Here is a 103,611-nt window from a genome sequence, read left to right as displayed (position 1 = left end):
CTAGGGTGCAGACAAACCTCCAGGTGTCCTTCAGTTGAAGGCAAGTTACCTTCAGACTTAATCTTGTGAAAGGAGGAGCTCGGCAGTTCTGGTGGAAAAATCTGGGGAAAGGACTTGGGTAAAAAAACTTTTTGGAGATGGGGAAGTTTTTCTGAGTTAATATTGGGCATTAAGCTAAGGTGACGGGATGGATCCTTGAGGATTCCCTGTTCTGTTCATTCCTTCTGGGGCACCTGGCATTGGCTTCACTGTGAGAAGTCCGGATACTGGGCAAGATTGGCCGTTGGTCTGACCCCGTGTGGCCGTTCTTACGGGCCCTAGAAAGCATGTTGTGAGCTGGGTTTATACTTAGCCGTGTGTTTCCAATACTCGTGTCCAATACTTTCAGTCTTTGACTCTGCTCGCTGGCCAATGGGCTCTTGTTTGCACTGTGCTGTGCGGTCAGTGAGCAGTGATGTGCTATTCCCTGGGCATACAGGCGCTGGGAGGGTCGGCGGAGGGCTGGATGTGTCCGAGGGCCACTCCGAGGCCTGGGGGTTGGAGTGAGCCTTTCACTGATGTGCCCAGAGTTAGCAAGGCCTGGGGAGGCCGGAGCTAGTGCTGCCGGAGGCTGAGGGAGTTGCCTCTGACGGGTAGCACGCAAACAAAGGTATCCTGGGGCCCCGGGCCAGAGAAAATGGGACCCCTCCCATCCCTTCCACCTGTAAGTCCTGCCCCTACTCCGCCCCCTTTGCCTGCAGCCGCACCCATGGCCCCAACTTTGCCCCTTGACCAGGGTCCTGTCCTACCCAGGGGCCTCCCCATCCTACTCCGCTCTGCTGCCCCACAACCTGCTTGCCACTTCCTCCCCTCCTCCCATGGCCCCCAGACTGGAGTGGTTCTGTCCCCTTGCCAGGGCTTCCCCCTGCCACCTCTGCATTTCTGGGGGAGACCCAGGTCTGTGCTGTGGCTTTTCCTGCCCCAACCGGCCTCTCTGCTGGACAGGGGTCGGAGTGCTGGGGCTTCTGCTGGGGACAGAGTCATGGGGCTCTCCGGGCTTCCCCTGCTGCCCCCAGTTTCTGCCAGGGTTGGGGGTACTGGGGGCTTCCTTGTTTTTTCCAGGGCACAGGCCCTGTTGACCAAGTGGCTAATTTGCCCCCAGAGGCAGCCACAAGGAGTCTCACAGCCCTAGGCAGCCCCCGGAAGTGTCACGAATACATTTTAAAAATAAACTCCAGAGGAAAGTGGAAACGAATATCTCTTAACAGCTCGTCTTCTCTGGTTAACCCTCTGCACATTGCTCGTACAGGATCTTTCCCCAGTCCGTGCACCTGCCACTGGATGAAAGAGCCAGCCAGGCCTGCTTAGAACATGTGCATATGATGAGTTTGCAAGTAGCATGTTGATCCCAGGGAGGAGATGCGCTGAGCTAGGCCCAGGGAAAGGTCTGGCATTCACAGTATCACCAGGCCTTGCAATGCCTCTGCAACCCGCCAGCCTGTGGTTTTGATTCCAATTGCCATTTCCTTCCTAGCAAAACTGCCTGCTTGTCAGACATGTGCCGGAGCGGAGAGGGACACAGCTGCAGAACCGGGGATTCCCCAGCGTGCTGTTTGCCTGGTGAATACAGCAAATGTCATTTCTCAGCTAGGCCTCCCATGCCAGGCCTGTGTTTCTGTATGAACATCAAGATTGCCTAATGGGTTATTTCCTCCTTCTCAGGCGCAGGTTGCGCAAGGCGCTTTCAGGCCAGAGCGCAGACCTGCAAGGCGTTGAACTCAGGTGGTGAAATCTGTTGTGCATCTTGGCAGCAACTGTGCTGGGGGCTGACGTTGTGTTGGTCAGAATTCAAGGGAATAAACAGTGGCAAGAGTGGGAATCATTTCCGAGGCTGCTGTGACCTTGGGGCCTCCTGGCAGAGAGCACAGAGGGTGCAGGGGGTTTCAAGGATCCGCTGGGTCAGACACATGCATAGCAAGTCCCCACGAGTGAGGTCCCTCCTGAAAGCTGATAGCTCGCTGGTCGTGCTCCCGGTGAGATAACTGAGAGAACACCCTTCTGGTTAGTATTTATACTGAAATGTGTGTGTTTCGGGTACGTAAGGTAAAACAGGTCACTAGATGGTGACAAACTGGTGATAGTTAGGTAGGGGATCCGCGGTGCTTGTCTCCCTGGGGAGTCATTGCATATTGTGTGTCTTACAACTTAAGTCTGTTTACAGACACAGCTACCAGCTAATCAAGATTTCAAAGTCGACAAGTGTGACAGCGCATTGGGGGTCCCCCGTCTCCTGCACCCCCGAAATGGCACAAACAGACCCCACCAGCCAGTAGAATAGAGGTGGTTTATTGCTTCTCCAGTATACAGCACAGCACAGATGTCATCAGGTTACAGGGCAGGCCTAGGATGCCTCCGCCCCCCCTTGATATGGGGCAGGGGTCTCGGCTTCTAAACCCCCCAGCCTGTTGCTGAGGCTGCGTCCTCCATGCTCCCAGACAGAAACTAACTCACTCTCCTCCAGCCCTGCCCCCCAGCCAGGGCAGCATCCACCTCCCTTTGTTCCTCCCCATGGGGGGTAGCTGGTCAGACAGGTTGAGAGACCCTCTTTGCATAATGTCTCACTCCCTGTCTTGCTGGGCCATGGTACCGACAGCAGCCAGTGGGGTTACCACAGACCCATAGAAACCAGCAAGTTCCCCCCCACCACGTCACAACAAGAAATCACAAAATCTACAGGCAGGAACATGCCACAGAGAGTGTCTTGTGTGTGACTAAGATCAAGTAATTAGTCTGGTATATCCGGAGATGCAAGGAGGTGCGAGCTGACAGTGTGGCTTATTTCATCGGAACGGGATTCCCTCCTACCCGGCTGAGCAATGCTGAGCAGTATCAGAAGACTTGGCAGTACCTAGCTAAGCAAGTCTGCATGTTGTAATTTTATTGTACTTGTCACGGTTTGTTTCGAATGCTTCTGCTTGTGGATGCACTCACTGCAATCTCAGTGCCTTGTATAATCAGTGTTTACAGTTGTCACTGGACGTGTTTCTGTGCTGGATGCTAGGCAGGGTGGGGATCTGAAGGAAACAAGGAAGCTGGTGTGTGAGGTGTCTGTGATGGCACCTGTGATGAACTGAGGATTCTATTTGCCTCCTTATGTTGCATGTGTGTTCTTCTGTTCTACTAACCCTGTGTGTGCCTCAGTTTCCTGAGTACTGCACTAATACTTAGAATCCTAGAATACTAGGACTTGAAGGGACCTCGAGAGGTCGTCGAGTCCAGTCCCCTGCCCTCATGGCAGGACCAAATACTGTCTAGATCATCCCTGATAGACATTTATCTAACCTACTCTTAAATATCTCCAGAAATGGAGATGGGCAATTTATTCCAGTGTTTGACTACTCTGACAGTTAGGAACTTTTTCCTAATATCCAACCTAAACCTCCCTTGCTGCAGTTTAACCCCATTGCTTCTTGTTCTATCCCCAGAGGCCAAGATGAACAAGTTTTCTCCCTCCTCCTTATGACACCCTTTTAGATACCTGAAAACGGCTATTGTGTTCCCCCTCAGTCTTCTCTTTTCTAAACTAAATAAACCCAATTCCTTCAGACTTCCCTCATAGGTCATGTTCTCTAGACCTTTAATCATTCTCGTTGCTCTTCTCTGGACCCTCTCCAATTTCTCCACATCTTTCTTGAAATGCGGTGCCCAGAACTGGACACAATACTCCAATTGAGGCCTAACCAGTGCAGAGTAGAGCGGAAGAATGACTTATCATGTCTTGCTCACATCACACCTATTAATGCATCCCAGAATCATGTTTGCTTTCTTTGCAACAGCATCACACTGCTGACTCTCATTCAACTTGTGGTCCCCTATAGCCCCTAGATCCCTTTCTTCCGTACTCCTTCCCAGATAGTCACTTCCCATTCTGTATGTATGAAACTGATTGTTCCTTCCTAAGTGGAGCACTTTGCATTAGTCTTTATTAAACTTCATCCTGTTTACCTCAGACCATTTCTCCAATTTGTCCAGATCATTTTGAATTATGACCCTATCCTCCAGATTAGTTGCAACCCCTCCCAGCTTGGTATCATCTGCAAACTTAATAAGCATACTTTCTATACCAATATCTAAATCGTTGACGAAGATATTGAACTGACCCAGTCCCAAAACAGACCCCTGTGAAAACCCACTTGTTATGCCCTTCCAGCAGGATTGTGAACCATTAATAACTACTCTCTGAGTACGGTTCTCCAGCCAGTTATGCACCCACCTTATAGTAGCCCCATCTAAGTTGTATTTACCGAGTTTATTGATAATAATTTCATGTGAGACCGTATCAAACGCCTTACTTAGATAGGGATGTGACTGCCTCCTGCATGTGCCCTTGAGCCCAGCAGGGGGTGCAACCAGGTCACACCTTTTGCCTGGGAAGCAGAGCAAAGACCAGAGGAGGGGCCTGGCACCAGATTGAGGGGAGTAGGGGGGTCTCAGGAGGCTTGGAAGGCAGGGGGAGGGCAGAGCTCTGGCTTTGGGGGCCTCCTTCCCAAAATGGTATGTACTGACTGCTCCTGTGCTGACGAGAGTGTTCTACACTGTGTCCCTGTTGCCTAATAACCCTTCTGTTCTCCCTGCTGCCTCAGTCACATCTGGCTGCGGATGGAGAAGCTGGCGACTCCCCCAGACGGTGGTGACAGCACCAAACCTGGGAATGTCCAGGGGAGCTGGTTGCTCCAGAGTAATACGCAGAGCGTGTCTGTTGCTAACCAGGAGAGGGAGATACACCTATCTCATAGAGCTGCAAGGGACCTCGAGAGGTCACCGAGTCCAGTCCCCTGCCCTCACGGCAGGACCAAGGACCATCCCTGACACACTTGTCCCAGATCCCTAAATGGCCCCTCAAGGATTGAGCTCACAACCCTGGCGTTAGCAGGCCAATGCTCAAACCACTGAGCTCTTCCTCCTCCCTGTCCCTCTGTGGGTTTGTGGAGCTCCTGGAAGAGGCTTCCTCACACTAAGCAGCGGGGACAGCAAGGGGCCCCGGGCACTCTGGGAAGCCTCACACTTTCTGATACGTGTTTATGGCCAGCACTAGGGCAGAGGCTGCACGGGACTGTTCCATGGCATCGGCTCCGAGGACATCAGGTCCCTTTAAACTACGAATGGAAAACAAATTGGCAAAGTGCAAACCAAGAACACAGCAAATCAGTGAGTCCAGCTCTCCCCTCAGTGTGACGGGCCGGGGCCTGCCCAGCTTGCAGGGGTTTCCATTCTGTGCAAGGTTGGGTGGCCCTCAGCACCCCCCTAGCAGCAGTGTCCCAGCCCCTGCTGGAATGTGTTCTCTGCAGTGGTTTGCACGGGGATGTTTGCCAGTCTGCCCAGGCACACTGCGCTAAGCAGTGTCATGTTTGTAAGTCCCCTCTTGCCAATTTCTGAGCTGAGGCAGTACATGAAACGCAGAATTGCTGTTCCCGTGCCACTCCATGCTTAGCACATGCATGTTCCATGGGTCCCTTGGGATAGAAAACAAGCCGACCTTTCAGCTGCATTAATGGAATCGGTATCACAGGCGTCTTATTGCTGTGCAGGCAACTTGCCAGGACTGTGTTGTCTCTGTGATTGTCGTATGATTTTGGGCACAGCAGCTCCCCTCCCAGCCTTTGTGTGCCTGGTCGGGTTAGAATGGAGCTGGGAGGCAAGGCCTTTCTGTACATCGCCTTGCACAGAACAGGACCCGTTTGAGATTGGAGCTCTGGCTGCTACCACAGAATGACTACTGGCTCCAATAAAGCCGAATGCTAATGAACATTACTTCGGTAATTGCATCTGGACAGCAACGTTAATGTCAAACTTTGAGTAGCTGAATTGTGACTTAGCTGGACACAGTTACGTTGTACAGTGAGATACAGCACAGGAAAACATGGAAGAATTCAAACAAACCTCTCAAGTAGAGAGAGAATTAAAGGTACAAGTGGTAGGTCGGACAAATAACTCCTCCTCCTGCCTGTGCAAAGCATTTAGGCACCTAACTGCCATTTGTGCATCCATTCTATCAGTGATTTGAAAATGACTCCGTTTTATCTTCTTGTGTGATCATGGCCATTGGGACAGCCCCTGGTCCGCGTGGAACAACTCTGCGAGTGCTTAATGACTGCTGAGCAAAGGGCTGCCATTTTCGTCCAGAAAGGTCCTAAGCTGTTGGTCTCCAAAGCCTACTGATGTGATCGTGCTGGTTTTTTCTCACCTGCAGGAAGGCAGCTGCAGCTTCAGGAACCATGCACCTCCCAGAGTTGCTCTTGCCCAATTTGAAATCAGCCCAAGAGAATTTGGAATAGAAGGGGTGAGCAGACTGGCCAGCCAAGACCTTTTAGTTTGTTTGAGCAGAGGAGATATCGGGATCAGTGGCAGCAATCCGAGTGGCCGGGGCAGGAGGGCAAATTGCTTGGGACATGGTGCGAGCACAGCAGGTTAAACATTAACCTTTGGATTTAACATTCCTAGCGGAATTGTTAATTCTCTATTCTGGACAGTCCGGTGAGCAGGGCTCCACTTGCCCATGTTCTAGGGCCACCGAAAGCCTCCTCTGCCTCAGGCATCGTCTCCCAGCATGGACATGGAAAGGCTTCAAGACGAGCTGCGCATGTTTAAGGGTAAGCTCTCTCCCGTCCGTCCGATAGTTGAGGAAAGAGGGAAACAGGTCTCTGGCCCAGCTGGGGGGGGGGACTGGTCATGGGATAAAAAGGGCCTCTTGTGGATCAGTAATGGGTTAAGAGACAGGAAATAAAAGGTAGGAATAAATGGTCAGTTTTCAGTGGAGAGGGGTAAATAGTAGGGTTCCCAGGGTTCTGTACTGGGACTGGTGCTCTGGAAAAGGAGGTGAATAGGTGGCAAAATCTGCAGAGGATACAAAATTCCTCAAACTTGATGGGGCCAAAGCTGTCTGGGAAGAATGACAGGATCTCCCAAAATTGGCTGACTGGGCAGGAAAATGGCAAATGACCTTCAATGTTGGTAAGTGCAAAGCGACGCACGTTGCAGAACAGAACCCTGGCTGCCCATACAAAATGATGAGGTCTAGATTAGCTCTTTCTGTTCAGGAGGGAGATCTTGGTGTCACTGTGGGTATTTTTCTGAAAACATCTGCTCAAAATGTGCAGCATTAGTCAAATAAGCTAACAATGTTGGAAACCATTAGGAGTCGTAGAATACAGCCTCTCTCCGAGTTACGGACCAAACACTTGGCCGTAACTCGATCTGTTCACGACTTGGACCCCGTTGAGTTACGTAGCGACCGCGCTGTTCATAAATGCGGGTCGCGTTCGTAACTCGGGGACCACCTTTCTGACCGCTCCATGGGAGCTTTGGTCATAACTTGACCATTCGCAACTCGGGGACCAGCTGTACTAGAACTGGCAGGGACCAGAGGTCAAGTCAAGTCAAGTCCAGTCCCCTGCCCTCACCACAGGACCAAGTCCTGTCTGACCATCCCTGACAAGTGGTTGTCTAATCTGCTCTTCAATATCTCCAGTGACAGAGATTCCACAGTCTCCCTCGGCACCCTCCCGAGGTGGATGGGAGACGGCCCCTATGCTCTGGGTGTCTCTAACCCTCTGACTGCCAGATGCTGGGGCTGGGATGGGGTAGATCACTTGATAATTGCCCTGGTCTGTACCTTCCTTCTGATGCAGCGTCTGGCACTGGCTGCTATTGGAAATAGTTTGATGTTTCCTGAATCTGCGCCGTCCTTTGTGGGTGATGAATCTGAGGAACTGTCAAGGATTAAAGTGTCATTAGAGGAGGTTTTGGAACAAATAGAAAAACTTAATGTTAACAAATCTCCGGGACCGGATGGCATTCATCCAAGGGTTCTAAAAGAACTTAAATGGGAAATTGCTGAGCTATTATCTGTGGTTTGTAACCTATCCTTTAAATCGGCTTCCGTACCTAATGACTGGAAGGTAGCCAACGTGACACCAATATTTAAAAAGGGCTCTGGAGGCGATCCTGGCAATTACAGACCAGTAAGTCTAACTTCAGTACCGGGCAAATTAGTCGAAACAATAGTAAAGAATAAAATTGTGAATCATGTAGAAGAACATAATTTGTTGGAAAAAAGTCAACATGGTTTCTGTAAAGGGAAATCCTGTCTTACTAATCTATTAGGGTATGTCTACACTACCCTCCTAGTTCGAACTAGCGGGGTAATGTAGGCATACTGCACTTGCAAATGAAGCCCGGGATTTGAATTTCCCGGGCTTCATTTGCATAAGCGGGGAGCCGCCATTTTTAAATCCCCGCTTGTTCGAACCCCGTGTAGCGCGGCTACACGGGGCTCGAACTAGGTAGTTCGGACTAGGGTTCCTATTCCAAACTACCGGTACACCTCATTTGCAAGTGCGGTATGCCTACATTACCCTCCTAGTTCGAACTAGGAGGGTAGTGTAGACATACCCTTAGAGTTCTTTGAAGGGGTTAACAAACATGCGGACAAGGGGGATCCAGTAGATATAGTATACTTGGATTTTCAGAAAGCCTTTGACAAGGTCCCTCACCAAAGGCTCTTGTGTAAATTACATGGCCATGGGATAAGAGGGAAGGTCCTTTCTTGGATTGAGAACTGGCTAAAAGACAGGAAACAAAGGGTAGGAATAAATGGTAAATTGGATTGGAGAGGGGTAACTAGTGGTGTACCCCAAGGGTCAGTCCTGGGACCAATCCTTTTCAACTTATTCATAAATGATCTGGAGAAAGGGGTAAGCAGTGAGGTAGTAAAGTTTGCAGATGATACCAAACTGTTTAGGATAGTCAAGACAGAAGCAGACTGTGAGGGACTCCAAGAAGATCTCACCAAACTGAGTGATTGGGCAACAAAATGGCAAATGAAATTTAATGTGGATAAGTGTAAAGTAATGCACATCGGGAAAAATAACCCCAACTATACGTACAGTATGATGGGGGCTAATTTGGCTACAACAAATCAGGAAAGAGATCTTGGAGTTATCGTGGACAGTTCTCTGAAAACTTCCACACAGTGTGCAGTGGCGGTCAAAAAGACAAATAGGATGCTAGGAATTATTAGGAAAGGGATAGAAAATAAGACCCAGAACATCTTGCTGCCCCTATATAAAACTATGGTACGCCCACATCTTGAATACTGTGTACAGCTGTGGTCTCCTCACCTCAAAAAAGATATTTTGGCCTTGGAAAGGGTTCAGAAAAGGGCAACTAAAATGATTAGGGGTTTGGAACGGGTCCCATATGAGGAGAGGCTAAAGAGACTGGGACTTTTCAGTTTAGAAAAGAGGAGACTGAGGGGGGATATGATAGAGGTCTATAAAATCATGAGTGGTGTGGAGAGGGCTGATAAAGAAAAGTTATTTATTAGTTCCCATAATAGAAGAACTACAGGACACCAAATGAAATTAATGGGCAGCAGGTTTAAAACTAATAAAAGGAAGTTCTTCTTCACACAGCGTGTTGTCAACCTGTGGAACTCCTTGCCAGAGGAGGCGGTGAAGGCTAGGACTATAATAGAGTTTAAAGAGAAGCTGGATAAATTCATGGAGGTTAGGTCCATAAAAGGCTATTAGCCAGGGGATAAAATGGTGTCCTTGGCCTCTGTTTGTCAGAGGCTGGAGAGGGATGGCAGGAGACAAATCGCTTGATCATTGTCTTCGGTCAACCCTCTCTGGGGTACCTGGTGCTGGCCACTGTCGGCAGACAGGATACTGGGCTAGATGGACCTTTGGTCTGACCCAGTACGGCCGTTCTTATGTTCTTATGTTCTTATGTTGGCGGATGAGAGAAGGAGGGGACCTTTCTCCCACATCAGAGATGTCACTGCTTTGACTTGAGACTCGTGAGCCCTGGTGTTCTGAAAAGAGCATCCGTGTCCAACCCAGGATGCTTCAGAGGAGCTGGGCTGTTGAGAGGATAGACACTCGGCATTCTCTGAAAACTGGAGGCCCCTCCCCTTAAGTTGTCTCAACCGCGGCACGACACCCAGAATGTGCAGCCACTCTCGAAAGTTTGGGACCCGGACTTAGCGTCCCGGGGGTGAATTTGGAATGTTAGTTAAGCCTCAGTGAATGATGAGGAAAATAACCCTCTAGCGGGCAGATGCTCAACACAGCTCTGACGCTTGATACTTGGTCACTTTATACAGTATGGGCGGAAGCGTAAACCCTTCCCTTGTTCAAAAGTCTCAGAGGGGTAGCCGGGTTAGTCTGGGACTGAAAACCATGAAAACCAATGAATGGTCCTGCAGCACCTTAGCCTAGCCAAAAGGGTAGATAATCTGAACGTTTGGGGGCACAACCCATTTCCTCAGCTAGATGGAGCCGGGGTCCCCCTCTCTTGTATCATGATTACCACCACTGAGCGGTATGTCTCATGCATGGTTAGGAGCTTGCGAGCTTTTGGGGGCTTGTCTCTGTTCTGCGTTTAGTCTCAGCCCTCGTCGACACTAGGAAGTTATTTTGAAATAACAAGCAGAGCATCCACCCTGCCAAGCCCGTTATTTCGAAATAAAAGGGCCTGTTCTTTTGAAATAACAACTCCTGCTTGTGAAGAGGAATAAGCTTATTTCCAAATAAATAAGGTGGTAGCAGAGACTAACAGATTTATTTGGGCATCAGCTTTCATGGGTAAAAGCCACGAGCGTGACCGTTTGGGTTGCATCTGACAAAATGGCTTTTCCCCACAAAATAAATCTGTGGGTCTGTAAGGTGCCCCGGGACGCCTGGGTGTTCTGTGTTTGCAATGGGGCCCTGATGCATAATGGAGTGAGTTCCTAGGCAGGGGCGGCCCGTCTGTATAGGAGAACTAGGCGGTTGCCTAGGGTGCCAAGTTAAATGGGGTGCCAAATAGTGCAATATCGTTGAGGGGTTTGGAGGGGGGACGCCGATTGCAGGGTTCTCCTAGGGCGCCAGTTGCGGGCAGCTAGTCTAAGGCCGCCCCTGTTCCTAGGCAGCACCATAACACACCCAAAAATAACATACGGTGCCTAGCACACTGGGCTCTAGGCTATGTCTAGATTCCATTGCTGTTCCGGGATACCATAGGTCCAAAGAACACATCCACTGTTTTGGAAAAGCAGACGCGCTCTTTCACCCTCCCTGTAAACCTCGTTTTATGAGGAAGACGGGATGGCTCGAAAGAGCAGGTTTCTCTGAAATGTGGTGCTGTGTAAACGCACCAAATTTTGGAAAAGCCTCTTTCGCCAGAGAAGCGGAAGAAGATACGCAAATTGCAAACCTTTTTCCAACCTAACTTTTTAGTCTAGATGTAGCCCTAGTCCTACAGGCCTTCTGTGTGCTTTTACCCTGTCCTAGACAGATTTCACAGGGGAGAGCAGCCTTGCTCATATTGGGGGTCCTGACTCAAATGGGAGTTGCAGGGGGATTGCAAGGTTGTTTTAGGAGGTCAGGATGTTGCCACCCTTTCTTCTGTGCTGCCTTCAGAGCTGGGCAGCTGGAGAGTGGTGGTTGTAATGTCGACTGGGCACCCAGCTCGGAAGGCAGCGCCCTGCCAGCAGCAGAAGTAATGGTGCAATACTGTACCCATGTCACCCTTACTTCTGTGCTGCTGTTGGCAGTACCTCTGCCTTCACAGCCGGGCCCCCAGCCAGCAGCAGAAGTAATGGTGCAATACTGTACCCATGTCACCCTTACTTCTGTGCTGCTGTTGGCAGTACCTCTGCCTTCACAGCCGGGCCCCCAGCCAGCAGCAGAAGTAATGGTGCAATACTGTACCCATGTCACCCTTACTTCTGTGCTGCTGTTGGCAGTACCTCTGCCTTCACAGCCGGGCCCCCAGCCAGCAGCTGCACTTCCCCAGCTGCCCAGCTCTGAAGGCAGCGCCTCCACCAACAGTAGTGCAGAAGTAAGGTACCAATGCTGCAACTTTTGCCCCCAATATCCTTGTGACCTCGCATAACTCCTGTGTGGGTTAGGACCCCTACAACTACCACATGGTGAAATTTCAGATTGAAATAGTTGAAATCGTGACATTTATCATTTTTAAAATCTCCTGACAATGAGATTGACCGATATCGACTGAATTTGGTAGGGCCCTAGCTATAGACCTCTACACCAAGCAATTAACATTCTGATTTGGAGCTAATCATTTATTAACCCTCCTTTACAAACCAAAAATGGACCCTTCCTGGAATGTGGCACCAGAGTAGCTGCCAAACGTGGCAAGACATGACTCTCACACTTTGTTTCTTCTGGTTTAAAGACAGGCACTTCCCCCAGCAGAGGCTGAGGTCTTCCCTCACAGTCTACGTGCTGCTGGCACTGTCTTATCTGCTGATCATCATCCTGTTCGTGGTGTCGCTCTCCAGAGGTGCCTTCGGGAGCTGAACTGTTTCACGCTATTACTGAGGGGGGGAGTTGGGAACTCAGGGAGACATGGGGACTGGGTGCTCACAAGTCCTGAGCTCAAGCCCTGATACTGACTCCCCACGTTCTTGTTCTTTGTCTTAGCAGCAGCAAAGAGCCCGTCTGAGATTCAATCGTGCTGGGTGCTGCATGGACAGAGGGCGAGCCAGCCCCTGTCGTGTAGGACTCTCTGGCTAAGTGGACGCAGAGTGGGAGGGGGAGCGGGCAGAGGGTGGGGAAGCACGTTCTGTCCAGGCCCCACCGCAGGCCTGGGGTAGCGCTGGGATAGAACCCGGATCTGAGTGCCTGCTGGCCTCGGTAGCAAGGCCCTGCCTTCATCTGCCTCTCTAGCAGGAGGGGCCCTTTGAAGGGCCCTGTGAAGCTCTAGCATTGTGCTTGATTGATCGTCTGGATCCATCAGGCACCTGAAAGCCTGGCTCAAAGGGGGGTGATAAATTACACCCGACCTGTTCAGCCCTTTTACTGCCTCATGCCGAGGTCTTGGTGCTGGGGCTGGTCTGAGGTAGCTGCCGTGCTGAGCACTAGAAAGAGGGTTACTACATCAGCACTCACCAGCCCGGCCTCCTTGGTCCTGAGGAACGTGGCCATAACCCCAGAGCCGGGCGGATCCTCAGAACTGCATGGCAGGGCTTTCCCAGGCCTGGATTTTTGCACCGATGTCGTACAACTCTCTAGTCACCTTTCGTACCAGGGCAGGCAGAACAGAGCTGTCCTAGTGCACCAACACCCATGCTGGGGGCAACGCTTGGAAATAGCCTCTGCAGCCTTTGCAACCCCGCCCTCCCCTTTCTCCCTTGGTGCCTTTGGCTCAGGTCAGCTGCTTGGAGTTTCTGGTGCCCAGCAGGATTAGCCCATGGCAGGATGGATCCCAAAGTGCTTTTTATTTCCCACAAACCCTTTAAATCCTGCTCCCTATTCCAGGTTGGAAACCGCCTTGCCTTTCCCTGGGTGTGGCTGTGGGGGCCTGGTCGGCTTTCCCCAGGAGTGGGCTTGGGAGGCCTTTCTAGCACGTGCAAGGGCTGGGTCGCGCATGGGGCAAAGAGTGTTGAAGCCCAAGAACAAATCGATTCCCGCAGATAGCAGGGCACGGTAACCTGACACGGCTTCTCCCTCGCCTGTCAGTTTCAGTGCTCTCGTCACAGCTGAGCGAGCAGCGCAGTGAGCTGAAACAGAATCATTCCAGCAACGAGTTCAAACGTAAGCACTGGGCACTGCCCTCTGGCCCCTCCCCACAGCCCCTGACTCCTGCTTTGCTCTGCCTCTGTTGTGCCCTCCCTGCAGGGCCTCTTCTTCCCTTTGCCCCTGCTCTGCCCTCGCCCCTTCTGGCCACAGCTGTCACAGTGCAGGGTATCTGCTCGGTCTGCAGCGCTGAGGATCCTGCTTGGAAGGTCCCTAGGAGCAACTTTGGGGCTTTTCCTGCCTCTTCTGCTTTCCCCTGCTCACTTCGTGCTGCCCCAGGGTTCCAGCTTCTGAACTTTTATTTGCGTTGGGGTCTGGGCCCAGCTTCCTTCTGTTAGTTAGAAGCAATCTCCCCCCCCCCCCCCCCCCCGCATGGTACCATGACTGGCCAGTTCCAGTGATAACTGCTGTGTCTGTAGGAAGCTGGATCCTTGCAGAGCGGGGGCCATGGTGTCATTGCCACAAGAGGCAGGATAGATCTGTCCCACTTGCTGTCTCTGGTTCACCTGCTCTCTTCCTTTTCCAGTGTTCCCATGCGGATCAGAGGCCCGGGAATGGGAATACTTCAGTGGCAAATGCTACTACTTCTCCTTGCGTGTGACATCTTGGGAGACATGGGGGCTGGGTGCTCACAAGTCCTGAGCTCAAGTCCTGATACTGACTCCCCACGTTCTTGTTCTTTGTCTTAGCAGCAGCAAAGAGCCCGTCTGAGATTCCCATCGTGCTGGGTGCTGCATGGACAGAGGGCGAGCCAGCCCCTGTCGTGTAGGACTCTCTGGCTAAGTGGATGCAGAGTGGGAGGGGGAGCGGGCACAGGGTGGGGAAGCACGTTCTGTCCAGGCCCCACCGCAGGCCTGGGGTAGCGCTGGGATAGAACCCGGATCTGAGTGCCTGCTGGCCTCGGTAGCAAGGCCCTGCCTTCATCTGCCTCTCTAGCAGGAGGGGCCCTTTGAAGGTGTGAAGCTCTAGCATTGTGCTTGATTGATCGTCTGGATCCATCAGGCACCTGAAAGCCTGGCTCAAAGGGGGGTGATAAATTACACCCGACCTGTTCAGCCCTTTTACTGCCTCATGCCGAGGTCTTGGTGCTGGGGCTGGTCTGAGGTAGCTGCCGTGCTGAGCACTAGAAAGAGGGTTACTACATCAGCACTCACCAGCCCGGCCTCCTTGGTCCTGAGGAACGTGGCCATAACCCCAGAGCCGGGCGGATCCTCAGAACTGCATGGCAGGGCTTTCCCAGGCCTGGATTTTTGCACCGATGTCGTACAACTCTCTAGTCACCTTTCGTACCAGGGCAGGCAGAACAGAGCTGTCCTAGTGCACCAACACCCATGCTGGGGGCAACGCTTGGAAATAGCCTCTGCAGCCTTTGCAACCCCGCCCTCCCCTTTCTCCCTTGGTGCCTTTGGCTCAGGTCAGCTGCTTGGAGTTTCTGGTGCCCAGCAGGATTAGCCCATGGCAGGATGGATCCCAAAGTGCTTTTTGTTTCCCACAAACCCTTTAAATCCTGCTCCCTATTCCAGGTTGGAAACTGCCTTTCCTTTCCCTGGGTGTGGCTGTGGGGGCCTGGTCGGCTTTCCCCAGGAGTGGGCTTGGGAGGCCTTTCTAGCACATGCAAGGGCTGGGGCGCTCATGGGGCAAAGAGTGTTGAAGCCCAAGAACAAATCGATTCCCGCAGATAGCAGGGTACGGTAACCTGACATGGCTTCTCCCTCGGCTGTCAGTTTCAGTGCTCTCGTCACAGCTGAGCGAGCTGCGCAGTGAGCTGAAACAGAATCATTCCAGCAACGAGTTCAAACGTAAGCATTGGGCACTGCCCTCTGGCCCCTCCCCACAGCCCCTGACTCCTGCTTTGCTCTGCCTCTGTTGTGCCCTCCCTGCAGGGCCTCTTCTTCCCTTTGCCCCTGCTCTGCCCTCGCCCCTTCTGGCCACAGCTGTCACAGTGCAGGGTATCTGCTCGGTCTGCAGCGCTGAGGATCCTGCTTGGAAGGTCCCTAGGAGCAACTTTGGGGCTTTCCCCTGCTCACTTCATGCTGCCCCAGGGTTCCAGCTTCTGAACTTTTATTTGCGTTGGGGTCTGGGCCCAGCTTCCTTCTGTTAGTTAGAAGCAATCCCCCCCCCCGCATGGTACCATGACTGGCCAGTTCCAGTGATAACTGCTGTGTCTGTAGGAAGCTGGATCCTTGCAGAGCGGGGGCCATGGTGTCATTGCCACAAGAGGCAGGATAGATCTGTCCCACTTGCTGTCTCTGGTTCACCTGCTCTCTTCCTTTTCCAGTGTTCCCATGCGGATCAGAGGCCCGGGAATGGGAATACTTCAGTGGCAAATGCTACTACTTCTCCTTGCGTGTGACATCTTGGGAGACATGGGGGCTGGGTGCTCACAAGTCCTGAGCTCAAGCCCTGATACTGACTCCCCACGTTCTTGTTCTTTGTCTTAGCAGCAGCAAAGAGCCCGTCTGAGATTCAATCGTGCTGGGTGCTGCATGGACAGAGGGCGAGCCAGCCCCTGTCTTGTAGGACTCTCTGGCTAAGTGGACGCAGAGTGGGAGGGGGAGCGGGCACAGGTTGGGGAAGCACGTTCTGTCCAGGCTCCACCGCAGGCCTGGGGTAGTGCTGGGATAGAACCCGGATCTGAGTGCCTGCTGGCCTCGGTAGCAAGGCCCTGCCTTCATCTGCCTCTCTAGCAGGAGGGGCCCTTTGAAGGTGTGAAGCTCTAGCATTGTGCTTGATTGATCGTCTGGATCCATCAGGCACCTGAAAGCCTGGCTCAAAGGGGGGTGATAAATTACACCCGACCTGTTCAGCCCTTTTACTGCCTCATGCCGAGGTCTTGGTGCTGGGGCTGGTCTGAGGTAGCTGCCGTGCTGAGCACTAGAAAGAGGGTTACTACATCAGCACTCACCAGCCCGGCCTCCTTGGTCCTGAGGAACGTGGCCATAACCCCAGAGCCGGGCGGATCCTCAACTGCATGGCAGGGCTTTCCCAGGCCTGGATTTTTGCACCGATGTCGTACAACTCTCTAGTCACCTTTCGTACCAGGGCAGGCAGAACAGAGCTGTCCTAGTGCACCAACACCCATGCTGGGGGCAACGCTTGGAAATAGCCTCTGCAGCCTTTGCAACCCCGCCCTCCCCTTTCTCCCTTGGTGCCTTTGGCTCAGGTCAGCTGCTTGGAGTTTCTGGTGCCCAGCAGGATTAGCCCATGGCAGGATGGATCCCAAAGTGCTTTTTGTTTCCCACAAACCCTTTAAATCCTGCTCCCTATTCCAGGTTGGAAACTGCCTTGCCTTTCCCTGGGTGTGGCTGTGGGGGCCTGGTCGGCTTTCCCCAGGAGTGGGCTTGGGAGGCCTTTCTAGCACATGCAAGGGCTGGGGCGTTCATGGGGCAAAGAGTGTTGAAGCCCAAGAACAAATCGATTCCCGCAGATAGCAGGGCACGGTAACCTGACACGGCTTCTCCCTCGCCTGTCAGTTTCAGTGCTCTCGTCACAGCTGAGCGAGCAGCGCAGTGAGCTGAAACAGAATCATTCCAGCAACGAGTTCAAACGTAAGCATTGGGCACTGCCCTCTGGCCCCTCCCCACAGCCCCTGACTCCTGCTTTGCTCTGCCTCTGTTGTGCCCTCCCTGCAGGGCCTCTTCTTCCCTTTGCCCCTGCTCTGCCCTCGCCCCTTCTGGCCACAGCTGTCACAGTGCAGGGTATCTGCTCGGTCTGCAGCGCTGAGGATCCTGCTTGGAAGGTCCCTAGGAGCAACTTTGGGGCTTTTCCTGCCTCTTCTGCTTTCCCCTGCTCACTTCGTGCTGCCCCAGGGTTCCAGCTTCTGAACTTTTATTTGCGTTGGGGTCTGGGCCCAGCTTCCTTCTGTTAGTTAGAAGCAATCTCCCCCCCCCCCCCCCCCGCATGGTACCATGACTGGCCAGTTCCAGTGGTAACTGCTGTGTCTGTAGGAAGCTGGATCCTTGCAGAGCGGGGGCCATGGTGTCATTGCCACAAGAGGCAGGATAGATCTGTCCCACTTGCTGTCTCTGGTTCACCTGCTCTCTTCCTTTTCCAGTGTTCCCATGCGGATCAGAGGCCCGGGAATGGGAATACTTCAGTGGCAAATGCTACTACTTCTCCTTGCGTGTGACATCTTGGGAGACATGGGGGCTGGGTGCTCACAAGTCCTGAGCTCAAGCCCTGATACTGACTCCCCACGTTCTTGTTCTTTGTCTTAGCAGCAGCAAAGAGCCCGTCTGAGATTCCCATCGTGCTGGGTGCTGCATGGACAGAGGGCGAGCCAGCCCCTGTCGTGTAGGACTCTCTGGCTAAGTGGATGCAGAGTGGGAGGGGGAGCGGGCACAGGGTGGGGAAGCACGTTCTGTCCAGGCCCCACCGCAGGCCTGGGGTAGCGCTGGGATAGAACCCGGATCTGAGTGCCTGCTGGCCTCGGTAGCAAGGCCCTGCCTTCATCTGCCTCTCTAGCAGGAGGGGCCCTTTGAAGGTGTGAAGCTCTAGCATTGTGCTTGATTGATCGTCTGGATCCATCAGGCACCTGAAAGCCTGGCTCAAAGGGGGGTGATAAATTACACCCGACCTGTTCAGCCCTTTTACTGCCTCATGCCGAGGTCTTGGTGCTGGGGCTGGTCTGAGGTAGCTGCCGTGCTGAGCACTAGAAAGAGGGTTACTACATCAGCACTCACCAGCCCGGCCTCCTTGGTCCTGAGGAACGTGGCCATAACCCCAGAGCCGGGCGGATCCTCAGAACTGCATGGCAGGGCTTTCCCAGGCCTGGATTTTTGCACCGATGTCGTACAACTCTCTAGTCACCTTTCGTACCAGGGCAGGCAGAACAGAGCTGTCCTAGTGCACCAACACCCATGCTGGGGGCAACGCTTGGAAATAGCCTCTGCAGCCTTTGCAACCCCGCCCTCCCCTTTCTCCCTTGGTGCCTTTGGCTCAGGTCAGCTGCTTGGAGTTTCTGGTGCCCAGCAGGATTAGCCCATGGCAGGATAGATCCCAAAGTGCTTTTTATTTCCCACAAACCCTTTAAATCCTGCTCCCTATTCCAGGTTGGAAACCGGGATGAATGAGTTCATTAAGGTGCCCAGATTGCCTTGCCCTGGGCATGGCTGTGGGGGCCTGGTCGGCTTTCCCCAGGAGTGGGCTTGGGAGGCCTTTCTAGCACGTGCAAGGGCTGGGTCGCGCATGGGGCAAAGAGTGTTGAAGCCCAAGAACAAATCGATTCCCGCAGATAGCAGGGCACGGTAACCTGACACGGCTTCTCCCTCGCCTGTCAGTTTCAGTGCTCTCGTCACAGCTGAGCGAGCTGCGCAGTGAGCTGAAATGGAATCGTTCCAGCAACGAGTTCAAACGTAAGCATTGGGCACTGCCCTCTGGCCCCTCCCCACAGCCCCTGACTCCTGCTTTGCTCTGCCTCTGTTGTGCCCTCCCTGCAGGGCCTCTTCTTCCCTTTGCCCCTGCTCTGCCCTCGCCCCTTCTGGCCACAGCTGTCACAGTGCAGGGTATCTGCTCGGTCTGCAGCGCTGAGGATCCTGCTTGGAAGGTCCCTAGGAGCAAGTTTGGGGCTTTTCCTGCCTCTTCTGCTTTCCCCTGCTCACTTCGTGCTGCCCCAGGGTTCCAGCTTCTGAACTTTTATTTGCGTTGGGGTCTGGGCCCAGCTTCCTTCTGTTAGTTAGAAGCAATCCCCCCCCCCCCGCATGGTACCATGACTGGCCAGTTCCAGTGATAACTGCTGTGTCTGTAGGAAGCTGGATCCTTGCAGAGCGGGGGCCATGGTGTCATTGCCACAAGAGGCAGGATAGATCTGTCCCACTTGCTGTCTCTGGTTCACCTGCTCTCTTCCTTTTCCAGTGTTCCCATGCGGACCTGAGGCCCGGGAATGGGAATACTTCAGTGGCAAATGCTACTACTTCTCCTTGCGTGTGACATCTTGGCAGACGGCGAAAGCGCTGTGTGAGGAGAAGCATGCACAGCTGGCCATCATTAACAGCCACGCTAAGCAGGTAAAGACAACGAGTGCGTCTACACAGCACCCTTCGTTCAAAAGAAGCTACGCAATTTGTGCTACGCAAAATAACTCGCCATTCCAAAATGCCCCTTAACCCTCGTGGAATGAGGTTTAGTAGGATGTTGGAATAAGCTGCCCGTTATTTCAAAATCTACTTTGATATCATGGGCTGTTTCAATAGAAGCAAAATAGCTATTTCAGAGTACTTCTGGTATCTCGAAATAGCTCCAGAGTGGAGTCGTACCCAAAGAGAGTCAGGATGGAAAACCCCTGAACTCCTTTCTCATGGCTTACCTTCTCTCTGGGTGCCTCTGCCAGTCCCGAATCCTTAGCACTCCCAGGAAAGCAGCCGTGTTCCCTGGAGATCTCTGCAGGTTCCCAACGTCACACGTATAGCTCTGTTGTGGTGGCTAGTGGGAATTGACTGTGAGATCACCACCTCTGAAGCATAACTTGACATCAGCTGGTTAACCCACTACAAAGGCAATTTCCCCCCCTTTTGATATTCTTATTTACACATCAAAAGCTATGAATGGGTCACATCCAGCCTGACTCAATTAGTGTCATCAACACAGGTCTACAGTTGACAGGTAACTGCTTTTGCTGTTATATATACCCTGGATTCTGCAATTTCCACTCAACTTATTTGAGGAACTGGATTTTACCCACGAAAGCTCATGATCTAATCTGTTTGTGAGTCTCTAAAGTGCCATGGGCCCACTCTTTGTTGTTGGAGCTATGGGAGCAGCTCTGTTAGCAGCCATAGGCTCTGTGCTCTATGAGAGACCCTGGCATTGTTACAGTTCCTGTCCGGGTGTATGCAGTGGCACTGCCCTGTGGGGTGTGTTACCCAGAGAACAGACATAGCTCCCCGCTTCTGCTGTAATGCAAAGGAAGAGGAAAATAACAGTCCTAGCAAAGGAAATTATTTCCTGCACTCCCTTCCCCCTTCTGGCTGCAGAATTTTATCATGTACAGGACCCGTGACAAGCGCTTCTGGATCGGCCTCTCAGACCAGAACGCAGAAGGGGAGTGGAAATGGATCGACGGGAGCGACTCCACAGCCGGCTTCACGTGAGTGTGGGCCTGGTCATTGCTCTTCCTTCTTCAGTGGAAATGGCCTCTTGGAGTCTGTTGGGAGAGCCCCACGGTTTGGAGCTGGGCCGCATTGGGCCATGGGGAGCAGCTTGGGGTGCTGATCCAATGCTATGTGGCGGCTAAGGCTGATTGCTCTCACCACCCAAGGGCTGAGCCGAGTGTCCCCCGGAAACGCTGGCTTCAAGTCCCCATTGTGTGTGGCTCTGAGCCTGCTCTGCCCCTCTGTCTGCAGGTACTGGAAAGAGGGGGAGCCCAGCGACAGCAACCACAATGAGGACTGTGCGCACGTCTGGACCTATGGGGAGTGGAACGATGTGCATTGCACCTACGAGTGCTACTACATCTGTGAAAAGCCTGTGCCTCTGTGAGCAGAGACCGGCCCAAAGCCAGCGCCCAGCCACGCTGTCCGGAACCTGCCCTGCTGCCAGCGCAGAGAGCGGGCGGCGCTGCCTCCTGGGAGAGGCTATAAACGTACAGATCTTGTTACTTTCCTCCCCTCCTCTGATCTTAATTGATATTCCCTTTACCTTTGGGTCCACTTCCTGGACCCAGAATGGACGCCCCGCCCTAAAAGCCTGCCTTTCTACAGCGGGAGACCTGGGCTGGCCAAAGAGTGTGGAAAAGTTGCTTTCTTAAAACCACCTTTTACAAATGAATTGTCAGAACATTCTGGGTCTTTGACTCCTCCTCTCTGTGATGCTAAATGAGGGGAAAAAAGGAGGAAAGCGTGAAAATTTTGATGCCAAAATTTTGGGTAAAAATTAATTTTGTGGATAAAGTGAAAACAAGTGATGAAGTTTTCAAAAATATTCAAACGTTTTCCAAATCTATTGCACCTGTTTTCATTTTTCACTCAGCTCTGACTGTAACAGACAGGCGTCCTCCCGGGGTTGGGCACGTGGGCAACGTCCCCAGAGTTGTGGGCCACTCGCGTGTGGATTGCTTGCTTGGGTATGTCTACCCGGCAGTGTTATTTCGGAATATTTGACGTTATTCCAAAATAACATAGTCTGTGTCTACACTACGAGTCTTTATTTCAAAATACTGGTGAGCTGGAGGACTTCTTGCTCCGCCTCCTGATAACTCTCATTTTACGAGGAGTGAGGGAGGTCGGAGGAAGAGCGCTCTTCCTTCAACTTCCTGCTGTGCAGACAGCGCCAAAAGCTGAACTAAGCTAATTTGACGTAAGCGACACAATTGACGTAGCTGAAGTTGCATCGCTTAATACAACTGTAGCCCTGCTGTGAAGACATACCCTTGGAAAGCCTACAGGAGAACAATGCGCAGTGTCCGCTGAAAACCACGAGAGGGCACAGTGAGATCTGTGATCTGAGCCTTCCCCGTTTTAGCAGGTGGCATATTGAGAGCACAGGGCAAAGTTTGGTGCAGTCGGGGGAAAGTAGCCAAAGTAGGATCATTAACAGCAATTACAGATTTATCCCATGGCTGATTCCCTGCCCTCAGGGGGCCAGCCCCAGTCACTGGGAGCGGGCGGGCCGGAGCCATCTCTGCAAGCTCGGAGCATGGTGGGAGGGGATCTGGGGTTAGGGAGAGATTCTTTCCTCCTGTAGAGCTAGGTGTAGTGGCAGAGGGCAGTGAGTAATGGATCCCTGGCTGGCTGGGGCAGGGCCCTACAACTGTAAAGCTAATAGCCGCATCTGCTGCTCAGTTGGCTGCTGCGGATTTGTTAACTCCAAGCCCCATCAGTGCTGGAACTGCCCCCTCCTCTGCCCCCATCCACTGGCTTGGAGGGGTTTCCGTTCTATACGGGGTTTACAGTTTGGTTCAGTGACTCTCAGCCCCCCCCCCCCGTACACATTGTTCCAGCCCCCTGCACAAGGCTGAGGACTCTCCCCCCCCACCCCCCGGTGCTGTTTTCTCTAGGCATTCACGTGCCTCTCATGCTCCCTGCGTGGTGGGGGGAGGAAGCGTTGGGGTCAGAGAAGTGTCCCGCAAGGGATGGGGACAGATGCGTCTCTGCACACAGTGGTTCAGCTGCAGCTAGTCTGGAAATTATTTCCCTGTGGAAAACTTCATTGTGGTCAACATTTGTCTTTTGGAAAAAATGGGGGGTACGGCGGCCCCCTAAGAACTGGTTCTCAGCCAACAAGCCAAATGCTCTCCATGTAGAACCCGCCGACTCCCTTGCACCCCAACACTGTACAAGAGCTGGGAAGATCATTTCCTTTTGTCAAAAGCCATTTTCCATCCAAAATCGACTCCTCGTGGACTTTACAATCAGCTGGAGTTACACACGGCAGCCACCAGAGGGGCCCTTAGCCCCCAGCCGCCGCCTCTAGAGCTGCGGCTTCAAACTTTTCTCTCATGACCCAGTTGAAGAAAATTGTTGATGCCGCGACCCAAGATAAGTTCACTGGAGTGTGGGGTGAGGATGGGGCCTCTGGCTTTGGGGGGGTCAGGGCTGGGGCAGAAGGGGCTCACCTTGAGCAGCTCCTGGTCAGGGGTGCAGCAGGGGGGCTAAGGCAGCTTCCTGCCTCTCCTGGCCCTGCCGACCCTGCTGCGCCTAGAAGCAGCCGCAGCAGGTTCCCAGCCCATGGGAGTGCGGAGCTAGCGCTCGGGGCAGTGCGTAGAGCCCTAACCCTCTGGGTGCTCCCAGAGCTGCCATAGCCCCCCCCCCCGCCCCACTCTGGTCACCTGATCCCCCTGCAGCAACACGGCCCAGTGCCCGACATTCCGCGACCCCGCGTTTGGAAACCGCTGCTCTAAAGGGAAAATTGTCCTCGGCATGGAGCTGCTGCACGTTCTGTCCTTTCTCCCTTGCATACTAGAAAAAGCAAAGGACCAGGCTGCAAACTTCAGGCCTCGTTTATCCTCCTGGGCCCCGGGCTGCTGCCGCCCTGCCCTGATGGGCTTTGTTGTGATCACAAATGATTCTCATCCCTCCCACTCCTTCCCATTTCACAGACCTGCACTGCCGCTCCAGCAGCTTGCACGGGGCTGGGACGTGCCCAGTAAGATCAGCGGTAGGACGAGCGGTTACTCCACTTGGGAGTGAGACAGGCCCTGTGGAGTTTGGTGCCCTGGAGCTCGGATTGGCAAAGGGGCTGAGCATGCGCTGGTCCCACCAACCCTGCAGATCCAGTGGAGGCACAGGAGGGAGGAGAGGAGCTATCGCCGTTTGTTGGGTGGCTATGGGAGTGCCTTGCAGCCCAGGCGTGGGCCAGGACCTCGTGTGCCAGCTCTGAGGTGCAGCGACACCGAGAGCCCAAGTCTGCTCCTGGTGCAGGTCTGGAACTGGTCGCTTTCCCTGGCATCAGTCTGAGCAGCCACAGCCCCTGAGTCCATTGCACACAGATGAGAGTCCTGCCTTGTGCCATCTCGGCTGCAGGCGCCACTTGCCGCTTGCAGGGTCCCATTGTGCTGCGCCCAGGACAGCCCTTGCTCTGGGGAAGCAGAGGGGAGGCAGCAGGTCAGAGGCAGAGCTGGGAACGGATCCCAGATCCCCTGGCTCTGCCCAGTGCCCCAGCCATTAGGTACAGAGGTGGGCTCCTTGTCTCAAAAGAGATACCAGCATTAGAAAAGGTTCAGAGAAGGGCAACTAAAATGCCCTTTGGGTTTGGAACGGGTCCCATATGAGGAGAGATTAAAGCGACTGGGACTTTTCAGCTTGGAAAAGAGGAAACAGGGGAGGGGATATGACAGAGGTCTATAAAATCGTGAGTGGTGTGGAGAAGGTGAATAAGGAAAAGTTATTTACTTGTTCCCATAATATAAGAACAAGGGGCCATCAAATGAAACTCATGGGCAGCAGGTTTAAAACAAATAAAAGGAAGTTCTTCACACAGCGCAGTCAATCTGTGGAACTCCTTGCCTGAGGAGGTTGTGAAGGCTAGGACTGTAACAGGGTTTAAAAGAGAACTAGATAAGCTCCATGAATTTAAGTCCATTAATGGCTATTAGCCATGATGGGTAAGGAACGGTGTCCCTAGCCTGTTTGTCAGAGGGTGGAGATGGATGGCAGGAGAGAGGTGGTTTGATCATTACCTGTTCGGTTCACTCTGGGGCACCTGGGATTGGCCACTGTGGGCAGACAGGCTACTGGGCTGGATGGACCTTTGGTCTGACCCCGTCTGGCCGATCTTACGTAGGTACAGCCACCCTCTGGAGGGCAGTTTGGCTGAACGGAGGTTCTAACCCGGGCTGGGGCACAGGCAGGAACGGAGTCAGAGCCTTCTCCTGGGGCACAGGCAGGAACGGAGTCAGAGCCTTCTCCTGGGGCGCAGGCAGGAACGGAGTCAGAGCCTTGTCCTGGGGCGCAGGCAGGAACGGAGTCAGAGCCTCGTCCTGGGGCACAAGCAGGAACGGAGTCAGAGCCTTCTCCTGGGGCGCAGGCAGGAACGGAGTCAGAGCCTTGTCCTGGGGCACAAGCAGGAACAGAGTCAGAGCCTTGTCCTGGGGCGCAGGCAGGAACGGAGTCAGAGCCTTGTCCTGGGGCACAAGCAGGAACGGAGTCAGAGCCTTCTCCTGGGGTACAGGCAGGAACGGAGTCAGAGCCTTCTCCTGGGGCCCAGGCAGGAACGGAGTCAGAGCCTTCTCCTGGGGCCCAGGCAGGAACGGAGTCAGAGCCTTCTCCTGGGGCCCAGGCAGGAACGGAGTCAGAGCCTTCTCCTGGGGCACAGGCAGGAACGGAGTCAGAGCCTTCTCCTGGGGCACAGACAGGAACGGAGTCAGAGCCTTCTCCTGGGGCCCAGGCAGGAACGGAGTCAGAGCCTTCTCCTGGGGCACAGACAGGAACGGAGTCAGAGCCTTCTCCTGGGGCCCAGGCAGGAACGGAGTCAGAGCCTTCTCCTGGGCCACAGGCAGGAACGGAGTCAGAGCCTTCTCCTGGGGCGCAGGCAGGAACGGAGTCAGAGCCTTCTCCTGGGGCACAGGCAGGAACGGAGTCAGAGCCTTCTCCTGGGGCACAGGCAGGAACGGAGTCAGAGCCTTCTCCTGGGGCACAGGCAGGAACGGAGTCAGAGCCTTGTCCTGGGGCGCAGGCAGGAACGGAGTCAGAGCCTCGTCCTGGGGCGCAGGCAGGAACGGAGTCAGAGCCTCGTCCTGGGGCACAAGCAGGAACGGAGTCAGAGCCTTCTCCTGGGGCACAGGCAGGAACGGAGTCAGAGCCTTCTCCTGGGGCACAGGCAGGAACGGAGTCAGAGCCTTCTCCTGGGGCCCAGGCAGGAACGGAGTCAGAGCCTTCTCCTGGGGCCCAGGCAGGAACGGAGTCAGAGCCTTCTCCTGGGGCACAGGCAGGAACGGAGTCAGAGCCTTCTCCTGGGGCGCAGGCAGGAACGGAGTCAGAGCCTTCTCCTGGGGCACAGGCAGGAACGGAGTCAGAGCCTTCTCCTGGGGCACAGGCAGGAACGGAGTCAGAGCCTTCTCCTGGGGCACAGGCAGGAACGGAGTCAGAGCCTTCTCCTGGGGTACAGGCAGGAACGGAGTCAGAGCCTTCTCCTGGGGCACAGGCAGGAACGGAGTCAGAGCCTTCTCCTGGGGCCCAGGCAGGAACGGAGTCAGAGCCTTGTCCTGGGGCCCAGGCAGGAACGGAGTCAGAGCCTTCTCCTGGGGCCCAGGCAGGAACGGAGTCAGAGCCTTCTCCTGGGGCGCAGGCAGGAACGGAGTCAGAGCCTTGTCCTGGGGCACAGGCAGGAACGGAGTCAGAGCCTTGTCCTGGGGCCCAGGCAGGAACGGAGTCAGAGCCTTCTCCTGGGGCGCAGGCAGGAACGGAGTCAGAGCCTTCTCCTGGGGCACAGACAGGAACGGAGTCAGAGCCTTCTCCTGGGGCACAGGCAGGAACGGAGTCAGAGCCTTCTCCTGGGGCGCAGGCAGGAATGGAGTCAGAGCCTTGTCCTGGGGCACAGGCAGGAACGGAGTCAGAGCCTTGTCCTGGGGCGCAGGCAGGAACGGAGTCAGAGCCTTCTCCTGGGGCACAGGCAGGAACGGAGTCAGAGCCTTCTCCTGGGGCACAGACAGGAACGGAGTCAGAGCCTTCTCCTGTGGCACAAGCAGGAACGGAGTCAGAGCCTTCTCCTGGGCCGCAGGCAGGAACGGAGTCAGAGCCTTCTCCTGGGGCACAGGCAGGAACGGAGTCAGAGCCTTCTCCTGGGGCACAGGCAGGAACGGAGTCAGAGCCTTCTCCTGGGGCACAGGCAGGAATGGAGTCAGAGCCTTCTCCTGGGGCGCAGGCAGGAACGGAGTCAGAGCCTTCTCCTGGGGCCCAGGCAGGAACGGAGTCAGAGCCTTCTCCTGGGGCACAGGCAGGAATGGAGTCAGAGCCTTCTCCTGGGGCGCAGGCAGGAACGGAGTCAGAGCCTTCTCCTGGGGCCCAGGCAGGAACGGAGTCAGAGCCTTCTCCTGGGGCCCAGGCAGGAACGGAGTCAGAGCCTTCTCCTGGGGCGCAGGCAGGAACGGAGTCAGAGCCTTCTCCTGGGGCACAGGCAGGAACGGAGTCAGAGCCTTCTCCTGGGGCACAGGCAGGAACGGAGTCAGAGCCTTCTCCTGGGGCCCAGGCAGGAACGGAGTCAGAGCCTTCTCCTGGGGCGCAGGCAGGAATGGAGTCAGAGCCTTCTCCTGGGGCCCAGGCAGGAACGGAGTCAGAGCCTTCTCCTGGGGCCCAGGCAGGAACGGAGTCAGAGCCTTGTCCTGGGGCACAGGCAGGAACGGAGTCAGAGCCTTGTCCTGGGGCGCAGGCAGGAACGGAGTCAGAGCCTTCTCCTGGGCCACAGGCAGGAACGGAGTCAGAGCCTTCTCCTGGGGCACAGGCAGGAACGGAGTCAGAGCCTTCTCCTGGGGCGCAGGCAGGAACGGAGTCGGAGCCTTGTCCTGGGGCCCAGGCAGGAACGGAGTCAGAGCCTTCTCCTGGGGCACAGGCAGGAACGGAGTCGGAGCCTTGTCCTGGGGCCCAGGCAGGAACGGAGTCAGAGCCTTGTCCTGGGGCACAGGCAGGAACGGAGTCAGAGCCTTCTCCTGGGGCGCAGGCAGGAACGGAGTCAGAGCCTTGTCCTGGGGCACAGGCAGGAACGGAGTCAGAGCCTTGTCCTGGGGCACAGGCAGGAACGGAGTCAGAGCCTTCTCCTGGGGCACAGGCAGGAACGGAGTCAGAGCCTTCTCCTGGGGCGCAGGCAGGAACGGAGTCAGAGCCTTCTCCTGGGCCACAGGCAGGAACGGAGTCAGAGCCTTGTCCTGGGGCGCAGGCAGGAACGGAGTCAGAGCCTTGTCCTGGGGCCCAGGCAGGAACGGAGTCAGAGCCTTCTCCTGGGGCACAGGCAGGAACGGAGTCAGAGCCTTCTCCTGGGGCACAGGCAGGAACGGAGTCAGAGCCTTCTCCTGGGGCGCAGGCAGGAACGGAGTCGGAGCCTTCTCCTGGGGTACAGGCAGGAACGGAGTCGGAGCCTTGTCCTGGGGTCCAGGCAGGAACGGAGTCAGAGCCTTCTCCTGGGGCACAGGCAGGAACGGAGTCAGAGCCTTCTCCTGGGGCACAGGCAGGAACGGTCTCAGAGCCTTCTCCTGGGGCGCAGGCAGGAACGGAGTCAGAGCCTTCTCCTGGGGCACAAGCAGGAACGGAGTCAGAGCCGTCTCCTGGGGCACAGGCAGGAACGGAGTCAGAGCCTTCTCCTGGGGCACAGGCAGGAATGGAGTCGGAGCCTTGTCCTGGGGTCCAGGCAGGAACGGAGTCAGAGCCTTCTCCTGGGGTACAGGCAGGAACGGAGTCGGAGCCTTGTCCTGGGGTCCAGGCAGGAACGGAGTCAGAGCCTTCTCCTGGGGCACAGGCAGGAACGGAGTCAGAGCCTTCTCCTGGGGCACAGGCAGGAACGGTCTCAGAGCCTTCTCCTGGGGCGCAGGCAGGAACGGAGTCAGAGCCTTCTCCTGGGGCGCAGGCATCTCACAGCTTCGTTCCAGGTGGAGTTGGAGAGAAAAGCTGCCAGCAGGCTGTGCCTTGCCATGGCCTGACCCTGGGAGCACCAAGGACCACCCAGGCCAAAAGAAGCTTTGTGTGTGGACCAGCCAGGCTGGGTGCGAAGGCGGCAGCCGCTTTCTACATCCCTCAGCTTGGCTGGAGCCGAGGGTGCCCGCTACAGGGGCTCTGTGCACGTGGGAACGAGGCCGACAGCTACTGATGCTGGGGCGGGGAGCTGTAATCTGAGGGCAACGTCTGCCAGAGAGTTTACAGGGGCGAGTCCGCTGGGGGCGGAGGCCTGGGAGTGGCCGGCAGGTGCCATGGTTGGATCACCATGCAGCACAGTGCGTTGCCCTGCCTGCACACAGGCTGAGGACACCACACAATGAGGCCTCTGCCCTTAATAACGAACGGCTGCCGTCAGTGGGTCAGTTTGCCCTCTCTCTTCCCGGTGGAGGAGGCCGCCTGGGAATCCAGGGCCCGTTGCTACTCGGGAGCCGGTGGGCCTGGCTGGAGAGGCTGCGGGTTCCACACACACTGGGGCCCTGCTGAGCCATGGGAAACAAGCTGGGTTGCTCCTCCGGCAGCAGGGCCTTGCGCAGAGCGAGAGCCATCACAAGTCTTTGCCTGGGGAGAGATTTTGCCAAGACGCTGCTGCACTCCAAGGCCTGACCACAGCCTGCAGCACAACTGCCAGGGGACACGGCCTAGAAAAGGCCGTGGCTGGAACAGAGCGCACCAACCCACGGGACTAGGACAGTGGCTCAGGGCAGGGCAGAAAACGGGCAGGCTCGGCTGGGGCAAGTTTTAAAAAACGAGCAAATTTCACCCAAAAATGTTGGGACATTTTTCAACAAAACTCAAATCAAGTCGGGGGGAGGTTGGTCCTGCCCCAGCCCTGCTGCCCGTGCACCCCACTCGAAATGGAAGGGGGCAAAGAACGAAAACAGAGGCCGGCGCACACCTTGTCTGCCGCCCAAACGTCCACACCATCGAGTTAAATCAAACTTGCCTTTCGATGGAAGGAAAAAGGGAGCACGTGTTGCAGGAGGGCAGCCAGCGCCAGCCTCGGCTGAGTACAGGGACATGGCCTTGGGCCCAGGGGGGCCAATCTGGGAGGGCCCCAGGGGCTGACCAGAGGACTGGAGGGTGGGGAGCTCCAGAGTGACACAACTGAAGCACTTGGCCAGCTTCAGGCAGGCTAGACCCAGCTCCCTCTGTAGGGGAGATCAGGGTCCCCTCCTAGCCCTGCTTGGGCAGCAGGCTGGGGCAGAGAGCCAGGGCTGCCAAGTTAATTTTTTACCACAAATGTGGGCCCCAGTAAGGGGACATAGTGCACTCCCCTGAGAGCGTCCTGCCGGGGCCTCTGACTGCATCCCCCTAAAGCCCTAATCCATGAAACAGCGAGAAGGGCTCTGGGGAGTGTGGACAGGGAGCGGGGAAAATGGGGGGGCACAACGGGGCAAGACCCAGGGGGCATAAGTTCACCCAAGGGGCAGTGTGGGGCCTGGTTTCTTGGTCTGGAGCCTTTTCTTCAGGTCTTTTGGGTGTGAATATTATTAGCAAGAAAATTGCCTCCTAGAACACTGCAGGAGCCGGCTCCCCCGTCCGGTTGTTGCACGGCTTTGAGGGGGCCCGGCATGGGTCCATTCTCTGTGGCCGTACACACCCCTCCCTACCTTCCATCCCTGTACCCCCTAACACCAGCCCCATGCCCCTTCATCCCCTGTACTGCCTATGCCCAGCCCCGCACTCCCGGGGAAGAGCCTTGTTATCTGGTCAGGCTGGGCCTAGGTGTCTGGGCTAATCCACATGTGGGTGAGTCAGTAAGAATCTCACCTCACAGCTCAGGGGACACCGGGTTACAGAGCAGACAGCCCCCCCCCACTACATCACCTCTCTCCCCCCTCCGAGAGCGAACTGAGCAGGGTCCCCCCGCTTGTGACCTGGGGAAGTTTGGGCCCCTGCCCGGTGTGATGGCACGTTGGGGTTTTCCCGTCTCCTGCACCCCCGTAATGGCACGGACAGACTCCCCCAGCCAGTAGAATAGAGGGAGTTTATTGCACAGCACGGATGTCATCTGGTTACAAAGCAGGCCTGGGATGCCTCAGCCCCCCTTGAGATGGGGGAGCCTGGGCCCCTAAATCTCAGTCCGTTGCCTAGGCTGCTTCCTCCATGATTCCAGTCAGAAACCAAACTCCCTCACTTCCAGCCCTGCCCCCAGCCAGGGCTCCCCTCCCCTTCTTCCCATTGTTCCGCTCCCTGGGAGATAACTCGTCAGACAGGTTCGAAGCCCCCTTGCATAATGACTCATCCCCTGCCCTGCTGGACCGTGCTGTAGCCAGCAACCAGTGGAGGTCACTCACAACCCACTGCCCAGCATAGCAACCAGCAAGGTACCCCCCACTGCGTCACACCCGGTAAAGCCGCAGCGGTGACATTGGCGCTCCCCGTGGTTTGGGCCGGCCACGGTGCTGCCCTGCAGGAGCCGGCTCCCCCGTCCGGTTGTTGCACGGCTTTGAGGGGGCCCAGCATGGGTCCATTCTCGGTGGCCGTACCAGCCCTTCCCCTGCCCTTGAGCTCTGGCCAGGGTCTCTCTGGTCGGGCCCATGAGCCCAGCGAGCCTTCCCCGGAAAGCCAGGACGTCCTCCATCCCATAACTCTCTCAGCAAGCCCAGGGGTCCTTCCCCCTTTTGCACGCTGGCTCTGTCGGGGGGACCTGGCAGACCCTCGGGGGGCCTCCCTGTGCAGACAGCAGGGGGGCAGGTACTCGCCCCAGTCCTGTGGGTGCCTGTCCATGAAGGCCTCCAGCATCTGCTTCAGGATCCCCTGGAACCTCCTCAACAGCCTGCTGGACCGGAGCCATATGCTGGGGCCCAGGTGAGCCGGGCCCCGTGCTTTTACCACAAGCACCGGAGCGGGGCCAACATGAAGTTGGATCCCTGGTCCGTGAGGTCTCCTGAGGGAGCCCACCCTGCTGAACAGGGCCAGCAGCGCGTCTGCCACCGTGTCTGCCTCGCTAGAGGGCAGAGCCACGGCCTCAGGGCAGTGGGTGTCCGTATCCACGGCTACCAGGATGTATTTGTTCCCCGTCCAGGTTGCCTGGCCCATTGTCCCCACTACATTTATTGCTGCCTTCTGGAACTGCTCCTCTATACGGGGTAGGGGCCTCAGAGCAGTTTTCCTCCCATCTCGGGCCTTCCTCACCCTCTGGCAGGAGTCGCAGGACCGGCAGAACCGCTGCACGACTGCAAATATCCCCGGCCAGTAGAAGTTTTGCTACCACGGTGTGATGGGCTGAGCCAGGTCTGGGCACAGCTGAGGGCGTCCGCTCAGGGCAAATTGCTCAAATTCAGGGCTCCTTGCAGCCCCTGACCGGAGACCTTTCCAAACAGGCCACAAACCAGTCCCACCGAGCGCTTCAGCAGCCTGCCTGAAGCCTCACGAGCCAAACCCCTCCGACACCCCAGCAATATCCGTGCCCCAGATGGCCCCAGACCTCATACACAGGTGAGGGGTCCTAGAACCCAATCCCACCTACCCCGAACAAGTTCTGTCCGGTTCCAAGAAATCAGCCACAGATCCCTGGTCAATTTACCCTCTGGATCTTACCCACAAATCACGCTGAGCCAATCTGTTAGCATCTAACATCTAAAGGTTTATTACTACAAGAAAGAAAAGCATGAGAGTGAGGTTGCTAAAGTATCATATGTTACGTGCATCAAATCTCCCAGTCCTCGATGCAGGCTCTAGCAGAGATGTTACAGCTGCTGGTTTAAAAGTCCTTGTTGCGCATCCTAGGTCAGGATGCGTCCACAGTTCTTTCCGGCTCTTCGATCCCTGCGCTGCTGCCTCTGGGATGAAGTGCTGAGCTGAGTATCAAGGTGGAGTCTGCCACATGGCCTCTTTATCCCTCCTTCCTGGTCTCTTCTTGGCTGCAGCAGGTCACCTGGCCAGCGGCCTATCCCTGTGTTCCCTGCTGGCAGCCCTCAGGTGTCAGCCCTCGTTCTTTAGGTGTGTCCTTGGCCCATTGAGTGCCATTGTCCCACAGGGCCTCGCTGATTAGCATGTCCACAGGCCGGGCTCTGCCCAATGCTCAACCACATGCAGAGAAATATTCAGTCTCCACACAGATTACAGATCCCTAACTCCACACACAGACATTATACAACCACACGACTAGCGTACGGAGGATTAGCCGACAGTGAGCTTCTATTCCACACCCCACATGGCCCCTTTTATACCATTTCTGGGGCCAACACCCCCACCTATGGGTGCAGCAGTGATCTGGCTGCTCCCCTCCAATTCAGTAACGTGACACCCAGTGCCCCGCAAACGGGACGTCATGGGCCAAATACACAGGGCCAGCTCTAGGCACCAGCAAATCAGGCAGGTGTTCGGTGCGGCACTTTGCCAGGGGCGGCATTTCAGTTAAGCAGCTGGCGCCACCCCCGGCAACGCGTAGCCCCGCCCCGTGGATTTTAAAGGGCCGCGGCCCAGGAAATGCCGTAGCTGTGCAGCCACCTGGCACCAATGCGCACCCGGAGCTGCTGGCCGCCTGTCTCCTCTCCTGCTCCTCCCCGGCGGTCGCTAAGCAGCCAGCGCTGGCCACGGTTATGCCCAGCCCCGCCCCACTGATTTTAAAGGGCCGCAGGAGACGCCGCGGCTGTGCAGCTAAGGTTACCAGGTAAACCCCCCCCAAAATACCAGACACACTTGGTCATGGGCGGCGGGGGAGGGACCGACCAGGAGGAAGGGGGGCGGGACTGGCGGGGGCTGCAGAGCTGGGCAGGAGGAAGGGGGGGCGGGAAGCAGAGCTGGGGGGGATCAGAAGCCACGGGGGGGGCTGGCTGGGAGGAGGGGGGGAAACAGAGCTGGCGGGGGGCGGGTGCAGCCACTGGCTGCGCCCCCAGCAGGCGCTCCCTCTAGTTGCTAGTAGATGCCGGGTGGGGGCGGGAGGAGTGGCTTGGAGCCTCTCCCCCCACCCGGCTTCTGCACACAACCAGAGGCTCCCAGCTGGGAGGCGGGGCCGTGATTGGCGCTGGGAGCCTCTGGTTGTGTGCAGAAGCTGGGCGGGGGAGTGGCTGGGAGTCCTGGCCCCCGCCCCGCTTTTGCACGTGACCACAGGGCTCCCAGCGCCAATCGTGGCCCCGCCCCCCAGTTGCTCCCCTGCCCCCACCAGGCTTCTGTCTGGCGCCCAGCGGGAATTCAGAAAATACCGGACATTGCACAGTGCACCTGTCTGGCATTTTCTGAATTTTTCTACCGGACAGACGATGCAAATACCGGACACCTGGCAACCCTGTGCGCAGCCAGCACTGGCACCAAGTACGCCCAGCCCTGGAGCCTGCTGGCCGGCCCTGTCTCCAGAGTCCTGCTCCTCCCCGGCGGCCGCTACCGCCTCCAAGAGCCTCTCCAAGCGGAGGCTCCACTCCGCCAGCCCCGCAGCCGGGACCTGGCCATCAGCCACCCCTCGCCTACACCGTGTGGTGCTCCCAGGTGGGACGCCCCCTTCCTGCCTAGGGTGGCCAGGTGTCTGGTATCCACCCGGACAGTCTGGTATCCACCCGGACAGTCCAGTATTTTCGCCTCCTGGCTGGTAAAAAACTTCAGGGAATACCGGACACCCGACATGTCGGGTATTTTCGGATTTTTTTTTCCCCAGCCAGGAAGCGAAAATGCCGGGCACCTGGCAACCCTCCAAACACTCAGCGCCCGGCCTTCCCCCAGCCCGAACCCACCCCGGCCCCCAACACCAGCCCCCATGCTTACCTGGTTCCACAAAATGGCTGCCGGCCAAAAGACCTAGAGGAAGCTCCCCTCTGCCTAGCCATGCACTCATTCTTAAAGGGGCTACGCTGTTTTAATGCTGATTTATTTTTTATTTTAATTTCTTTTTTTTGGCTTAAGTCTTGGAGTCCTTTTTTTCCCCTCAACACCTTTGGTCCCCCCCCCCCCCCACACACACACTTCTTTTTCCTGTTTTTTTTGGGGGGTGGGGTGGGGGCGTGGCCAAATTTTTTTTTGCTTGGGGCAGCAAAAAACCTCTTTTGGGGCACTGCCAGCTGCCACTGGAGCCTCCACCCCCCCCACCTTCCCGGGGGAAGTCATTCCCGGCACAGGAATCCCCTCTCCCACAGGAATCTCTCCTGGCCTGGTCCCTCAGCATCTGCAAGGAGGGGTCTGCCTGCACCTCCACCTGGAATTCAGCAGCTGGGGCAGGGATCAGGACCCATTCTCCCCCCCGCCCACCCCCCACTAGGTACCGAGTCCCAGCCTGGCCGGGCTCCATGTCTGCTGGGATGGGGCCCTGAGTCCCCTGCAGGGGGCCCTCCCCAGGTCAGGGTCACTAGCCCCTCACTGGCTCTGGCTATGGGAGGTGACCAGGGTCCTGTGGGGTCCGTCTGGCCGGTCCTCTAGGTCTCTCCCCATCAGCACCTCCGTGGGCAAGCGCTGGTACCATGTGGTCTGGGGCTACGACCTTCGGCCGGGCCAACATCACCTCCGCCCCGTGTCCCAGTCGCCCGTCACCTCCCTGCCGTCCACCTGCCGGGGCACGAGGCTCCCGCTCCGCCCTGCCCCCACCCGGTGCACAGAGAAATCCGCCTCCCGAGGGTCGGACCTCCCAGGGGAGGTGCACTGAGCATCCTTCCCCCCACTCTGAGCGGAGGTTTGCCGGCCGGCCCCTCCTCTGGGCAGCCTGCCCTTTCCCCAGCCCCAGCCAGTTAACCCTGGAAAGTCCCCGGTCCTGGGACCTGTTCTTGTGCCTGGTGCACTGAGCCCTCTTGTGGCCTCTTTGCCCGCAGCGATGGCAGGTTAGGAGCTCTGGGCCTTTTTGGGTCGGCTCTGCCCGGGCCCTGGCTGTTTCTCTGGGGCACAGATGGCTGGTCCTTGTCTCTGGGGCTCGCCTCGTGGGTGACTCTCTCCATCGCTCAGCCGAGATCCGGTCTCTGCGCGGTTCCCTTTCTCTCTGGGACTCCCGTTCTCACCTGGACCGGCTCTCTGTGAACTCGTCCGCCAGCCTCCCGGCCTCCTGGGGGTCCTCCAGCTTCCGGTCCTTGAGCCACAGCCTCAGGCTGGGTGTGCACGCTTCATAGAACTGCTCCAGCATCAGCAGCTTAAGCAGGTCCTGTGCGGTCTGCGCCCCGCCCCCGAACACCCACTTGCGCCAGGCGGGAGGCCTCCCATGGCCCCTTCTATATGCCCCGGAACTTCTTCCTGTACATTTCCGGGGTGCAGCAGGGCCTCTTTGACCCATTTGTAATCACCTGGCTACAGATCCTCCAGCTGGTTGAGCCCCCCTGCGGCCCCCTGATCCTGCAAGGGGGTGAGCTGTTGCAGCTGCTGCTGGGGGGATCCGGTGCAGTTCACAGGCCCGCTCAAAGGAGCAGAGGAACCCGTCCATGTCCCCCACGTTTTTACATTGGGCCAACACAAGCTTCTCCAAGCGTCTGGCTGCCCCAGGCCTCCTGGGGTCCTCCCCACTCAGCACAGCCAGGGCCCCTTGGCTCCTCTGCTCCATCATGGCCAGCTCACGCTGCCGCTGCCTCTCTCAGTCCTGGCGCTCCTCTCTACAGTCCTCTAATTCCTTTAGCCGCAGCTCGATCTCCAGCCACCATCGCTCTGCCAGGCTGGACCCCGCCCTGGATGAACTGCTGCTGGTAGAGCGTGGCCTGGGGGGCACCGCGTCTCTCTGGCGGGCTCCAGCCCTCCGTCCGGTCTGAGAGCCTGAGATGCTCCCAGAGGGTGTCTGGCTGCTTCCTGCTGAGACAGAATCCAGGCGCCTGGACGGGTCATTCTCTTCCAGCTGGGCAATCAACTGGGCCTTGGTTGTTTTCCTTACAGGCAGGCCCCTCCCTCTGCACAGCCCCAGCAGGTCTGCCTTCAGGAGTCGGGCGTAGGCCAGCTCCCCGCCGATCCCTGGGGTATAGACTCACTGACCAAGTGCTGCAGCGCCCCACGACTCCCTGGTATTGCTTTGCTCTCTTTCCAGCACGCCTGGCTCTGGCAAGCCCCTTCCTCTACTGCTCCTGGTCACTTGCTGCTGGAAGCTCCATCCACGGGGTGCAGGGCATCCCACTCCTGACACCAGTGTGACGGCGAGTTGTGGTTCCCCTGGTCCTGCACCCCCGTAGCAGCAAGAACAGACTCCGCCAGCCAGTAGAACAGGAGGGTTTATTGCTGCTCCAGGACACAGCCCAGCACATACGTACTGCCTACACACAGCCCTGCACCTCTTAATCCCCTGTACTGCCTACACACAGCCCTGCACCTCTTAATCCCCTGTACCGCCTACACACAGCCCTACACCTCTTCATCCCCTGTACCGCCTACACACAGCCCTACACCCCTTCATCCCCTGCACTGCCTACACACAGCCCTGCACATCTTCATCCCCTGTACCACCTACACACAGCCCTGCACCCCTTCATCCCCTGCACTGCCTACACACAGCCCTGCACATCTTCATCCCCTGCACTGCCTACACACAGCCCTGCACATCTTCATCCCCTGTACCGCCTACACCCACCCCTGCACCCCTTCATCCCCTGTACCGCCTACACACAGCCCTGCACCCCTTCATCCCCTGCACTGCCTACACACAGCCCTGCACATCTTCATCCCCTGTACCGCCTACACCCCTTCATCCTCTGTACCGCCTACACACAGCCCTGCACATCTTCATCCCCTGTACCGCCTACACCCAGCCCTACACCTCTTCATCCCCTGTACCGCCTACACACAGCCCTACACCCCTTCATCCCCTGTACCGCCTACACCCCTTCATCCCCTGTACTGCCTACACCCAGCCCCGCACCTCTTCATCCCCTGTACTGCCTACACACAGCCCTGCACCCCTTCATCCCCTGTACCGCCTACACCCCTTCATCCCCTGTACCGCCTACACACAGCCCTGCACCCCTTCATCCCCTGTACCACCTACACCCAGCCCTGCACCCCTTCATCCCCTGTACCGCCTACACCCACCCCTGCACATCTTCATCCCCTGTTCTGCCTACACCCAGCCCTACACCTCTTCATCCCCTGTACCGCCTACACACAGCCCTGCACATCTTCATCCCCTGTACCACCTACACACCCCCTCATCCCCTGTACTGCCTACACCCAGCCCTGCACATCTCCATCCCCTGTACCACCTACACACAGCCTCACACCCCCTCATCCCCTGTACCACCTACACCCCTTCATCCCTTGCACCCCAGTGTCCCCAGTTCAGGCCCTGGGGGGCACCACCCTGACCCCAAAGCTCTGCAGCCACCTGCCAGCCCCTCGTTTGGGTCTGAGCCGAGTGGGTCCTGTGGCTGCTCATTGCGATGAACAGGCCATAGGGGATTAATGTTCTGGCGCCTTGTGCACCCCAGAACTGCAACAGATGAAGGTTCTGGGGTGCCTCTGAGGCAGTTAATGCAGCAGAGGAGGGGTAAGTGTAGAGCCGGTTTGGGGGGGTAATGCGGGGCAAGCGTAGAGCCGGTCTGGGGCGGGTAATGCGGGGCAAGCGTAGAGCCGGTTTGGGGGGGTAATGCGGGGCGAGCCGAGAGCCGGTCTGGGGCGGGTAATGCGGGGTGAGCGTAGAGCCGGTCTGGGGCGGGTTATGCGGGGTGAGCGTAGAGCCGGTCTGGGGCGGGTTATGCGGGGCGAGCGTAGAGCCGATCTGGTGCAGGTAATGCGGGGCGAGCGTTGAGCCGGTCTGGGGCGGGTAATGCGGGGTGAGCGTAGAGCCGGTTTGGGGCGGGTTATGCGGGGCGAGCGTAGAGCCGATCTGGTGCAGGTAATGCGGGGCGAGGATAGAGCCGGTTTGGTGCACCCTGACACTTTCTTCCTGTGCTGTGTGACCCAACGTCGGTGTGTTACCCGAATGGGTATGTCTACTCTACAGCACTAATTCGAACTAATTTAATTCGAATTAGTTAATTCAAACTAAGCTAATTTGAACTAGCGCATCTAGACCTAAAAACTAATTCGAATTAGAGTTTTGCTAATTCGAACTAGCATGTCCACATTGAGTGGACCCTGAACCAAGGTTAAGGATGGCTGGAAGCAGTGCCGGCAGGGCATCAGGTTAGGACTTAGAGCATGGAGCTGCTGTCTCAGGCTAGCCGAGGGCTGTGCTTAAAGGGTCCCGACCCCCACTCCGGACAGACAGTTCTCAGGGGTTCCCCGCTCGCTTGTCTAACTCGATGAGGGACAGCAAAGCAGTCCTGGCTTGGAGTGCCCTGAGTGCCCACACTTGGCACATCACAGCACTCGGCCATCAGCCCAGCTGCACTTGCCGCAGGCTGCCATCCGGGGGGGTCAATTGGGGGGCTGCAGGAGAGCTTCCACCTCGAGGAGCCCGCAGAGCCACCCCAGTCCTCCCCATCGGGGGCTCGTACCCCATTCCTCCCTCACCTCCTTCCACTTACCCCTCCCTAGCCCCCCTTCCTGATGTACAAAATAAAGGACACGTGTGTTCAAACATAGAAACTCCCTTTATTGAACAAAACTCGGGGAGACTGGGAAAAGGAGGTGGGAGAGGGGAAAAGAGAGGGTGGGAGAGGGGAGGGCAACTAAAATGATCAGAGGTTTGGAACAGGTCCCATATGAAGAGAGGCTAAAGAGACTGGGACTTCTCAGCTTAGAAAAGAGGAGACTGAGGGGGGATATGATAGAGGTCTATAAAAGCACGAGTGGTGTGGAGAGGGTGCATACAGAAAAGTTCTTCATTAGTTCCCATAATAGAAGGACTAGAGGACACCAAATGAAATGAATGGGTAGCAGGCTTCAAACTAATAACAGAAAGTTCTTCTTTACAAAGCAAATAGTCAACCTGTGGAACTCCTTGCTGCAGGAGGCTGTGCAGGCTAGAACTAGAACAGAGTTTAAAGAGAAGTTAGATAAATTCATGGAGGCTGGGTCCATGGAGTGGTATTAGCCAGGGGATAGAAATGGTGTCCCTGGCCTCTGTTTTGGAAGGCTGGAGATGGATGGCATGAGACAAATGGCTTGGTCATTGTCTTTGGTCCATCCCCTCTGGGGTAGCTGGTGTTGGCCACTGTCGGCAGACAGGCTACTGGGCTAGATGGACTTTTGGTCTGACCCAGTACGGCCGTTCTAAGCTCAGGGCTCAGGGTCGGGGGTCTCACTGGACCACCTTGATTTTCATGCAAACCTGCTCCTGGGTGGCCAGGCTGGCAGCTACTCTGCCCTAGACGGCCACTTTCCTGTGCCTAGTGCGGAGGTCATGGATGAGGTCCACGATGTCCGCACTAGACCAGGCGGGTGCCCGCCTCTTGTGGCCCCGGGCAGGCTCCTGGGAGCCGCCAGCCTGGTCCCGGGAAGAGGCGGAGGGCTGGGTGGCAGTGGGTGGCTGGCTCATGCCGTGCCAGGTGCAGGGTCTGCTGGCTGGGTGCTGGCAGGCTTGCACCTGGCACAGGCACCGTAGCCAGCCCGTGCCCCTTTAAGGGCTCCGGGGCCGGGACGGGGGCAGAAGAGTTTCCCTGGTGGTGCCCAGAGTGGCCACCAGGGCAAGCTGGGGAGGGCTAGCCTCCAACTAGTTTGAATTAAGGGGCTACACAGCCCTTAATTCGAACTGCTTAATTCGAACTAGGCATTAGTCCTCCTAGAATGAGGTTTACCTAGTTGGAATTAAGTGCTCCGCTAGTTTGAATTAAGTTCGAACTAGCGGTTTGTATGTGTAGCACCTATCAAAGTTAATTCGAACTAAGGGCTGTTAGTTCGAATTAACTTTGTAATGTAGACATACCCAATGGGATAAACCCGAGCCCAGCGGACGCAGCCTGTAACGACCGATGCAAACCCTGCGACTGCTGCGCTCGCTCCTCGTCCCGTGGTAGGATCCTGCCCCTGCCCCGCTCCGAGCAGCCCTGCGGTCACACGTGGGGCCCGCCACAGACACTCAGTCCCACCCCCCACGGGCTTTTAGCCCCTGGCTCCGGCCCTCCCTCTCCGCTGGCTGCTGGCCCGGCTCTCCCTCCGGGCGCGTCCCCGGAGCCGGGATACGGCCCTGCCGCACTATAGCGCCTGGCAGGAGCAGCCTGGGTCCCCGGCCCCCTTTGGCCCCTCAGTTCGACGGGCCCTTGTCCGGAACTCGCTGCACCGCCCCGCGCCCGAGCTGGCCTGCCCCGGTCTCTATGGATTGCCGGTCCGTATAACCCGACTGCTGGCCAGAGCCGCTTGCCCCGCGGACCCTCCACCTTCCGGCCCGCCCCGGCGCGCCTTGCCCTCGGGTCCCCGCTATTCCCCCCGCTCCCGGGCTCCGGCACCGGAGCTGGCTTGAGACTGGCTTCACTTCGAATTAGTGCGTCTGATCGGCCCGATAGGAGACGCCCCGCCCCGGAACAGCCCCGTTAAAAACGCCCCGGATTCGGGTCTCCCTGTTGCCCCCTGCGGAGCCGGGGCCCGGGGGCTGCAGAGGGTCGGGCGCGGCCAGGGCAGCCGGGCGCGGGGCATGGACTTGCTGCGCCCGGGAGCGACTCCCTGTGCCCGGCCCCTGGGCTCGGACAATAGCCCCGCTCCCCGGGTTGGCCGCGCGGCGGCGGGGGGCGGCTCCGTCTCCGCAGCTCCCGCGCCGGGTAAGTGTCGGGATTTGTGTCTGTTCTCTGCGGCCGGGCGGGGGCGGGGGCGCCCGGGGTGCCAACTTGTCCGGGGCTAGTTCCTCCCTCCCCCGCCCCTAACTTCCCTGTCGCGCCGTGCGCTCCCGCCCCAGCGCAGCGGTGAGGGGCGCTGGCCGGCTCCCTGCCCGCCCGTTCGCCCCACACGCGGCGGAGCAGCCCCCACCGCCCGCTCCTCGTAGCCCCGGGCAGAAACTCGCCTGGACGGCGAGGCAGCCCGGCTCCCCGCCCCCGGCATTCAGGCTCCGGGCTCCCACCTGCGCCCGGGGATCCCCGGCCCCTCCGCGCCGCCAGAGCCCCAGCCTCGGCTCCGAGCAGCGGAACCGCCTCCAAGACACGAATGAGGCGGAACCAGGGGGCCCGGCCGCTGAACCCCGGCAGGCTCGTTAGCGCGGGGAGCCCGGGGCTCGCCCCCGAATCTCTGCGGCGGCAGGCGAGCCCCGCGAGCCCGCGAAAGCGCCGCCCGAAGGGTCCCGACGCGCCGGGCTCGGGGCGACACAGCCCGAGCCTCTGAGGACATTTCGTTGGCTCCGGTTCGCGGCCCCGTTGTCCGGCGAGCGGCGGCTGCGGGACCCGTGGGACGGAGGCTCCGGCAGGTGAACGCGGCTCGCTGGAGCGGGGCTGCGGCCCCGGGGGCGGCCCGGAGCTTGGGGGGAATTTACGGGGCCGAGTCCGGCCGGGCTCTGCGAGCTCCGGGGCGCCGGGGCGGAGAATTCGTTGAGGTTCCCTCCAAGTGGCTCCGCGGGGCTCGCCCGGCGGGGACCGAACCGGAGCTGCGGGGCAGGCGAAGACAGCGGGGCGGGGGACGGAGCCGCTCGCCGGGCGCTGCTCGCCTGGTCTCGGGTAGCGGGTAAAACCCACCGCGGCCCTGGGATTAAAGCAACAGGCAGCAAAATTCTCCTCGCCCCGGCGCGCGGGGCAGAGACCTCCATATCCTGCCCCACATCCCCCGTTATCCGCCCCATAGGTCACCCGCATCCTGCTCCATTATCCGCCCCATAACCCGCCTCCACATCCCCCGTTATCCGCCCCATAGGTCACCCGCATCCTGCTCCATTATCCGCCCCATAACCCGCCCCACATCCCCCCGTTATCCGCCCCATAGATCATCCGCATCCTACCCCATAACCCGCCCCACATTCCCCCGTTATCCGCCCCATAGGTCACCCGCATCCTACCCCATAACCCGCCCCACATTCCCCCGTTATTCTATCCCACCAGACACCCCCTCTTCCCCCGCCCCCACACTACACCTCATCGCAGCCCCACCCCATTACTCCTCTGTCTCCGAGGACGATCCAGAGCTCCCGGGAGGGGGCTGGCCCGGGGTAACCTCTGAGGTCCCCGCTTGGTTCGGGGTCCTGGAGCCCGACAATCGGCGGGGAAGTTCAGCGTTGCCGGGCAGTGTAAGGAGATTGGGGCTAATTTGTGCGTTGGGAGAAGGATGAGAGGGGGAGAGACCGGGGGGCACAGGGGCGGACAGACCGGGGGACACGGGGGCGGACAGACCGGGGGACACGGGGGCGGACAGGCCGGGGGACACGGGCGCTGCTGGGACAGACCGGGGGGCACGGGCGCGGACAGACCGGGGGACACGGGGGCGGACAGACCGGGGGACACGGACGCTGCTGGGACAGACCGGGGGGCACGGGGGCGGACAGACCGGGGGACACGGGGGCGGACAGACCGGGGGACACGGGCGCTGCTGGGACAGACCGGGGGGCACGGGGGCGGACAGACCGAGGGGGACACGGGCGCTGCTGGGACAGACCGGGGGACACGGGGGCGGACAGACCGGGGGACACGGGCGCTGCTGGGACAGACCGGGGGAGACGGGGGCGGACAGACCGGGGGGGACACGGGCGCTGCTGGGACAGGCCGGGGGAGACACGGGGACGGACAGACAGCGGGACACGGGGACGGACAGGCCGGGGGACACGGGGGCGGACAGACCGGGGGACACAGGCGCTGCGGGGACAGACCGGGGGACACGGGCGCTGCTGGGACAGACCGGGGGACACGGGGGCGGACAGACCGGGGGACACGGGGGCGGACAGACCGGGGGGCACGGGCGCTGCTGGGACAGACCGGGGGACACGGGCGCTGCGGGGACAGACCGGGGGCACGGGGGCGGACAGACCGGGGGACACGGGGGCGGACAGACAGCGGGACACGGGCGCTGCGGGGACAGACACTAATCGGGGGGACCGGGAGGTTAGTGGCCGGAGGACAAGGGGCGGGGGGGGGGGTGCGGGAGCGGGCAGGTGGCGGGGACCCGGGCCAGCGTTGCTGTGTCGCAAGGGCCGGCGGGGGTCGGGTGGACCCAGGAGTCCGGGGCTCGGGTCTGCAGCAGGGCGGGCTCGGCCGCTTCCTTTCCCGGGAGTGCCCCCTCCCAGCTGAGAAACTCCCCCCTTCCCGGCCGGGGGACGCTCCTTCCCTGCCCCCTCCCCCTCCGGTGCTAACCCGGCGTCTCCCCGCAGGGCCCCCCAGCCCGGCTGGAGCATGAAGACCGAAGAGGCCCCGTCCTGCTTGCAGCAGGCCACGCCGCTGCCCGGCTTCGGTGAGTGTCCGCGGCCCGGGGCAGCCGAGCTACAGAGCCCCCCGCCCCCCCGCGCTCCCGGGCACCCCGGGCCGGAGGGACCCGCCTCCCCGCCCAGGGCTCACACCGGGACGGGCACCCTGGCTCGGGCGCCGGGTTCAGGCTCCGCCCCGGGCGATCCCCCCGTCCGGGCCAGGGTGGTGCGGAGCCGGAGTGTTTACACGGGAATCCAGGGCGCCGAGACACGGGAGCGGGCTCCGACTCCGGGCCGATGTCTCCAACTAGTCACCGCGGGCTCTGCCGGTGGGACTCGTGCACGCGCCGGGGGGGGGGGGGGGGCGCCCCCACGTTCTGTCCGGGCCGCAGCGCCGGGTTGCCTCGGTCTGTGTGGTGCCAGGGCTGGGGAGATGGGGGGGGGGGGCAGAGATGGCCGAGGGGTGACAGTCCCAGCGCCCACCTCTCTGCTTTCAGAGCAGCCTGTGGGAGCCGGGGCTCTGGGGGAGGAGGCCCCCGGCTGGCAGGGGAGGGTGGGAGGTCAAGGGCCCCTTTCACGGGACTCACTGCTGGAGCAACGTGCCCAGGGGCGGGGGCTTGTGGGCTCCCGCCCTTCTCAGATCCGTGGGATGGTTCTAAAGTGCCGCCTGGGGCAGGAATCCCTCTCCCGGCCCGTGTGGCAGAGGAGGGGCCCCAGGTTAGCTGGGCAAGGAAGCGACGCGTCCATGGCCACTGGCCGTAGGGGAGCAGGCTGCCTTTAAATTAGCTGCCCTTGGGCCGACTGAGGCTCGTTAGCCATTTCGTAACCCCCCCGCCCCTGCTTTTCGAAGGCAGGCGGCTGCCTCCTCTCCCCTGGCACCGCAAGGCCTTGCCGCCGAAGGGCGGAGGCTTGTTCACTGCCGGCTGCCAGGCCAGGCTCCCAGGGACTCGCTCCGACACAGGCAAGCAGGGTCCCACTCGGCAGGGACTGTGCCCCACCCTGCGCCTGGACCCTTCTTGTTACGTTGTACCAAGTGGCTGCTGGGCTCTTGGCTTTGGGCCTAACACGGCTGCCTCCAGGTGGGAATCCCCGAGGCCGCCCTCGGCTTTCGCCCTGCCCACCCGGCCAGGTCCCTGGACCACTAGGCAAGCTGGCCGAGCCCCTGCGTCAGTTAGACAATAGACCCCCTGCGTGGGGGAGGGGGGTTGTTCATCTCCCCAGCTCACCTCATCCACCTTTACCCTCCGTCTAGGTCTCGGTCTCCCCCCAAAGCTAGCGACGGGTTAACGAACCCCCCAGATCCGTAACGGGGAAGCTTGTGCCTCGGGTTTGGGGTTGCAGCCTTCACAACACCCACCCACCACAGAATGCAACGGGGCTGAAAGCAGGGCTGGCTGGAATCGCCTATTGAGCCTGTTAGTGGACAGAGGAAGGGGGAGGGGGTGATTAAATGAGAACCTCTGGGGACAGCGTCTCCTTTCCACAGAGAAGTTTTGCTTTTTGTTAAAAATAAACCAAAACCCACCAACGCTTTGGGAGTTTTGATGAAAAGTCAAATATTTCCACAGGAGCAAAACTCTCCATTTTTTCTGCCGATTCCAGACAAAGAGCACAGGCCACGCTCCCAAGCCACCCCGCCTGGGCCCTGCTGGGGCTGAGCCCTGGGGAAATCTCACCTTTGCAGCTATTCTCTCACAATAACGTTTCTTTCCCCCCGTAAGTGGGACAGGAGCCCTCAGGTCTGTGTCCACTTCCAGCGTGTTACCCGAGCCCCAGCCAGCAGGGTGACCCTGGCACGGCAGGCTTGTGGTCAGCCACCTTGGGCTACAAAGCCTGCACACTTGAGGGAAGGGGGGTGTGGACAGGGCTCTGGCTCAGGGCGGCTGGCACTTAAACTCCTGCAGTGACGCCAAGCCCTGCTGTTCTCGAGCTCTGAGACAAAGCTTTCAAATCTACTGTCAGGGAGCTGCAAATCACGCCCCCCAGCCCTAGGGGCAGGTGCGTTTCTCTACAGGGACTCTCCTTGAAATGGGCCCTTTCTGGTTCGTGGGGGGTTAGAATGGAGCCTGGCCCAGCTCCTGCAGAGTGTGGGGCACAAACTCCAACCCCTAGGTGCCTGTGAATGTTTAGGGGTGAGCAGCATGGCCTCTGAGTCAGTAACGTGGGTGCTTAGTGTTAGCACCTGCTTCCACGCAGCCCTGTTCTGCACGGGACCTAAGCCTGCTCAGGTCTCCCAGAAGGCAAAGGGAACTAGAGCACATCCCGGATGGCGCAGGTGCTTGGAGCCCTGCTGAATCGAGGTCTCAGTGCTCCTCGGTGGTGCACATGGTACTGCAGTGTCTCAGCACTCGTGAGAGATGCAGCAGCTCCAGCCGGCCAGCCTGGCCGGGCAGCTCGGAGGGAAGGGGAGCTGGGCAGAGCTCTGCGGCTGAACAGCACGTGTCTCTTCCAAGGTGCACCAGGGCTTCTGGCAGGCTCGTGGCTTCAGTAGGGAAAAGGGCCTTTGCTTAGCTGTGTACATGGGGCAACGGTTTGTCAGCACATTTGATCTGTCAGGAAGAGAACTTTTCTCCCCACCCCCGAAACACCCTTCCAGTGGCTTGGCTGAGCCAGTGCAACCTGGAGGGAATCTGTCCAGACTGATGCCAGAACTGGCAGGCCAGTGCAGCTGCGTGGGGTGCTGGCAATACTGAGGTGGAGGGACCATCCCTAATGACTTGGATTACAGCAGCAACCCCCACTGTGTTCCAGACACATTCCGCACGTCCCTTCATCCTTGGCTCCAAGGGCGCACCCCCCAGGTCCCAGTCATGCAAGGCCAGGGGGCAGGGCTTGTCCGGGCTGAGCCCTGGCACTGCTAGCTTGGCAGTCCATAGCCCCGCACCGCTGTGCTTGCTGCGTCCCGACCCCTGGCGCAGCCCTGCAGGGGGCTGCTCTGGTGCAGCGACGGGACAGTGAGCTCAGGCAACAGAGGAAGGTCGTCGGACAAGCCCTGTGATCATACTTCCCCTGGCAGCAAACCCAGGTCTCCCACTGCCAGGCTGTGGGACCATTCCGAAGTGGCTGAGTTTTACAGGCTTTACGGTAGAACAGGATGACCTTTATAGAGAACGTTCTCACAATGGCAGCACCGAAAGGTCCCAGCTCAGACCGAGACTCCATGGGCCGGGGCTGCAACAGCCACAGCAGCCCCATCTCTGCACAGACGCTAGTTGAAGCAGCACAGTGGCTGCTGGCACAAGGATGTCAGTGTGCACTCCTGGCTGGAGCCAGTTTGATTTGCTATAGGCAGAGCCCAGGAAATCCGTGGGCATCGGCTTTCTAGCCGCGGGTAGGATATCCACCCCCGTCTTGTGGATATGGATGCCGGTGCAGCTCAGATGCAAATGTATCCAGACCCCTCTGCTTTCTATCCGCGAGTTCCGCACCCCTGGATGTGGCTATCTGCAGATCGATTTTGCAGATGTGGCTGCAGATACCAATTGTATTTCTGCGCTGGGCTCTGTGTCCAGGTTCTTACACCTCTCTCATCGCCCCAGTGTCCGTTGCCTTCCCACAGCACGGAAAGCGATTGCGCCGAACATCTGTCACGTCTTTGGTCTCTTGTCCTCTTCCTGGGCACAACGTGCAGAGCGGAGTGATTTGTTTTGCTCGGGTGTGTGTGACCCGTCGCGCTGTGTGTCCGTTAGCCCTGGTCTACACTGGGGAGCTATTTCGAAATGACAAGTGGAGCGTCTACACTACCAAGCCTGTTATTTCCAAATAGCAGGCTGGTTATTTCGAAATAATAACTCCTGCTCTCCATGAGGAATAACACTTACTTTGAAAAAAATAATGATGCCTCAGAGTCATTCAGAGTAATGGCTCCCTGTGCTTTCTGGGGACGTCTACCCTGCGCGGCTATTTCAGGATAGCACAAGCCGCCCGTTATTTCAAAATACTTTTCGAAATAACAGTCGTGCTATTTCAGCATGCCAGTAATCCCACGAAGGTCAAGGGATGTCTCAAAATAGCGTGTTACTTCTAAATTTGGTGCTGTGTAGACACGCCAAATTTTGAAATAGCCTATTTCTAAATTCAATTGAAATAAGATATGCAATTTGTGTAGTGCAAATTTTGAAGCTTCCCTTTAGTGTAGACACTCTATTTCGAAATAGTTATTTCAGGAGTTATTATTTTGAAATAAGTTATTTCCTAGTGTAGACAGGCTGAGACAATACAACTTACCCTACTCCCCGAAGGGACGGGATGTGTGGCTATCCTGGTGTAACTGTGTCCAGGCGAGGAGTTACTTGGTATTAGAAATCACACTGCTAACTGGTAGAAATAGCATGTGTGGTGCAGACCTTGGCCATGTGTCTACGCAGAGTTTTTCTGAAAAACTTCACTTCCGTCCACACTGCAGTCGCGTTCTTTCAAAAGAACACAGGGGTTTTCCCAACACTGGTAAACCTCTTTCTACGAGGAAGAACCCTTCTTCCAAAAGAGCTCTTTCGGAAAAAGGCGTGTGTGGGTGGGGAAGAGGCAGTTCTCTCATAAGAAGAGGAAAGAGGAAAAAGCACAGGTGCCCTGGTGGCCGCTCTGTCCATAGTAATCACAGCTGACGTGAGATAGTGTCCATTGAGTGTGGACACTCTCTTTTGAAAAAGCAGATCCATTTTCGATGCGCTTTTGCTGTGTGGACGCTCTCTTTTGGAAGAACTTTTTTCAGACAATCTCTTCCGGAAAAGCTTCTTCCGAAAGAAGCCTGCTGTCTAGACATAGCCAGAGAGTCCCTGTCCCCAAAGAGCCACTGGGCAAAATAGACGAGGCCAACACAGGGGCGGAAGGAACAGACTCACCATCATTCACAACAGGGAATAGAAGCTAATGCTCCTGAGTCCCTGGCCACGCCTCACCCACAGGCTCATGCTGGCTCAGTGACTCCATGGCCAGATGTTTTCCTCTGGATGCAGAGGGGATGGGTCAAATGGCTGCGGGGTGGGGGAGGGCCCATAGGTTTTGTTCCTTCCGCAGGCTCTGCCCTCTGACTTGCCCTGGGTTTGGTTCAGAATGGGGGTCGAACCTGAAAGCTGGCCAGGGCTGCTGTAGTTCGGAAGTCAGTGCTTGCAGGAATGGACCCCCAGACAGCTTGTGTGCAGGAGCAGGGGCAGCTGCTGAGCGGCGTGGGGAGCTGGCTCAGGTCTGCCGAGTGTGGACGCAAAATGCACTGAGGGCCGGAAGGTGGGTGGAGCAGGCACCTTCGCTCCCATTGCTCAGGGTCCCATGGTGGCAAGTGGCCCGCATGAGCCAAATGAATGTTACTTCCTGCGAGGATGCTCCAGAGCAGTGCATGGGAGCCTCCCAGCACCTGGCTCAGGCAGGTGGGTCATCGCCCCGTTTGCTGTCGTAAGTGGCTTTGTCACTCGGGAAGGACGCCAGCTCTTGCTCCAGCTAGACATAAGAACCAGGCACTTTGCAAACTTCCCCTAGTGCAGATGGCCGAGAAATCTCACAGGCCCCTTTCCCCAGGGCTGCATGCACAGAGCCCCTTTCCAAAGCTGGGCTGCTCTCTCTGCTCCCAGGCCAGCGTCTCCGAGAAGGGAATTGTGGGCCCCTGGACACGCCAGTTCTCTCATGCCTGACACATCTCCAGGGCTCACAAACTGCCTGGAGCCCCACGGGGAGGTCTAGACACTGCCCCCACCATGCAGGCCTAACTCCCACCCCGCCTCACTCCTTAGGCAGGGCCCCAGCCCCACCCCTGCCCAGCACAAGGCCCTAGCTCCATCCCACGCCTGGGCCCTAAGGAAGAGAAAAGAACCAGGGGCGGGGGAAGGGAAAGGGCAAACAAAGTGTTTATAGAAACTTGAGCCGCTCGTTACAATGGGCGGGGGACTGCGCTCGACGAAGGCATCTCATACCTGGCTCAGCCCACAGCCCAGACGGCGTATTTATTACCCACGCGCGCACTCCTCTACCTTGGAGCTATCACGGAGGAGCCTTTGAAGAGTAGCCATAGATTTCTGTGATAACGTCCTGGGAAAAAAATCCCTGGAGATCTCGCTATTTGAATTGGTTTAGCAAAGCACCCCTGATGGGGATGACCCAGGCAGAGGCCAGGGAGGCAGAGGCTGGTGGTTCGGACCCAATCTGACTCCCTTCCAAACACTTACTGCAGTTTTCAGAAGTGCTCAGCCTTCAGCAGCTCCTGCTGAAAACAGCCACGCGCAGCCCACGGGCATGTGCGCTCTGCTGTTGGGAGCTTTGGCGAAAACACACCCAGGCTTGCTCGCTCTGGGGGAGCTACCGGGGGCAGATTGCTTCAGAAAATCTTGCCCGTGGTGCAACGGACAGTCGGGGCAGATATCGGCCCCCGGTGTGCTAATAGGATGTGAATACTGAGTGTAGGTGCTGGTTACTCCTGAAGATCCACCTATTAGAGTCCAGCGGGGAGAGTTTTCTGCATCCTACCTCTCTCTTTAGTGGAGGCTTTGGGGGAGGGATTGTGAGGATTCTAAAAACTGCACTGCCTAGGAATTAGATGGCATCTATTGGGGGTGAGCATTTGTATTGCACTGTTTCCCTCTCTCGGTGCATGTACACAATGAATGCTAGTGACCCTGGAAACTGGGCTGCTCTGGAGAGATTCCAGTGCTGCCCAGGCAATTAACAGGACACCCACAGCTAGGTTTGTTACCGCGGGTGGTGCACATTCACACATGCCTTGGTGCATGGAAAAAGTCTGCACCTGGACAGAAGAGATTAGAAACACCTGTGGCAGAGCAGGGCTTGGCAGCTCTTACAAAAGGAAGAGCAACACCCTGGCTAATGAGGGGCAGCGACCAATCAAGTAAGGGTCCAGGGAAGCTGATTCAGGCTGCCACGAGCCCTCTTTAAAAACCCTGGGGGGAGGTGCCCAAACAAACCATATGAAGGCTCAGAGGAGCTGAGCAGGGAGTGACACCAGCCTTGCTAACGGCTGCAGGGGAGGCGAGGGGCTCCAGCAGGGAGTGTCTGAAGACTCCCTGCCCCCAGGGGCCAGAGGAGGACTTTTTGACTCAGCCCCGACTGGCCCAGGGCAATGGCCCAATGCTCCATTGCTTTGCTGAGGCCAAATGCTGGAACAAGGCGAGTGAGTCTTACGCTGCAGCCCCTAAACGGCGGGACAGTGGGCAGAACAGGGGTCTGGGACCCAGGAGTGGGACTGACCCTGCTTCAGACCATTGCAAGTAACACTTGGTTTAAAAAGCAGATTCACCCACAGACCCGAGGCTGAGGCCCTACTTAACTTCGGCATCTGCCCTTGAACCTGAATTTAAGCAGCCCCTCGGCCTTGTGCCGCGTTTCCTCCCGGAGGGTGAATTTCCCCATGGCAGTGACATCCCCATTTGGAAGCCAGTCCTTCTTCCTGGGGCTCATCTGCCTTTTTCTCCGTCGCCAGGGTCGGACTCCAAAATGAGGGAGGTTTGTGCCGGCTGCGAGACGCCCATCGCGGACCGGTTCCTCCTGCGAGTGAATGAGCGTTCCTGGCACGAAGGCTGCGTGAAGTGTGCCGCCTGTCTCCAGCCTCTGTCGGGCACCTGCTACTGTCGCAACCGGCAGCTGTACTGCAAGCACGACTACGAGAAGTAAGTGAGTTCGGGCTGCCCCTGGTCACGCGCTGGCCAGTGTCTTGGAGGCGGCTGTCGAGGGGGATGCCAAGCAGAGAGACGGGTGTGAGATGGACTGTGCCGAAGACATGCGGCAGGGGCAGGAAGCCGCAGGTCAGGTTGTGCGTAATGCAGTGGGGGAGTTAAAAAAATCAAATAGTGCAACATTACTGCAGGTGCGATGCCTTTCCCCCAAGTGGGGGATGGCCACTTGGCTTTCTTCATCAGAGCCTTCACCACGTCATTTCTGTTGTTTTTAATTTCCACGAGGGAGGAAAGGTTGGTGTGTGTAGGACTGGTGTGCGTGAGGTCAAGGTTCTGTTGTACTAAGAGACATCCCCCTCCCGACCCTACACAGAGTAGAGCTTGTCAGAGATTTTGCATTGCGACAGTTTTCCATTGGAAAATGCAAATTCAAAAAAACCGAAACTTTCAACTTTGTCAAAATTGTTATTGAAGAACCATTGACGCGTTTCATTTGATTTTACCATTTCTAAAATATAACCGCTGAAAGGAAGCACTTCGGCAAGGTCGTTTCGCTCTTCCCAGAATGGACATTGTTCACAGTAAGTTCTGAAACCCTGCTGTCTCGTTCCAGTTGAGGACGGATGGGAATGGTGAGATGCCAGAATTTCCCACCGGTTGGCATTTCTGAGCTTCGACCAGCTCTGAGATAGACGAGGCAGAAAGGGAACAGAGGCCGGATGTGATTTGACAGGGTCATAGAGCAGGCCAGTGGTAGAGCTGGGCCTGGAATCCAGAAGTCCCGACTCCCTACCAGCTGGATGGAGCTGCCTCATACCCTGCGAATCATTGGGCATGCCCCAGTGCAGCTGGAGGCAGAACAGCTCTGCTGCAGGCGCATTTGAGTGGCACGTGCAGCAGGGTACCAGGGAATACTCTGAGCAGTGAGCAGCTGGCTCTCCGTGGCACTGGGCCTTGGCCCAGAGTAGCACAGAAGCCCCTTTTGTAGGCGGAAAGGACTGCATAAGGTTCCAGTGCAACAGAGATCCAGGCCCTGCCCTTTGGAGCAGGGACAGCTACAACCCAAGAACTGGAATGTCCCTGGTGGGGAAGTTCAGGCCTTCCCAGTGGCCAGGAGGCTCAGGGGTGGGAGGAGCTGTGTGGTCCTGGGGGGCGTTCCCTGGTTTGAAAGGGGGTGGAATCTCCATCCCTAGATGCCTTTAAGTCCTGGTTTGACCAAGCCCCGGCTGTGATGATTGAGCTTTGGGCAGGGGGCTGGACACAATGACTCCTGAGGTCTCTTCCCGTTCTAGGGTGCTAGGCCGGGCGGAGACCGGGCATGTTCCTTATGTGGAAGGTGTCGTGTGTCCCCCCTCCCCCCGGGCGCTCTGGTGCAAGGTGCACAGTTCTGTTGACATTCCAGGTAGGCTGCAAGGCCTGTCTGTCTGCCCAAGGGGGGCTGCGGAGCCTGGAGAAGGCTCCTGTGTTTGTGCTCTGCTTGGCTGTGGTCGTTGGTTTGTCTCTTCCTCTGCGGGGGAAGCCAGCTGGACTGTTACTGCTCCACTCTGGTTTGAGTGGCGGGTGAGGGCTCTGGGGGCACAGGAGGGGGTTGCTCTGCTAGGCTGGTTCTGGGATTTTTAATTTTGTAGATTGAAGTGAGTTCTAGCGTCTGAACCAATTCCGGCAGGAGCTGTATTGTGTGTAGCTGGAGGCAGACACAGCGTTTCTGTCAAACGAAAGCTCATGGTCCTGTGTATTGTGGTTTAGTCTCTCAGGCTGTGTCTAGACAGCAGGGTTTTGTTTTTAAGTGGCCTTTTTTCGAAAAAACTTCCCCTGCGTCTAGACTGCTGCCGTGTTCTTTCGAAAGTATATTGAGAGAACGCAGCAGGTTTTTCGACCGCGGAAAACCTTGTTTTACGAGGAAGAACACCTTTGTTTGAAAGTGCCCTTTTGAAAAAAGGCGCTATGTAATGCAAACTGTGCTTTTTCGAAAGAGCATCCAGACTGCCTGCGGCTCGCTTTTTCGAAAGTTCTGGTTGCAGTCTAGATGCTCTTTTTCTAAAGTATCTTTCAAAAAAGCCTCTTTCGAAAGAGGCTTGCAGTCTAGACGCAGCCTAAGGTGCCACAGGACTACTCATTGTTTAACAATAACGGAACAATTTGCGTGTTGTCCACTTGTGAACATCTGTGTGTTTACCCCTCTCGCCATCACCTCCTGCTCCCAGCATCCAGGGACACGAGGGGAGAACCCGAGCTCCATTTACCAGAGACACTGAAACATTTGACTCTCCTGACAGCAAATAAACCTGGAAACAGGCAGGAGCAAAGTGGAGGCACGAAATGGAATACGTTTGGCAATTGACCCCAGGATGAAGCCAGCTATTGGCTAGTCCATAGGGGAGTTTTTACCTCCAATTCGTCTCCGTCAGCAAGACCCACCCTCTGGTGCTGCTGACAGCCTCTGGAGCGACGTGTGTTCCGTGTCTGTGCAGCCCCGAGCGCAGCGGGACACGAGGTGGCTAGTGGGGTGCCATGGCCGGAGCTCCCGGCACTGCTGTAATACACTAATTACTGTGCACAACAGGATCTCTCTCCCTGACCGGAGTGACCACAATATAAATGAACGCTCTGGCACATCCTGCAGCCCGACATCTCGCCCCCAATTCCCCTGCCCCAGCCCCCAACATTCCCCACTCGTCCCATAACTCACCCACAACTTGCCCCGCCTGTCGCTCCTGGGACATTCCTGGCCACTCACCAGCTCAGCCCCCTCTCCTGCCCCAGGCCAGGCCAGCTCTCCCAGATGCTGGCTGCCATCGCCTGCCCCGGCAATTGCCTGGCTCCCCGCTCCATAGGGTTGACCGGGCTGCCCGACGTGGTGTGGGGGAGGCATCTGGCATGGATCTGGGGCTGTTGCAACTTGGTACATGGGGTCACTGCGCTGCTCAGTGGTTTTCCCCCCAGTCGTCGGGGGCCCTCTGAGATGGGGTCCCCTCCATGGGCTGATCCGGGCTACAAAGAGGTGGCTTGTGTGATCTCTGGGTTAAATCCTGGAGGAGACAAGGCTGAAGCAGGGGGGCTGGAACAATGTGAACCACTGAACCCAACTCTAAGACTGTCTATTCGAGAGAGTCTGTCTGTGGCTGTGTCAGTCTGTCTGTGGCTGTGTCAGTCTGTCTGTGGCTGTGTCTAGACTGGCAAGTTTTTCCGCAAAAGCAGCTGCTTTTGTGGAAAAACTTGCCAGCTGTCTACACTGGCCGCTTGAATTTCCGCAAGAACACTGACGATCTCATGTAAGAAATCGGTGCTTCTTGCGGAAATACTGTGCTGCTCCCGTTCGGGCAAAAGTCCTTTTGTGCAAATGCTTCTGCGCAAAAGGGCCAGTGTAGGCAGCTCAGATTTGTTTTGTGCAAAAAAGCCCCGATGGCGAAAATGGTGATCGGGGCTTTTTTGCGCAAAACCGCGTCTAGATTGGCACGGACGCTTTTCCGCAAAAAACGGAAAACTTTTCCGTTAAAAGCATTTGCGGAAAATCCTGCCAGTCTAGACGTAGCCTGTGTGTTCAAGAACTCCTAAACAGGAAGAGCTAGGGCCAGCACATTCGGTACACGGCTTCCTCTTATTGTAACTTAAAGCGAGGTCAGAACAATGGGATGTGCCCAGAATGGGACTGCCTCTCCTAAAACCATACCGAAGAGAGACAGAAACACCAGGCAGGTGAGCAGGGCTGGCTGGGGAGCCTCCTTCCCCCGGGACTGCCCAGCCTTGAGCCTCCAACCCCCAGGCGCCCTGTAGGGAGGGCTGGAGCTTCCCCCTAGGTTTGTATGCGGATATAGCTGGGCTGCAAGGGGAAAGTGCACAGTTTGCTGCCCTCCTTACTCTGGCTGGGGTGCGCAGGGGGCAGACAAGCTGTGCACTTTGCTCCCATTCCCTGATAGGGACAGGCGGGGGAAGAGCAAGTAGCCCTGGTATGAATCTCGGGTTGGGGGTGTTGGCCTCCTCTCCGACACACAGACACACACCTGCCCTGAGCCTCCCTTAAGGGCCCAATGAGCTGGTCCTGGATTTAATTGAAAAGCGGTCAAGCTAGAGGGGGCTGCAGCCCCCTTGCCCGCTGGCTCTAACCCTGGTGCTGGCCATGACCCATCCCCTGGCAGCCACTGCACAGCCTCTTGCATGACGAGTTTTTCCTGGGGGAGGGGAAAGGCCTTTGGTGCTCTCAGGTCTTGGCTCTGGCCCCTGGAAGGACGGCCACTTTGGGGGGCTGCTGCCCCCCTTTCTTTAGTGCATCTGGCCAGGTGGGAGGAGAGGGGCTACTCCTCCCGCACGGGGCTGTGAATGACGAACCAAAGCTGCAGCCTTCGGGCCAGAGAGGTCTGGCAGGAGGCTGACCCCCGGGTGGGACGCCCTGATCACAGCTGTGGTCATCCAGCCGCTTTGGGCAGGCGCGTAGCTCCCCTCCCTTGCAGCGGGGGGAGGGAAGCAAACGATTCCGAGGTTACCTTGTTCCCTTATTTCCTGAGGCCCCCAATCGGTTATCGAATGGCTTTGAGCTCTGCCTCCCCCCTTTCCTCAGCCACGTGGCCTGGACTTGGGGAACCAAAGTGTGGAACCTACCCACGGAACCAGGCAGCTGTGACATCAGCTCATGTCACCATGGTCACCCGTGATGTCACAAACACTGCTCTGCATTCTGTACCCTGGAATGAATGGGCAGGAGCAAGAAGCCAAAGGAAAGGTGGAGGAGCAATAAGGGCTAGTGGCTAGAGCAGGGGCAGGACTGGGTGTCAGGACTCCTGGGTTCCATCTCTGGCCCTGGGAAGGGAGACGGTTAGGATAGAGGGTGGGCTGGCGTCCAGACCCCTGGGATTTCCAAACATAGGCCCCCGTGTGACTTTATGTAAATCACGTCCCCAGTCTGACTTTTCCTGGCTGTGCTAGGGAGTTAAGAAATGTGACTAGTGTTCCCTGTGAGCTGAGCACTAGGGTGGCCGCTCAGGAGAGATTCAAATGCCGGCCAGCTGATTAGCGGGGTGCCCATAGCTCGGGTTTTTGTTTCTTCGGGTGCTGCACACCCACACCTGCTTCCGTGCACGTAGAAAAAATTATTCCACCCCATGGATGGAAAAGATTAGAAGGAACTTGACTGTCACCTCCCCCGCAGTGGAGGGGGTCCGCCCAGTTTTGGGGCATTTGTGATCCGTAGCTTGGGGAGCATGGTGCTGCTGTGACAGATGAGAGCGTCTGTGACTGCACAGATAGGTCTTTGGCAGCCGGCAGTGCTGGGAAAAGAAATACACAGACGGCCCCTGAGGTTTTAGGGGGGCTGCCGGGAAGGAGACGTTGTGCTTTGTAAACTTTCCTGGAGTTTGGCAGCCGCCTTTAAAGATTTTTCTTAACGGTCCAATCTTATCTCCTCCGCGCTTCAGAAGAGAGAACACAGCCGCCTCCCTGGCGGTGACGCAGACGCTTGGCAGCAAGCAGGGACAGCAATAAAAATACCAGGGCTTGCCCACTTCCCAGGGTGGGTTACTCATCAGAGGGGAGCCAGATGCGGCTGCAGCTGGTCATTTCTCAAGGAGAGGGGACGCCACTAACATCAGCACCTCCTGCTTTGTGCCACCCGGTCTCCAGCACCCCTCTGGTTGGCTGCGGTTCATGCTCATTGCAGGGTCTGGTCCCCGCTGGGAGATCTTGCAGTCTGGCCCTGAACTCCCATTGCAGGCCAGAGAAGGCCTTCAGAGCTGTTGCGGCCTCCAGGGGTACGTCTACACAGCAGCGTTATTTTGGAGTAACTGCCGTTATTCCGAAATAACAAAACGCGCCTCTGCCCTGCCAGCCTGTATTCCGAAATGCTGGCGAGCTGGAGGACTTAGTGCTCCGACTCCGGTAACCCTCGTCTCACAAGGAGGAAGGGGAGTGGGAGGGAGAGCGCTCTTCCTTCGGCTTCCTGCCGTGCAGACAGCGCCAAGCGCCGAGTTAAGCCCTTTCCACTTCAGCTCCGCCATTGACACAGCTGAAGTGGGAGCGGAATTCGCTGTAGCCCAGCTATGTAGACGTGCCCACGTTGTCCTTCTGCACTGGAGCCATGCTCACGGGAGGCTGTGAGACTCCTAGGGAAGCCTGGGGACGCAGCCTGACTTTCCCACGGGCTGAGCTCCTTGCAAGTTCTCAGCGCAGTTGTGTCTGGAGCTTTTGCAGGCCAGGAGCCCTGTGAAGTGAAGGAAAATGGTGCTGCTTAGCCCCCTAGCTCAGGGCTTGTCTGCACACTCAAGCTGTGCACCTTTCCCTGGAGTGGGACAGCTAGACCGGAGCAGCCTGTCAGCCAGCGCGGGTGCAGAACGGAAGTGAGCTGTGCCGGGGTGAGGCAGCTGGATTGCTGCATTCACACTTGGGGCAGCACCAGCCTAACTTTCCAGGACACAATCACGCCCCTCTGACGTAATCTCACCGCCCAGGTACTGTGCCGAGCCTGTCGGGACCCACGTTTCCAAGGGGGTGATACTCATATGGGGGCCCGGTGCAGGAGCTTACAAAGGCCTGGAGTCTCCCCAGCCCAAAGAATCCGTACCGAGGAAGGCAAAGGAAGCTGGCTCCCCACATCTCCGTAACCGACTCTTCGGGGGGGTTTTAAGTAGCATTTTTTTCATCCTCTAGGTAGAGCCTGAGTTAGGTGCCTAAATACAGGTTTAGGGTTTAGGTTTTCAAATGAGTGTTTGGGACGCCCCCAAATCCCATCTGTTCCTCATTATTTAGGCCTTGGAATAAGTCGGGGGATTTTTGAAAAGCCCCCAATTCCATTTTCAAGAGGAAAGTGGGCACTTAGGAGCATTGGCCTCGGGCACAGCAAGGCTTTGGAGAACAATTCAGGCCAAGAGGCTCTCCTCCGGCTGCTCTTTCCAAAGGGCTCTAACGTCCAACCTGCATTTTCTAAAAGCGTGTCCCAGTGCAGCCGTCTTACCTGCACCGCGCACACGCAGCCCAGGGCCAGTGGTTTGGCCAGGGGACGCTCCATGTCACCAGCTGGACCATGGCTGTGGTGTGGAGACCCAACGGGGAGACCCGTCAGCGCGTCCCTCCTCCTGAGAGCTGCGCATTTGGAGGAAAATGCTTTAATGGCAAGATAAGCCAACAGCTGCAGCTGAACATGGGGGAGGGACGGGCTGTTGATCTGGAGATGAAATGTTAAGCCCGAAGATGGATGTTGCTCTCCGGTCCCTACCCTATAAAATCACAGTCTGAAGGTTTTTTGTAAAACTCGCTCTTCCTCTTTTGCTTGGGGCCTTGCCAGCTATTCCAGCGCTTCCTTCGGGCACCTGCCTTGTAAACCCTGCTCCGTGCAGCTCATGGACATGGTATCAAACAGCAACAGTTCGGGGGGGAGGGAAATACTCCCTGCTGATGATAAAGTGGCTGCAGCGGCCGGTCCCGGGCGCCTTGTTTACTTTGAAGTTTGTTTTCTGGGATGACAGGCAGTGCGGGGGAGCTGTCAGGAGGGATCTGAACCGCAGCCCCGCGCTGGCAGGCATCCGTCTCTCCTCCGCGCTCTCCCACTGCCCATGCGGAGATGATTTGCTTGTCCTCTTCAGAGGTACCGGCTGAACTCGGCTCGAACCTGCCTTGCCAGGCACTCGGCGGCTCTCACGTGACCGGTGCAGCTGAGCACAGAGCCGGAGCCCCGGAAACCCCGCTGCGGCCCCTGGTCTTGGCTCTGGCCTCCAGGCCTAGAGCAGGCTCTGTGGAATTTCTCTGATGGCGGAGAGCCGGGGACAGCCAACCAGCCGGCACGTTCCAGTGGGTGACTTTGCCCAAGCCCCCTCTTGGGACCTTGGTTCCTCCCTTTGCGTTCTCAGGGCTGTGGCCTCGCGCAGTGCCTGGAGCTGGGGGACCAGCTGGATGGGCAGTGGGGGGACAATGGATCCGGCATGATCTCACCCAGAGTGTCCCTTGGTTCCTAGCCGGCTGCGTAGGCAGAGCGGGAGGACTGTGAGGCGGGACTGGGGGGCATTGGCAGAGAGGGGCTGGGGAGCCCAGCTTCCTTTGCCTTCCTCGGTACGGATTCTTTGGACTGGCCCCTCCGTTCCCTGGGACGACGCCAGGTCTTTGTTAGCGCCTGCCCGGGGACTCCCCTGGGAAGGGGGTGGGTGGGACACCCTGACCCAGAGACAAGCGGAGAATGAAAGGGGGGCGCAGCACCCCCCGGCTGAATACTGCAACGTCCCATGAGGGGGAGGGAGGGGACTGGGCACCCAAATGCCTGGCATTCATCCTCTGCAGCATAGACAGCCTGGGCAGGAACTCCTTGTATTCCAGGAGGGTGCAGTGAGGCGGGGACCCCAGCAGGGGTGGGAGGAGTGTGGGGGGGACCCTCGCTAGAAACCACTCCAGCAGTAATGTCCCACGCCGCCTGTGTGCTGTTGTCGGTTGGGGCCAGGTGGGACCATTGTGCGTTAGTTTCCCCAGGGACGCCAGGAGGCCCAGATGCCAGGGTGAGAGGCATTAGCTGGGGAACAGGGAACCAGAGGGAAGTGCCAGAGAGCTGATCCTCATTGCTCAGGCACACTATCTGGGCCCCTGGCATCTTCAGTCTCTGGTGCTTGCGGGGCGGGGGGAGCTGGCGCTCAGGGGCCTGGGAGTCCACGGAGGCCAGAGCTGGGCCGGCAGCACGCGCCAGCCCCGCCACTCCTCCCTGCAGACCAGGTTCCAGGCAACACAATGACACCCCCACCCTCCCGCGCGGCTCAGCTCCAGGTGACTGATCCGGGTTCACACGTCTTGGCAGCCGCTCCCAGGGGCAAGTTAATGTTTAAAACCTGCGTGGGAAGGTTCCCCTGTGGCGCAGGGGAGAGACGGCCGGGGGATTCGACAGCGGTGTGTGGTTAACAGTGGTCGGGGGTGTGGCTAAAGGGCACCACCAAAACTTATCCAAACCTGCCGGCCCCGGGGGAGGAGTGCGCCGGCCGTGGGAGGTGTGAGTTTAGCGCAGGGTTTCCTGTGCTGCGGGGGGGGGGGGTGTTGGTGGGGGATTTTTTGTGCACTTTTTTTTTTCGCTCAACCAAGATTGCTGTGGAGTCCTGTCAAAATTGTTCAAATTGGGCCCTGCACTCCCTAAAGCCGGCCCTGCCCCTGTGCGTCAGAGGCTGCGACTGGGCGACAGGTCGCTTGCTGATTCCCTGCTCTGTTCACTCCCTCTGAGGCACCTGGCACTGGCCACTGTCGCAGACAGGACGCTGGGCAAGATGGACCCTTGGCCTGACCCCGTCTGGCTGCTGTTAGGTTCTTACGTAAAGATCTTCCTCGGGTCGTCTGTGGGTTGAGGGGACTGTCCGAGCTGGGGGAGCAGGGGCTCTGCAGGCTACAACTGCGGGCACGGAGCTGAGGGCTGCAGAACTTGAGAGCAGCATCTGCAGAGCTGTGTGTAGGGATCCCAGGCAGGAGCTTTCATGCCCATTGTGCCGCCTGTTGCTTACCCGCCTTGCTACACTGACGCTCACCCGCCTGCCCCAGGGTTACTCAGACTGTCATCCCTGCTGGGCCCTGCACTGCTGGGTCCCTGCCCCACTTTGGGGCTAGAAGGAGGTAATGGGAGGGGACCATGTCCAGGAGCAGGCAGGCAAATGACATCTCTAGCGGCCTGGACAAGGCAGTGATGAATGAAGCCCATCCCCTACCTCTCGCAGCCCCTGCACCAAGGCAGAGCCAGGTGGCTGGGGAAGTGGGGAGGAGATAAGGAAGCGCCTGTTAAGGGGAGTGGCGGCTGGTCTGGGAGGAGGTAGAGAACCACCCGGGACTTGAAAAGAGGTCGCCAAACCCGAGGTCGTGTTCCCCCCTTCTCCCGGCCCGAGGTCGTGTTCCCCCCTCTCCCCTTCTCCCGGCCCGAGGTCGTGTTCCCCCCCTTTCCCCTCTTCATGCCCTCAGAGGCCCAGGCTGCTGTCTCCATTTAACAGGCAGGGAATTGCACTGCTGAGAGAGGTGACGTGGGTCATGTGGCAAGTCAGTGGCAGTGGACAGAAGGAAACCCAGGAGTCCCGGCTCTCACTCCTCTAATCCACTTCCCACCCCAGAGCAGGTCTTGAACCCAGCCATCCCGCCTCCCAGGCCTCATGTGAAAATGCAGGATCCCACTATGTGCTTGTGCTGCTGCGTTCCTATTTATATCAGTCGCTGCTGTTCATAAGAGGTGACGTCCTCGTGGCAAATGAACGTTACCCCATTCAGGCTTTTGTCGCTAGCAGAGACCCAGGCTGACTGGATTTCCCCTTGTCCGGAGCATTTGGCTTTTCCCAGCAATGTGAGGGTGGGGATGATGGGCTGTCTCCTGCTGTGAGTGAAGTGTGTGTTGTGATTAATGATGTTAATTACACAAAGCTATTCCTCGCCCGTTCACACTGCTCCCTGTACTGGTGGATTCACAGAGCCCAGGAAATTAAACAGTAACTTCATAATCGCTGCAAAATGAAAGAAATATGCAGATGTGCCTTGAACATGATTAAGAAACACGCCGCCACGCACGGTCCGTTCCCAACTGCTGTCGGATTGTTTTCTCCGCGCGGCGGGATGGAGGGGGGCGTTCTCGTCATGGTAAATGATCTCTCTCGTATGATGAAATGGAACGGATTGATCTCGCCCTCTTTTTGGTTCTTTTTTCCCACCCCACTTTGTGTCCCCTTAGTCTGAGACTTTCTGTATAGCGTTTGTCATCTGTGCAGGTCGGTCTGTCTGTCAGATCGCACCCACATCTCTGCCAATAGTTCCTGCCTTCCAGCTACTTGGGTCGGTCACTCTGTGGGGACTGAGGAAACCAGTGTGGCTGCCTCTCCGGGTGTTGTCTGGCATCCTGCTTAAAACCGCGCCCCTGCCCCTCTGCTGTGAAGTAAGAATCTCAGGGAAACCTGGACGCAGCCCCTGGGTTCCCAGGTCTTTCAGCCTCTGGCAAGTCCTAACGAGTGGGGCTGGGTAATTACAAAGAGATGCTACAGGAGAGGCCAGTCCCAGCAGAGGAGGGATTCTACCATGGCACATGCCGGACACGCTGTTGTCCCCCTCGGGTAGGGACCTTTTCCGTTGCCAGCTGGCATTCCCGGGAGGTGAATCAAGGACTGAACGAGGCCTTGGTCCTGCTTTGACTCTTCCCTACCCGGAGGCCGACACCTCCAGGCCTTGGCTTCAGGGCAGACTCCACACCTAGGCCTTGTGCAGAGGCTGTGCACAGGGGTCACTGTCGCCCTGTTTGAGGCTCTGGCTGGCCCCTCTCTCTGCGTCTCCAGACAGGGTGGATCCCTGGTTCTTGGAGTCCTGCTTGTCCGAGGGCCTGTAAAAGCCGATCTGCTCCCAGGGCAACGTATGGGAACCGCTGGATCAGTTCATCCAGCATCATGGATTCGCTGGCCCTGGCCACTAGATGTATTTCTAAGCTATCTGCTCTGGAATAAATGGGGCAACTCCTCTGGGCTGTGTTAAGCAGGCGGTCAGGTGAGATCCTCACCAGGGTCCCTTCTGGCCTTTGGGTCTATGATCCACCCCCGACCGGCTCCGTTCTGTTGAGGTGGATTTTCCCCTCGCTCCCACGCAGTCTGTTGTCCTTCCTGTAGGAGATGGCAGAGGCGGCCGCTTTCAGCTCAGACGCCAGACTGCACTGCAGAGGGACATGGACGGTAGGGTCAGGAGGGTCCGTCCTGCTCGTTCTCTGACTTCCTGCAAAACTCCGATGTACCCAGTCATTTCAGCCCTGGGCCGGCGGCTCCTGGTTGAGCTACGGTGGATCCAGGCCTGATTTAGCACTTCCACTGACAGAGAATCCCCCCTTGGCAAGCAGCCGGGCATTGGGAGGTGACTAGCCAGCCTGCTCAACCCACACAAGTGACACCCTTTGACCACAGTGGCAGCGTTAAAATGGAACTGTCTCTCTGTCATCGGGTGGCTGGCTCCTTCATAGGCAGAGCTTGAGTCCTGGCAAGACAAGTGTTCCTGACAGAACTGCTGGCTGCAGGTGCATGCAGGGCCCCGGAACGGACAGCAGCTGCTGCAGGGGTCCCTGGGGGGGGGATTCCTAGTGGCAGAAAGACCCAGCTGGAGGTTTTGTTTTCCTTTTGCAAATTGTTGGTTGGTCAGACCCTAAAGGTGCCCTGGGACAAGGGCTGAAGATGGACTTAGGGCACTGCTGGTAATTCCAGTGTGGGTGGGGTTACGCCAGTGACGCTAATAGGCTACACCCGTGCCAGACACCTTTGTTCCTGTTTAACTGCGCCCACACTCGGGGTTGTATTGGAGGCCCCTTTTGAGTGCAGGGGAGAGAGGGACCCCTTAGCTGAACTAATTTTACCCGTGCCACACTGTGCAGAGCAGGCCTCCAAGGGGAAAACAGTCAGAGGGATATGAAAAAGGTTTCCAGATTAACAAAGAGGAGAGAAGAGTTGGACAGAAAGGCGTTGGAGTCCAAACTGGTAAAAGGAAATGCTTTGCCACACAACCCATGATTAGCCTGGGGAACTCACTGCCACAAGATGTCAGTGTGGCCAAGTGCTCTGCAGAGACCCAGAGGGCACCGGGGGCTTATCTGCACAGGGAAATGAATGGGCGCAGCTCTTCTAGAATAAGAGTGTAGAATAGCTATTTTGCTTTACCCTCACACCCTGCCTTGTTTCAGATTAACTCTCCCCCATGTTTCACCAGGCTTTCTGGCGTGGCTGGGACCGCACCTGCCTCATCGCCCAAGCCCTGACCTCTGGCTGCCAGGGCTCGGCAGGGGACTTGCCCTAGGTCAGCTTATCCCCTTGTTGCCTCCTGCAGGATTTCTCACGCCTTCCTTGTCTGGCCCAGAAGGGGAGCGGGTGATGCAGGGCCCGATCCAAACCGCTGTCCTGTGAGCAGTAAGAGACAGAGCTTTTCCGCAGAGGACTAGGAGGGGTTGTCTGGACTCTCTCCATGGGTGGCGTGGTCCCTGCAGGGCTCCCTGCTGCAGCTCCAAAGGGGTAGGAAATGCTCCGCTCCGGTGGAGGAGGCTCCAGGGGACCTGTGTTTGGGAGCTGCCCCAGTCCAGCCCCTGGGGCTATTGAGGCTGCATGCATCTGATGGCGCCCTGCGACTGGGGTCTGGCTGCGAGGCCCAAACAGCCAGTTCCAAGGCTGGGGCAGTAGGAGAGGCCAGGCAACGGTTCCATGGGGGCATTTCACCCAGCACCGGGGTATCCCCAGGGCAGCATTTCGTGCCCTGCTGGGCTTGAGCTGCGGGGGGAGGGGGAATTTCCCTTTGTATACAGGTTTGCCCAGCTCCCCACACGCCACTGGCAGCATTTCGGTTCAGGGGTGCAGACAGGCCGGCTCCTGCCAGTCTAGCTCGCAGTGAGGACTCAGCAGGAGCGTTTTGGTGCCGTGGAGGGGGCAGCAGTGATTTCTAAACGCACGGGTGTCGGGCAGGGCGTCCTTAGGACTGCTAGGCCCACGCGGGACTGTTAACCTGCTGCCCTGTGCCTTCTGGCACGCGGGAGGAAGGAAGCTTTTGGAGAGCTGCGGTTTTATCCGCGTCAGCAACACGCGCAGGGAATGTCAAAGCAAATTGTAACTTGGGGCCTGGTGAAGGCAGTTCAGAAACGGACAGCTCCGGCCTGGGGCCGGCACGTGCCGGGAAACAGCTTCCTTCCCCGAACGGCTCGCTCACGGGTCAGCGGCCGCACCTCCCCGGGCAGGCGGCCGCTTTCAGCTACCCAGCACTTCCCTCCACTGTCCCTCTGGACTATGAGCTCAGTAGCAGGCCGCTGATGGGGTGGGCGAAGGGGGCAGCTGCCCCACGGCCAGTGATTCAAAGGGGCCCGAGGCTCCAGCCACCGCAACGGCTACAGCGGAGCATCAGCCTGGCCCCACCCCTTCTGCCCAAGACCCCGCCCCTTGAGGGAGCACGGAGCCTGGCCCCACCCCTTCTACCCAAGGCCCCACCCCTTCTGCCCAAGGCCCCGCCCCTTTCCAGGAGCAGGAGCTGACCCCCATACCTTGCCCAAGGCCTGGCCAGACTGTCGGCGCCCTGTTAGGACTGTAGCTGTGGCGTGTGTGAACAGTGCAATGGGGTCAGGAGCACAGAGAGGGCACTAGGTGTCTCAGCCTGTCTCCTAAAGAACAGGGCCTGGCTTTCCCGCCCTTCGCCTGCCTGGGCGCTGGAGCCAGGGCTTGCACAGTCTCTTCTCCCATGGGACAGTGGACGTCTGACCCGGGCATCCGAGCATGCCCATTGCCAGCCGCTCTGTGTCTCAATCAGACACCAGAGGGCACCAGTGAGGGCAACGGCCCTGGAGAAACCAGGGTCTGAGGAGCCTGGTAAGTGGCCAGGGCTTGGGGAACGATGCAGCCGCAGGGCGTGGGAGAAATTCCATAGTGGAGCAGCTCCAACCTGGACAAATGAGTGATTCAGCGCTCACTGCCCATCCGCCAGGGCTCAATTTGCGATCAAAGGGTGCCAGGCACAAGCTGGTTTGGGTTTTTTTTACTTTTCTAACTGAGCTGCCGGGCCCGGAGGGGCTGGGGCCCAGGCCTGGCACACATCACGCACTGGCTTCCCCCTTTTGAGAAACCAGAATCTTCCAAGTCCCTGAACTCTCTCTGGGTCTGGCCCTGCCCCATGCCCTGCTCTGCTGGGGTTTTGGTTGGAGGGAAATGGACAAGGCTTCACTGGACGATTGTTAGCAGAGGTACCGTGATGGGTTTGCAGTGACCTTTCACCCCATCTGGGTATCAGTCACCTTGATGAGTCTTGTGCCAGTTTCCGTCTGTACCTGCCCCAGAATCCCAGATCAGCCCCTGGACTGGGAGAGAGGGGCACTGGCAGGGCAGTGGGTGAGAGGAGCCCAGGGCTGGAATAGCCAGGCTGCAGGTCAGGACTGACTCAGATCAGTGTGTGTCAGGGCTCCTGGCCATGATGGGAGGCGGTGGGAGGTGAGGACTGAGAGGCACCAGCATGGCGGGGGTGGAGGGGACTGGCCTAGCAGGAGGTTACAGGTTGGATCTGAGGAGCGGAGCTCCAGAGAAGCAGGTTTATAGAAGTTGAGCTGCTACAGTTATTGCATTATAGCTCCCTGAAAACCCTTCTCTTCATAAACGTGACTGACAGAAAACAACCCTCCCCCCCAAATAACAGAATGTAACCCCTGAAACTTACGGCGTTTCCTTCCTCCAGAAACTGGTCTAACATCCCAGACGCTGATAAGAAATAACAAATGATGAATTCGGTATTTTAAAACAAAGCCTGCTTCCCCAGGTCTGTGCGGGGTGGGGTGTATGACTACCAGTACCTCCCCCTTGCTGACATGCCTGAGGCATGGCCTCTCTGCCTTCTCCGGGCTTCTTTCTAGTTAGGAAACAGCCTGGCCCTTGGTTCCCGAGGGGATTTTGCTCCAGTAGAATCCATGGCTCCCTTTTAGGAACACACACCGCGGTTGAATTGGAGCAGGGAGTGTAATGCAAAGTCTGTGGGTCTAACGCCAGCCTCCCTGCTGGGTCACTAGGGCTTGCTGGGCCGGGCTGCTTCAGAAATGCATTCTCCCTCTCGCCTAGTTCTGTCTTTCGCTCCGTTCTCCTTCCCTGGTCCCTTATTCCCTCTTCGAAGAGGAGAGCTCCCAGCTTGCTTTCCCTCTTTCATCTTCGTTTCCTGGATTTAATTTTTCCTAGGGGGTTAATGCTTATTCATAGCATCAGAAGCCAAACAGCTGATAGTGGTTCATGGCGCCAGTAACCCCTAAAGGTGTGAGTGCAGCCACATCACTGAGAATTGTGCCATAAGGCTTGAAATAAGGGCTCCTGCAAGCATGGTGAGGCCCAGCCCGGGCGGGTCCGTCTCCCAGACAGCAACACTCCGAGGTAGCAGTGACAGGTGGTCTCTGCCCTGACGAGGTTACAGTCTAAACAAAGGCCAAATTATTATCTGAGGCCCAGAGAGACTCGGGGCCTCAGCCAAAAGACTGGACCCCGGGATCACCGCAGAACAACCACAGGGTCATGACTCCATTCATTTGCCCAAGGGTGCACAGGGAACCTCTAGCGGAGCTAGGTCTCCTGAGCCTCCGCCCCTTCCTCAACCCTGCAGCCTGCCTCCCTCTGGCCCGCAAGGGCTCACTCCTCTCTCCCGTTTTGGGAGCAGCCAGGTCAGGTTTGGCTGAGGTAGAAGCAGAAGATGCTTCCCTCCTGCCTGCGCTGACTTTGAGCCCCAGGGGGGTGTTTTCTCAAGCACAGATTCCTAGCCGCAGGCCTCCAGCCTCAACCTGCCTGTTTCCACCGATGTCCCTCCTCTCCCCTCCTGGCTCCCCTGCGGCCTGTCTGACCGGAGTCCGCAGGGCGAAGCCCCAGCCTGGCAGAGGCTCTATTGCCAGCCCGAGCCATTCAGCAATGACTCACCCCCCGCCAATAAGGTTGGTTCCTCAGCCATTAGGCGCCTCGCTCTCCAGCTGGTCTCCGCAGTGGAGAGGGCCAGAAACTGAGCGCTGTTTGAATGGGAGCTGAGAGTTCACATGACACCAGAGTCCAGGGCTGGGGCTGTGAGAGCCATTGTGAGGCTCACGGGTGGATGGCAGCACTGGACGTGTTTTCCTGTTTCTCTCCACGGCCCACGTTGCAGGGTGGCTGCTGAGTAATTCGGCACAGCCGCAGCTCCAAGAGGATGCTTGGCATCCGGGGAGATCGGTTCCCCATCTCCTCTCTCCACAGCCAGCCTTCTCCTGGCTGCTCAGCTCCTCAGCTGGGCACCGACACCAGCCGCTGGAGCAGGGCCCTCGGAGAGCTCAGAGCGCCAGTGGTGATGGCCCTTTTGTCCTCTCTGGCGGTGATCCTGGGCTCTCTGGTGGGTCCCCAGCGTTGGCTGCCTCCACACCTCTGGGGTGCTGACGTGCCTGGGCGGTGGCAGAGCAAGGCTCCCTCCTGCCAGCTGATGCACAAATTCCATTATCAACCAGATCCATAAAGCGCTTCCAGCTTTCATTCCCCTTGTAATGTGATTAACCCTGAGTGTGGTTAATGACAGTTTCCCTTTCCTAGCTCTGTGGCACGGTCATGTGTCTGCCTATTATACAGCTTTATGCGGGTGTTTCTGCTGCACTGGGAGAATCTCCCAGTCACCCCGGACTATTCCCAATGGCTCCATCTAAAATTCTTCACAATGTCCCCCCGCCCCGTTAGCATGACCACTGTGTTCCCCGCCCTGCACAGAGCTCAGCGCTGTGATTCCCTTTCTCCCGGGCCCTGAGACAGCCTAGGCTGGTGCTCTGAAGCACACGGTTCTTTGTCCCACACTGTTTCTGTACTAGAGAGACTCTAGCCTCATGCTGCAGAGCGTTCCCTCATCTCATAAACTCATCAGCAAGTCAGGCTCTGTGTCTGGGAGTTGTTTCCTCACCACTAACACACACTGGAAAGAACCCAGAAAGCTAAAGAAAAGTCTCATTAGGGCACCCTGAGTCTCCAGCCAGTGCAAGGATGGATTCACCCTCGCTTCCAGCGTCATTAACTCTGGACCGTCCAAAGAGATGCGTTAGCTCCGTGGGTCTCAGCCAGGGGCGCGCGTACCCTGTGGGGCATGCAGAGGTGGGCCAGGAAGCACATCACCTCATCCACATTTTTGTCTAGTTTTACAACAGGCTAAAAGCACCAACAAGGTCAGTAGGATTCGAATTCCCTACGGCCCACTTGTTGGCGCTGCTCTCTGTGCTAGTCCCTGAAATGGAAGTACAATAATTACACTAGGAGACTTACCCGGCGTTGCCCTGTCCTGGGGCTGGGGGAGTGGTGAAGCAGAGAGGTCTCCTGCCGGCACTCCTCAGGGCTGGGCCGGGGCCAGGGCGGGGAGCACAAAGGCCGCTGCTGGCACTCTCTAGGCCTGGCTTTTGGGTGAGAAGAGGAGTGCGGAGGCCTCCTGGCAGTGCTCTCTGAGTCCGGAGGGTGGGGGGGGCATGCACACAGGCCAGTCCCAGCAGCGCTTCCCAGGCCGGACCAGGCAGGGAGAAGAGGGAGAGGGGCTCACAGGTCTGCCAGCTCGGCCATGCTGGGTGGCCCGGCCGTATTAGGCTGGCCACCTGTGGGTCATGGGAGGGTGGGGCTGCACTCCCTCATGGTGCTGGCGGGGTAACAGCAGTAGGGCCGGCGGGGCTTTCTCCCCCCGGTCCAGCACTGGGACTGAGGGCTGGCGGGGGGGGCACTTACCTGGGCCAGGGCCCACTGAGATGGAAAGACCCATCCCCAGCTGGCCACACCTTTCCTGGTGCAGCTGCCTTCAGTGGTCACTCTGCAGTACAGCTCTCCCCTGCGCTCGCTGCTCCCTGTGTAGTATCGCGCCCCTCCGATCAGCCCCCTCCCTTTCCTTCTTATGGAAAACAATCAAATTCCAGGCCCAGCCCGCTTTCCGGCCACAACCAAACCCTGACTTGGCTTTAAATTAGGAGAAGTGGAAGCTGCCTACCCAATTTGGTGGTCCTAGCTGTTACCGTTTAGGAGGAGTTCTTGAACAAACGGACAGAAGGGTGGACTCACAGACAGACAGATGCCTCAAATAGAGCGAGAGCTAGTAAGGGTGAGAGCACTTCTCAGCACTTCTTCAGTAACTACACAGGGGCACGGTGGGATTGTCACGTCTTTTGCAAACAAGTCGTTTTGAAGTGAGGTGAAGCGTGGGGGCCGCAAGACAAAACAGACTCCTGCAAGGGACACAGTGGCCTGAAGAGTTTGAGAGCCTCTGCTCCGGCTCCTACAGGGACTAATGGGTGCTGTTCTTTGGCCTGTGCCATGCAGGAGGTGAGATTTGATGGTGATGAGGGTCCCTTCTGGCCTTACTGTGAATTTCCACCACTGCCGCTGCGTCATGACTAGTGCTAACGTCTGGAAAGCCACCTCAGACAGGTGTCCTCACGGGGCCCTTTACAAAATGTGAGGCCCGTGCATGGGCAAAATAACGGAGCAGCTGATCCAGGACACGTTTATTAAAGGAGGGTAACATAATGCCCGTTAGCATGGGCTTATGGGAAATTGCAGCAGCACGGGAACGTTTTTAAAAGTGGGCGTGCTGAGCCCCTTTCCCCCCCATCTATCTCCACCCACAGCTGCCCCTTGCATGTGGGCAGCAGCTGGGAACTCGGGTGCGAAGCTAGCAGCAGAGGCCCCTGGCGTACAAGGAATCAAAGTGGGACTCCAGCATGTGGGGCTGGCAGGAGAGTCCCCCGTGTATGGGGCCGGCACAAGGGGCCCCAGGTGCTAGGCCAGATGCTCCGGGGTGCTGTAGCACCCCCCCCCCACTGCTAGTCTCTCAGCACTGTGCTTGATGTTCAAGTTTGGTTCATAAAGGTAATAGTGTGGAGACCCTGACATTCCTGGATGGCGTTTTACTTGGCATTGCATGGCCACCTGATTCATAAACTAGAATGATACAAGATCTGCTCGGGTTCAATGCGTTTCCACTGCAGCACGGTGGCCGAAGGCGTATAAACGGGAGCGTCACGAGGAGTGAGAGGCTACCTGTATGGGGCACCGGCACAGCCACTGGGGGCAGTCGGGGTGTCCACCAGCTGACAGCTGGAGACGGTTCAGAGAAGAGCCAGGCAAACGATTAATGGGGCTGGAAACCCTCCGGAGCTCCCTATGTAGCGTCTCAGAGAGAAGGTTAAGGGCCGACTCGGTCGCCCTGTGGAAGTACCTACACAGGGAGCAGAAATCTGATAATAGAGTGAAGTTGAAGTCCGAGAAATTCAGCCTGGAAATAAGGCACAAATTGTGAGCAGGGAGGACGTTTACCGATGGGAACAGGTGCCTAAGGGTCATCCAGAGGGATGTTTTGGTTTGCTCCAGCTCAAACCGGAAATACGTGGCCCACGTTGCACGGAGGTCAGACTAGCTCGTGCTAATGGTCTCGTCTGGCCTTACAAGAAGGAAGGTGCAAATCCACAGCGGCTTGGTCCATGCAGAAAGCTGCACCCACGTAAAAGCAGGCATGCCATGTAACCGGTGAAAACGCCCCGTGCGGATGCTCTTAATTCTCTTTAGACCTGGGATTTAGCAGTGGGTTGCATTTAGATCAAGACGAGTTCTGGCACAGACCTGTCCTTACAGCAGCTTTCAGTTAAAAGCCTCGTTTAGCTAATGTGGCTCCCGTTATTGTGGTGTCTGCACACCTGAACCCCCTCTGGGAAGGGGGCGGGGCCAGGACACTGGGTTTGCATGATTACAAACCTGGCAACCCTAACCCCTTCCTGTGGCTGCATCAAAGGAGAGAGCACCCGGGAAAAACATGGACCTCGGGCAGCCCTACCTGTGAGGCAGGGCGGTGCTACGGCTCCTGTGTGTGCCACACCGGGAGTCTGTGGTCAACATGGGAATCGAATCAGGTCTCCCAAGCCCCAGGCTAGCAGCTGTAACCACTGCACCACCCTTTCTCTAGCGTATCCCCTTGGCTTATCCTAGGCTCTAGATCAACCAGGAGGCCGGGATCTACCGGTGGATCTTGCAGCCTCTGACAGGGGATCCTGGCTGGTTTGGCCAAGAGGCTGTCAGGTGCTGACACTTCAGGTGCCCCTCTCAGCACGGCCGTGCTGCTCCTGCCCTTTGCTTTGGAGCTGCCCCGCCCCCCAGGAGCCTCCTGCTTGCTGGGCAGGGCAGGGTGCTGGTGTCTGGGTGCCCCTTCTCCCACTCCCACCCTGCAGAACGGGAGGGGGTGTGTGTGTGTGTGAGAGAGAGAGAGATGCGACAGGGCTGGGGATGGAGGGAGTTTGCTGAGCGAGCCCGACTTAGCCCCACTGCACCACCACCCAGGAGCCACCTGTGGTGACCAGTGTTCAGTGGAGCCAGCTCTGAACCCCTGCCCCCGTCATGAACCCCCTCCTGCACCCCAAGCCCTTGCCTGAGCCCCCTGGACCCAAACTCCCTTACAGAGCTTGTACCCTGCACCCCAACTCCCTGCCCCAGGCTCAGCTCAGAGCCCTTCTCACACTCCAGATCCCTTGGCCCAAGACCAGAGCCTGCGCCCCAACCCTCTGCCCCTGCCTGGTGGAAGGGAGGGAGGATGGAGTGAGCAGGGCCAGGGCCTTGGAGAAGGGGCGGGAAGGAGGCAGGGCCAGGGTATTTGGGTTAGGGGTGGATCCTGGATTGCACTTCAATTCAAAAAGTGATCTCATACTTAAAAAGGTGGGAGACCCCCGCTCTAGAGGAAGGGCCCCCAAGAACTGGCTGTGGCATTTCCCCAGGAAAGCTGGTGCATTGGTTGCCGTTGCCATCTTAGGGGGAGATGTTTCGCAGGTGACTGGAAAGGCTCCGGTCCTGGCAGTTGGACGTGGGGAGGGACGGGGCCTGGTACCCGTGGTCACTGCTGACTCTTCCTTCAGCACTGCTTTACCCACTTCCCAGCGCCTCACCGCTTTAAACCAGAGAGAGACCCCAGAGTTTAATTTAAATCACGTCTCCCAAGCTTGTTCTTTTCTCAATCAATATTGCTTTTTGCATCATATCTAATCTCTTTTTTCTCCAAAGTAAAATTTAATTAAATAATTCTAATGAATGTTTAATGATGTTCTTTTGTCATTATTAAATCTGTAATAAAAAAGAGTCTGCAGCCCCTCTGCCTCTCCCTCTCGCCCCCACCCCCCTTCGCAGCCCCTCTTCTGTCTCCCCTCCGCTCTGACATGCACTGTCCTGCTCACGCACTCGCTGCCCCCCCACTCTGACAGGGCTGGCATTCACACCCGAAAACAGGAAATGAGAAAGGGAGAAAGAGGATATTGAGTTTGGATGCTATCTGGGTTGGTAATATCACCCCTAGCTACTGCGGGGGGGAGGAGCCCTTCCCCACACAGCGCATGCTAATCTAACCCACCAAGGCTGTACAGAGGCGGCCAACGAGACAACACAAAATCAATATGAATTGATAACACCAGCTGGAAACTCACACACCTGGAGCAAGCAGCTTAGTGGGCTTGTGCTTTGCGGACTGGAAAGCGGGTGGGCGAGCAGAATGCAGCAGGAGATTTGTCTCCAGGGAGGAGAGAGGGAACCGCCAGCAGGCGCAGTCTCTCTGGGGCGAGAGAATGGGACCAAGTTTTCAGAGGCCCTTTCCAGAGAGAACTGGCTCTCTTGAATTAGAGGTGCCCGGCTCGGTTCTGAGCACCCATCCTCTGGAGCCTGGACCCCTTGCACATGCCTCGTGCTGGGCGCCCTACATCTCTGGTCCCTTTGAAAATCCCTGTCTAAGGTGCCCAGGTCCCTGCTGGCAGGGACAGGCTGCACTGATCTGGGGTTGCTACCGACAGTTCCGTCTCCCAGGGAACTTCCCGCCCAGCTAGAGAAGTTCATAAACATTTCCTGACAAATTGTGGTTTCTTCAGCGTAGACATTCCCCGCGATGGAAAACGACTGTCCTGATGGCAGTTACATTTTCCAAGCAGGCAAAACGTGTTGTCAGATCCAGAATTTGAAATGAAACCACATTGATTTCCTTTACGAAGCTCCTCAGTGTGACCTCTCGGATTGTTTTGTGTAGATGCAGCATATGGACATTTTCCGTGTGAACATTTCCAGGGAGAAACTTCTCTGAGTTTCTTTGATTCCTGAACTTTTCCAAGATTTCAACTGCTTGTTCTGATGCAGACTGGAAATAGCGTCAGAGTGGGCGTGAGTTCCTGTGAAAGGACAATGCGGTTTTCAAGGAACTCGTCTAAGATGCATGTGCACTGGCGGGTCCCATCGCTGCTCACTCAGCTCATCTTGCGCCTCAGTCCCACAGCCCCATTGGAGGGCTCAGGCACCCTGAGGCCTGTTTGGGACCCACGTGCAAGGCCAATAAAGTTCATCTAAACTACTGCCAGATCTGTCAGTGGAGAAAACAGTGTGTCCCACCCGATGTCCTCTAATGTTTTCCATCCATGTGCAGAATACATTTTGTTATGTGCACCAAGGCATGTGTGGGTGTGCACCACCAGTAGAAACACATGCTGCTGGGGGTGGGTGCTGTGTGTGCTCTGCTAATCAGCTGGGTGGCATATGAATCTCTCATTTTACAGGGAACGCTGGTTCCAACTGTGATGCTGCTTCCGCATGCCCAGGTGCCCTGCTCTTGTTTGTTCTAGACACTTCAGAGCTGTGATTCTCTCACAATTCCCCTGCTTGAAAGTGGATTTTTAAAAACCCTTGAAGAACTGACCCTGGAATTGCCTGCTGGTGGGACTCCAGGCCAGCAGAGAGGCAGGGCCCGCATCACCCCTTGCCATGTTCCCTGGACAGTCCCGTGCCCCAGGTCCAAGCGCTGTTGCATCGGCGCTGGAGCAATGTGCACCCCTGCGCTCTGGTGGGACTAATGGTAGGTCTCAGTGGATATGTGGCACTACTGGTGCCATTGACTGGAGTCTCAATGCTGAGCCTGTTTGAAAATCTGGCCTCATAGGGACCTAGGAACAGCCAGACTGGGTCAGACCAAAGGTCCAGCTAGCCCGGTTTCTTATCCTCTGCCCGTGCCAGTGCCAGGTGAGCAGAACAGGGAATCACTAAGTGCTCCCTCCCCTGTCGCACACAGAGGCCAGGGACGCCCAGCCTGATGGACCTAACCTCCATAAATGTATCTCGCTCTTTTTTGAACCCTGGTAAAGTCCTGACCTTCACAACATCCTCTGGCAAGGAGTTCCACAGGTTGATTGTGTGCTGAGTGAAGAAATACTTCCTTTGATTTGTTTTAAACCTGCTGCCCATTAATTTCATTGGGTGACCCCTAGTTCTTGTGATACGGGAACAAGTAAAGAACTTTTCCTTATTCACTTTTTCCACACCAGTCATGATTTTATAGACCTCTGTCATATCCCCTCCCCCGTCTCCTCTTTTCGAAGCTGAAAAGTCCCAGTCTTGTTAATCTCTCCTCGTATGGCGACTGGTCTAAACCCCTCACCATTTTAGTTGCCCTTTTCTGCCTCCTTATTGGCAGCTGCAGCAAAGAGAGGAATGAGCTTTGGAGATTCATATCCTCTCTCTGCCTCAGAGCGGGTCTCTCTAAGGTGGCGCAGGGGGCAACGCGTGGGACATATACCCTGGCTGTGCTTCTCTGAAGGGGGCAGCACATTTCACCAGCCTTACACTCTCTTAGCCTGCGTCTAGACTGCATTGCTTTTCAAGAAATGTCATGTCCAAGGACCGCGTCCGCTTTTCCGACAAAAATTGAAAATGCGGACACGCTCTTTTGTCATCCCTGTAAAATTGTTCTACGAGGAAGAAGGGATGTGTCGAAAGAGCAGTGTTGGCCACGTAGACGCGCCAAATTTTGGAAAAGCCTCTTTTGCCAGTAAAGCGGGAAAGGATACGCAAGCTGTGTACCATACATTGCGTTCCTTTTTCTGATTGAACCCTGCAGTCTAGCCGCACCCTTAGTGACAAAGAATGAAATGCCCGTTTGGGCTGCACTACAGGATCCTTAGGGGCCAGAGTGAGCACTTGCCATGGCAGCTCTCCAAACCATGGGAGGAAACCCCCTTGTGTCTTTAGTGGGTCCTTTCTAAACAGCAGGTCTGGTCCCTCCCTTTTCTGCCTTTACAATACTTGGCAAAAGCCACAACCCAGCCATGGAAGAAAACATGCCAGTGGGAGCTTCCTGGGCAATTTTCAGTCCTCCATAAAAAACATGATTTTGGGGAATACACTAATCGTACAGAGCACTTACCATTGTGGAATATCAGCTGGGCACTGCCTTGGCAGTCGCTGTTTCCACAGCACAGTGCTGGGCACTGCACTGACATTAGGGGTTTCTGCAGTGCGGTGCTGGGCACTGCCTTGGCAGTAGGCGTTTCTGCAGTGCGGTGCTGGGCACTGCCTTGGCAGTCGGCATTTCTGCAGTGCGGTGCTGGGCACTGTCTTGGCAGTAGGTTATTTCTGCAGTGCGGCGCTGAGCACTGCCTTGGCAGTAGGCGTTTCTGCAGTGCGGTGCTGGGCACTGTCTTGGCAGTAGGTTATTTCTGCAGTGCGGCGCTGAGCACTGCCTTGGCAGTAGGCGTTTCTGCAGTGCGGCGCTGGGCACTGCCTTGGCAGTAGGCGTTTCTGCAGTGCGGTGCTGGGCACTGCCTTGGCAGTAGGTGTTTCTGCAGTGCGGCGCTGGGCACTGCCTTGGCAGTAGGCGTTTCTGCAGTGCGGCGCTGGGCACTGCCTTGGCAGTAGGCTTTTCTGCAGTGCGGCGCTGGGCACTGCCTTGGCAGTAGGCGTTTCTGCAGTGCGGCGCTGGGCACTGCCTTGGCAGTAGGTGTTTCTGCAGTGTGGTGCTGGGCACTGCCTTGGCAGTAGGTGTTTCTGCAGTGCGGTGCTGGGCACTGCCTTGGCAGTAGGTGTTTCTGCAGTGCGGTGCTGGGCACTGCCTTGGCAGTAGGTGTTTCTGCAGTGCGGTGCTGGGCACTGCCTTGGCAGTAGGTGTTTCTGCAGTGCGGTGCTGGGCACTGCACTGATGCTAAAGGTTTCTGCAGCTTGTGCTATGGCTTTAGCGCTTCAGAGCAGTTAGAATTTAACCTTCTGATCACCTCCATGAAGGTCATTATCAGTTATTGAGGAATGGTTCTGTGGCTATTACCAGTTCCCTAGGGGAGCTCGGTGCCAGAGCAGAACAGTTCCCGCTTTGTTCCTGCCTCTGTGCTCAGAGCACTCGATGGGGACCTGCCATGCAGGGATGCACCTGCAGCAAAGCCCTGCTGGTGCAGTGGGTAGTACCCACTTGGCACAGGGCCGCGCTGTTTCTTCTGCACCAACAGTCAGGCTGGCTCCATGTAGCATGGGGCAGGAGTCCCTGCCTGAGCTGCTCACAATACAGATCGGAACGGCATCTCCCTACCTAGGGACGGAGCCTACCAGCGGCAGCAAGAGCCCCTGGCCACCAGGAGGGAATGGGGGACATGCTGGTTTTCCAGCAGAGCTTTCCCTACAGTCTATGGATGAATTAAACTCCCAAGCAGAGAGTTTGCTGGCAAGGGGCTCTGTGGCAGCCACGTTCATTTGTTCTAGTTACCAATTGACACATACGAAATCCCCGCAGGCCCTTTGGCAGTCCCCAGCCACCCTGGCTCCTGAGATGCGGGTTTGAAAGAGGCAATGGACTGGTTCTCGCCAGCCGAGAGGACAGTTTGGGAAAGGCTATCAGCCCGCCAGCTTCAGGGCCAGAACCCTAACCCCATTTCAGGAGGGTTGGGCTGGGTGTGCCCTTGCTACCTCCTGGGGGGGTTCCCTTTGGAGCTGCAGGTCTGGCCACGCTGGGAGATGGGCCGCTGGGCTCAATGGGACCCTTGTCTGCGCCCGCCTGGCCATGCCCTTGTGCTGAGGCAGCAGTGAAGACAGATGCCATGAGCATCAATGTGTCTGCACCATTGGCCATCTCCCTCCCATGCAGCAGCGTCCACCAGCCACCGTGCCACCACTGTGGGCTCTTTCGACCGGTCCAACACCAGCGAAGCCGCTCGGGAGCTGGCAAGGGCTGTCACTGGGAGCCCCGCTTCGCCCGAGTGGCAGGCAGGCAGGCCGAGAAGAGGAGGTGCGGATGCTTTTCCACAGGGAAGGGCGTCTCTCCCATTTTGCTCGCTGTTCCCTGGCTGGCAGCATCCCTCCTTCCCCTGCACCTGACAGAGGCACTAGCTGAAACGCAGCCTCTCGCTGGCAGAACCCAGAGAAAAACACATTTTTTGTTCACATTCGGCAGCAGGATGACAGGCGCCCGACGAATTCTGGGAGATTTTAATAAAGAAGACAGGACTGTGAAATTTAATAAAAGAGTTCATCAGATTATATGGTGATGGCTCGGTGCCACAGAACTGGCAGCAATATCCTCGCCGTGGGGGGCTTAACCCCTTGAGGCACGGAGCAGCAGCTCTGTATTAAATCTTTCCGTAGCGCTTCACTCGTGTCACTTTAATATTTATGAATCTCCGCGGCTTTGGGAACTAGTCGGGTGTTTTGTTTGTTGTTTGTTTTTTTATTTAAGGACCAATTTTCATCCCCCGCATTAACAGACTCAAGCCCAGACACTAACTGTCCGGGTTATAACAACTTTTCTGCAGAACTCGTAGTCAGGGCGCTCGGGGGCCTCTTGCGAGGTTCATAATCTGGCGCTTTAATAACCAAATGGCAATTAAAGTAAATGTCGCTGGGGTTCGACGGAGGGGCCTTTGCAAACCTCTCCAGTATCCCCCATTCCAACCCCAGCGTTCCTTCTGTGCCACATGGATTTGGTGTCTCCTTCATTGTAATGATGAAGGTGTTTCACGTTGAGTAAAAAGAATCATCGGCCTGCAGCGAGTCCCCTCCACAGGATGAGCTCCACATCGCGGAAGTTCCCTGCTGGGATCGTTTGAAGGGTGCCCTGCTCTCTCCTAGTCCGTGCGCATTCCCTTGCCACCCTCATCACCTTTCCTAGCTCGGGCACCTTTTAGTGGTGCATTGAGCAACGTAACTCACGCTGGCCGGGAGGTCCCTTCTTTCTGCCATCCTCTCTCCAAGCGGAGAAGTGGGTGTGTTGTTTGGGTAGGCTTTTGTGTTTGGTGTGTGTTTGTAGTGTACATGGTGCTCCCTGTTCATGTTGCAGCAAGCAAGACAGGAGGCATGGCTGGCCCTTGGAGCAGAAGGTGGGGAGGTCTGTGACAGTCCTTAGTCCCCGGGCTGGTTTGCTCTCTGACCAAGGCTCTGTCTCCTGCATACATGAGCTTTGGAAGAAAGTTCCATGGCGTGTGAGGAGAGGATGCAGTCTCCATCCCAGAGCAGTAGACCTTTCAGGTACCCTGGGCTCAGGCCTTTGGGGACCACGAAGATACGTGCCAAGGCCTTTGCTTGACTCAGTTTTCAGGGGAAAGCCCATGCAGAGAGCAGAGGACGCGATGTGCTCGCAGGAGCTACAGAGGGGACACCTGGCCAGGAAGCAGATGGCGTGAGATTCCTCCGGAGCACAGTGGTGAAGGAGTGTCTGTGATCACACGGCTGCTTGCTACGTGCTCGCAGAGGTGGAAGGTGCTGGAGATGGCCCGTGCTGGGCGGTTTATGGTGCTGCACCCATCCAGTAGGTGGGTCGTGCCATGCGCGGTGAATGCATCACTAGCAGCACTTAGTGCTCAGGGGATCCCTCCGCATTCTCCCGCTCGCAAGGGCTTGCGCGTTCCTGGTGCTCAGGGGCGGGGTTAACCTGCCAGGCGTTCAGGAGCCTTGGGGTCCCTTGCACTTCCCCATCCTGCTTATCCCCTGTGGCCCCCCACTTCCCCCTCTGCCCCAATCCCCAGGCAGGATCCGAGTTTGCAGCATGTCCAGCTGTTGCTGCAGTCTCGGCCCTGGGCAGTTCCTGTCCCGTCCAACTTTCTGGCTTCCTTCCTGCAGTCGGCCATGCTCAGTCCCAGGCACTCACTGCTGTGGGCCCCCCGAAGAATGGCCATTTTGGAAAGGAGGCTGGCTTGGGCCTCCAGGGCCAGGCTGATGAGCAGAAAGTTTCCTTGCCATTGAAGAGTAGAGCTCTCCCACCCGTCTGGTGACGGAGAGAGGAGGCTGGAGCGTGCACCTTCTGGAGCGTGCTCTGCTCCTGCCGGGGTTCCCCTCCAGCAGAGCGTGTGCACTGCACAGACCCTAGCAGCAGGAGGGCTTGGGTGCGGCCTGCCGTGCAGAAGCTCTCCCCAGCTGGAGAACTGGCTTGAGTACCTGTGGCTGGGGCGTGAGCAGGACCCCCCAAGAGGAGAACCCTTGGGTGTCCCTTCCAGAGAGGCCAACAAATGCCCCAGGGAAAGCAGGGCAGAGGTGATAGCCTGTTTCCCCAGCACGGCTCGTTCCCTCTGGCCGAGGCATGGCTAACATGGCATGGAAATGTGGCAGAGGAGGGTTTTGCTGCCTAACCCCGGCCCACTGGCCCTGGCCCTTGGAGGAAGAGCCTGCTGTTGTGGAGAGAGTGAAATAAACTCCTTGAAATGAAGGCTCGCATTGTACAGCCAGGGCCACCTCATTCCACACTGGGTGTCCCGCCCCCGTCCCTCGCCCGGCATGAAAGCTGGAAAGGGGCTTTGCAAGTTCCACTCCAATATTTCAGGCAGCTACGGTGGATTTTGCAGCTCAGCGTTAAGTAAACAGACCTTGCTTAAGCCAGGACTGCTTCATTTTGACTAAACCCTAACTAAATAAGCCGGCTTCATGAAGCGCAGGCCTCGTGGCTTTCAAGCTGCCTTAGCCCTTGCTTCATTAACACCTTTTAATCCCTCTGGTACAATCGTATACGCTCCAAATTGCCCTTCCCAGGCCTGGGTCAGGGCCCTCTGTGCGGCCACACAACAGGTCAGACAACTGCTCAGTAAGTCATGGCTCAGCGCACCCCGTCTGGCGTGGGTTGGAGGGCCGAGCACGCCCTCGCTCTGACTGTCACTGATTCTCCAAAGCAGCCTGTGAAGAAAACGGTGCCCCAAGAGTGACAGGCTCTGTCGGGATTAAGGGGCTGCTTAGGGAGTTGCAGCATTTTATTAGCACTTGAAGTCGATAGATGATGGCATCTATGAAAACAGCTGGTTTCTGTAAAACTTCCCAAATATTCTGTTGAAGAGCCAAACCGTATCCATGATCTGCCATAGGAGCAGAAAGAAACAAGATGTCAGACTTTTCTAGGACTTGAGCACATCAAAAGAGATCAAGAGCGGGAATTTGGACTAAACACCCACACCATAGCACCCCGATCTCTACGGTGTGTGAAATCTGGCTCTGAATTTTGCAGCTGGGGAGAGGGACTCTCTCTCTCTCTCTAGCACCCAACGTCCATGCATTTTTACAACAGTCACCTCTCCCCCTACCATGGCGTAGTTAGACACGGTTGCTAAACTTCCCAGGGAGAATTAGTTAAGTGCCAAGTTTCTCACAGCTGTTCTAGTCATCAGTTTGCCTTTCATGCAAAAGTAAATTGCCAATGGTGGGGATGGAGCAAATCTGCACTGTGGAAGAGGCTGTTGAGTGTTTGTTGGAAGGAAAATGGGACTGCAGAATGCAACTGAGCTGCACCTTGGGGTGAGCGAAATTCATCTCTGTGCACCCATTAGGTATGTCTGAAGTCCAGTGCATGTTGCAAAGGAGTGTATTGCACCCGTGTAAGGGTGACAGCAGCCGGCCCGGGAGGCCACGTCTCAGGGTTCTAATCTCTTGTAAACGACACACCCTACAGTTTCATGAAGGACCGACATTTGGGAGCAAAGGCAGAAACATAACTGCATGTGGGGAAGCTGCTGCCTCTTTGGAGCCCCACCTAGAGATAATATATACACTGCACACTTTGGTAACTGACGTGTGAGCCATGGGTGGCCAAGCCACGACTGATGAAAGAAAATGAGTTGTGACACAGTGCGTGATTAGCCTGTGGAACTCATTGCCACAAGATGAAGTGTAGGCCAAGGACTGAGCAGTGGGCATTTCTAAGGATAGCAAGACGATCCAGAGTTTCACCAATTAATGTTAATAGGAATTTTCATAGGGATACAAAACCTCATACATGCTACCTGCAGCCAATTTCTAGCAATAAGTGGTCAGGAGGAGACCTTACTGGATGGCAGATTAGTTCCATTGTCATGCTGGCAGGGCTGCCTGCCCACAGCTTCCTCTGAAGCAACTAATGTTGCCTCGGGCTGCCAGGTGTCTGGTATTGGCCCGTCAAAAAAAAAAAAACCCCCCGAAAATACCAGACATGTAAAATGTTTTTCTTGGATGGAAGGCCACTTGGGACATTCTGCCCGTGATTTAAAGGGGCAGTGACTCACTTTTTTTTTGCTCAACAACTTCGGTCTCCCCTTTTTTTTTTTAACTCGACCAATTTTTTCCCCACCATGTTTTTTTTTTTCTTTTTTGCTTAAGTATCTGGCAACTGTAATGCTACTGGAGACAACCTTGGACTAGATGGGCCAGGGCCTGATCCAGTTTGGGGAATTCCTATGGTCCTGTGGTGGGACCCAATACTGCACTGCAGATTCTGCTGCACATGCTTTCTGAGGGGGCTGCTCTCTGTGATAGCTCTCAGCTACACAGCAGCCGCCCACTCAACAGCTGAAGTCTCCCCAGCTCTCGAAGTGGAGGGTTGAGCTCTTGGACAGCAGGGTTCCAGCGCAGGCCTGGCGTGCCTTTGTGCTTGTCTGGATGGCTCAGCTGCTGCCTATGAGCAAATGCCTGGTACAGATTTACCTTCCAAGAGGCAGCTTATCAACCTCATGTTCCGGCAGCGGCGCTGGCCGGTTTGTGCTGCTGCTCCCGGTAGAGCACTGCAGAGCAGGTGTGAAGAAAGGGCTGACCAGGGGCAGGCCTCCCATGCCAGGGCTGCCTCTTGCTTGCTGCTAACCTCTGAGCCGACATGCGGCCTGCCCCAGAGGCTTGCTCCATGTGGCACTTCAGAGCGGATTTTCTCATGTTTAAGCCAGCCTCCCCGCTCACCATCCACAGACCCTTGTTCCATCGAGCAATGGCCTTCCTCCCGGCCCCTGTAACAACGCTCCGTTCCCAGCCGGAAACACAGATGCCACTGGCTGTCCAATGAACTGACTTGAGGCAGGCTGAGTGGGTCTGACGAAGGCGATAGATTTCTGTTTTAACATTACAGATGTGATGTCCCTCTGTCCACTTGATTGCTGCTGGCCATGGGTGTCCGCTACATGGTTGCAGTCCATTTATTTATTTATTTGATTAAATATTTTTACCCCGCCTCTCTATTTATAATATTCGAGGCGGCTTACAAAAATGTTTTAAACACAATACAAATATATATAAACATTTTAAATACGAGAGCCCAGAGGGACAGAAAACCTGCTAAAACATGTCGAGAAGGGGAACACACACATACAGACTCAAACAGGAATAAAAGCAGGAGTAAAAAGGGGGCTTTAGCCTGATTTATTCCCCCACGTGACTTGCACATTAGTCTTAAGGAACAAGAGGGGAGTCAAGGTCTCTTTGAAGTGGGGCAGGGACAGGACACTGTCCATAAAGAACTGAAGAGACAGCCACTTGGATGCAGTGGCGCAGAGGGTAGCCTGGTCCCCGGAAGAGCTGGGGTACCAGAGCCAAATTGGGCCCCCCTCAGTGTGTAGCCCTGTTGTTGTTTTACCCCATTTCTCATACTTTGCTGTGGGTGTCGCATTTACCTCCTGGCCACCGTTCCACAGGGGAGTCCGTCGAAGGGGCCAACAGTTGGAGCGGTGAACAAGAGTGTCGTGTCCTGGAGCCCCAGCCTAAAAGCGGGACGAACCCCTGAGGGAATGGAGCTGGGAAGCGGGCCCAGGAGGAGGCGGACGAGGAGGTGTGAGTGAGGCGCGTACAGAGCAAAGCTGGGCCGAGTCCCAAGAGAGGGGGAGCCGCAGCAGCACGTGCTCAAGGAGCCATTGCCACTGCTGTCGGTTCTGGAACTGCCTAGATCAGCGAGGGGCAATCTGGGCTGCTGAGTGGGCCGTGCGAATGGCCTTCCTGCATCTCCGTGGGCCGCGGGAGAGGGTAGTTTTGCTCACACGGCTCGTGTGAACCTAGAACAAGCGGGGGTGCAAAGCAAACTGTGGCAGCGCTGGGAGTGCAAAGGGAGTGCACGGCTCTCACTATCCATGTGCAGTCAGCGCACACACCTCTTCATGCGCCCTGGCTCCACGGGTGTGTCACTTCAGTAACACCCGTAGGAAACAGCCAAACGGCCCAAAGCCAGCAGAATCTGGCAACCCTGCGCATGAGCAACTGTAAACAAAATGTCTCAAGGGCCCCACACAGAACCCTGATGGCCCACGTGCGGCCCTCGGGGCAGCGGTTACCCACCCCAGGCCTGGATCAAAGCTAGCTCCAGCGTGCTGCAGTCTGTGTGGACACGCTCCGACTGAGGCAGGACAGCTCGCTCGCACTGACAGCGGGTGAATTAATTCACCTGCTCCAAACATCTAAACAATCAGCGGGACTGCCTTGGCCCCTGCCTCTTTTGCACACTGTCTCCACCCACCCCCATCACTCAGTGGAGGGGTCCTTATGGAGCCTAGAGAGGAAATTGAGGCATGGGCCCAAATCTGGACACCACGTTTCTCTTCTCCAGCTTCTGGTCTCTGGTTCCAGCAGAGACCTGAGCAGCAGTGGGAATGCTGGACTTGAGACCCTTTGCTTCCCTGCTGGTGACTGAACGCAGCAGGAACAAGGCTGGGCACCGTGCAAACTGGATCCAGTGTTTCATTCTGTGCTGTGCTTTCGACAAGTGCAGCAAAGTGTGAGGTGCACGGAGCTACTTGAACGTGGTGTGAGGATTTCTCACAAACATTCATTATTTGTAGCACTGTAGTACGTAGGGACCCGAATCTTCCACCAGGACCCCATTGTGCTTAGGTGCTGGACTAGCATAGAACAAAAAGACTGTTCCTGCCCCAGGGAGCCTACAGATAAGAAACAGCTGGTGTCTACAGACAGGGAACACAAGGAAAGGAGCTGCAATTGTGCGCCATACTGGAGAGTGGCTTCTACACACCAGCGACCGGCCTGGCCTCAGTGCTGGTTTTTCAATGAGACTTTTTGGCATAACTAGCTGCATGAGCCTTGTGGCGTCTGTCCGGCATGGGTAGGACTCATTTAACACGTCCGCCTTCTTTCTGGGAGTTCGACTGTAGCACGGCCTTCCTGGCTGGCACCCCTACCCCAGAGAACATGGGGCCAGGGCGACTGAAAGGGTTGGAATGGGAAGAAAGCTGCTATGATCTTAGTGCTGGTTCACGTTGGACAAGTGGGCATGACCACAATGAGCATCAGACCCTCCCAGCAGAAAGCCCGAGGACTGGCTGGACCGCAGGGTTTAAACTCTGGGTGCATTCGATGGGGACAGGTGAGCAAAGCGCACAGGTAAGTGCTGAATGTGCGGGACTGGGAGATGGGTTGGAAATGGGGGGGACTACGGCCTATAATGGCAAGGAGAAAGGAGGGTCAGGGCACAACAGGGAGGCAAGATCAAATCAGTATCTTAGATGCCTATATACAAATGCAAGAAGTATGGGTAATAAGCAGGAAGAACTGGAATTGCTAACCAATAAATACAACTATGATATCATTGGTATTACAGAAACCTGGTGGGATGGGACGCATGATTGGAATATTGGTATGGAAGGGTACGGCTTGCTCAGGAAGGACAGACAGGGAAAAAAGGGAGGAGGGGTTGCCTTGTATATTAAAAATGTACACACTTGGACTGAAGTGGAGATGAATGTAGGAGATAGCTGTGTAGAGAGTCTCTGGGTTAAGCTAAAAGGGTTAAAAAACGAGGGTGATATCATGCTAGGAGTCTACTACAGGCCACCTAGCCAGGTGGAAGAGGTGGATGAGGCCTTTTTTAAACAATTAACAAAACTATCCAAAGCCCAAGATTTGGTGGTGATGGGGGACTTCAACTATCCAGACATATGTTGGGAAACTAACACAGCGGGGCACAGGCTATCCAATAAGTTTCTGGACTGCATTGGAGACAACTTTCTGTTTCAGAAGGTTGAAAAAGCTACCAGAGGAGAAGCTGTTCTGGATTTGGTTTTAACAAATAGGGAGGAACTAGTTGAGAACTTGAAAGTGGAAGACAGTATAGGGGACAGTGATCATGAAATAATAGAGTTCATGATCTTAAGGAAAGGTAGAAGGGAGACCAGCACAATTGAGGTAATGGATTTCAGGAAGGCAGATTTTGATAAGCTCAGAGAACTTGTAGGTAAGGTCCCATGGGAAGCAAGACTGAAGGGAAAAACAACTGAGGAGAGTTGGAAGTATTTCAAAGGGACGTTGTTAAGGGCCCAAAAGCAAACAATTCCGCTGTGTAGGAAAGATAGAAAATATGGCAAAAGACCAGCTTGGCTTAACAAGGAGATCTTGCATGATCTCAAAATAAAAAAGGAGTCGTATAAAAAATGGAAACTAGGACAACTAACAAAGGATGAATATAGGCAAGCAACACGGGAATGCAGGGGCAAGATTAGAAAGGCAAAGGCACAAAATGAGATCAAACTAGCTACAGGCATAAAGGGAAACAAGAAGACCTTTTATAAATACATTAAAAGCAAGAGGAAGACCAAGGACAGGGTAGGCCCACTGCTTAGTGAGGAGGGAGAAGCAGTAACAGGGAACTTGGAAATGGCGGAGATGCTCAATGACTTCTTTGTTTCGGTCTTCACCGAGAAGTCTGGAGGTGTGCCTAACGTAGTGAATACAAGCAGAGAGAGGGTAAGTTTAGAAGATAGGATACACAAAGAACAAGTTAAAAATCACTTGGGAAAGTTAGATGTCAGCAAGTCACCAGGTCCTGATGAAATGCATCCCAGGATACTCAAGGAGCTGATAGAGGAGGTATCTGAGCCTTTAGCTATGATTTTTGAAAAATCATGGCAGGCAGGGGAGATTCCAGAAGACTGGAAAAGGGCAAATATTGTGCCCATCTATAAAAAGGGGAATAAGAACAACCCAGGAAACTGCAGACCGGTCAGTTTAAAGTCTGTCCCAGGGAAGATAATGGAGCAGGTAATCAAGGAAATCATAGGCAAACACTTGGAAGGTAATAAAGTGATAGGGAATAGCCAGCATGGGTTTGTGAAGAACAAGTCATGCCAAACTAATCTGATAGCTTTCTTTGATAGGATAACGAGCCTTGTGGATAAGGGAGAAGCGGTGGATGTCATATACCTAGACTTTAGTAAGGCATTTGATACGGTCTCGCACGATATTCTTATTGATAAACTAGGCAAATATAACTTAGATAGGGCCACGATAAGGTGGGTGCATAATTGGCTGGATAACCGTAGTCAGAGAGTTGTTGTTAACGGTTCTAAATCCTGCTGGAAAGGGATAACAAGTGGAGTTCCGCAAGGGTCTGTTTTGGGACCCGTACTGTTCAATATCTTCATCAATGATGTAGATATTGGGATAGAGAGTACGCTTATTAAGTTTGCAGATGATACCAAACTGGGTGGGGTTGCAACTTCTTTGGAGGATAGGGACATAATTCAAAATGACCTTAGCAAGTTAGAGAAATGGTCAGAGGTAAACAGGATGAGGTTTAATAAAGAGAAATGCAAAGTGCTCCACTTAGGAAGGAACAATCAGTTCCATACATACAAGATGAGAAGCGACTGTCTAGGAAGGAGCATGGCGAAAAGGGATCTAGGGGTCATAGTGGACCACAAGCTGAATATGAGTCAACAGTGTGATGCTGTTGCAAAAAAAGCAAATATGATTCTAGGTTGTATCAACAGGTGTGTTGTAAGCAAAACTCGTGAAGTCATTCTGCCGCTCTACTCTGCACTAGTTAGGCCTCAGCTGGAGTACTGTGTCCAGTTCTGGGCACCACATTTCAAGAAAGATGTGGAGAAATTGGAAAGGGTACAGAGAAGAGCGACAAGAATGATTAAAGGTCTAGAGAACATGACCTATGAAGCCAGGCTTCATGAACTGGGCTTGTTTAGTTTGGAAAAAAGAAGATTAAGGGGGGACATGATAGCGGTTTTCAAATATCTAAAAGGGTGTCACAAGGAGGAAGGAGAAAATTTGTTCCTCTTGGTTTCTGAGGACAGGACAAGGAGTAATGGGCTTAAAGTGCAGCAGGGGAGGTTTAGATTGGACATTAGGAAAAAGTTCTTAACTGTCAGGGTGGTCAAATATTGGAATAAATTGCCAAGGGAGGTGGTGGAATCTCCCTCTCTGGAGATATTTAAGAACAGGTTAGATAGACATCTGTCAGGGATGGTGTAGACGGAGCTTGGTCCTGCCTTGAGGGCGGGGGGCTGGACTCGATGACCTCTCGAGGTCCCTTCCAGTCCTATTATTCTATGATTCTATGATTTTTCCAAAGGAGGTGAGAGATGTTCCTAGTGGGCGGAGAGCTCTCCCTGCAGCTGCCTGGGCTGTCCCCTCTCCGTGGGCACGCCCCGGGCTGCCAATCCAGCACTTTTGCTGGTGCTAAATTCACATCCAGTAATGAACCTGGAAGTCCAATTAGTCTGCAGCATCCCCCCATGTGGCTTCCCAGGGCAGCTGTACACAGACCCCCCATTCCCACTGCAGCCGCCCATCCCTCCTCTCAGAACACTGACTGCACCAGAGATGTATTCCGTTCCTATGACAACCCAAACAATATTACCTTGACTTAAATGGATTCAGGCGATATTAAAACCGGCCTCTTTAGGAATTCCTAGTGTTGGAGGGGCTGAGAATTTTAATTTTGTGTAATGCGAGCTGACACCGTGTTTATGAGCTGCTTGCTGAATGTTTTCTTCAATTAGTACAAAGCAGAGCAGATTTGTTTTCGGGGCTTAGCTTGGGAAAGGGAGGGTGTGGGGCTCCCAATGCCTATGTGAGATTGAGTTCTGTTACAACAGCTGTGCATCCCTCAGCCGATCGCAGCTGGGAAGGCCTTCCCGTGAAATCCAGGTGAGGTGGCCAGCTCTGACATCTGTCTCCAGGTACCTTTGCTCCACCTAGTAGGTCTCACCCTTTCCCCTGGCGTTCATGTTTCAAACCATTGCATGCATACAAACACACCTGTACATTTGCACTCTCAGATAGTCCCCTGATCTTGTGCATATCTCTACCTTACCCTGTCCTGTGCAGGATCACGCCCAAAGCAAGTTTTAAGTTGGGAATTTTCCCTTTTCTCTACCCCTCCAAAGCAATACTGAACAATCAGCCTGCGGAACTCCTTGCCACGATATATCATTGAGGTCAAAGGCATGGAAGGAATCAGGACTAGAAACAGCTTTGATATTTCTCTGGATAATGAGAATTTCCATAGCTGTATAATCAGGATCCCTAACTTCAGGGGGGAGAGCTAGACCCTGCAGACTGGCTTGTATTCCTAATAATTCTGTAGAGCTAATAGTTCAGCTTTTGCGTCTCTAGCTGCATGCTGGGCCCAACCCTCACTTTCCAAAGTCCCCGTGTCTGGATGCACACGAATGGCCGGGTCGGGGACCGGGTGTGTTACAGGAGTGTGACTGGCCCTGCGGCTCCTGGGATGAACCAGCTGAGACTAAACATGGTCCATAGATCCAGTCTCTCTAGCAACCAAGAGAGACTCATGTCACGGTGGGGTGGTCTCAAGGGCGGCACATAAAAAAAGGAGTCACCTGCCTAGGGGGGAAGTTTTGCCACCCAGAGACAGTGAAAGCCAATGTATTTAACAGGTAGAGGAGCTTGGATTGAGATCTAATTCCAGATCAGAGGCTGGGAACAATCAGTGATCTGCCTTATCACAGACACTGGAGCATTTTTCAGCAAGCAAAGGCACAAGGTCCAATGCCTGGGCTCTGCAAATGCAAACTGGAAATGAGTAATTAGCTGGTAATTAGACATTGGAACAGCTTCCAAAGGGATGTGGTGGGTTCGCTATCACTTGGGGTCTATAAATGGAGACTGGGCATCTCTTTCTAAGAGAGACGCTTCAGCCTACCACAGACTATTGCAGGAAGCTCTGGGTGAAACTGTCTGGCCCGTGCTCTGTGGGACGTCAGAGTGCATGGACAGGGAACTCCCTTCCGGTCCTAAAATCTAGGGACATAACTAACTCGTTACTCGGCAATAGGTCACATGCTTGTAGCTGATCTCAGTTAACATGGAAAGGTTTACTTTTTCCTCCCACCTTGGCTGCCGGTGTCAGCGAAGAGTAGATCTGTATGCAGCCTACCTCTAGGCCTGTCACTGGCACACACCTCCATGGGCTCCTGTGGGTGGGTCGGGGTTGCTTTCTCAACGTGGGCTCAGTGGCACTTTTTTCTTTAGGCAGAACATTGCCATTTCAAACTCAATCATTGTAAGTAAAACATGAATCGCAGAAGGGCTGGGGCGGGGCTCTGGCGCGCACTGGCGAGGAACCCAGACGGGCAGAGAAATCCCAGCACGCAGCTCCAGCTGGAATGTCCCGGCACGTCAGGCAAAGCCAGCCCGCAGCTCCGCTCCACGGTGGTATTTGGAAGAGATGAGCTCTCCCCTCTAATCCTCCTCTCCATCCAGCACCGCAGAGTTTGCCAGGAGGATTAACCCAGTCTTGTTCTCAATCCCAGTTTATGAGTTCCCTGCTGGTGGGGAAGATCCTGTGTGTTTAAACAACAGACTAATTAATCCCCATTTTATTACTTTCTCTTGTCAAGTGGCTAAATAGAAGCTGTCAGCCGGCAGCCACCGTGCTCACATTTGTTTAGATCCCAAATTACTTCATCAGAACCATCTGCTCTGAACGCCGGGCACGCAGCGATTGTTTATTTCTCTCTCCGGACACTGCCAGGGGCACAAACCACCTCCCCTGGGCTCCCCGGGCAAGGTCTGTCGCGTCCCGGGGCTAAGGTGTTCAAAGGAGCACAGGGTCTCAAGGGACGACTGAGGCCAAAGGAACAGGCTGCGCACATTCACTGGCGCGAGAGGGTGATATCGGCCTGAATGAGCCTCCAGCACCAGGAGAGGCGCTTGGCACAGCTCAGCCCTGTCCAGGACCAGGAGGCACTGTCGGGCGGAGAGGAAGGGCAGAGCTGGCTGGGGAAGGTGGAAAGAAAAGCAGGGGCCTGGAACAGTGACCTAGCTCAGAGGAAGCGCCCCCATTAAGGGTTAGTTATGAAACCTGCAGGGAAGGTTCCTTAGCGAGGGTCGGTGATGCAGCCCCTTGGAGTCCACCAAGGCCCTTTCAGACGGGCAGATGACCTGGCCCCTGGTTTCCATATTCCCTGGCCCTTTCTTACCCCCTCGCCAGGTCTCCGAGCTGGGAACCCAAACTCACTTGCTCTGAGCAGTCGGAGTCTCTTGGGGGCGCCTGGCAGGCCCGGCCCAGCCCTGCCTCAGGGGTGGCAGGCCTGTGTCGGCTGCTTTTCTGCCCACCCTTAGCCTGAGCCCCCGGGCCTGTCTGACTGCTCTGGCCCCTCCCTGACCGCACAGGCTCTTCCAGACCAAGTGCAGCAGCTGCCTGAAGGCGATCGCCCCCTCGGAGTTCATCATGCGGGTGCTGGAGAACGTCTACCACGTCCACTGCTTCTTCTGCTGCGAGTGCGAGCGGCGGCTGCAACGGGGAGACGAGTTTGTGCTCAAGGAGGGGCAGTTGCTGTGCCGCAGCGACTATGAGAAGGAGAAGGAGATGCTGAGCGCCATCAGCCCCACGCCCACCGAGTCGGGTGAGGGGCACGGGGGGAAGGAGGGGCAGGGGCAAGTGGACTGAGGGGGCAAGGTGGTCAGGAGAGCCACCCGCTCAGCACTGCTCTTGTAGGTGTCGCGGGGACGCTGCCTGCTCCCCAGGGGCAGGAGAGACATGGGATGCCCGGTCCGGGCTAGAGCCCTTGGGCTGATCCAAAGGTGCAGGGAGGCGGGAAGAGGGCACCAGAAGGGCCGGCTCGGGTGGGCGGATACGGGCCCGTTGGTCTGCTCGGGGCCAGCGAGTGGGGAATGCTGCCAGGCTACACAGGCCTGCACCATATCTCAGGCCAGGGCCCTCGCCGAGGACGCAAGGGACCAACGCCCAAAGGGGAGGGAGTTTCCTGGCTCACAGCAGCTCAGCCTGCCGGTAACAGCTCACATTTCCCCTTCCAGTGAAAAGTGAGGATGAGGAAGGCAGCCACTCCCATGGCAGAGGCAGCGAGGAAGGCAAGGACCACAAGCGCTCCAAGCGCCCACGCACCATCCTCACCACGCAGCAGCGACGGGCTTTCAAGGCCTCTTTCGAGGTTTCCTCCAAACCCTGCAGAAAGGTAGAGTGGGGGAGGGAGACCCCAGCCAGGGCCCCCATCAGGGCCTACAGGCCTGGAACCCCCGGAGACCGATGGCTTCGTAGCCCACTCCCAGCCAGGCTGCAGAAGAAGCATTCCCAGACTCGCTCGTGAGACACTAACTCCCAAAGGGGAGACCAGGTTCCTTCTGACAGGGCGTGGGGCCCGGCAGCAGCGTGGCTCACACACCGTGGCTTCACGCTGACTCCCAAAGGGGAGACCAGGTTCTTTCTGACAGGGCATGGGGCCCAGCAGCAGCGTGGCTCATACGCCGTGGCTTCACGCTGACTCCCAAAGGGGAGACCAGGTTCCTTCTGATAGGGCGTGGGGCCCGGCAGCAGCGTGGCTCACATACCGTGGCTTCACGCTGACTCCCAAAGGGGAGACCAGGTTCTTTCTGACAGGGCGTGGGGCCCAGCAGCAGCGTGGCTCATACGCCGTGACTTCACGCTGACTCCCAAAGGGGAGACCAGGTTCCTTCTGACAGGGCGTGGGGCCCGGCAACAGCGTGGCTCACACACCGTGGCTTCACGCTGACTCCCAAAGGGGAGACCAGGTTCCTTCTGACAGGGCGTGGGGCCCGGCAACAGCGTGGCTCACACACCATGGCTTCACGCTGACTCCCAAAGGGGAGACCAGGTTCCTTCTGACAGGGCGTGGGGCCCGGCAGCAGCGTGGCTCACACACCGTGGCTTCACGCTGACTCCCAAAGGGGAGACCAGGTTCCTTCTGACAGGGCGTGGGGCCCAGCAGCAGCGTGGCTCACACACCGTGGCTTCACGCTGACTCCCAAAGGGGAGACCAGGTTCCTTCTGACAGGGCGTGGGGCCCAGCAGCAGCGTGGCTCATACGCCGTGGCTCACACACTGTGACTATTTGCTGGCTTTTCCTGTCCGCCGTAGCTTTAAGCCTTAGCACCACTTGGCAGGCCGCTTGTTTTCATATCTGTGCAGACGCTCAAAGAGAAGCTGCACACCCGGGGCCAGATGTTCCACCACCCGGCATCTTGCGCTGTCATTTCTGCCATCAGAGGAGGTGCCGTCAGATCCGGGCGCTCTCCACTCCCACATTCCGCTGGGGCGAATGATGGTGCCAGGTGAATGAGGCCCAGTCTGAGCCGTGTCTCCTCCTCCTGTGGACTGGGAGGGGCATTTATCACACTGGGCAGGTGCCTGGAAAGTCATGGTGCCTCCCTTGAGGGGATCCCAGTGTTAGCACAGGAGCAAAGTGATAAATAGGAGATGGGGACCCTGCCCTGCCCCTTGCGGGCACAGCTTCCTGCATGAAGCAAGAGATTCCTCCTTAGATGCTTTTCTGTGCCAGGCATGTTTCTAAACTCTCAAGAAGGGCTGGCTTCTCTGCCGTGCTTCCAGCCCTAGGACAGACGAAAAGACAGATGCGGGGCAGGCACGTTACGTACAAGTCAGCACGACTTCTTGTAGGCAGCAGAGTCGCTTTTCAGCAGGTGTGAATTGGATGCACAACGTTAGGGACACTCTTGTAAACCTCAGCTGGGTTGATCATTTGCCAGCGCAACAACACTCTCACCTGCCTGTTCCAACCTCTCTCCCCTCTGTGGTAGGTGCGAGAGACTCTGGCGGCTGAGACAGGCCTGACGGTCCGGGTAGTACAGGTCTGGTTCCAGAATCAAAGAGCCAAGGTGAGCGGCTGCTTCTCTTGTTGGCACCAAGCTCTCGACCCTGGTTCTCAATGGCACTGGGGCCTTTTGTACCATTCTGGCAGCGTCACAGGGCAGAAAAACCTCTGAGATTTGCCAGCTGCGGTGGAAAGACCCTGCTCCCAGGGTATCGCCCAGAGGGGTGGAGGCAGGGCCTGGCTCTGATGTTCGGTGTTTCCCAGGGCCGGTGGGGCAACAGGAAACCCTAACAAGACCCCGCTCCGGGGCTAGGGTCTGCGGAGGGAAGGATAAGGCAGCTGCTCAGCAGGGCGCTTCCCCCGCCAGACCCTTGCTTGCTTCTCCTGACAGATGAAGAAGATCGCTCGCCGGCAGCAGCAGCAGCAGCAACAGCAGGAGCAGGAGCAACTGGGCAACCCGCGTTTGGGGGCTGGCCGCGGGACGGGCCGCAGCAGCAGACAGAGCAATGACGACAGTGAAGGTGAGGCATGGCAGAGGCTTGCGGGTGGCGGCTGGCAATCTGGGACTGGGCGGGTGGGGTGGAGCCCAGGCTGAAATAGCAGGGGCGCTGCACGGAACTGCCGTGCGGTGGTGCCGCCATGGGGAGAGGCGATGTCCAGGTTCGCTCCTGGCAGACTGTTGGAGGGAAAGCTGGCGTAATGCGTAAAGCACAGGACTGCTCTGCTCCAGTCCCTTTGAGCCCTAGGACCAGTCACTGTCTCTCCGTTATGAGAACAGCCCCTCGGGGGTCACAAAGCCTGGAAATCTCTTCGTCCTTGCATGTAAGGAAGAGGCTGTTAAGAGCGTGAAAATGATCAGCTGTGCCCTTTGCGGCTTCCGCCCATTCCAGGTCAGATGTGTCTGGCTGCGCAACAGGGCTCAGTTCTGGCGGGTTGGGGTTCTCTCCAGCTTCACTTTCGCATACCAAGCCAATGTTTCTTGCATGGCCCTATGACCTTTCGCTCCAGGATTAAGCGTCCATGGCCCCAGATGTACAGTCCTTCCCTACTCAGCCCCTGAATGAGAGTGCAAACTCCTACTGCGATCGACTCTATGGACCTGTCACGAAGCAGCAGTCGCACTCTGGTGGCAGGACAAGACCTTTGATTTTGGGTGCTCCGCATGGGCTACCTAAAAAGGGCCCAATGTCTAGGGGGCAGATACTCAGCACCTTCTGGGTCCCCTTCACGTGTCTCAGGGGCACCCAAAACTCACCAGTCACTTCTGAAAATCTTTGGCTTCAGTTCCATAGTGTGAATGCATGGATTTCAGTGGAGTCACTCCCGGTTTACACCAGAAGGACTGCACACAGAATCTGACCCGAAGTAACAGTTTTTTATTGCTTGTGTGTGCAGGGCCCAGTACAATAGAGCCCGATCCTGTTGGGGGCCCATGGGCACCACTACAGTATAATGCATAACAGCATGTTACCTGGCTAGATTTTACTCTGTTCCCACTTTGTACCCACTGCTTCCGCCTGTTCCATTGATTCCACATTAGATGGAGCAAGTGTTCATGGACTAGATGGGCTCATGGTCCCATACCCCAGGATTCCCCAGCAGCAGCTGCTGCCGCTGGATCAGAACAGCTACAGCACAGACTTGTACAGACAAGGGCTCACGCCACCCCAGCTGCCGGGAGACCATCTGCATCCCTACGGTAAGCGAGTAGCAAGGAGGCTGGCATGACTCAGTGCCAGAGTGGTGCTCAAACCGCAGCATGGCACAGTAGGACCCTGTCCCACTGTTATTACTGCCTGGCATGTGCTCACCACAGCCAGTGCAGAAAAAGATGCCAGGCAGGACGTGGCCGCTGCACAGAGAGCACTGTATTTAAGGAGGTAAATCATGTCTTATGCCCTTTTACTCAAAGCTACCCTGAGAAGGTGCCAGTGAAAGAGGGGGTCTTCCAGGACAAGCAGAAATAGCCCAGCAATAGGGGACAGGTCACACCCACAGCGTCTCACGAAGCCACATCTTTCTGGTCTAGGGCTCACAGACTGGACTCATTTTCTGGGCAGTGCGGGAGGAGGGGATGATACGGCCTAGGGTGAAAGTCAGGGCCAGCGTAAGGTTGGTGCATCACAAGACCCCGTTCAAGTGCCACTTCTAAGACCTATTTTGAAAGTGTGAAGAAGTTAAAAATGACTTAGACAAGTTAGTCCCCAGGGCCTGAGGAAATGCATCCTAGAAGAGCTGGTAGAGAAGATCATTGAGCCAATACTACTACCTTTGAAAAGTCATGGAAGACACGGGAGATTCCAGAAGACTGGAAAAGGGCAAATCTAGTGCCCATCTATAAAAAGAGAAGTAAGGACAACCCAGAAAACTACAGACCAGTTAGTTTAACTTCCATGCCAGGAAAGATAATAGAACAAATAGTTAAGGAATCCATTTGCAAACACCTAGAAGATAATAAGGTGATAAGTAACAGTCAGCATGGATTTGTAAAGAACAAAGCATGTGAAACCAACCTGATAGCTTTGTCTGATAGGATAACAAGCCTTGTGGATAAGGAATAAGCAGTAGATGGGGTATAGCTAGACTTTAGTAAGTCATTTGATAGTCTTTCATGTCCTTCTTGTAAATTAACTACTAGGGAAATACAGCTTAGATGGGGCTGCTATAAGGTGGATTTTCAGAGATAATTATCAACCGTTCAAAGTCATGTTGGAAAGGTATAACTAGTGGGGTTCCACAGAGGTCTGTTTTGGGACCGGTTCTGTTCAATATCTTCATCAGCTATTTAGATGATGGCATAGAAAGTACACTCATTAAGTTTGCAGATGATACCAAGCTGGGAGCGGTTGCAAGTGCTTTTGAGGATAGGGTCATAATTCAAAATGATCTGGACAAACTGGAGAAATGGTCTGAGGTAAACAGGATGAAATTCAATAAGAAGAAATGCAAAATACTCCACTTAGGGAGGAACAAGCCATTTCACACATATAAAATGGGAAGCGATTGTCTAGGAAGGAGTACTGCAAAAAAGGTTTCTAGGGGTCATAGCCGGTCACAAGTTAAATATGTGTGACACTTGCAAAAAACCAGCAAACATCACTCTGAGATGTATTAGCAGGAGAGGAGATGTAAGTAAGAGATGAAAAGTCATTTTCCCACTCTATTTTGTGCTGCTTAGGCCTCAGCTGAAGTATTGTGTCCAATTCTGGGGACACCACATTTCAGGAAAGGTGGGGAGAAATTGGAGAAGGTCCTGGGAAGAGCAACAAAAATAATTAAAGGTCTAGAAAACATGACCTGTGAGGCAAGATTGAAAGAACTGGGTTTGTTTAGACTGGAGAAGACTGAGAGGGGACATGGTAACAGCTTTCAATTACCTAAAACATTGCTACAAGGAAGAGGGAGAAAAATTGTTCTCCTTGACCTCTGAGGACAGGACAAGAAGCACTGGGCTTAAACTGCAGCAAGGGAGGTTTAGGTTGGACATTAGGAAAAACTCCCTGCCTGTCGGGGGTTAAACACTGGGATACATTGCCCAGGGGGTTGTGGAGTCTCCATTACTGGAGATATTGAAGAGCAGGTTGGACAGACACTTGTCAGGGATGATCTAGATGGTGCTTGGTCCTGCTGTGATTGCAGGAGGCTGGACTGGGTGCTGGGCCAAGGGGAAGGTTGGGGGAAGGCTAGTCCTTGTGCTGGGCCTTGCCCAGGGATGAGGGGGTGGTAGGGCTGCCAATCACACAAACCCAAACATCCTTGCCCCACGCCCTGCCCTGCCCCTTCTCCAAGGGCCCACTTGTGTCCCACCCCTTCTCCATGTCCCCTCCCTCCCTCTCTCACTCTCCTCCACCGTCACTCACTTCCTCTAGGCTAGAGTATGAGGCTGGGTGTGGGCTCTGGGAGAAGGCTCAGGGCTGGGGCAGGGGTACGCCAGGGGTGTGGGCTCTGGGAGGAGGCTCAGGGCTGGGGCAGGGGTACGCCAGGGGTGTGGGCTCTGGGAGGAGGCTCAGGGCTGGGGCAGGGGTACACCAGAGGTGTGGGCTCTGGGAGGAGGCTCAGGGCTGGGGCAGGGGTACGCCAGGGGTGTGGGCTCTGGGAGGAGGCTCAGGGCTGGGGCAGGGGTACACCAGGGGGTATGGGCTCTGGGAGGAGGCTCAGGGCTGGGGCAGGGGTACACCAGGGGTGTGGGCTCTGGGAGGAGGCTCAGGGCTGGGGCAGGGGTACACCAGAGGTGTGGGCTCTGGGAGGAGGCTCAGGGCTGGGGCAGGGGTACACCAGAGGTGTGGGCTCTGGGAGGAGGCTCAAGGCTGGGGCAGGGGTACACCAGGGATGTGGGCTCTGGGAGGAGGCTCAGGGCTGGGGCAGGGGTACACCAGAGGTGTGGGCTCTGGGAGGAGGCTCAGGGCTGGGGCAGGGGTACACCAGAGGTGTGGGCTCTGGGAGGAGGCTCAGGGCTGGGGCAGGGGTACGCCAGGGGTGTGGGCTCTGGGAGGAGGCTCAAGGCTGGGGCAGGGGTACACCAGGGGGTATGGGCTCTGGGAGGAGGCTCAGGACTGGGGCAGGGGTACACCAGGGGTGTGGGCTCTGGGAGGAGGCTCAGGGCTGGGGCAGGGGTACACCAGGGGTGTGGGCTCTGGGAGGAGGCTCAGGGCTGGGGCAGGGGTACACCAGGGGTGTGGGCTCTGGGAGGAGGCTCAGGGCTGGGGCAGGGGTACGCCAGGGGTGTGGGCTCTGGGAGGAGGCTCAGGGCGGGGGCAGGGGTACACCAGAGGTGTGGGCTCTGGGAGGAGGCTCAGGGCTGGGGCAGGGGTACGCCAGGGGGTGTGGGCTCTGGGAGGAGGCTCAGGGCTGGGGCAGGGGTACGCCAGGGGTGTGGGCTCTGGGAGGAGGCTCAGGGCTGGGGCAGGGGTACGCCAGGGGTGTGGGCTCTGGGAGGAGGCTCAAGGCTGGGGCAGGGGTACGCCAGGGGTGTGGGCTCTGGGAGGAGGCTCAAGGCTGGGGCAGGGGTACGCCAGGGGTGTGGGCTCTGGGAGGAGGCTCAGGGCGGGGGCAGGGGTACACCAGGGGGTGTGGGCTCTGGGAGGAGGCTCAGGGCTGGGGTAGGGGTACGCCAGGGGGTGTGGGCTCTGGGAGGAGGCTCAGGGCTGGGGCAGGGGTACGCCAGGGGTGTGGGCTCTGGGAGGAGGCTCAGGGCTGGGGCAGGGGTACGCCAGGGGTGTGGGCTCTGGGAGGAGGCTCAGGGCTGGGGCAGGGGTACGCCAGGGGTGTGGGCTCTGGGAGGAGGCTCAGGGCTGGGGCAGGGGTACACCAGGGGGTGTGGGCTCTGGGAGGAGGCTCAGGGCTGGGGCAGGGGTACGCCAGGGGTGTGGGCTCTGGGAGGAGGCTCAGGGCTGGGGCAGGGGTACACCAGGGGTGTGGGCTCTGGGAGGAGGCTCAGGGCTGGGGCAGGGGTACACCAGGGGTGTGGGCTCTGGGAGGAGGCTCAGGGCTGGGGCAGGGGTACACCAGGGGTGTGGGCTCTGGGAGGAGGCTCAGGGCTGGGGCAGGGGTACACCAGAGGTGTGGGCTCTGGGAGGAGGCTCAGGGCTGGGGCAGGGGTACACCAGAGGTGTGGGCTCTGGGAATGGGTTTGGGCACAGGGGCTCAGGGTTGGGGGTTAGGTGTGTCAGAAGGTGCAAGGGGTGGGCTCAGAGCTGGGGCAGGGGGTTGGGTGTGGCAGGGATCAGAGTGCAGGCTCTGACAGGGCGGCATTTACCTCAGGTGGCTTCAGGTCCCAGACAACAGGGCAGTGGAGCTAAGGGAGCTCCCTGAGCCGCTCCTGGAAGTGGCCAGTGCCACCCTGCAGCCCCTAGGCCGGAGCCGGGAGGTGGCTCTGCATGCTGCCCGCCGTTCCTGGACAATGGGAGCTGCAGAGTCATTGCTCGGGGATGGGGCAATGTGTGGAGCTGCAGGGATGTGCCAGCCACTTCCGGGAGCAGTTCACGGACAGGGCAGGCGGGGAGCTTGCCTTAGCCCTGCTGCGTGGCTGAATTTTTAGTGGCCAATCTGGTTTGGCTCCGGGAGATGGAGCTCGATTCTGGGAAGCTCCCGGACAAACTGAGAGGCTGGGCAGCCCTAAGGGTTGGGGGTGGCCCTGCCCAGCGAGGCGGGGCAAGGCGGTGTCTGGGCCTCATGCTGGACTCTGCTCAGGGGTCCATGCCACTCGAGAACTGTCCTGTGTGTGTGGTGAGTCAGGCAAGGGGATGTGGGCCGTGCTGAGGCTTTTCTCCCGTTTCCCTCCCTCCCCAGACTCGGAAGGCGTTTTCCATGACATGGACAGCGACAGCATCAGCCACTTGGGAGACTGCCTGCTGTCAAGCGGGGAAGCCAACCTCCTGCAAGCCCGTGTGGGGAACCCCATCGACCGGCTCTACTCCATGCAGAGCTCCTACTTCACCTCCTGACCGTGGACAAAGCCCCGGTTCATTGGGACGCGCCTGGACAGTCTCTGCTCTGAATTCACAATGAGCAGCAGGGAGGAAAAACCCTCCCAAGAAGTTCTTTGAACCCTGCGCAATGACGGGGGGCTGGGTTTGCCACACACAGAAGTACTAATTCAGGAGGACCTTCCACACCCGAGAACTCCACTGCCCTGCCTCGCCCTCCTTTCCTCTCGCCACCGCCACGCAGGTGGTAGGATGTCGTTTAGTTGTTTGTCCCGTGTCCCGTCTTCAAATGAGACTGGCTCAGCTGCCCAGAGTCAGGCTTGGAAGCAGCATCGCCTCTGTCGGTTGCAGTTACTTAAACCTCGGTGCAACCCATTCAGTGGTGGTGCCTGTGTCCTGCCTCCACCTGGCCTGCATCCTTTTCCTTGGGGACAGTCACCGACTGAGGATGCCCCTGCCTGAGATTCCTGCCACTTTGGAGGCTGCCTCAAGGGGGCTGATTTAGGCTTTTTAAAGGCTGACACCATGGAGAAATGCCAGAGTGGATGGTCCCTGGGGGCCAGGGCTTTGCTTGGGTATTTGCCCCTAGGAACAAAAGATTTGTTGGTCTTTGTTATGATGTGAGGAAGCCAAGAACACATCCCGAAGAGAGAGACGCATCTAGAACGCCTAGCAGCCCCTCCCGGCTCCCTCTCGGAGGAGGCCCACTCCCTCGGTTCCAAGTAGAAGGAAGATCTCGCTCTCGCAGCCGTCGCGCTGCCGATGCTGTCTGCACAGGCGGCTGTTTGTTTCTTTTAAAACAAATGGTGTGAACAGAAATTATTTCCAAAAGTTCTTACCGGCTTCCCCCTCTCCCCCCCCCCCCCCCCCGCCTGGGGTTCCATCTCCAGTGGGATTCCCCTCCCTCACTGTCCACCCAGGTCACGGCCCAGCATTAAGCTCCCCTCGCGAGTGAGAAGAGGAAAGTGTTCAGTGAGTTTCTGGGAACGTGCCCTGCGCCGAGCCTCTTCCACGCCCAGGGGCTGAGTTCCTTCGTGGCGCTGAAGGCAATAGCTACAACGCCCAGATTCTGCTGCGCGACAGAGAATTTCTTCTGTGGACGGGAAGGAGCAACATGTTTCTCCAAGCAGGGACGTCTGGCAAGCTCTCGGTGCAGGGCTGGGGATCAGGAGGCAGGTTCAGGGTTATAGCACCGACGGTTTATAAAAGATGCAGCGGACAGCAGCGGGAGAGAGTGAGTGGAAGTTTAAATCAGAGATTTAAGGTGAAAATTCTTTACTCACTCGCCCAGTATTTCATGTTTCCAATGCTACACCGGCAGAAATGGCCCATGGTTCCCTGTCAGTCCCCTTTTGCCCAGGCTGGTGGATGAAGAGCCTCCCAAATCTGCCTTCCTTCAGTTGTTCAAACACTCCCTGAGAAGAGGATGTCGCCAATGGAAAGTGATAGCTTGGATGTTTAAACCCTGAGCCCTAGCATTGCAAATCCAGCAGAGAACCTGGCTCTCTGAAGTTTCTGGATGTCGTGTTGATTTTGGTTCTAAGTTCCTCTGCCTTCTCTGTCTGGTTCCAAAGTTAGGCAAACCCTTCTCAAAAGGAGAGGCAGGAAAGGCTACATAGTTAGTATTGCTGTATTGCCTGGGGGTGGGGCATTTGTGAACATTAATACTCATGAGCTTTGAGAGCACAGGAGACCCATTCCCAACATGTATTGACCTCTGTCAGGAGCTCCCCATCTAGTCAAGGGACTGGGCACATAACTGAACTAAAACCTGCCTAAAACTCACACCATCATTGCTTCCCCCGCTAATACAGGCGTATAAATGTGCCATTCACCCACTGGCAGGCCCTTTCCCCTTTGTTTACGAGACTTTACTTTTTATCTGTATTCTCCCTCCATCATCACAGCAGTATTGGATAATTTTTTACGTTCAGGCAGTTGTGTAAATAGTTTACAGACATTTTGATGTTTCATTTAAGGGGACCTGGCAATTTGTGAGTTACCTCCAGCCACACAGGCAAGTTCTATGGAAGCAGGGTTTCTCTGCTCCTTCCAGACGGAGTTGCTGCGCTCAGTCCATCTCCACCTGTTGCATGTCCATCCGCCCATAAGAAATGAGATGCTAATTCCCAGCTTTCTTTCTTTCTTTCTTTCTTTCTTTCTTTCTTTCTTTCTTTCTTTCTTTCTTTCTTTCTTTCTTTCTTTCTTTCTTTCTTTCTTTCTTTCTTTCTTTCTTTCTTTCTTTCTTTCTGTGGCTTTTGCACTAGAAATGGTCTCAGTTTAGATTAAGTTTTACGAGAATGTTTCAGTGAATCACGTGCAAATTGATGTTTCCTCCAAGTGCTGGAGGCAGCTTCACCTCTGCAATCCTACCCTTGCTCCCATTGTGATCCAGTGCTGTAACGTGCCAGTGTTTTTGCATGTACATTTGGAAATAAAAACAAACTTAAAGCTGGTGTCTAAAGCTTGCCTCAGAACAGACAAACTCCCCATCACTCTGCTTAGCTCAGCTCCAGGTAGGCCTATCCATCGAGCTACTCTCTGTGCAAGCCCATAGGCATTTGGCCTGAGTTCTTCAGGGGGACATTAAATCAGAACCTCATCTTTTCCAGGGACCAGACTTCCTGGGGCTAGACACAAGGAACTAGGACTAACAGCTATTCTTACTTTATAAAGAACCAGCAAACACAACACCAAGAACCAGTTCTCGTTAGCTGGAAACTGAGTGCCCCATATGAACAAACAAGACATTTACAAATCATATCCCTGGCCTCTGTTTCTCTGCAGGTGGGTGACAGGAGGGTGATGACGGGAGGATCCCTTCCTCTGGGGCATCTGGCCCCTGTGGGCAGACAGGATGCTGGGCTGGATGGACCATTGGTCTGACCCTGTCTGGAGTGCCTGGCGGAGCCCATGCTCAGAGTGCCTTGCAAGAACGCAGGACTCCACCCTGACATAGTCTGAACTTGCGCTGAACAGAGATGCTAGCGTGTACCCCAGGGACCGGTTCACCAGTGAGTGTTAATGGTGTCGGTTACACTCCGGCTCCCAGGCAGGAAGCTTCGCTGTGCCAGAGCAGTGAAGCCTCCTCCCTGGGAGCTGGGGGGGGGCAAAGGCTGGTGGCCCTGCTCCCAGGGATGCTTTGCTTCGGCTCTGCAGTATAAATCTTATTTTAAGCTTTATACTGTAGTGCCCATAGGGTGCAACCACTGAGATTTTCCCATTTAACCGAATTTGAACATCCCTAGTGCTGAATCACGAAGTGGTTAGTCAGCCTGTGGGCACCAAGCCAACAGCTGAGTCCTCACAGTCTGAAGAACTAGCACATTTGCCGAGCAAAGTCCAGCTGCTTCTCTGGTCTCAGCACCATTCTAACGGTCCTCCGCACTGCTCCTCTGGTGCCCAGGGTCTGCAGGGTGTCTGGGCTTTGGAGCAGACAGTGGCTGGCTGACATGATTGCAGGTGGGCAGCAGCTGTTGTAAATGCAAAGGGGCAGGAGGAGTAAGATCCCAGGATATGCGGAGTGTCAGCTCTCCTCCCCTCTGCTGACCAATGTCCTTGATCACTCTGTGCTCTCCACGCTGGTATCATCACCCAGATTGGTGAAT

General features: G+C 56.5%; 2 protein-coding genes across 18 annotated transcripts; both read left to right on the top strand.

Annotated features, from left to right (window-relative positions):
• The first annotated feature begins 6,444 nt into the window (after positions 1 to 6,444).
• On the top strand, positions 6,445 to 21,500 carry LOC102445290 (hepatic lectin-like). 13 transcript variants are annotated; one of them, XM_075902488.1, is made up of 9 exons: positions 6,462 to 6,629; positions 12,220 to 12,327; positions 13,506 to 13,580; positions 15,245 to 15,361; positions 17,036 to 17,110; positions 18,842 to 18,916; positions 19,416 to 19,567; positions 20,534 to 20,646; positions 20,903 to 21,500. In XM_075902488.1, exons 1-9 carry the CDS (start codon positions 6,587 to 6,589, stop codon positions 21,036 to 21,038), a joined length of 894 nt encoding a protein of 297 aa, XP_075758603.1. In that variant the 5' UTR covers positions 6,462 to 6,586; the 3' UTR covers positions 21,039 to 21,500. The 13 variants fall into 13 exon arrangements, with proteins under 13 accessions (XP_075758608.1, XP_075758607.1, XP_075758603.1 ...); XM_075902490.1 differs by having other exon boundaries at positions 6,470 to 6,629; positions 15,287 to 15,361; XM_075902493.1 differs by lacking the exon at positions 12,220 to 12,327 and having other exon boundaries at positions 6,445 to 6,629.
• Positions 21,501 to 40,899: 19,399 nt separating this feature from the next.
• LOC102445048 (LIM homeobox transcription factor 1-alpha-like) lies at positions 40,900 to 102,448 on the top strand. 5 transcript variants are annotated; one of them, XM_075902482.1, is made up of 9 exons: positions 40,900 to 41,163; positions 43,683 to 43,762; positions 51,139 to 51,325; positions 91,162 to 91,394; positions 91,807 to 91,964; positions 93,565 to 93,642; positions 93,970 to 94,099; positions 95,119 to 95,277; positions 99,867 to 102,448. In XM_075902482.1, the coding sequence occupies exons 2-9, from the start codon at positions 43,705 to 43,707 to the stop codon at positions 100,019 to 100,021; spliced, it is 1,158 nt and encodes a 385-aa protein (XP_075758597.1). In that variant the 5' UTR covers positions 40,900 to 41,163; positions 43,683 to 43,704; the 3' UTR covers positions 100,022 to 102,448. The 5 variants fall into 5 exon arrangements, with proteins under 5 accessions (XP_075758597.1, XP_075758599.1, XP_075758598.1 ...); XM_075902484.1 differs by lacking the exon at positions 40,900 to 41,163 and adding an exon at positions 41,187 to 41,798; XM_075902483.1 differs by lacking the exon at positions 40,900 to 41,163 and adding an exon at positions 42,497 to 42,608.
• The last annotated feature ends 1,163 nt before the right edge of the window (positions 102,449 to 103,611 follow it).

This window comes from Pelodiscus sinensis, chromosome 19, assembly GCF_049634645.1.
Source record: "Pelodiscus sinensis isolate JC-2024 chromosome 19, ASM4963464v1, whole genome shotgun sequence".
Lineage (NCBI taxonomy): Eukaryota > Metazoa > Chordata > Testudines > Trionychidae > Pelodiscus > Pelodiscus sinensis.
The sequence above is the reverse complement of the archived record's forward strand: the minus strand, read 5'-3'. Positions and strand labels throughout refer to the sequence as shown.

Excerpts from the sequence above, each read along its gene's own strand:
- LOC102445290 (XM_075902488.1), top strand. The coding sequence starts at position 6,587 with ATGGACATGGAAAGGCTTCAAGACGAGCTGCGCATGTTTAAGG. Across the intron at positions 12,328-13,505 it reads CGTGGTGTCGCTCTCCAGAG|TTTCAGTGCTCTCGTCACAG; the intron begins GTGCCTTCGGGA and ends CTCGCCTGTCAG. Across the intron at positions 20,647-20,902 it reads GACTCCACAGCCGGCTTCAC|GTACTGGAAAGAGGGGGAGC; the intron begins GTGAGTGTGGGC and ends CTCTGTCTGCAG.
- LOC102445048 (XM_075902482.1), top strand. The coding sequence starts at position 43,705 with ATGAAGACCGAAGAGGCCCCGTCCTGCTTGCAGCAGGCCACGCCGCTG. Across the intron at positions 91,395-91,806 it reads CCCCACGCCCACCGAGTCGG|TGAAAAGTGAGGATGAGGAA; the intron begins GTGAGGGGCACG and ends TTCCCCTTCCAG. Across the intron at positions 95,278-99,866 it reads AGACCATCTGCATCCCTACG|ACTCGGAAGGCGTTTTCCAT; the intron begins GTAAGCGAGTAG and ends CTCCCTCCCCAG.